Source organism: Symsagittifera roscoffensis, chromosome 4, assembly GCF_963678635.1.
Source record: "Symsagittifera roscoffensis chromosome 4, txSymRosc1.1, whole genome shotgun sequence".
In the NCBI taxonomy this organism is placed as follows: domain Eukaryota; kingdom Metazoa; phylum Xenacoelomorpha; order Acoela; family Convolutidae; genus Symsagittifera; species Symsagittifera roscoffensis.
Genome location: NC_087065.1, coordinates 61,975,631 through 62,110,218, shown reverse-complemented (window position 1 = coordinate 62,110,218; position 134,588 = coordinate 61,975,631). Strand labels below are relative to the sequence as shown.

Genomic DNA, 134,588 nt, shown 5'->3' with positions numbered 1-134,588 from the left:
ACTTCCGTTTGCCTGCTTTTTTGTCGGCTTAATTGCCACAACACCGAATTGGCTTAAAATTTAGGAATTTTAAACTAAAATAAAGTCTTGCAATTAATTCCGGTTTAATCTAAGTTTGATTTTTCTGATAGTAATTATTTGAAAAAATTGTATATGCCAGTTTTACGGCGTTAAATTTTTCCTACTTCACAAATGTTTCAGTTTGGCAAAGTCTGGCCAAATATTCAGTTTGGCCAAACTGAAACACAGTTTGGTAATAGAGCTTTCGTGAGTGATAAGGGTTAAAGAAGTTGAAAAATATGAAATTTTGTGACGTTTTTACAGTAAATTTTTAGGCTCTAATTTGGCATATTTTTCTGCATTGCAATTTCCTTGTACTCATTTGTTTCAAGTTTTTTTTTCTGGCGCATGTTATAAGGGTTTTGGCGTATGATGTATGGGTTTAGTCACCCTATTTTGCGTCGTTCAAAGGGCAAACTAGATTTTTTGTTTACATTTGAGGAGTTGTGAGGAGAAAACATAACATCTCAAAATTGTTTGACTACAGTTTTTTTCGGCTCATTAGGCGTATACCTTCAATTATTATGGTTTTGTTTTATTTGCCGGGAGGTAAATGTTACTGAATGCTTATCGGACGATGATGATTGTGCTTTACGGCATGTTTTCCTAAAATTGAACATCATTTCAAACAGAGGTTTAAAACATTTTGTAGATGTACTTTTTCGACCTTGTTAAAGTTTCCGTCTCATTATTTTTGGCTTGCTTGCAATGAAATCATCATGTGGTATTAAGTTTTAACGAACAAAGTGATTTCAATTTATTTAGGTCCCGCGCGGTGTTTGTTTTTCAAGAAGTGAAATTTGATCACGCGCATTATTGGTCTTCGCTATTTGACTTCAGTTCTTTTTTTTTGTTTTTTTTTCCCAAAAAACAAATGACGTTCAGTTGTCTACTTTTCCCTCGCCACCTTTCTAGCAATGGGTTTCATAAATGATGCATCGGTTAAAAGGGCTGGGATCCATGAATTATCAATGATCAAAGTGAAGATAGTCATTTAGGTCGTGCTGATCTCTCGCGGGTTTTTAATTTTTTTTACAGTTCCATTCAAATTCGTTTGCTTTAAAAGAGAGCAAAATAGGCTCTACAATAACGGAACTGTAAATGGGGCCAAAAAAATGGGAATTATGTTGGTTTCGAAACTGGCTGTAATTGCTAGCTTTCTTTATTTACTAGTAGATTTTTAGTAGATTTTCCCCATTGACCCAGTTTTTCCATTTGGGCTAGTTTTAAAAAACATAATGTCAACTGTAAATCAAAGATCTTTAACTTGATGTATTTTTTCTCCGAATATCGAAAAATGTTAAATAAAGTCGATCATTTTTTTGTTGGCTGTGTTAGCAAGTGTTGCTAAACGTCGGTATTTCAATTAGTCATTTTAAGGGTGTTTTGATAGGAAACGATTATTAATGCAACCGATGGGCCTAATAAATGCCTTACCATCCCTTACCTGAACAAAAACGAAACGCAAAAATTTAACTGTGGTAACATTTTGGGCTGAATTGGACAACAATTATTGTTGGGTGTAGGGTTCAGTTCTGTTGGCTCAGTGATGTAAAATTATATTTGCTTGATGTTTTTATGCTAATTCATTTTCATTCCCTAAAACAACAAAGATAAATTTAAGTTAGATTTGCAGAAATTTACATAAAAATTGTTGCCAAAGTACAGTTTTGAATGAAATTCTTTCATCTTATATTTTTTATCGACATCGGATCCTTGTTTTAGATGATGTTTTTGTGTCACCTATCAATTGCTTTTTAGATGCATGAATAGTTCTTTGAACTTGCAAAAAAATATAATATTCGAAAGGTTAAGCTTCAAAAGAGGAATGGTAAACAGTGTTTTCCGCATGGTATAAAGTATGCAAGTATGTTAAGACATAAATGTTAAATGGTAGCATCTGGTTGAAATTGGACGGTAGCTCTCTGATCTGTTTTTAAAAGATCTATTCAAGTCAAAGACTTGAAAACAGACAGTGACGAATGGACAACTTGTGCTATAAATGCTATCTTCTCTTATCGCCCAATGCGGCCAAAATTTTAAAGTTGTCTTTGATGGCGATGAAGCGTGAAGGAGCGTAATTTCCCGTGGGAGGCAATGGCGGCGTGCTTAACCCCGGTCTAATTTTGTTTTCAATGGCTTGCAAGTATAGCGAGTTTTCCATTCCCTTTTTTGGTCTTACCGGATACGAATAGGAGTAGAACGCAAAATGTGAGCCAAATGATGGATTACTTATTTCGGGCTTAAATTTTTTGCCAATGCATATTGTCGTTCTTATGACACTCTAAAATGAATTACTTTGAAAAACCCCGACAATAGCTTGCTTGTTGGATAGAACGGAAAAGTCGGCCAATTATTGGAGCATGTGTTATTGATACGTGGGATTATTCCTGCCTTATCTTTTAAAATAAATTCTGCCCAAGGGTTATCATTTTGTTCATCTTCTTGCCCATTTTTCTTGATTATACCTAGCTTATCAAGTTTTATTCCAGTCTTTAAGATACTAGCAGGTTGTAACATTTGACTATTTGCCAACTTCAAATTATTTCTACTTGATGTATATTGTTTTTCATTATTATTTTTTTGAACTGGTTAGGCAATTTTTATCCGCGATGTGCAATCCGAAGTTTAATTTGATAGTTAACGCCGTAAAAGTCGAGCTAATCCGGTCATGAATTTTAATGAAACAGACGTTTCCAGATGTGAACTAATGAAAAATTTAATTAAAATTCAGTTTGTTTTTCAGTATTAAACATGTTATGTCACTCGATTGTAATGCTTGCCAACTGTATGCTTGGGATGCGGTGCCGCTTGCATGCGATATAGTCATTAGTTACAGAAGCTGGCAGAAATATCAAAGGGTGGTATCATATGATGACAAAGAATTGTTATTTTATCGCAACTTAAAATTATCTTCATCTTGTTACTTAGAAGAGATTTTTTTTTATTTGTTTGCCTGAATGAAGTGTTTGATCTTGGCTGTGGGAGTACACTTGCTTTATATCTTCTCGGAATTTTCAAACAACAGAGTGAAAAACTTGTAAATATATAATAGAAGAATCGAACCGGTTGATTTTACTGATGATTGAATTAGTAATTGTTTCCAATTGCCTTTAGTTGCTGCTTCAGTTGCTGCTTATTTTCGTTTTTTATAACATCTAATCGCCATATTAATGATTTCCTTGTGCCATGTGAACTCTTTTTAGGAAATAAGTGATCAATCTGAGAGCTGGGTAGTTGTCATCAATAGTCAATATAAACTAGGAAAATTTGGGAATTTATGCTTGTAGCTGATCCAAGACAACAAAATTGACAGAAGCGCCAAATTCATCAGAGATGTCAAGCTACGGTCGAAGCACAACCGAAAGTGGCATTGGGTTGAGGCCTGTATCGAGACTAGAATTCGATACTTCCAGTGGTCCAACCGTGATCGAAAACTCGCGATGGTGTCCGGTGTCCACGAGGTTCTCTGCACGAATTTCCTTAACTACAATCAACATTGGCGCCTTTTTTCTTCTCTCATTGACGCTATTCGTTTTCTCAGTGACCTTTAACTTCCCGGAGGTCCTTCATCCAAACTCGGCTGACCCGCTAATTGACGGTCGAGTGCTACGCGATGATACAGATGACGTCACAGCGCCACCATTCGATGACGTAATAAGTTCACACCTGAGAGACTACGCGTTTGTGTTCACTTCTAAAAGCCATATACCTGGAGTGGACCCTTACAAAGACTGCCGGATCGAACAGAGTGCCTCTTTTGCGAGAAAAAGACAGCTTGTGCTACCGAAAAGGAACCAGTTTTTAATCTCGCCAAACATATCCAAATTTAGACAGGGTTTTAATCAATCCCAGTTTAGATTTTTAGTAGTTATAACTTATCCCACCACTACGGAAACAAGAGAGAAATTGCGGGAAAGTGTTCGGAAATTGGAGAATAATAACCAGTATTGGGAAATTAAAATTTTGTTTGTTATTTTATCGTCTAACGAAGTCTTACCTGAAAATGTGACGAAAGAGTCAAAGAAGTTCAACGACATAATAGTTCCTTCATTCAGTGATTATAGAATGATCCGCTCTCTGGCTTGGTTTTCGAATTCAAACGAAGGCGTCATAGATAGCTTCCACTTCTTCTTATTCGTCGGTGCTCAAGACAGAATTGTCTCTAAACCACTTTTAGCCACATTGCACAAACTGTTTTCACAGAATAGCCGTCTGCTTCCTACAACTCCGCCTGCTATATATGGAGGTCTTTTGTGCTCAGATTACCAAAGTGCGATCAATGACTGGAAAGGATTCGAATCTGCTGCATGTAGTTTAGACGCATTCTACTGTGATTCGGATCTAGTCGTGATGTCGTCGGCAGTTGCTGAGAGCGTCTCAGATGTTTCGTGGAATGTGCCACTGAACTCGGTGGAGTCTAGATACGTAGGATTATGTGTTGAAGTTGCAGATATGGATTTGACCGCAATTGTTTTGAGAAATTACAAAATTGGATCATACTTCAAAGCGGGCAGCAAGAAAAAGCAAGTTGATTGGATTATTTCCATTTGAAACATAAAATATGCTGCTAAATAACCAGGTGCAAATTAGCTACAAATCAGGTGGTTTCGGCGCAGAACCGAAGGGCAAAATATCCATTATTCGAACGGCTTCGATGGGCAAATAGTTTGAAAAGGGTTAGGCTAGAAATACTTAGCTAAGATTTCGTATCCTTCCCGCATCCCTACATCACGGAATCAATTGAAGTTGCTGAAAATCATCTCTCAGTTTTTAACAACCCTAATTTAAGTTTAACAAAAGGTTATTTGCGTTTGAGATTAATTGGATCCTTCGGTTCAGGCCTCAAACCGATCGATGAGTTTTTTGTTTGTAATTAGTTTGATTGTATTTACTTTACTGTACATATTTATTTTCAATCCAATTTTCCTGATTCAAATTTGCCAATCATATAAAATATAGTTTGATCGAAATGAAGTTTTCACCGAGTATCAGATTTAAAGCCTACAATCGTTCTTATTAATCGATAGCTTACGAAAAGGATTCAAAACGACAATTCAGTAGATTTTCAGATATAGCCCTGTATGATAAAATAATAAGTATTATGAAAAATGTATGCGAATTGATTTTTTGTGGCGTTTTGGAAAATTCTTCCACTTTTCGCAAAAATTTTACTTTTTTTTCTACAACGGCCTTGCAGATTTTGAAAAATCTTGCAATAGAAAGAGCTGCTATTAATATGTGTTCCAGCTGATTTTTTTTTTACCTTTTTTATCGTTCTCCACTTTATACGACCTTTGTTGGATTGTCGCGAAAGAACAAATTGCGGTTATTTTCCCATGCATAAGCGGCTACGCCCTAATTTAAGTAAAAAGTTTTTGTTTTCGACAATGGCAAATGTTATGGCTTTCGACAAAGGCAAAGGCAAAAGACAGTTTTTGGATTTTTTCTTTTTTTTTCTCGAAAGTTACCTTGCTGAATCTGGGTTTAATCGAAAAAAATAGGTCCAGGAAAGCCTCACTGCCATGAAAAGTGAAGTCCCTTCCAGAAAAAAACATGTCTAGAAAAGCGTTCGGAAAAGTGAAGTTTTTGAAACTTTTCGACTTTCTCGGAAACTTACCTGCCAAATCGGAGGTTAAGGATTCAATACAGAAACCCAGCTGTGATACTCTTTTCTGTATAAAGGGCTACGCCCTTAACTTTTTAGAAAAAAAGGTATGACTTTCGGAAAAGTCAAATTTGTGAACTTCTTAAAAACCACCCAGCCAAACCTGAAATTAAGAGTTCAATCAAAAAACCGGCTGCGATAATTTTCCTGTAAAAGCTGCAACTCCTGATTTTTGTAGGAAAATTGTTTTGCATTTAGAGAAAGTCCAATTTCTGAAAATCAATTTTTTTGGAGTTTTGCAAATTTTTTCACTGTGCTGCCAAAATTTAGGTTTAGAGTTCATTATCCTGTCAAAACTGACATCTCGTACAATTCAAAGAATGAATAGTAGAAATCTCACTTATTTAACTGGTTAAACCCATTATTTAGTAAAGAAATCAATAAGGTTTTGGGTAAATTCAATGTCTGAAATGTTGAAAGTTGAGCATTTCATCCCGCATCAGTATAACATATTTTAAAAACAGTGAAACAGGTTCTTACAGCTTTAACTGGGTCCCTAATTTGACAGTGGGGCAGAAAGTTGGGGCAAAATAGCGCCGAAACGATGTTTTGGTGAAAATTTGCACAACAATTTTTTGGTTTCTTGATCTTCAAAAGATTGACGAAAAGTTTTTTGAAATTTCGCCTCACCTTCTCGAAAAAATTCTAGGTTTGACCCTGAAAGTAAATCTAACAGTAGACATTATTATTTTCCAAGTTTTTAAGATAATGGATTCTGATGCATTTTCCTTTCACATTAATTTTGTTGATGACTTTGCCTCAAAGTATTTGTGTGATCCTACATTCTGCGAAACTATGTGTACATTGATATCACAAGCATACGGAGGGATTAAAACTGGAAGTCTGTCGGTTTGCAGATCCAAACTAAGAAGCGATGAGTCTTATTTAGAAAACAACTATAAGCGGAAGTTAGAAGCTGTTTCGTTTAAGTCCAATAAAGTACCAAGAATTTCTGAGCAGAGAAGGAAAAGCGTTGCGAATTATGAGCGCAATCAAATAGACAGGCCAGGTTTGATTTCGAGTGGAAATGATTTCCAACCGGTTCCTGGGTCTTGCGGGAAGGTGGATGTATCCTCAATGGTTCTACTAGTTCAGAGTATGAGTAGTAAAGAAAAACAGTTCCAGTGCTCATTTTGCAGCTACAGATCAGCCAATGGAGCTAATGTAAAGAGACATCTTGAGATGAAACATGTACCCTCTAGTCAAGTGTTCCAGTGCCAGTCGTGCCCTAACACAAGAACTTTCAAGCTAAAAAATGACTTGAAGAGACATTACATGAAAATCCATAACATTTCAGATGCGGCCGCTAAAGCGATGGTGAACGGATAGAGTAACGCGGCAAATTAAGATTCAATCCAGACATAAACCATTACAGAATTTTTGTTCAGCTTCACAGCAAAATTTTTGTTCAGCTTCAAAATTCGAGATTTGAAGAGCAGGCTATGTATTTTGTATTAGAATGTGTTTATAGAGGAGCACTCTCTGGCAGATTTTGATAGACTAGGGTAGATTTGATTTTACATAATTTTGTTTACTACTTGAGATTCTTCGCTGTTGTAAGTTTTAATCTAAATCTTTCAGAAATAATAGAAAAACTATTTTAGATGAAATTGTTGAGTTAATGTCTATCTTTCTTGTGGAATTGAAATGACGTCATTTATTCGGTGAAGATGAATGCCACCCTGGAAGACAGCATCCAGCGGTTGGAGCGACTGATAGAAGAAACTAAAAATGACTACCACTCCAAGTGTCCGCTATCTCGAAACAACTCATTACTTCAACAGACCAACGGATCGGCATCATCGACTAAAGGAACGCCTCGGAAACATTCGGCTTCTAAATCCAAACAAGAACTTATCAATGAGCGAATCAGAAGCAACATTTTAGCTGAGGATGAGTCGCAAGATCAAGCCAATGTTGGTAGGAACAGACTACAACAGTCTTTTTATATCGATTCAGAACCATTTTCTTCAGCTGAGAGTCTGGGATCTAAAGAAGATGAAGCTGATTGTCAACTGAGATCAAATGGGGCCAGTTTCACTCCTTGCAATAAAACTATATTTGAGACTCCTGCAACATCTGTTAACTCAAACTCAAGGGACCAAACATGCTCAAATTGTGGTGCTGTAGCTGGTATTGGTATGGTCGACGGAGTCCAAACATCGGCGGGGTCGCTTTTCGACTCCCTGAAGGGAAGGACTGACTTGTCTTTACACAAATTAAGTGCAATCGATGACATCACAACCACGATGGATGAGAAGTTGGAACTGTACAGAATTCTAGTGAGAAATCTGCTGCTAGAGAGAGACGCGTGTGTAGAGCTAGTTTTGGAACAGAGTGAGAAAATAGTCTCTTATGAGCAGAAGGTCCAGAAGTTCGAAAATTTGATTGAAATGGAAGATAAATACAATCAGTGCCTTAAAACTGTACAAGAATTGGAGAATAAATTGCATGTTTATGAGCTAAGAGAAAACATCTATCGCCAATCGTTTTGCAATCGTAAAGATAGAGAGAGTAGTCTGGAATCAGGAGAAGGTGCAAATATTCTACCAAATCAGAGTGTGTCTTCTATCTCGACCAATCAGATGCTACAAATTGTGCAACAGCTGCAAAAAGTCATTTCTGAGCAGGGAAGTGAAATACAGAAACTTCGCAGTACTTTTTGTACTTTCACTTGATCAACTTGTTAAGGATTTTTTTCTTGAGTGACCTAAATTAATTTATAGTAGATAGCTTAGTTTGCTAACACATCACCAAATCATTAAAAGCATGATTATTTTTTGTCTATTTATTAGTAATGAAATTGATTCTAACCTTGATTTCGTTTTGCAGAGGATGAGGCGTTAAGTATTCTTGCGATTAATGGAAATATCTATTTTGCTGCTGGATGCGACTTGATTTTTTTCTGTACTTGTTGAGACTTGGTCTTTTTCTGTACTTGAAAAATCCAACGTATGAGCTGTTCAGCTCTTCACGGAGAACCGTTGTTGAGCTTTGGTTAAAAATTACGTGCGATTTTTGGCTTTTTTTCTGGGTTGGGTAATGTAGCCTCACCCTCAAGCAACAAGAACGGATCGTGGCGGGTCTCGAACATCCGTCCTTTCGATTGAGAGGAGGAGAGGCAACGCAACCACTTTGCCGCTCCCCATAGAAAACATTTTATGCAAAAGAAATAAGGGAAAACCAGGGAGCAAAGTCACAGTTATCAGAAAGTAAAACAACTTTTCAATAGCCATTTTTTGAAGGTGACCTGCACTTTTCCCCCAACTAAATTGAAGAGCAGCAGTATTAGGTTCAATGGGCTGGCTACCTACTGTAGGTTCCATTTATTATTACTCATGTTATAAGCAAGGGTGTTGCAACCGGGTACTAAACTTTTTTCCGTAAAAAAACTTTGTTCACAGCCTGACTGAAATTTTGGATCTCAAAGTCCGCACTTGAGCATGTCTGCATTTATAATGCCTGTTCGATTAATTTTTTTTGTAAATTTACCAACTCCAAAATTAGTATAGTTTTTTTCTAAATTCTTTTTGCGGCTGAAAAGGTATTGATGCTCATTTAACATTCTATTGTCTTACTTCATGACTTTTTTCTTGAGTTTTTAGTGAATACAAATTTGAGAAAATTTTCCTTAGAGCAATTTTTTTCTATGTTTCTTCAAAAAAGTTTTCATCTTTTTATCTGTCAATCAGTTTTTGATGCTATATATGTGTTGTCTCGTTTTGCTTCGCCATTGTTCATGAACTTTCTAAAGATGCAGTTAATAAGTTTCACGATATCGGATTTTTTTTACATGTGAAAATTTGTTTTGAACTATATTTTTCGATTTTACGGTTGATCTGAAAGTAGGGCTAGTCATGCATTTATGTGTCTCAAGTGATGCGAGCTTTGCTTAGCCTCTTTGTTGCGCTTGCGATTAGCATGAGTTATCGAATCGGAAAAGATACTTTTTTCATATGAAGAAGTTTTCTCACAGAATCAGTGAATAATTTTTTTCAGACATATTTTCTTGTCAGACAATATACAAGTTTCGTGGATGTCTTCATTTTAAATACCCGTTCTTTTTGAAATTTGTTTTTAAAGGTTGTAAACTTCAATTCCTGCTGTTTAATTTCAGTATTTTGTTTTCAGTTACATATATAATTCTAAATAGTCGACTTCAGAGGTTTTGATTTATAATATATCGGCTTAGTGCAGTAATTTGTTTTGTTTGATGGGCGAAAAAAGTTGATTGCATATGGGTTTTTAAAGAGGACTTCAAAACTTTTTTGAGTTGAAAATTTTTTTTTACCCTTGCGATTGCAAGGGTATTGCAATCGGGTACTATACTTTTCTTTCCCGTAAATAACTTTAGGAGCAGGACTCATCTCCTGAATCCTGGACTTGCGATTGCAAGGGTATTGCAATCGGGTACTATACTTTTCTTTCCCGTAAATAACTTTAGGAGCAGGACTCATCTCCTGAATCCTGGACTCACTCATCAACTAGGCCTTTTTTGCAACAGAGATATTTTGAGCATATTAGGATGTCAAGTATATGGCCTATTCGAAATTAGTTTTTTTTAATGTTGGTTGTAATTTAACCCACTCGCTTTGTTAAAATTTCATTTTTGTTTGTTTTTCCATTTTTTTTCGGTTTAATAGATTTCGGCATATTTTACATCACCTTAGTGGCTCCATATTACTTCGTTTGATGAGCGAAAAAAGTTTTTTTGTGTGCCTTTTGAGAGGGGTGAGCTTAACAGTTTTTTATAGTTCTGATTTTTTCCGAATTTTTTTTTTCGGCTTCAAGGGTTTCTGCTCAGACATTGTCGGTTTTTTATACCGCCTATCAAGTTTTCCGATGTTAAGGTTACATTCTATTGTATTAATGTGTTTGTGGTTTCTAGATCTAAGATTTTTTTACTTTACTTAGTTTTTTCGACCATTTTTTTTTTCGATCACTGCATCGCAAGTGGTGCGAAGTTCAGCTTCGCCTCTGTGTATTAATTTCGACTCAACGGATGTACATTTTTTGAGCTTCAGGAGTGCCTGTCCAAGACTTGTCGCTTTTATGGCGGCTTTATAAGATTCAGTCCGATAATAGTATAGCATTTGAACTGTTTAATTTTTTTTCTGATTTTTCTATTTTTCAGACTAATTAAGACGAAGGGATAGATCAGTCTTTGCAGTTTATCTTAATTCAGTTGCACATTTAACTAAAAAATTGAGCCAAGAAAAGGATAGCCGGTTGTTGTGCAAGTAGCACAGAATGTTCCGACCATACTCTTCATGAATGCCATCAAAAAGATTTTTTTCTATATACTTGAAAAAAGTAAGTGTCTCGTAATCGGTAACTAGACTTTTTCCCCGTAAACAACTTCGCTTACATCTGATGTTGAAGTTGAAGTTATTTGTTACTGAATGTTAGCAGTTTTGAGACTGCTTCCCACTTGGCCTTGAAGTAACGGTTGTACCCTAAGGTTCCGAGGTTCGAGTCCCGCCCGGGCCTTGTTTTTTTCAGTATGTATGAAGTTATAAACAGAAATTCCGAGAGAAATTTAACTTTTGAAATTGAACGAGAGAAATTTGTCGGATTAATTGCCATATAGTGAATTTTTTTTGTGCGGCGGCAATTTTCTTTGTAGATGCAAGTATTTTTGATGTATTCCTGTAATTCATAAAAATTAATAGCACTGACTTCGTATAGGGTCAGTTTTTCAGAAATAGGCTGTTTTTGCACCTGTTTCCGTTCCCCTTCCGGAAATCTATGATTGTCAGCAAATAGTTCCAATTGAATTGTTCTAGTTACCAGCTTTTGTCTGATTTCAGTAGGGTTATGTAGATATCTTCTTGTTAGAATAGTTTATAATCTCTTGGATATTTGATAATCTCTTTAAACTCTCTGATGGCTCTACCATTTCATCACTGAGCATTTGACAGGTCAGAATCAATCAATTTCGGTTTATCTCTCTATTTCATTTCCAGGAGCTAGTTATTAAAGTTCACCTTTTTTGTTCATGGTTAACTAAAGACTTATTGGTATGAAGTTACATGAGCTGTTAACAATATTTTTTTTGAAGTAGTTGTTAAATTTAATCTATATGTCATTGATATGTACAAAACGGTAAACAATATGCAAATGATATAACACTGCTGAGTGACGGTCAAAAAATTTGCAAATGCAAAGAGAGTTTGGAAAATAACATCCTTAAATTATTGAACTATTTTGATCAACAATTCGAAAATCAATCAGAATAAAACTCGATTTTTTCGTTTTTGGGATTAGTTTAAAGAAAAAAAATCAAGAAACTGTTCAAGTTGGTGATCAAATTATAAACGAGGTCATTAAAGTTAAATATTTAGGCAAATTATTAACAACCAACTATTACACCAAAAACAGGTTAAAAGCATTTTTAAAAAAAATGACAGAGGGTATCAAAACCATCTACACAACAGCAAATTGTGCCATCAAATTTAAAATCAATGCTCAATAATTGTCTAGTACTCAATCATTTACAATATTCGGCTGTGATTTTCAGTACGATATCAGAAAATCTAATCATTACGCTAGAAAAACAACTCAGCTGGGCCATTAAAGCCTGCTATGGTGTGTCCAAATTTCAATCTTCGGCAAATTTAAAACTCTGAGCTTAAATTTTTTTTTTTTCATTTTTTGGTTGATTAGATCATTATTATACATTCACCATTTTCTAAAAAAAGCAAAACCCTGCTTTTCTGCTTATTAAAAGTGGGCTCGATTTACCAAAAGCAAAACTTTAATTGCATGAGAGAACAAATAAATTTGTTCACAACGTTTTCTGCAAATGCAAAAAAAGGTTTTTTTAGAAAAGGTAGTTTATTGCATATTGATCATCAATTAATTGAGCAACTATTCGCAAATGTTATGTATTCTACATAAAAAAAAAATAATTTTTTTAAACCAATTTAAGAAGGACCCAAGACAAGTATCGTACGGAAAACTATCATGTAAAACATTTAAGATCTTTTAAATTTGTCTTTGTGCAATAATAGTAGCTATTGTCTTTGTAAAAACAAATGTTTATTTTCTACACTGCCTGTAAACTTTAAATAATATTTGTTAATTAATATCAAGTTTCAGGAAATTCAGTGATTTTTTTTAGCTTGATATACCAATTCTGAAGTTCTTTCTATGAAAAAAAGGTGTCATGCTCGCCAGACAGAGAACCACAGCAAAGTTTTGATGCATTTGAAGTATGAAGCTAATGAATATTAGATTTCTAGTTACAATAGAAATATGTTTGATGATATCAATTTTTCTAAAATTTTCGAAGAATTGTTTGATTTTTCGTCAGGTACTGTACAGTACTAATACAAATTATCCGGACAAAACGCATTAAAAAAATCTGAAACGCGTTTTTCTCAAATTTGGTTGACTTTAGACATAAAATGATGACAAAACTTGCTTAGAATTTCATCAGAAGTAATTTGGCGCAATTTATTTGGCAAAATTCGGGCCCAAAATTTAACCCCTAGCCGAACATTATAAGTTTTTCGAAGTCAATCAAAAACTACGCCGAAACTAGTGGACCTATTGCTGATAAAACTAAACCAAAGTGAGCCTCTTATATAGCCAAACAAAGTTTAAGAAAGATGTAATCTCTAAACATTTGAGCAAAACGTTTTAAATTTTTTTTCCAATAAAAATGGTATTTATATAGTAAACATGACTTTATTGGCTATCAAGCGAAAATAAATATATCTATACTAATTTTTAGAGATTGTACCCTTTTAAAACTTTTTTGGCTGTATAAGAGGCTCCTTTCAGTGTAGTTTCAGCAATTGATCCGATAGTTTTTTGTGTAAATTTTGATTGATCAAAAACCCAAAAATGGTCGATTTTGGTTTGCCAAACAAAGACATTTGTTTCGTTTGTTTCGACCACTGACTGAGAGTGAAATTTATAACAGTTTTCAGCGCAAAATTAGGTGCCTCAGACACGTCAAAGTCGAGTAAGATATGGTACATGGTCGGAAAACAACGTTTTTAAAGTAAGTATGCATACATAATACGGGAGACTCCTAAAAATTAATTACATCTTAAAGAAGAACTTTACGCAATATACAGGAGGAAGAGTTTTTCTCGATTTTCATGGTAAATTAGGTTTAGGTGTATTGATTTTCAATGGCGGCTTGAAAATTTGGAAAGCTTAGAACTGAAAATTTGCGGCTTCAAGATTGGATAGCTTAGAACTTTTTTCTCTGTTTGACTAGTTTCAATTCGATATTATCGTTTGCCTCATTCATCATTGAATATGGATGACCAAAATTGAAACCACATAAACAAAACCAGGTTCATAGTAGAAAAAATGTCAAATTTTGTCTCATTTTTTGGTTTGAATGTATAAAGGTGTACAATTACCCTACATCATTAAGATTCTCTAGGGAACAATTTTTCAGAAGGGTTCGAGCGTTAAACTTTGTCATTTGCCGTTTCCTCGAAACATTGAACGCCCAAACAAAAATCGCAGAAAAGAAGATCGATTGATTGCGTTCTATCTTCTTATATATTAAATTTTAGGGGCTATCGAGAGCAACATTTAGAAAGGCTTAGATCAGAATGTCTAAAAATCATTCAGAGCAACGATCGAATAATTCAAAGTCTGAAATATTCTACAATTTTTTATGAAAAAAGTCTGAAACTCTCTAAACAAAATGAACTCAATTCAAGTAGAACGCTAGACAGCACTTGACGAAAATTTGGCGAAACAAATCAACTAAAAACAGAACCTCCATGCTTAGAAAAAACATTTTTTTCGCGAAATGACTTGTGCCATGAAATAGGTTGAAGTGTTTCGAATTTTAATCGTTTGAAAAATTTGCCTAGAAAAAACCGAGTTTGTCTATGAATCAACTTGGAATATTGCAAAGTTTCATTGCTTGAATAGCTTGCTTGTAACTATTTAAGTTTTTCGCAAACCGATCAAGTCTATAAAATAACTTGAATTATTTCATAGCTCTATTGCTTGCTTTGAAACGCGAACTTTTCACCTATTGAAGCTCTTTGAAACAACTTGAATTATTTCAAAGCTTCATAGCTTGAGTTGCTTGCTTGGAATTTTTTTCCCAAAGCGATTTCATAGCTTGAGTAGCTTGCTAAGAAAATTTTAGTTTTTCACGAACCGATTCGGCCTATGAATTTAATTGTTATAGTTCATAGCCTGCTTAGAACTACTTCAATTTTTCGCAAACGAATTAATTCTATGTTATAACTTTAAATATCCCAAAGTTTCCTTACATGAATAGCTTGCGTAGGAAAACTAAATTTTGCAAACTGATTCTCTGTATAAAATACTTGAATAGCTTGCTTAAGCAAAACTTGATATTTTCGCGGAGCGATTTGCTCTATGAAATAACATAACTTTTTTGAAATTTCATTGCCTGTTTGACTTCAATAGAAAAATTGATTTTTTCGCCGTCCGATTTTCTTCATGAAATAATTCACATGAAGTATCTCAAAGTTCCGTAGCTTGATTAAGTTGCCGAACATTTTTTGCGGTTCGATTTGATTTTGAAAACAACCTCAAATACTTTCTATTTTTCATCGTTTGATCGGCTTAAACCGAAAATGTTAACTTTCGGTATCCGATTTGTTTTGTTTCAAAATTTCATAGCTTGCATTAAAAATTGCTGAAAAAACTTGATTTTTGCGGACCGATTTGCTTTTTGCTTCAACAAGTTCAGTTTTTCATCGCTTGATTGGTTTAAACCGAAAACTTCTAATTTCGCTATCCGATTTGTTTTGTTTCAAAGTTTCATAGCTTCCTTCAAAAAAAAATTTTCGCCGAACCAATTCAGTCTATAAAATAACTTGAAATATTTCAAAGTTCATGGCTTGAATAACTTGCTGAGGAAACTAAAATGTTCACTAACCAATTCAGTCTGGAGTAAGCGAATTCATGTCAATCGCTCCACGAAGTAATTTCAAATTTCATCATGTGGATGGCAAAACGAATCGCTGAAAAACGAATCGCTTCATTTCAAAATTTTAACGAATAGCTTGCTTAAAAAAACACTTATGTTTCCCGAACCGATTTGGTCTTTAAAATAATTTGAAATCTTTCAAAGTTTCATGTTTTAAATAGCTTGCGGAGGAAACTTAAAACTGTTCCCGAACCGATCCGTCTAAAATCACTTAAAATTTGAAACGCCTTTATAGCTTTCAATGTTTTAAAGACTTGCTCAAGAAAAACTTGTTTTCGTGCGGAGAGATTCGATCTATGAAATAACCAGAAATGTTTCGAAGATTTTCGCTGAGTAGCTTAAATAGAAAAGTTCGGTTGCTCTGCGAACCAATTCTCGTTATCAAATAACTTGAATAGCTTGCTGAGAAAACTTTTAACTTTTGGCGATTCGACAAAAAGGTTCAAAGTTTCTTAGCATCAAAAGCTTGCTTAAAAAACTCAGATTTCGCACGGACGGATTCTCTGTCTGAAGTTTCATTTCTTGATTTGCCGACTTTTTCTATGAATTAACTTAAAGTATCTCCTTGCTTGAATAGCTTGCACACAAAAACTAACATTTCGCCATACGGTTCGCTCCATGAGATAGCTTTTGTGCTTGCGATAAGCAAGCGTTATCAAACTGGAATATAGACTTTTATTCCGGTTGATAACTAGCTTATCAAAATCAGTTGAATCAATTCTTTTCGCGTCTCTTATCTTCTCTTCTTACCTTCTTGCTTGCTTGGAATTTTTTTTCTCAAACCGATTTCATAGCTTGAGTAGCTTGCTAAGAAAATTTTAGTTTTTCACGAACCGATTCGGCCTATGAATTTACTTGTTATAGTTCATAGCCTGCTTAGAACTACTTCAATTTTTCGCAAACGAATTAATTCTATGTTATAACATTAAATATCCCAAAGCTTCCTTACATGAATAGCTTGCGTAGGAAAACTAAATTTTGCAAACTGATTCTCTGTATGAAATACTTGAATAGCTTGCTTAAGCAAAATTTGATATTTTCGCGGAGCGATTTGCTCTATGAAATAACATAACTTTTTTGAAATTTCATTGCCTGTTTGACTTCAATAGAAAAATTGATTTTTTCGCCGTCCGATTTTCTTCATGAAATAGCTCACATGAAGTATCTCAAAGTTCCGTAGCTTGATTAAGTTGCCTAACAAAATTTTAACGAATAGCTTGCTTAAAAAAACACTTATTTTTCCCGAACTGATTTGGTCTTCAAAATAATTCGAAATCTTTCAAAGTTTCATGTTTTAAATAGCTTGCGGAGGAAACTTAAAACTGTTCCCGAACCGATCCGTCTAAAATCACTTAAAATTTGAAACGCCTTTATAGCTTTCAATGTTTTAAAGACTTGCTCAAGAAAAACTTGTTTTCGTGCGGAGAGATTCGATCTATGAAATAACCAGAAATGTTTCGAAGATTTTCGCTGAGTAGCTTAAATACAAAAGTTCGGTTGCTCTGCGAACCAATTCTCGTTATCAAATAACTTGAATAGCTTGCTGAGAAAACTTTTAACTTTTGGCGATTCGACAAAAAGGTTCAAAGTTTCTTAGCATCAAAAGCTTGCTTAAAAAACTCAGATTTCGCACGGACGGATTCTCTCTCTGAAGTTTCATTTCTTGATTTGCCTACTTTTTCTATGAATTAACTTAAAGTATCTCCTTGCTTGAATAGCTTGCACACAAAAACTAACATTTCACCATACGGTTCGCTCCATGAGATAGCTTTTGTGCTTGCGATAAGCAAGCGTTATCAAACTGGAATAAAGACTTTTATTCCGGTTGATAACTAGCTTATCAAAATCAGTTGAATCAATTCTTTTCGCGTCTCTTCTTATCTTCTCTTCTTACCTTCTTGCTTGCTTGGAATTTTTTTCTCAAACCGATTTCATAGCTTGAGTAGCTTGCTAAGAAAATTTTAGTTTTTCACGAACCAATTCGGCCTATGAATTTACTTGTTATAGTTCATAGCCTGCTTAGAACTACTTCAGTTTTTCGCAAACGAATTAATTCTATGTTATAACATTAAATATCCCAAAGTTTCCTTACATGAATAGCTTGCGTAGGAAAACTAAATTTTGCGAACTGATTCTCTGTATGAAATACTTGAATAGCTTGCTTAAGCAAAATTTGATATTTTCGCGGAGCGATTTGCTCTATGAAATAACATAACTTTTTTGAAATTTCATTGCCTGTTTGACTTCAATAGAAAAATTGATTTTTTCGCCGTCCGATTTTCTTCATGAAATAACTCACATGAAGTATCTCAAAGTTCCGTAGCTTGATTAAGTTGCCTAACAAAATTTTAACGAATAGCTTGCTTAAAAAAACACTTATGTTTCCCGAACCGATTTGGTCTTTAAAATAATTTGAAATCTTTCAAAGTTTCATGTTTTAAATAGCTTGCGGAGGAAACTTAAAACTGTTCCCGAACCGATCCGTCTAAAATCACTTAAAATTTGAAACGCCTTTATAGCTTTCAATGTTTTAAAGACTTGCTCAAGAAAAACTTGTTTTCGTGCGGAGAGATTCGATCTATGAAATAACCAGAAATGTTTCGAAGATTTTCGCTGAGTAGCTTAAATAGAAAAGTTCGGTTGCTCTGCGAACCAATTCTCGTTATCAAATAACTTGAATAGCTTGCTGAGAAAACTTTTAACTTTTGGCGATTCGACAAAAAGGTTCAAAGTTTCTTAGCATCAAAAGCTTGCTTAAAAAACTCAGATTTCGCACGGACGGATTCTCTCTCTGAAGTTTCATTTCTTGATTTGCCTACTTTTTCTATGAATTAACTTAAAGTATCTCCTTGCTTGAATAGCTTGCACACAAAAACTAACATTTCGCCATACGGTTCGCTCCATGAGATAGCTTTTGTCCTTGCGATAAGCAAGCGTTATCAAACTGGAATATAGACTTTTATTCCGGTTGATAACTAGCTTATCAAAATCAGTTGAATCAATTCTTTTCGCGTCTCTTATCTTCTCTTCTTACCTTCTTGCTTGCTTGGAATTTTTTTTCTCAAACCGATTTCATAGCTTGAGTAGCTTGCTAAGAAAATTTTAGTTTTTCACGAACCGATTCGGCCTATGAATTTACTTGTTATAGTTCATAGCCTGCTTAGAACTACTTCAATTTTTCGCAAACGAATTAATTCTATGTTATAACATTAAATATCCCAAAGCTTCCTTACATGAATAGCTTGCGTAGGAAAACTAAATTTTGCAAACTGATTCTCTGTATGAAATACTTGAATAGCTTGCTTAAGCAAAATTTGATATTTTCGCGGAGCGATTTGCTCTATGAAATAACATAACTTTTTTGAAATTTCATTGCCTGTTTGACTTCAATAGAAAAATTGATTTTTTCGCCGTCCGATTTTCTTCATGAAATAACTCACATGAAGTATCTCAAAGTTCCGTAGCTTGATTAAGTTGCCTAACAAAATTTTAACGAATAGCTTGCTTAAAAAAACACTTATGTTTCCCGAACTGATTTGGTCTTTAAAATAATTTGAAATCTTTCAAAGTTTCATGTTTTAAATAGCTTGCGGAGGAAACTTAAAACTGTTCCCGAACCGATCCGTCTAAAATCACTTAAAATTTGAAACGCCTTTATAGCTTTCAATGTTTTAAAGACTTGCTCAAGAAAAACTTGTTTTCGTGCGGAGAGATTCGATCTATGAAATAACCAGAAATGTTTCGAAGATTTTCGCTGAGTAGCTTAAATAGAAAAGTTCGGTTGCTCTGCGAACCAATTCTCGTTATCAAATAACTTGAATAGCTTGCTGAGAAAACTTTTAACTTTTGGCGATTCGACAAAAAGGTTCAAAGTTTCTTAGCATCAAAAGCTTGCTTAAAAAACTCAGATTTCGCACGGACGGATTCTCTCTCTGAAGTTTCATTTCTTGATTTGCCTACTTTTTCTATGAATTAACTTAAAGTATCTCCTTGCTTGAATAGCTTGCACACAAAAACTAACATTTCACCATACGGTTCGCTCCATGAGATAGCTTTTGTGCTTGCGATAAGCAAGCGTTATCAAACTGGAATAAAGACTTTTATTCCGGTTGATAACTAGCTTATCAAAATCAGTTGAATCAATTCTTTTCGCGTCTCTTCTTATCTTCTCTTCTTACCTTCTTGCTTGCTTGGAATTTTTTTCTCAAACCGATTTCATAGCTTGAGTAGCTTGCTAAGAAAATTTTAGTTTTTCACGAACCAATTCGGCCTATGAATTTACTTGTTATAGTTCATAGCCTGCTTAGAACTACTTCAGTTTTTCGCAAACGAATTAATTCTATGTTATAACATTAAATATCCCAAAGTTTCCTTACATGAATAGCTTGCGTAGGAAAACTAAATTTTGCGAACTGATTCTCTGTATGAAATACTTGAATAGCTTGCTTAAGCAAAATTTGATATTTTCGCGGAGCGATTTGCTCTATGAAATAACATAACTTTTTTGAAATTTCATTGCCTGTTTGACTTCAATAGAAAAATTGATTTTTTCGCCGTCCGATTTTCTTCATGAAATAACTCACATGAAGTATCTCAAAGTTCCGTAGCTTGATTAAGTTGCCTAACAAAATTTTAACGAATAGCTTGCTTAAAAAAAACACTTATGTTTCCCGAACCGATTTGGTCTTTAAAATAATTTGAAATCTTTCCAAGTTTCATGTTTTAAATAGCTTGCGGAGGAAACTTAAAACTGTTCCCGAACCGATCCGTCTAAAATCACTTAAAATTTGAAACGCCTTTATATCTTTCAATGTTTTAAAGACTTGCTCAAGAAAAACTTGTTTTCGTGCGGAGAGATTCGATCTATGAAATAACCAGAAATGTTTCGAAGATTTTCGCTGAGTAGCTTAAATAGAAAAGTTCGGTTGCTCTGCGAACCAATTCTCGTTATCAAATAACTTGAATAGCTTGCTGAGAAAACTTTTAACTTTTGGCGATTCGACAAAAAGGTTCAAAGTTTCTTAGCATCAAAAGCTTGCTTAAAAAACTCAGATTTCGCACGGACGGATTCTCTCTCTGAAGTTTCATTTCTTGATTTGCCTACTTTTTCTATGAATTAACTTAAAGTATCTCCTTGCTTGAATAGCTTGCACACAAAAACTAACATTTCACCATACGGTTCGCTCCATGAGATAGCTTTTGTGCTTGCGATAAGCAAGCGTTATCAAACTGGAATAAAGACTTTTATTCCGGTTGATAACTAGCTTATCAAAATCAGTTGAATCAATTCTTTTCGCGTCTCTTCTTATCTTCTCTTCTTACCTTCTTGCTTGCTTGGATTTTTTTTTCCCAAACCGATTTCATAGCTTGAGTAGCTTGCTAAGAAAATTTTAGTTTTTCACGAACCGATTCGGCCTATGAATTTACTTGTTATAGTTCATAGCCTGCTTAGAACTACTTCAATTTTTCGCAAACGAATTAATTCTATGTTATAACTTTAAATATCCCAAAGTTTCCTTACATGAATAGCTTGCGTAGGAAAACTAAATTTTGCAAACTGATTCTCTATATGAAATACTTGAATAGCTTGCTTAAGCAAAACTTGTTATTTTCGCGGAGCGATTTGCTCTATGAAATAACATAACTTTTTTGAAATTTCATTGCCTGTTTGACTTCAATAGAAAAATTGATTTTTTCGCCGTCCGATTTTCTTCATGAAATAACTCACATGAAGTATCTCAAAGTTCCGTAGCTTGATTAAGTTGCCTAACAAAATTTTAACGAATAGCTTGCTTAAAAAACACTTATGTTTCCCGAACCGATTTGGTCTTTAAAATAATATGAAATCTTTCATAGTTTCATGTTTTAAATAGCTTGCGGAGGAAACTTAAAATTGTTCCCGAACCGATCCGTCTAAAATCACTTAAAATTTGAAACGCTTTTATAGCTTTCAATGTTTTAAAGACTTGCTCAAGAAAAACTTGTTTTCGTGCGGAGAGATTCGATCTATGAAATAACCAGAAATGTTTCGAAGATTTTCGCTGAGTAGCTTAAATAGAAAAGTTCGGTTGCTCTGCGAACCAATTCTCGTTATCAAATAACTTGAATAGCTTGCTGAGAAAACTTTTAACTTCTGGCGATTCGACAAAAAGGTTCAAAGTTTCTTAGCATCAAAAGCTTGCTTAAAAAATTCAGATTTCGCACGGACGGATTCTCTCTCTGAAGTTTCATTTCTTGATTTGCCTACTTTTTCTATGAATTAACTTAAAGTATCTCCTTGCTTGAATAGCTTGCACACAAAAACTAACATTTCGCCATACGGTTTGCTCCATGAGATAGCTTTTGTGCTTGCGATAAGCAAGCGTTATCAAACTGGAATATAAATTTTTATTCCGGTTGATAACTAGCTTATCAAAATCAGTTGAATCAATTCTTTTCGCGTCTCTTCTTATCTTCTCTTAACATGTTCCAGATTGCTGCCCATTGGCCTGGAGAAAAAGCAGCTGTCTTTGTACTCTAAGGTCTGGGGTTCGATTCGTGGCCCGATCTTGTTTTTTTTCAGTATCAAGGAAATTAAAAACGGTCGGCTTAGTTGCCACATCACTGATTTTTTTTTTGCTGTAAACAACTTTCATTTTAGTTGCGATTGCAATTTTTTTTCGCCTAACCAAATCAGTCTATAAAATTTCATGGTTTGAGTGCAATTTTTTTTCGCCGAACCAAATCAGTCTATAAAATTTCATGGCTTGAATAACTTCATCAAAGTTCATGGCTTGAATAACTTGCTGAGAAAACTCTAAGTTCTCATAGCTGGAAAAGCATGCCAAGAAAAATTTAACTTTTTCGTCATCCTATTTGCTTCGTAATTTAACTTAAATTTTCTCATGGGGTCGTAGTTTGAACAGCTTGCCTAGAAAAACTTAAAACTTTTGCGAACCGAATCAATCAATGGAATTTAATTTTTTCAAACCGGTTTACGTGATCCCTATTGGTTCCTTTTTGCAGAAGATTGCCTCGGGAAATCAGACTATTATAAATTACGTCTATTATATTTCAAATTAGCCTGAAATTGACAGAGATGTCTCTCTATCACTCTAGCACTCTAGCATATAGATTTATACAATGTTTACACTTGCGGTCAGTGTTTGATGATCTTCAATTCCAGAATTTTTTCTCGTAAACAACGACTAGTTCATAGGGTTACTTCTTCCTTGCTGGAGGTTCTCAATGTGATTATCATTTATCCACTTCGTAAAAGACTATATTTATTAACAAGGGTCGGATCATAGGCAGAAATATAGTTCACTTAAATTAAGTAGCGGCGGATTTAAAGGGGGTGGACACCTCTCCCCTCAGGGACTCGACCTCAACATCAACCAAAGGGTCCCCCCTTTGATATTTATTATTTTATGACATCCATTTTCGGTCGACCAACTAATTTTGAACGTACTAATTTTGAACGGGAACGCACGCCAAAAAAACGCAGATTTTCTTGGTATTTTGTTTTGTTCGTTGATTTTTTTCTTAGGAAATAATGTCCTTTTGGCGATGCTACTCATTTATCCTCATCGAGGAACTATAATTGGCTGGATTCGGCTAGCTTACATTTTAAACCGCCTTTTTTCAGCTAATATTTTTTTCTTTTTTCTAAATGAGATCATTTTTTCGTTCAACCGTTTGTGTAATTTTACGAGCATGTGTGGATTGTTCAAAATCAAAGTAGCAATAATTTGGCTGAGTTTTTATTTTTTCATTATTTTCTTCAATTTGAAGAAAAAAAATTTCGTTTATCTCTTTGTTTTCGTTATTATTAATCATTTGGCTACAATGAATGTTGTTAATTGAAAATCCCACACCACCCACATCCGGATTCTTTTTCTAATTAAACTGTGGTCGGAACCTTACCTGCTACATGCGCAGAGACCGACTTTTTTGTCATTAGATCATTTTCTTGCTATATTCTTAATTCCTAACAATATATTGCAAAAGTGTTTTTTGTTAAACAATTTAGTATTGTTTCTTATTTATCTATTTGTTTTCCTTTTTCTTTCCAGTTTTTTTAATTTTTGCCGTAAGGCGCAGATGATTTTGTTTCAATTTATTTTTATAATTGATTTTTTTTGCGTTTCAAGGGCTTTATGTTCGTGTGCTTGATCAACTAATTATAATTGACTCCTTCGCCTGGATTGATTTTTATCAATGCGCCTCTATGAGTGAAGTGTTATAGAAAATGAGTCGGATATCAAATTGAAACCTGTTTTTATTAAGATTTGTTGAAATTGTTCTCATTATTAGCAAAAGTTGAATGTATAATTTTTTTGCCATGATCAGAATTTTTTAAACTCTGACATGTTTCTGTATCGGATGTGGTGTGAAGAACAGCGTCGCGTCTCCTTTGTAAAAATTATATAGTTCGTGGCGGCTAAACAGCTTTTAATCATGCACTGAAAGGTTACTACATACAGGTTGTTTCTATGTTTTTATGCTGACAAGAAGGCTCATGGCACAATTTTTCGATCAAATGTGTGGTACGTTGTAGTCAAATTTTTTTATTAGTCCTCTTGTCGTCACTGAATCAAACGCAATGCTTATGAGTGTTTTCGATTATGACCTGCCTAATTATAATTTTCAGTTCTTTAAACATATTCATTGGATCGATGTAGCCTCGTTTTCGCTTTCAAATGTTTTTTTTTTCAGGTTGTAAATAATGACCGAGCACGAGGGATCTGTTGCGCATGCTCAGCCCAAAATGGATTTGTTGGAACTTTTGAAGGAAATGTTGAACCACGACTCAGGTAGCTGTACATTCCAGTTGTTTCACATTGAAGGGAGAAGATGTTTGTTCTGTGAAGTTTGCGAACATGAGTTAGTCAAATGGAAGGACCAACATGTATGTGTTTATTAATGGCTGTTAAATAATCGACTGTTGTTTTTGGCATCTGCTCTGATTTTCTTTAGTTTTTTTAGAAGGGAATATTTACTGTCAAGATTGGGGACATGAGAGGTAACAGGAATCAACCGGTGCACAACGCTCATTTTGAAGTAAGTAAATCAAGATTTAAATCCTCAGTGGTCTATACAATATTGTGTTATGCATTTCTCCTTTTCGTAGCGGAAAGCTTTGTTCGTTTCAGCTGTACAGAGAGAATGTTGTTGCTAGAGACAGAGATTGTCTAAGTGTCCGAGACGCAAGAGTAAGTACGAATTTATATTGCAAAATAGGAAATTTTCATCTACTCTGGATTAAATTGGGGTGATAAGTTTTCCATACATTAACTTAAATGTTTCAAGAATGCTTTGTGTTGAGACCTGGATTTCCCTATGTAAATTGCCTATCACAACCATGAACAGTATTTGAGACAATTAAATAAGAATTGTAACCCTGTTCGAGGCCATAAGAAATCCCAGATCAGCCTTGGTAATTCGGATTCTAATGTTTAAATATTTTGTCTTCTGGTCTCATTTTCGTGCTTATTTGTGGCTTATCAATCGATTTTTCTGAAATGTCGGAGAAATTAACTATTTAACCATATTGTGAAATATGAGTTTCCGCCAAGGTGTATGCATAAAAAAATCTATTTTATCTATCTATTATGTTTTACTCGAGCGTTGCGTAGTGTGGTAGTACGATGCATTTTTTTTCCAGGTTAAGTCGCAAATAAAAGTTTTTTTTGGTGGCATTTTTGAATCAATAGACTGCCTTAGCAGTATAATAACACTTGCAAGAGCAAGTGTCTTTTAATCGGGGACTTAATTTTTTTCCCATAAACAACTTTTCTTTCAAATATGCAGTTTTTTTCAAGTGCTGTTATTTTCAATAGCTGCTGCAGTTACTTTTAAGTGACTGCATCAGTAGAAAGTTCAAATAAACTACCTCTTAGTTCATCGTAGTTGGTGGATAGTTTTTTTTTTCAAATATCTTATTGAAAAAAGTTCTTTTTTTTCGATTCATGATGTTTGTCCTAATTTGCATCGGCTCATTTTCCGTTTTTTTTCAGATTGCATTTTTTAAATTTGTATTCTTAACAGCAGAATTTCCAAAGAGTGTTTTTTTAATTCGAAACAGTTAATACTATAAGAAATGTTTTGTAATTTAAAAAACTTTGGTTTTAAATAGTTTTTGTTCATTTTTTTCTCAATTTTCTTCTTTCAAACCTTTTTGGAATACGTTATATGGGCTTAGTCATCTTGAATTGCTCTGTTTCCGAGGCTAAATTTCTGTTTGATAAATTTTTATTTCACTATTCTCAAAAATATTAGGTTTTTCCAAAAACTACTTATAGGATTTCCTAAAATGTGGTTCCAATGAACAGACCGCGCACTCAATGTGTACTTGCATATATGACTAGTCTCTTTTTTTTTCCTCAACCCATTTTTTGGATTTTCTCAAAAACGACCAAACCAAATCTCAGATTTTGGGTTCATTGGCGAGAAACGGTTGTGGGGAGCTCCGCTGCATTAGCGGCTAAGGCCAATTGTTTTTACACAAAAAGTTATCTTCCTCAGAAAAGCCATATTTTTGATTTTGTGGCTTTTTTGAAAGTTTTCTCAAAAATTAACTTTTTAAATCTGGGATTATGTGTTCAATCAAAAGAACGAGTTGTGGGAAGCTCCCGTGCATGATTGGTTAGGCTCCATTTTCTTCACACAAAAAAAGGAATGGCCACAGGAAAAGTCAAGTATTTTTAAACCGTTTTTGAACGTTTTTGACACTCCCAAATGTGCGGTTTTATGATGAAATGGAGAGAACGAGGTGTGAGAAACTCGCCTGTTTAAGCAGCTACGCTAAATTTATGCACCTAGGCAAAGTCAAATATATTTTATTTTTTATATCGTTGTTTGAAACTTTTTGATTGCTTTTCGAAAACTAATCTTACAAATCTGGGCTGAATCGAAATAACAAATTGTGAGCAGTTCCTCTGCCTAAATCGCGACGCTCAATTTTGACAAGAAGTTATGACCTGCGGAAAACCCTTATTTTGGAGATTTGTTGACAGTGTTTTGAATTTTTTTCCACTTTTGTTGAAAACTGTCGTGCCAAATCTGATATCAAGGGTTTAATCGAAACAACTGGTTGCTTAAGAACAAGTTATGGCCTTCAAAATAATTTAAATGTTGAACTTTGACCTTTTTTAAGAAATTTTTCTAGTTTTTTGTTATTTACCCTGCCACTTCTTAGCTAAGTGTTCAGTCGAGGAACTCGGTGTTGGGAATCTTCTCTGCTTAAGCGGCCACGAACTTGTTCTGCAATTGAAAGAATATGGCTTTCGTAAAGTCAAGTTTTGGAAATTTTGACCGTATTTTTTAAACGTTTTGACATTTCTTTAAAACTATCCTATCAATTTTGCGATGGAGGGTTCAATCGAAAGAACCGGTTGCGAGAGTTTTTTCTGTAGATGCAGTGGTTTTTAAATTTTTGTAAGACAAAAGTTATGTCCTTTGAACAAACCAACTTCTCAAGCAATTTCGCTCTTCTCATTTACTTAAGCTGAGAAACAATTGAGGTTTTGGGTGAAGCGCAGTTTTTGAAATTATTCATTTCATCCCGCATCAGTACAACAAACAAAAAATAAAACAAGTAACTGTAGCTTTAGCTGGGGCCCTTTATTTTTTCTTATGATTTTGTGTATTTCAGGAGTGATTAGTCGTAAAAACTTCGAATTTCAGAAGCTTATAAGGGAAAATTTTTATGACAACAGTTTCTGTTTCAGCTTTACGGGGTTCGATCCAATTTTTACCGCTCGGTAAATTTTTCTCAACGTTTTTGAAGGCTTTTTTTAAAATGAATATGGTCCGAGACAAAGGTTTGAAACTTCAAATTTTTTCAAATAATTTTTACAATTGTTGCGAAGCTCCAATTCGCCTCTGCATTTTAAGTTTCAGTTAATTTCTCTTGTTAAAATGACGTCAAACTCTACTTTTGAACAGCAAAAGTGTAAGGGTCACGAAAAAGGTGATCGACTTTAATTTCGATCTTATTTCAATTTCCGGACTGCCCAGCGGAATAAAAATTGTACCTATTGATTTTGTTTTCTCAAATTGCGTTAATTTTATCAAAAAAGTGTCAATCATAAATTTTTCTTGAAAATCAAAGAGCTTTATGACCATTGATTTGTTACTTGAAAGTCGAAAGTTGAAGTGTTTTTACTCTCTTCGTACTGTAGGTTGGCCATGTTTTAAAATTAAGCGTTTCCTACTGTGCTCAAACCATTCTCAAAATGTTATTCAAGTTTTGTTCGGATAATTTAAACCAGGTCTGTAATTTTTTCATTTATTTAATTAAATAGGTTATAGAAAAATTTCATGCCATGTTGTTTTGAAAGTTTCTTCTGAAAAGCTCAATCAAAAAAGTTAACTTAGGAGGAGCGGTCATTTGTTAAATTTGCTGAACAAGTTCGATTATACCAAAGCTAGTTTACTTTATTGATATTCGAAACTTGATGTGGTTTGACTCTTTTCAACTTGTCTGTTGGCCATGTTTAAGAATTACGCATTTCCTATTGTGCTCAAACCATTCTAAAATAATTACACAAGTTTTGTCGGGATAATTTAAACCATCACTGTAATTTTTTTCGGTGCATTCGTTTAAATAGGTTATAGGAAAAAGTCAAGCAAATGCTTCAGAAAAGCTCACTCAGGTGGAAAGGTCATATATTAAATGAAACGAAAGTAAAAAGAAATCGTATTTACTTTGTAATTTTTATAAAAGTAGCAAATCATAATTTTTGATAAATGCAGAAAGAATCCATTCAATTTTTTGGGGTTCGAGTAGCGGCAGGACTTGTTTTTTTTTTCAGTATGAATAAGATTTTTATCTAATTGTTAATTGAATTGTCGGTCTTTCGTTTGTCTGCTTATGTTTTGTCAGCTTAATAGCCACATCGAGTATTTTTTGTGCTGTCGGCAATTTTCATCGTAGATGCAAGTGTTTTTGGCTTACTCCTGTTATTTGTAAAATTAATACTTCTTCGTTGTATTGTTTCCTCTTTCTTTTCACATAAAAGTTTTTGTCTGTCTAAATGGTTTCGGCGTATTTTTTATTGGCTTAGTTACCTTATTTTGTGTCGCTTCAAAAGCAAAAAATTATTGAAATTTTATAAGGTAGTATCTGTTGCAAGATTTCGAAATTCTAAAACTCAGTTGCTCAAAAATTTTTTATGACAACAATTTTTTCGGACATTTGTTGTTTTGGGATCATTTGGCGTCTACCAATTTGTTTTCGGCTTAATTGCCGCTTACTAAATACTAGATTGTTGTTTGTTTCTGTTGGCTGTTTGTTTCTGTTGGCTGTGAGTTTCGACTTTTTTCTGAAATTATTTCCATTTTGCCCCAATTTTTTGTCGGTATGTTATTTTTGTTTAGTTTTTTTTGGCTATCTCGCAATCCTGCGCTTGCGTTTTACCGCAAGTGATGCGAAGCTCTTTTTCGCCTCCTTATAACATGTGCTTGGACATATGCTAAGTAATAAGTTGACACTGTTGATGCTTTTTTAATACATCAATTGAACTGGAAAAAGTTATTTGTTCCATATAACAATTTAAAGATTATAATCCCTTTTCAGAAATTTTCCAAATCAATATACTTAAGAGATTTTTAAATGCATAATTTATAAGCATTTTGTTTACACAAGCAAAGTTTGTGTTTTAGTATGATCGCCCCTTTTTTCCAACCTAAATCGCAAATATTGTTGCGACGCAAATGTTGTTGCGACGTAAATATTGTTGCGAGAAAATCCGCTCAATTTGGAAGGGTTCATTTTGATCAATAACCAGCTATTAATTACAGCCAATGCAGAGGATATTAACACATACTAGTATATTCTAGTATGTTACAAATAGCACTTAAGCTTCAAGGTATCATGGATCAGTAGCGTATAGGTAGGGAAGGAGACCCGCAACAAAATAAGAGGGTTCAAACTAGGATGTTTCAGTAGATTTCATATATCAGCAATTTTCACTTTCAATAATCTGTTTGAAGCATTGGAGGTTCGTTAAACGCTAGATTTATTTAAAAATGTTCCAAATTTGATGTTTTTTCGGTTTAATTTGATTGTTGGAAAGTATAATTCTATTGCAACTGTAACACGTTTTGAAATAGTTATTCTTTTTTTTTGCATTTTTTGGAGTCGAACGTAGTCGTGACGTTTTTTTCAGGAAAAAGTCTAAAAGTTTGTTGACGCTCAATTTAGATTTTTTGGTTTGCCTTGTAATTTTTCTTGAGATCCGTTCATCTCCTTTGTTCAAAAAATTAAAGCCCGCTATCGACAGCAAACAGTAAAGGTCACGAAAAACTGAATCGACTTCTAATTGTGAAAGTGGATTTCAAATTTCTCAGCGGAATGAAAATTTTGCCTCTTGATCCAGTTTTCTCGAATTAAAATAATTTTTATCAAATTAGTGTAAATTATAAATTTTTCTTGAAAGCAATAATCTTCTAGGTCAATAATCTTTTTACGTTTGAAATTCGAAAGTTAAAGACTTTTCAAAAAACAAATCATTTTTTTGCGTTCATTAACTTTTTTCCAGCTGTCTTTCGGCTATGTTTCTAGAAAAAGTAACCGGAAATTTAGACAAACAATTCAAATTCCGATTGCGAAGTTTAGTTTAATACTGCGAAGCAACATTTTTTGCCAACCTAAGTTGATTTGGTAGCATTAGGTCAATCTTGTGATTTTTGGTATAGGTCCAACCATCTGTTGCGGCTTTATTGGTGGCTTGTGTTTTTTTCCTCAAAGCGACCGTTGTGTTATTTTTCTTCCAGGCGACCGGGGTGAGGACGTGAGACTCCTAATGTACAGGTTGGAGTAATAAATTTGGGAAAATGAAATAGTTTTTTTTATTTGGTGGTTCTTTTGCTGCATAGCATTTGCAATTTAATAGCTGCTTTATTAGTAGCTAGTTTTAGTAAATTTTCAACGATCATGGCTTAGATCAGGTCGGAGTTTTGATGCCTGCTCATAGTACGAGTTTTATTTTATAAGATTTTTTACCTTTTGATTTTTTCTTATTTTATTTCGTTTTTGCCTTTTTGGAGCAACTTTTTGCTATTGTCTCGCTTGTGTTGCTGAAATGCAGCTTCAGTTTTTGCTTTTTCTTAATTCAATTTAGTCAAATCCTTCTGTGCTTCCTTACACAGCAACAGTATATCCTTGTTGTTATTTCAGACGGAATCATGAGCGGTTGAAATAATAAGCTTTTTAGGATTTCGTTTCATTATATGATCGTACCACTATGAAATTTTTTTGAACAAGATCATACATTTCGAGCCCTATCAAAAAATGAACTGAATTTCCGCTGCGCTTTTTTGTTGTTGTATGGTTGTTTTTGTAACAGCTGAGTATAGTGTTAACGCGTTCTCTTTGAAATCGTCAGATTGTGAAATTGATCCCATACCATGGCAATGACCTTGTAAGAGAACGGTCTCTCTCTCCTGACCTCTAACTTCAGGTCTACCACAGTCTGAACGACTTCAGCTGCAATAGTGGTACTTCGTGAAAGTTCTAGACCTTAAGTTCCAAAAAAATGAGCTGCACTAATAATAAATAACTCAACCTGGATTGTGGGGAATGGTATAAAGTGACTATGCTAAGGCAGGCTAGATAGCAGAAACCACAATTTGAAGGGAGTGGTGGCGAAGTTATTTCTCTCCGCCACTCATTCGAAAGGTCGCATGTTCGAGGCTCACCATAATCCGGGCTCGTTGCTTTCGGGTGAGTCAACATTACCCAGCCCAGAAGAATAACCAAAAAAATGCTCGTAGTTTTTGAAACAGGGGCACAACAGCGGTTCTCCTTAATGAGCTGAACAGCTCGTATTTTAGTCCTTTCCATTGTGGATAAATAGTCTTTTTAAAGAAAACGTAATTGAATGAAAAAGGTACAACAGCTTTTAGTCAGTTATAGCTCTGGTATCAATGTTTTCCTCAGCAATAATACTTAGTTGTAATGCGTTCTTACTTGATTAGGATCGCATGAAGGCAAATCTTCGCAATTGTTGCAACCCACCGAAAGATAAACGAGGAAAAGCAGCAGAGCCTCGTTTGATTTTTATCAATAAAACGAACGACGAGAACACTTATCAGTTTGTTGGGAGGACTCCTTTACAAAACTTTCCGGAAAGGGAAGGTGCCTCGCTGCATAATTTTAACGTAAATTTGGGTAACTCGAATATGGGTATGATGTTTCCAGATCATGCCCATACTTCGTATGATGCCAGTTTGGCTCAAGAACAAGCTTCAAACGATTACGCATCTAACTTTGAAATAACTGAGAATGAGAGTTTTGTTACACATACAAATTATAACCAGGAACATCAACCTTTTCAACATCCTAATCGTCCTCATGGTCAACCGCAGCCAATGTTAATGTATGATAACTTCAATGAAGAAGGCTATGCAGTAATGCCAGTGATCCAGTCAAATGTCGTTCCTGTGGCTACGCAGAATAGTGTGAATTATTTGGAGAACAGCAGCACTCTTGTAGAGACTGCATCAGATGAATCCATGGGAGATCAAAGTTCAACTGGAGAATTCAATGCGACGATGACAGGCGACTTTTCCAGTATTGGAAACGAATTACTGAGGACTTCATCCGAAGATTTAGCAAATTTGCTTGAAAATATCGACGAAAGGACTCTATTCCATTTTGAGAACGAGGATCAGTCGCTATCAGTTGGGACTGTAAACACTGAAGCATCAATAGAGGCTACCCCTAGTTCAACGATTGGTTTTCCACCGTCACAATCTGCAACAGCTCCAGCTCCCCGAGCAAATTATCAAAAGTTTTCACATTTTGTTACCGATATGGAAGAGGCAGGCCGATTGGATTTAAGAAGGGGTTTGTCTGAAATAATCCGAGGGTCGGGTGATATTTTGGGGAAAATAAAAAGAAAATCAGTACATGACAGCATTAAAGATATGACCATTCGTGTGTTTGCGCGGCTGACTGAAGATCAAGCTATGAAGGAGTATGTTATAAATAATGTTTTTGAAAAAAGTCACCCTGGAGGGTTCCGACTTCTGAGGAAAGCGGAAGCTTTAGAACATGTAGAAATGTATCAAGATGTACAACGCTTTGGACCAACACAAGGTGACAGATACTTAAATTGCCACTGTTTTCTACCCTTTCTGTTCAAATTTTCGTTACCATGTAAAATTATTTCCCTTTTCTCTTTCGTGTGTTAAACTGGCCTAAAATACGTATTAAAATAACTCTTGCTCTTGACGATACAGTTTTGTCGCTGTATCTTGAATTTGTTCCGCAAATCAGAGCTTGGACCGACTTATATATGTTGCTGTTCCGACTTTCGTAATGAAAGTAACGGAATATTTGCGCTCGGGGTGGGTTTTTTTGTTCAGACAAATTTCGACTTTTTAACTAGCCATTTTTGACGGAACTTTTTATATTTTTCAAAAGGTATTGTGGTCCTGAGCTAAGATCATTTTTTGTAAAGTTATGGGGGTTTAAAGATTGCCATTTTGCCATTAAATCCGTCCTAGAAATCGTTCCAAATTGGTTGAAGGAAGCTTATTTGCCATAATTTATTTGTTACTAGGAGCGAAATCTATCACTTGTACTTTCTATGGCGTGTGGGGGGATGATTTTCAAAAAAAATCTCAAATTTTAATTTTCTTTTTTTTTTCATTTTATTTTTCTACATTTATTTTTATTGTGCATGTTTTTTTTTTGCTCCATAGACCTTAAAAGGCAGTCAGAACGTTCAGGGCTTTGCCCTGATACGAGCAGTCTTGTTTCCAATAACCGTTCCAAAATGATCAGATTTCAGTCTTAAATCTGCCAAAGTTAACTAAATTTTTAATACGTTACAAAGCGTTTTTTTATTCAACTCTGATAATTATTCTCTTTTCTGAATACTTTTTTAGAGATCTAGAAAAAATGAAAGTTTTTTTTTTTAATTTTTCAAAAGTATTAGATGGTTGTATTTGATATATTTCTTTTTTTTTGTCTTAATTTAACTCGGAATGTTATTTCAACTAGCACAGGAGGAGAGCTCGCTTCACTCGTAAAATTTTAAGCCTGTTTTGAACAGTTGTCAGAGTGATTTTATGGCACCAAGACGGATTTGGCGCGTGAACCATTGAAATAAAAATATAGTGTACGAAGAAGATAGTGTTCATTTTGAACAAGCGGGAAACGCACGAGTTATCTGTGCGGCAAAGAACACACAGGGTTTTCGGAACGGAAGGGAACACACCGGGAACGGCGAGGACCCAAAACCCCCCGGAATACCAACAGAGTGGCGAAGACCCAGCCAGTCAGAGCACCTCTTACAACAACATTGTGGCCAGAACCTCCCCCAGGTTCGAGTGTGTCGGGTTTTTTGTCGCTGACTCGGGACTAGCCCATCTGGGTCAGCTAATAACGAGGGCCGGAGACGTTGAGAAGAATCCGGGACCCACGCTGTGCGGAGAATGCAGGAAGAAAGTAACAAGCAACAGCGTGAAATGCACATGGTGCGAACAATGGATACACCAAGGATGTAGCGGTCTATCCCGGCAAGAGATCCAACAGCTAGCTAAAGCCAACCGATATGCATTTGAGTGCACCAAATGCAGTTCCGCTCTGTCGAACCCTAACAGAGAGTTTCCCGAGGTTGAAACGAGGGGAGAAAAACCCTGCGAAAACCCCGCGCAGGAGCCAAAGGAAGCAAACGGAACAGACACAAGGGAACAAGCTCCCTGGCCCCACCTCGACCAGGAGTCAGCAGAGGGTGAACCGAGGGGAACAAATACCTGCGACAACCCCGCGCAGGGCCCAACACTGACAAACGAGCTCCCGCAAAGAGAGGAACCGAAGAGTCCCTGCCTCCATCCCGGACAGGAGCCTGAAGAAGAAGAAACCAGGGGCATAGACAGTTGCGAAAACCCCGCGCAACATCTTCTGCGGCAAAAAGACTCGGACAAAGGGAAGAAAACAAGGAGAGGAAAAATGAGACGCCCCACTGAAGAACACCGGGAAGCTCGCAGACAGAAGAGAAGACAAAGAAGATTACCCACTCCCCCCGAGGGACAGCCGAGTATTACGGTAACTGCATGGAACCTACAAGGGTTATCAGTCCACGAAAGAAACAGAAACCGACTGAAGAGAGTAATTACGTATGCACAAGGCAAAAGATGGGAAATAATCTTAATATCAGAGCTTCGATCAAAATCGAAAGGAGTGATATGGATAGGTGAAGATAGTGAACAAACAGCTGTTATACACTCCCAACGTAGCGGTATAGTTCTCAGTGGCGAGGCCCTCAAGTCCTGGATCAGCGAAGGCCAAAAGAAAAGTTTCTCGGAGCGCACTACCGCCATAGAGGTACATGGTATGAAAATTATATCAGTTTACCAACCACTTTGGAGTAACGGGGTCGAAGGAATAGAAGAATATAGACACTGCCTAGAAAATGAAGTAGCCCGAACCCCCAAGACCAAGGTATTAATAATTGGAGGGGACCATAATGCTCACATTGGAAGGGAGAGAGCCAGTGAAACAAATGGAAGGTATGGTCTAACCACGCCAACAACCGAAGCAGGAGGAGACCTCCTCGATTGGTGTGTAGCGCACGATCTCCAATGGATAAACTCTTTCTCTAACCTTAGGAAAAGGGGAACTTGGTTTAACCACAGCCACCGCAGATGGTATGAGCTGGACGGATTTATAATGAGGCGAGGAGAAAGGCACAGGCATGCAAAAAGGATACAAATTACCGAAGAGCTAACGCTATCGGACCACAAGCCGGTATCCCTCCACCTAAAAATCCCAAAGAGGTCCAGACCAACAAGAGTAGCACGGAAACCAGCAATAAACTGGGAGAAATTGAGTACTGAGCAGACAGCTCTAAAATTCCAAAAGGAGACCGAGACAAAGGAGGTGGACGAGGATAGCTCATGGAGCGAAATAGCGACAGCGCTAACGCAAGCTGCATTAAAGGTATGTGGAAAGAGAACCAGGCAGATAGCGAATCCGTGGACGATCGGCCACGAAGATGAGCTGTCACAGCTCCATAATTCCATAGCTTCGGCCGTGAGGGATAGAAACGAATCCTTAGAGCAAGACCGTCCACTCCAAGATATACTGCGTAATAGGGACAACCTTAGGAAAGCAAGGGCTAAAATGAAGGGGAAGCTGAAAGAACTAGAACGTGAATGGTGGGATAAAATCCTAGACGAATGCCAACAGGCCAACATCAAAGGAGATATGGGCACCATGTACCGAACACTACGCCAATTAGGCGGCAGAGATAGGAAACCGGATACTGGCACAACACTCACAACTGATGAATTCAAAGCCCACTTCGAAGGAGTATCGAAAAACCGATATGAAATCAGCCCTCAGCTTCTAATGGATACTGTTGCACGTATGGGGGATCACAGAGCGGAAAAGAAGTATATCGAAGAAAATAACCTGCTAAATGAGACCCCATCGGATAAGGAAATACAGGACTGCATCAGTGAAATAAGGGAGTCCGCGCCCGGAAAAGACAATGTCCGCATAAAGTACATCAAATTGGCCAGCCCACATATTAAATCAGCAATAGTGGCCATGGTTAAAAAGATGTTCTTATTCCGCGCCCCGACATGGGACGAAATCCTAAAAAACGGACAAATAGTACCCCTACATAAGAAGGGCGGAAAAAATGATATAAACAACTATAGAGGAGTCTGCCTATTGGCCATGGGCAGCAGGATCCTGGCAAGAATTCTGTCCAAAAGACTAAGAAAGTGGACAGAACGCCTAAATCTTCTAGATGACAATCAAAGCGGCTTCAGGACCGGAAGGTCGACTGCGGATGCAACACAAATCCTGGTCAGAATAACAGAAGACGCAGACGATCTAAAGAAGAGGCGAGCAATCTGGAACCTGCCTCAAATTGAACATACTCACCCCGAAGCAAGGCTTTTGGTCCTACGTAAAGCGTATCCCAGAGTGAACAAACCAGCTCTTTGGGAAATCCTGCGAAACTACGGGATGAAAGGACCCTTCCTAGAATCCCTAGCAGATTTACACGAGGCAACCAGTTACCAAGTGAAAGGGAAGGAAGGAGATAGCGAGGAATGGATCCCAGAACGGGGTCTCAGGGAGGGTTGCTCGACATCGCCATGTCTATTCAATATCTATCACCAAGTGGTAATGCGCATAGCGGAGAATGAACGGAAAAAGATATCAGACGCGAAACATGGACAGACGGGCATAAAATGGCGATGGATACCAGGCAGCAATATACCGGATATAAACAAGATCGAAAAGTCAAACAGCGAGACGCAAACTGTTAACATAACCATATCCTTGTTCGCAGATGATACCACTATCATCGGCGAGCAAAGAGAGCTGGAAGAGGGCGTTAACATTATCAAAGAAGTCATGGAGAAATTTGAGGAAAAGAACAACACAGACAAAGAAGAAAAGGCTTTATTTGGATCAGAAGAAGCAGAAGAAATACGCATGTTGGGTTGTTGGCTAGGTCCAAAAAAAGACCTAATGAATAGAAAAAAGCGAGCTGGATACCTATGGGCAAAATGCCGCTCGCAACTTCTGAAAAGTAAACTTCCCAGAAAGAAACAAGCACAAGTGGTGCAAGCATGTGTCGAAAGTGGGCTCCTATTCGATTGCGCTACTCGGCCGTGGTATAACCAAGAGATCAATAATATTCAGTCGTGGATAGATAAAAGGTATAGATATCTCTGGAGTAATAAAAAGGGTCCACCGCTGAAACAAATGCATTATGAGGGGGTTAATATGCAGGACATCCGGAACATGTACGACATAAGATCATTGAGATGGAAGATCGAGAAACGTACATTAGAGCGGATAGGCCACATATTAAGAATGAGCAACGCAAGGACGGTTAAAATGGCGGTGTTAGGGTGGCTGGGCAGCCTCGAGGAAATCCAGAAGCGACCAGGTTACAAACGGAAAACCATTTTCTACTGGAGGAAGTTGCTCAAGGAGGCCGGAATCAACTGGACCGAAGCCCCTAAATTTGCCTTAGACCGAAAAGAATGGAAAAGAAGAATCAAGATACGCATGGACCACTTGGAGAAATGGGAGTACCAACAAGGGAATCGCCATGATGGGGAAGAAAAGTTAGAGAAGAGGAATTTCGATCTCCCCCCGACGAACTTACAGTGTGACATATGTGAAAAGGTTTGAAAATCGGTAGGGGGACTAAAGATTCACATAAAGAGAATGCACACCGAAGCCTCGCACTCTTTCACGTGCAGTCGTTGCCAGAAAACATGGAAGACAGAAGGTCCATACAAAAATCACGTCAAAGTCTGTAACCCTCAAGAAGCTGAAAAACCCAGAAAATACATAGCAAAGAAGAAGGAATGTAGCAAATGCAACGAGCCGAACGCCTAGAAGAAGAAGAAGAAGAAGAAGAATGTGTTCATTTTGATTAATAACCAGCTATTAAGTACAGCCAATGCTAAGCATTTTAGCACAGACTATTATATTACAAATAGCACTTTCGTTTTAAGGTATCATGGATCTGTAGTGTAGAGGTAGGAAAGGAGACCCGCAACAAAATAAGAGGGTTCGAACCTGGACAGGGTCGGATGTTTTTAATGAACTTTTTCATATACTAGTTAAAATGCGTCCGCTCTTTAAATTGAGGCATGTTAGTTGGTAAATTTCTTTTTTTTTCTTCAAATTGACTGGTATTTCTAATGCATCATGATTGGCTTGCGTTACTTAGCAATTATGTAGACTCATAATTGGCGTGCTTAACTTAAGAAATTTTATAGAGTCAAAGGGTTACTCATTCAGTTTTTCCCCTGTAGCGTTATCGGTCATATTTTCGCTTGTGTATGCAAAAAATCACTTCGCCTCTGTATAATCTCACGAACTTCAGTCTAAGTCGCACAAAAAAACTTATATGCGAAACGTGCAATAATTGTGCTATGTGAACAAGTTTCAGTAGTAAAACTCACAGACGTTAGTTGACTTTTGACGCTCTCCTCTCCCAACTTTTACCCAGGTGGACTGTGTTGTCATCTTACGAACTCCTGTCTAAGTCGCAAATAAACGTGCTCAATGGGTGGCTCATTTGCAGCGTTATATCTGGTTTTGCTTTTGCTGCACTTACATTACATTTTGTATCTAGTTTTTTGGTGGCTCGTGTTTGAAGATTATCAATCTGACTTTGACTGGTAATCTTGATACCGGGGAATAATTCCGGTTCATTGCAGAGTTTTTACGAGTTCTACCTCCGTTTTCATTTTTTGACCCTTTTACAGCTACTTTTTGCCGTTTTCTAGCTTTTGTTTGCGCGCACTCAATTTTTGATTAGGTTGCAAGCTGCAAGCATTATCACATCAGAATAATACTCTCTTCGGAATTATAACTTGTTTAACAAAACACTTGATGGCTTGAGTTACAATCAATTGAAGTTTCTGGGCATCTCTGGCACTCTTTGTCTAAAATTAATGAATATGCATCGTAAGGTAAAGGAACGAGGTGCGAAACCAGTCTTCGGTTTTGTCAGCTTAGTTGCCAAATCACAGAATTTTTTGTGCCGTTCGCAATTTAAATGTACTTTGTAAGAGTAATGAGCACAGTGAAGACTCTTATATAGATCTTGATGACATTTTTTTTGTTTTTTTTTTCAGGAAAAATTTTCAAAATGTGCATTAAATTCTCTAATAACTAAAGATGTGCATGCATACATGTAAATGCATTTATAAATGCACTTAAGTATATATGCACTTTTGAGTTCAATTGAAGTTCATCTGCTGAAAGTGACGTAAATAGCACTCCAAATACGAACGTGGAAATGGCGCGAAAAAAAACCTGAACAATTTCTGGTTTCGAAAATGGAACTTAATTGTAAGATTTCCAGCAGAGTAAAAACTTTACCTGTTGATCCAGTTTTCTCAAATTGGGTTAATGTTATCAAAAAAGCGCCTGTCACAAATCGTTGTAGAAATTCAAAGAGCTTAAAGGGCATCAATTTGTTTCTTTGAAATTCGAATGTTGAGATTCTTTTTCAACTCAGTCTGTGTTTTTTTTAATGTTTACTTGCGTTCATTACTTTTTTCCAATCATCGATTGGCTATGTTTAAATGTTTTTGAATTCTTTAATTTACCTCTAATTTACAATTTTACAAGCCCTGATTTTGTTTTATTGCTTCTTTCGTTAGTTTTTTTTGTGTAAAAGTTTTTCGTTCTAAATGGTTTTCGCCTGTGTTTTATCCGCCTTGTGACACAATTTTGTGACGTTTGAAAAGAAACGTAAGTGAAAAAACTCGTTTAAAAAAAGCGTCAATGAAATTTTGTTAATTGATATTTGATACCTTTCATTGTGATTGTTTTAGTTAGTGAACAGTGAAGCACTGTCCAAAAAATTTACTGCTTTTTACACAAGCTTAGCTTGTGTTACAGTATGAGCTTTCTTTTTATTCCAAACTTAGTCGCAAATATTGTTGCGATGCAATTGTTACGACAAAATGTTTTCATTTGTGAAAGTATTCATTATTATCCAGCTATTAAGTACAGCCAATGCTAAGGATATTAACACAGATTATTATATTACAAATAGCACTTTAGCTTCAAGGTATCATGGTTCTGTTGCGTAGAGGTAGGGAAGAATACCAGCAGCAAAATAAGAGGCTTCCAACCTGGGCAGCGGCGGATGTTTTTAATGAACTTTTTCGTATACTAGTTAAAATGCGTCCTCTCTGTAAATTGAGGCATGTTAGTTGGTAAAGTTCTTTTCAAATTGACTGGTACTGCTACTACATCTTAATTGTCTTGTATCACTTAGCAATTATTTAGACTCATAACTGGCATGCATCACTTAAGAACTTTTGTAGACTCAAAGTGTAACTTTGACACAGAGGCGAAGGTGCAACTCAAAGTGCAACTTCGCCTCTGTGTCAAAAGTTTTCTGCCAATTTCAATTTCAGCAAGTTTCCTCTTTCAGTTTTCTATGAGGTTTCAACAACATCAGTTTCTAGAGTGGCCTTAGCTTGAAGTTAAAATGAAACAAATTTTAATCTTCCTATGGAAATGACCTGCAGAAGAATCTCCAGTTATGAAACATTGTTTGCTCTTCTTCTCGTGAATTAATTGACTTTTTGAAACTTTTCGACCCTGACTTGCATGCTACAGATTTTTCTTCTTTGTTTGTCCAACATTTTTTGTTTACATGTTCATTTTATTCTGAAAAGAATCAACTGAAGCAGCAAGCTTTATGCTTAGAAAAACTATTTTTTTTTTGGCAAACCGCTTTGCGCTATAAATTCACTTGAAATATTTCCAAGTTTCATAGCTGGATTATTTACTTGAAAACACTATTTTTTTTTGCCATCCGTTTCGCTTAATGAAAATACGGGAATTTTATTAAAGTTTCATAGCTGGAATAGCTTGCTTAAAAAACTTAACTTTTCGAAAACGATTCGCTTTATTGAAATAATATGAACATTTTCTATTTTCATAGCTCAAATAGCTTGCATAGGAATTTTTCACTTTCCGCAAAACGATTTTTTCTAGTCACAAACAACAACTTGCATTATTTCGAAGTTCATCGCTCGATTAGCTCGCTTAGAAAAACTAACTATTCGCAAAACGTTTTGGTCTAAGAAACAACTTCAATTATTTCGATTTTTTTTAGCTTCAATAACTTGCGTAAGAAAAACTTGAACTTTTTGCGAACTGATTCGCTCTATAGAACAACCTAAATATTTCAAAATTTCGTCGCTCGATCAGCTTGCTTAGAAACACAACTTTTTCTCAAAACTTTTTGGTCTAAAAACAGCTTGAATTTTTCAAATTTTCATTGCTGCAATAGGCTGCTGTCGTAAAATTTGAAATTTTGTGAACTGATTTGCTCTTTTGAACATGATGAGCTTAAATAGCTTGCATAGGAAAAAATAAATTTGTCGCAAAACGATTCGATCTAAAAAATCATCGCTTGAATGAAAACACTTTACGCCATCCGATGCACGCCATGAATTAATTTGAAGTTTTCACAGTTTCATAGCTTGAATTGCTTGCTCTAATCAAATTTGGTTTTTCGCGGATTGATTCGCTCTATAAAGTTTTGAAATTTTTTTTCAAAGTTTTCGCTTATTAACTTGCATAGGAAAACGGACTTTCTGCGGATCAGTTCGATCTAGGAAATAAGTTGAATCAATTCAAAGTTTCATCACTTGAATGGCTCCAATGGAAAAACATTTTTTTTGTCATCCGTTTTGCTTCATTTTGAATGTTCGTAGCTCGAATAGGTTGCTTAGAAAAACTTGAATTTCCGCGTATCGATTCGGTCTAAGAAATAAATTCAAATGTTCCAATATTTCTTCGGTTGAATGGCTCCAATAGAAAAATTCTTAAGTTTTCGCTATCCATTTGGGTCCTTAAATTAGCTTCATTTATTTCAAAGGTTCACAGCTTGAACAGCTTTCTTAAGAAAACTTGAATTTTTTTGTGAACTGTGTCGGTCTAAAAATACTTTGAAAAATTTCATAATTTCTTCGGTTGAATGGCTCGAATAGAAAAAAAGTGAAGCATTTCTTTTTTCAATTGCTTGAACAGCTTGCTTAGAAAAACTTCAGTTTTGTGCGAACTGCTTCGGTCTATGAAACAACTTGAAATATCTCAGTTTCATAGCTGGAATAGCTTGCTGAAAAACTTTCTTTTTCGCGAACCCATTCAGTCTATGAAATAAAGATTTCAAAGTTTCATCGCTGGAATAGCTTGCTTAAAAAACCTAAACTTTCGCAAACCGATTTACGAATTGGCTTAACTTGAAATTGTTCGATGATTTCTTGCTTGAATAGCTTGATCAGAACAACTACTATTTTTTTGCGAGCCGATTGATTAGTGGAGACGTGGACGTGCTTGCTAGTTATTACATAAGAAAGCTCTAGTATCGTCGATTTTAGAAGGCATTAATCCACAGTGAAAATAAGTCAGGTTTGTCGATAATGATGCGTGTGTTGAGTTTTAACCCTATAATGGAAACAATTATCGAAGGAAATGTGAGAGTCAGTGCCCTCTATCTTTTGCTTGTTGATCGAGTTTGAGACTATGTCTAGCACAGGATGATTATGCCACTGACTGGAAATTATATATTTTTTGGTTCAGCCGCTTTAGAGTAATAGAGTATCAAACGATTCCTCCCACAAACAACTAATAAAATTTGTTTTTTAAAACTTAGGTAATTAATTTTTGTACTATTTGATATAATTTTGTGATTACCCTAGATGATGGAATATTTGTGCTCGTGATGTTTTTTTCTCCAGACAATTTTCGGTTTTTAGCTAGCATTTTTTTTCCCTGAGCTCAAATTTTAAAAGATGTTTTACATGTGATTTTTTTTGCAAAGTAATGGGTAGCCTGTTGACCGCAAATTGTACATAAATTGTCGAGTTGAGGTCATTTGCAAATCCAAGAGTCTGGAAGGTTTCAGCAAGGTTGCTAACGAAAGAAGAAAACTCCATGGGTGAGTCCTTTTGATGTGTCGTCTGAACTTTGTAGTCGTCTGATGAGATTATTCACAATGATGTCAGGTCGTCCGAATCTTTTCTGAAGTTCCTGTAGGGCTTTTGCAAACATCGCTCTGTTGCAGGCAAAATCCAGCGATTGGTTAATTTGCTTTTCTTTTGGTCAAAGTCTGGAAGTGGGTCAGTTTTTCGGCATCAGAAATCGGTTGATTGTGCATTGTGGCCTGAAAAAGTCCAAATCACATGCTCCATTTCAATAGGTCACCGTCAAATTTTCCATTTGGATTTTTGGTAACTGGGAAGTCTGGCTAAACGTCGCTGCTGATTGAGTCTGTTGATGATGCTTTGCTGGTGAAGCATATATCGGTTGCGCTGCGTTTTGCGTCGTCAATGTGGTTGGGGTTTCGAAACTGTTCTGTGGATTGATTGCTGTCGTCTGAAATGAAGTCCTATCAGCTGGTTGATAGTGCTGTGTACAGCTGAGGGCTGTTGTAGATGCAGAGGTTGCGGCTGGTGCCAGAGTTGTTGCTGGAATGAAAACTGTTGATGTCGTCAAAGCTGTAGTTGATTCGGAAGATGTGGCTGCAGATGCCGGCGCGCTACTTGCTGAAGTGATCGTCAGGGTGGGATTGGGATTGGAAGGACTGGAATTTTGGTTGGTATGCTGGTCTGTTAACTCTTTTTGATGCTATACCTTAAATCTCCAAACCAGAGAGCGAGTAGAGAATGCAAACAAGTAATTTTTAAGAGGAATTCATGAGATTAGAAACAATTATCATAAATCGTACTCAGATAAATGTGTATAAGTTTCTCTGATTTCTAGAATGAATGGAGAATAAAATCACTTTACGTACAGAGGACGTAAATTTTGTGTACTACGTTAGAGTAGTATAAAATTTTGTATAAAGGACAAAATTACAAGCTTAAACCAGGTACCAAAAGAACCCGAACTTTCTTTATTTGCGATTGCAAAAAATCCTTCCTGGCTGGGGAGAAACATGTAAACTGTAGAGCAAAGAAGGTCGTTTGTACTGGGGTTGTTCCCTTAAGACGTCTTGTAATCTAAGAAGTGTTGACTACGGTGACATTTCAAATATCAGTTTTCTTTTTTTAAGTTGCGTTTCTATAAATAGTGTTTCAGTTTTCAAGTTTTTCTTTCTAAAAGTCGTTTTGTCCATTTCAGTAACTTGACTTCATTTGTCTTCAAATTGTTGTGTGCATGAAATGGGCAAAGTCTTTGCATGTCAGGATGCATAGCGGGCCTTGAAAGTCACGGTAAAGAGGTCGATTTGTAGCACTGCTCAAATCGGGCTAGCAAGGCTGGTCCAATGTGGCAGATATTTCCGGTTAAACTTCAAAAAAGATAGAGTTTGTGGGCCAAATGACCAGAGATTTATTCGGACTAATCATCCAAAGAGTTCAATTGTGTTATTTTCATAAAATCGATGTATTTTTTTGCTTAGTAATTGTTTTGACTATTTTTGAAGAAAATGACGGAATATTTGTGCTCGGGTGGGGTAGTCAGACAAATTTCGACTTTAGCATATTTTGATGGAATTTTTTATATCATTCGAAAGGTATTGGTGTCTTGATTTCAAATTGTGATTATCTTGATCATTTTTTGCGAAGTTATGGGGGTTTAAAGATTGCCAATTTGGTCAATTTGGGACAATTATCGAGCGATATTTCAATTTAATTTCTGGTTCTTCGCTAGGTTTAATCAATTATTTGTTTAGATAACATTTGGATTTTTTGGATGTGTCATATAGTGTTTTGCCATGGTGGATATGGCTTTGTTTCAACTTCGGTGAGCGGCACAATGAACAAAAACAGACATCTTTGTTTTTCTTCTCACATTTGATTTTTGTTTTTGACAAGTATTACAACTTTGTGATAATGCGGTGAAATTGGGCCAGGTGAACAAACTAAAATTGATGAACAGTACTGCTCTTCGTACTTTTGATCATAACATGACGCGTTTTGCCATATGCACACGTAAAATAGCTATGGAAATATGCACACGTAAAACAACTCTTTAAATCTAGTGTTTTTTTGTTTTAGTTGAAAACTGTTCACTGAAGGATGTGGATATTTGGACGACGGATCTAAAAAATCAAATGTGAGTAAAAATAGTTTCCTAGCCTATCAAACAAAACAAAAGGTGGGGAGGAAAACCGCAGCTTCTGTAATCGAACCCTCGTGAAAATTCTCGGAAATAGTTATAACAACACCATCACCACCACCAGAAATATAATTATAAGTTTTTTGTTGTCTTACTCATGTAATTAGTGCCCCTACCTGTTCGGTACATGTAAGATATGGGGATATGGCAAGTTCATCTGGTGGTATATCAATTAGCCAAAGTATAAACCAGCAACCATATAAAACAGCAGGAAAATGTAATAGTTATGTAACAATTGCAAAAGTCATGCAAACTATCGTTCAAATGCGTAAATTTTGGCTGGCTTATCTATTTTTGCCATAAATTTTTGGTGGTTTATGCTTCGGTTTTTTTGTGATTAATTGTGTTGGCGACGTTGGATCTGAAATTATCTGTATCTATCTAAATATCTATCTATACTTCTATACTATATTAGGCGCCGTTGGATCTTAAAACGGGTCTAGGGCACAAATGCGATTATTTAATTTAATATTTATCTGTTCTATCCATCTATCTGTCTATCTATCTATCTATCTATCTATCTATCTAATTCAAGTGACAGCTATCTCCCCATGCTTCAGCTTTTTTAAATCTTTAACGCTTTAACGAAGGCATTTTTGCACGTTTAAGCTATATCGTATGCTGCAATGCTTTGTATGTTACAATGCTTCATGTATCGTATGTAGCAATGCGGAGGGCAGGGTAGTGTAGTGTAATATAAAGGTTGTATTCATCCATCTATACTTTATGATGATGTACCTGGCGTTTTTCGTTGCAATGCTTAGGAATTTCCTAGCTTTGAAGTTAGTTACCAGGAAGTTTGAAGTTAGTTACCCTTGGTGGGGTGCTTGTTGATGTGAACAAGCTCAGGTCTTGTTGATCTGAACAAGCTACAAGTGCGGTCGCGGTTACGATGGTATGGTCGCGGCACCGAAGAGAAAATGACCATGCGCTAAAATCAACAGGCCATGTTTCTTTGCCAGGAAAAACACCAGCAGGAAGACCTAAAAAACGCTGGATCGATTGTGTTAAGCGAGACCTGAATACTTTACACGGACTGGCTTGATCGAATGGCAGAAAAAAATGTGTTATCCTCCATTTAATAACTTGACTGCTATTCGGAATACACTCATCTGAACCATTGCTCACGCGCTTTCCGAATGTCCAACCCCGCTGACAGGGAATGGACAAAAACCGCATTAAAAGTAGTAGTTTGATGGTGTGGATAATGATTGTCACCTAGTATGCAAAGTTGGCACACTATTATGAAAACTTAATTTTTTTGGTTACCGAGATATGCCGTTTTTTTTTTAAATATGTTTAGAAAAATTGAAAATCCGAACCCTTAAGTGTGGTTCTGTCAGGGTACTCTCAGGGGTTGCAATTTTTTCCTCCAAATATGGCTGCTGAAAGGTTTTTAGTTTTCGAGATATGACATTTTCATGGTTTTTTTTGAAGTTTTTTTTGGCGTAAAATCTTAAGTTTAAAACACTTGACGAAAATTGAGTTTCCGAATCCTATAATTGGTGTTGTAATGATACTCTCAATAGGTAACAAGTCTATTCTCTAAAAATGACTGCGCAGTGCCCCTATACTCCGAGATATGGTGTTTTTTTAATGACTTTTCAGAACCCAAAAACTTTCAGCCATCGAACGATCCATCCATTCATCTAGCAGTTCATCCAACCAGCCCTTCATTCAACCAGACATCCATCAAACCAGCCGTTCCTCCATATCTAGCCAGCCATCTATCCAGTCAGCCTTCTATCTAGCCATCGCACCAACCAGTCATCCACAGAGCCAACCATCCATCTATTCAGCCACTACTTAAGCAATCCATCACTCTAACCAGTAGTCCATTCAATCAGCCATCTATTCGTTCATGTACACCGCCATCCATGCATGCCGCTTCCCTTTGACTGTCTGGCCCCTCTCAATAATCTCATGTATCAATCCAACCAGCTATTTATGCATGCACTAAGCCACCTTATATCTCGTCATCGATTGATGAATCTAGCCAGCCATTCATTCATCTTGCTGTCTCTTCATCCAACCAGCAATCCATCCTGCCTTCCATCCATCCAGTCAACCAGTCTTCGATCTGTCATTTTAGACCTCCATCAATCCTGCTATCTATTTACCCATCCAACGATCCACCTATCTCAGCCAGCCATCAATCATCCGGCAGGCCATCCACAGATTCAGCCTGTTCTCTATCCAGCAGTTCATCGTCGATCTAGAAATCCATCCGTCTCGATACCTATCCTTCCCACATCCATCCATCTAGCCATTCATACATCCCATCAGGCATCCATGCAGCCGTCAATTGTCGATCTAGCAATCTCTCCAGTCAACGAAGCATATCTGCATCTAGCCACAAGTTCAGCCATCCATCCGTCAAGCTATCTATATATCCAACCATTCAGTCTTCGATCCAGCAATTACTCAAGCCATCCTTCCCTCCAACCATTCATTCAACTAGTAGTCTAGCGATGCATCTATATAGCCATCAATGTGTCCATCTAGCTATCCATCGTGCCTTGGGTCCACTCTTTCAATCATCCAGCCAACGATTCAAACATCCATTGAGCCATCCTTACAACCAGCTAAACATCCGTCCATCCAACTTACTTTTAGGATGTTTGTAACGCAATCGATCCTGCCTTCCATCCATCCAGTCAACCAGTCTTCGATCTGTCATTTTAGACCTCCATCAATCCTGCTATCTATTTACCCATCCAACGATCCACCTATCTCAGCCAGCCATCAATCATCCGGCAGGCCATCCACAGATTCAGCCTGTTCTCTATCCAGCAGTTCATCGTCGATCTAGAAATCCATCCGTCTCGATACCTATCCTTCCCACATCCATCCATCTAGCCATTCATACATCCCATCAGGCATCCATGCAGCCGTCAATTGTCGATCTAGCAATCTCTCCAGTCAACGAAGCATATCTCCATCTAGCCACAAGTTCAGCCATCCATCCGTCAAGCTATCCATATATCCAACCATTCAGTCTTCGATCCAGCAATTACTCAAGCCATCCTTCCCTCCAACCATTCATTCAACTAGTAGTCTAGCGATGCATCTATATAGCCATCCATGTGTCCATCTAGCTATCCATCGTGCCTTGGGTCCACTCTTTCAATCATCCAGCCAACGATTCAAACATCCATTGAGCCATCCTTACAACCAGCTAAACATCCGTCCATCCAACTTACTTTTAGGATGTTTGTAACGCAATCGATCCTGCCTTCCATCCATCCAGTCAACCAGTCTTCGATCTGTCATTTTAGACCTCCATCAATCCTGCTATCTATTTACCCATCCAACGATCCACCTATCTCAGCCAGCCATCAATCATCTGGCAGGCCATCTACAGATTCAGCCTGTTCTCTATCCAGCAGTTCATCGTCGATCTAGACATCCATCCGTCTCGATACTTATCCTTCCCACATCCATCCATCTAGCCATTCATACATCCCATCAGGCATCCATGCTGCCGTCAATTGTCGATCTAGCAATCTCTCCAGTCAACGAAGCATATCTCCATCTAGCCACCAGTTCAGCCATCCATCCGTCAAGCTATCCATATATCCAACCAGTCAGTCTTCGATCCAGCAATTACTCAAGCCATCCTTCCCTCTAACCATTCATTCAACTAGTAGTCTAGCGATGCATCTATATAGCCATCCATGTGTCCATCTAGCTATCCATCGTGCCTTGGATCCACTCTTTCAATCATCCAGCCAAAGATTCAAACATTCATTGAGCCATCCTTACAACCAGCTAAACATCCGTCCATCCAACTTACATTTAGGATGTTTGTAACGCTATCTCTGCTTGATTTGAGGCCAGTGTTTGTGATTAGTTAAGCCTCCGTGGCTGAGTGGTTAGTGCAGGAGTCTCTTAATTTCTAAGTCGCCGTTGGTCGCAGATTGAATCCCAGACCTAGCTGAAATTTTTTTAAAACTAATTTGAGGCTTATTTCTGCTATTTGTTTTTGCACTTTATAGAGCTGATTTTTGTCATGTTCTCGCTAGTGTTTGCAAAGCGCAGCTTCGACTGTGTGTTAATTCTTCAAATGAACTGAAAAAAGTTATTTTTTCAAGCAACAAAACAATCATAATAACTCGATGTCAGAAATTTTTTTAACTCGAAATGTATCTCGCAATTTGTTTGAAATGCATATTTCATACATACTGTGGATTTATGTTTGCCAGATTTTTACACGCAAAGTTAGTTTTGATGCCTTCAGTTCATTAGGTTCCAAATTATCATATACATTAAACGAATGACATAAACAATTTGCGATGTTTTAGCTGCCATAAGGCTCAATGTATAAGAGCAATCATTGAGCTCAACATTTAAGAAATATTACGTTTAAGAAGTTTTCAGTCAAAATCAATTCGACGCTTCAGATTTTTTGAACGTTCTCAAATAATAAATTACATCAATTTTGCATCAGGCGTAATGTTTAAGATGCTTTCGAGCGCTACGTTTTTTAAAAAAGTTTAGATCAGAAGGTCTAAGAATCATTCACAACGATCATCGAGTATTCTGAAGTTTGGAATATTCTAGAACTCTTTTTGAAAAAGTGCAATTCAAAAATCAAAATAAACTCGATTCATTTTAGAAACTATCAAAAAAAACTGCGTTAGCATATTCTTTTCAGTCGGAACCCAAGCAACTTAAAACAGCATCTCCAAGTTTAGAAAAACTGACTGGCGATTTGATTTGCGCTAAGAACTGACTTGAAATATTTTTAACCTTCATTGCCTCTAGCTTGCGTAGAAAAACTCAAAAATTTTTGGGAAGCGAATTGGTCTATGGAATAAATTGAGGTATTTGAACTTGAACAGCTTGCTTGGAAAATTTTAATTTTTCGCGAACCGATTCGTTCTGAAAAATTACATTTATCTTTTCAAAGTGTCATAGCTGGAATAGCTTGCTGAGAAAAAAATGATTTGCGCTATGAAGTAACGTGCAATTTTTCATTATTTTATCTTTTGAATAACTTGTTTCAAAAAACTTACTTTTTTCGCGAGTCGAATCATATCTAATTTGAAATATTTCGAAGCTTGAATAGCTTCCCTAGAAAAATTTTCAGTAAACCGACTTTTTTTAATTAACTCGAAGTGTTTCATAGCTTAGGTAAACTTTTCGAACTGATTCAGTCTTAACTTGAAATGATTCGTAACTTGATTTTCTTGCTTAAGAAAAATTTTTCGCAAACCGATTCGCGCTACGAATTAACTTGAAATATTTAGTTTCATAGCTTAAATAGCGTGAATAATGAAAATCATGTTTTTCAGAACGATTCGTTCCATAAAATAACTGAAAATTTTTTATAGTTTTAATTGCTTCAATAGCTTGCCTAGAAAAACTCAAACTTATGGCATTTGATTTGCTGGGTCACATTAGTTAAGTTATTTAATGTACCATAGTCACAATAGTTTGCCTAAAAAAAACTTAAATCGTTTCTTAGCCTAAAAAAAACAAACCAACTTAAATCGTTTCTTAGTTGCTTTGCTTGTTAAAGCTTGCATCGAAAAATTTCAGTTTTTTGCGCAATGGTTCTGTCTATGAATCAACTTTAAAACTATCATAGCCTAAACAAGTTTTGGTTGCGTAAAAATCTTTGCGATTCGCTCTATGAAATTAAAATGAAGTATTTAAACTTGCGAAACGAGTGTATTAGTACGAGCCCTCTTTTTTTTCCAACCGAAGTTGCAAATATTGGTGCCACTTTTGGAGCACCTTTACAGCTTTGTCATAGCTTGTGCTTTGACATTCGAATAGTAATAAGTTAACACAGTTGATTTATTTTTATTTCACCAAATGAACCGAAAAGAGTGATTTTTTTTCAAACAACAATTATGAAAACTCTATTTCAGAAATTTTCTAACTCAGTATATCTCGCAATGGTTTAAAATGCATAATTTATAGATAATGTGGCTATATGACGGCGATACCAATGCTGAATCGCATTGGCAATTTGTAAGCGTATGTAGCTGCTTTATTCCTGACTATTGTTTGTCGGTTGTTAAGCTTGAGTGGCTGAGGGGATAGTGCGTGAGACTCAAAATCTCTTGATTGCAGTAGGCCACAGATTCAAATCCTACACATAGCCGAGTTTTTTTCATCACTTGAATGGATTTAACTTTAATAGAAAAACTAAGCTTTTTGCTATCCGGTTTACTTCATGAAATAACTTGAAATAAACAAAGTTTTTTTGTAGCTTCAACAGATTGCCTGAACAGATTGCCTTCGTAACTTGAACAACTTGAGGAGAAAAACTTGGTTCGCTCTTTGAAATATCAATGTCAATGTTTCATCTCTTCAATAGAAAAGCTTCAATTTTTCGCCATCCGATTCCCTTCAAGAAACAACTTGAAATGTTTCAAAGCTAAGTCGTATGACTGGCGTGCATCGGAAAACTACAACTTTCCGCGAACCAATTCGATCTTTAAAATTTAAAGTTTTTCAAACCAATTTATTTGCTTTAACTAAAATTGTTCGAAGTTTCCCTGCTCGAATAGCTTGTTCGCAACAACAAATATTTTTGCGAGCCGTTTGAATATTGGAGACGAGCTTGCTAGTACATATTAAACGAATGACGGATAAATGTTTGCCATATTTTAGCTGACATAAGGTGCAATGTATAAGAGCGATCATTGAGCTCAACGTTAAAGATATATTTCTGAATGTAGAAATTTTCAGTCATAATGAAATCGACGCTTCAGATGTTTTGAACAATTTTAAGCTGGAATATTCTAGAAGTCTTTTTGAGGTAAGTCCGAAAATCTCGATGAACTTGATCCCAGACTAGACAGTACCTGCACACTTTTTTTGTTCAACTTTTTGCGTTTATAGATGCATTTCAGTCAGAAAAGATTCAACTAAAAACAGCAACTTCCATGCTTGGAAAAACCTATTTTTAGGAAACCGATTTACGTTATGAAACATTTCTAAGTTTTATTGCTGGATTAGCTTTTTTAAAAAACCTCAACTTTTTGCAAGCCGATTCTGTCCATGAAATAACTTGAAAAATTTCAAAGTGTCTTTGCGTGAATAGCTTGCCTACAATAACTAAAGTTTTTCCGAACTGCTTCAGTGTTTGAAATAACTTGAAATATTTCATAGGTTGAATAGCATAAAGAAAAACTCAGTTTTTTTGCGAATCGATTTCCTTTATAAAATAATTTGGAATGTTTCATAGTCGAATTGCTTGCTAAGGAAAAACTTTAAAAATTTTCTGCAACCGATTTAGTTAATGAAATAACAAGAATATTTCTGATTTTACTTGATAGAGCTGCTTTTTGGTCGTATTCTCGCAAACGTTTGCGATGCACAGCTTCGGCTCTGTGTTCAAAGTTTCATCAATCGAATATCTTTAAAAGTTTGCTAAGAAAAACTAGCTTCTCGCGAACATATTTGCTCTTTGAAATAATTATTTCAACGCTTCAATTGCTCTAACTTAATTAGAGAAACTAAGTTTTTTGCAATCGATTTACGTCATTCAATAACTTGAAATAATGCAAAGTCGTTTCGTAGCTTGAACAAATTGCCTAGGAAAAACTTGATTCGCTCTTTGAAATATATTGAAGTGTTTCATTGTTGAAATGTTTGAGTGTATTTCAATGTTCCATACCAAGAGTAGCTTGCTGAAAAAATTCTGCTTCGGAAAACTGATTTGTTCGTTCTACAAAATACCTTGTATTATTTCAAATTTTCATTGCTCATGCTGGAATAGGAAGCCTAAAAAAACTTAAAACATCGCGAACCGATTCAATTCATGAAATAATTTTCGTTGAAACGCTTAAACTTAAGGTATCCGTTTTGCTTAACGAAATAATTTAAATTATTTCAAATTGTTATTGCTCAATCAGCTTGCCTAGAAAACATGAATGGTTTCATGACATTATTCGTTCAATTAAAAAGCTCGGAAACTTTCAACGTTTATTTGCTTGAATGACTTGCATGGGAAAATTTCAATTTTTTTGCGATATCTGAAGTTTTAAAAAACCCATTTGGGTTACTAAGAAGTTCATAATTTGATTAGCTCACTTGGATTTCTTCGCAAAATCTGTCGTTCTTGGGAGCAACTTGAAATATGTCAACTTTCATAGCATCACAAGCTTGCGCAAGTAAAACTTGATTTTTTGCTTAAAAACCCTCATTTTTTCGCAAATCGTTTTGGCAAATTTTCGTAGCTTCAATAGCTTGCTTATGAAAAACTTGTTGCCAACTGATTTGCGAACTGATTCGCTCTATGAAACGACTTGAGTTTTTTCAAGGTTTCATAGTCTGAATAGCTGGCTCCACAAACTTTTTGTGGACCGAATTGCTCAATGGAATTACTTGAATTGTTTTAAATTTTCATCTCTTTATATTTTCATTGCTGCTTAAAACTTTAAATGGGTTCAAGGAAAGTTTAATTTTTTACCATCCGAATGGCTTTTTGAACTAACTTGAAATACTTCAAAAATAGCTTTGATTCAGTCCATAAAATAATTGAATTACTTCGAAGTTTTGTCGCTTGATTAGCTCGCTTAAAAAACCATCTTTTGCAAGTTTTTCAGTCTACAAAAACTTGAAATATTTCAATTTTCATATCTTTAATAGCTTGCTTAAATGAAAGGTTTTTTAAACTGAGACAACTTCATTTTATGAGACAACTTAAAATATTTTGAAGTTTTATCGCGCAATTAGCACACTTCGAAAAACCATGTTATCGCAAAACACTTTCGTCTAAAACACAAATTGAACTATTTTAAATTTTCATAGCTTCAATAGCTTGTTGAGTAAAAGTTAACCTTTCGCAAATTGATTTGCTCTATAAGACAACTTGAATTGATCCGAAAATTTTTATAATTTGAATATAAGATATATTTCAGTTTTTTATCGCTTTAATAGCTTCAATAGTAAATTCAATTTTTTTGCCATCCAAACGGCTTCTTGAAGTAGTTTGAAATATTTCAAAACTGGCTGCAATTCCGTACAATAACTTTAAAATTATTTTAAAGTTTTATAGCTTGATTAAATTGTTCAAAATAACTTTTCGTTAACCAACTCGGTCTCCGAAACAACTTAAAAAATTCGGGCCTGAACAGTTTCCGTGCTTCAAAAGCTTGCATCTAAAACTTCAGTTTTTTTGCAAACTAATTTAGTCTGGAGTAACTTAAAATGTTTTACAGTTTCATAGCTTGAATAGTTTGCTAAAAATTGATTTTTTTGCGGATCGAATTGCTATCAGAAATAACTTGTTTCAAAGTTTCATAGTTTAATTGTTTCAATTAGAAAAACTTAACTTTTTAGCTATTCGATGCCCTTCCTGAAATAATTTGAAAAATTTGGCTGTTTCATAGCTTGAATAGCATGCTCACGGAAACTTCATTTTTTTTGCGGTTTGATTTGCTCTGAAATAATTTAAAGTGTTTCAAAGATTTTCGCTAGTAATTTGCATTCAGAAACTTGACTTCTGCTAGCCAATTCGATCTAAAAAATAACTTCAAATATAATAAAGTTTCATCGCATGAGTGGCTCTAATAGGAAAACTTGAAGTTTTCGCTATCCGAGTTCCTTCATGAAATAAATAAAAATATTGCAAAATTCAGAGCATGATCAGTTAGCTCAGTAACAGATAAGTTTTTCGCGAACCGATTAAGTATGAAATAGCTAGAAATTTTTCAATGTTTCAAAGCTGGAAAAGAATAGCTTGGCTAAAAAACTTTATTTTTGCGGACTGGTTTGCTCTAAAAAAATCTGATTTGATAATTTGTTGCTTCAATGGAGAAACCTACATTTTTCGCTATTCCATTACCGTCATCAAGTAACTTCAAATATTGCAAAGTTTTATAGCTGGAATAGCATGCCTAGGAAAAAATTGTTTTTTGCGGAAAGATTCGCTCCATGAAATAACTCATCAAATGAAATAATTTTATAGCTCGACGAGCTTGCTTAGAAAAACTCCAGATCGCTTCATAAAATCTTCATGAAACTACTAATTTCTTGCGAGCTGATTGATTATTGGAGGCTGGCCTGCTAGTTATATGTCTATTTGTATTTGTTGCTACCTTTGCTGCATCGCATTGGCAATTTTTTTTTGCATAGGTAGCTGCTTTGTTTGTGATTGTTTGCCGGTTGTTAAGCGTTCGTGGCCGAGGGGGCAGGGATTGAGACTCCAATTTTTGAGGTCGCAGGCTTGAAACCGATACATAGCAAAGTTTAACTAATTCGAGGCTTATTTCTATTTTTCTTATTTCACTTTAAAAAGCTGCTTTTTTGTGTTCTTGCTAGTTTTTGCAAAGCGTAGCTTGCCCTCTGTGTTTACACTTGCGATTTTACTGCAATTGGATACTAGACTGTTTTTCCGTAAATAACTTCGTCCATATATTATTATATAATCTTAAATAATGTAAATAACTTCCTTGATTTTTAATCTTGCGATAAGCAAGGGTATTGCAATTGGGTATTATACTTTTCCCCGTAAATAACTTTGTTCACAGGACTCTCCTAGTTTCATCTCTAGGTTCAAAATTTTCGGTTTCAAGGAGGTAATGTTGGGTTTTAAATAAAACTGTCGGCCAATCATTTGTCTGCTATTCTTTTGTCGGCTTAGTTGCTACATCTTGAAATCGCTTTTTTGCTGTGTGCATTTTTCTTTAAGTTTGCTTTTGTGAATGATTTGCTTTATTCGGCCCAAATTATTGCGGCCTCTTTTTATTGGCTTAGTGATCTAATTTTGGGTCGTTCCAAGGAAAACACATCTTTTACGCTCCCTTGTGGACGTATTAAGTTGAATTTTTACCACTTGGTTAGATGAATTTTTTTTCTTAGCAGCCTCGTTTTGCGTCGATTCATGCACAAAAATGGTTTTTGTGTACCTGTGCGTGTTATGAGGGGAAGTGGGTCATGTAATTTTTTAATTAGTTATGAAAAAGTTTCTGCTCATGTTTTTTCGGCTTTATCGTCGCTTGGTTAAGTTTGTTTCGATGATGGTTTTGCATTCTTTTGTTTGGATATGTTTTTTGCATAACTCTCTTTCTTCATTCACTTTGTTATATCTAGTTGAATCGTAAGTGATGCGAAGCTCCAATTCGCCTCTGTTAAAATTTGCTTCAACAAAAATTTCACAAATGTCTGATTTTTGGGGGTTGGAGATTCGTTATAGTTTCTAGTCGGCCGATTATTCAGTTTGTATTGTGTTGATTCACCGTCTACCTAAGCCATTTTGTTTCTTTGTAGATTTGCTTAGGTTGGCGCGAAATTTCTCCTTGTCCAATCTCTCGAGAGAGCTTTCAACTTGTTGGATGTGTCGTCCTGTCCTGTCCGTCCGCCTTTACAGACAACTGAGAAATTATCTACGAAACAAAAAGTTATAGATAGTTTTCCAATTTTTTGTCTTAAACGTTTGAAATATAACCGGCATAGTAGTTAGATCAACGGAACTTGATATCAACTGGCAAAGCCGTTTCTTGGAATATAGCTGGCATTGCCTTCATTCCATAGAAGTTTCATTACAACAGGGTACAAGACATTTTCCCATAAAGAATTTAGTCACGGGTTTCAGCTTTCAGCATGCAGTATGTGCAGCATATTTTCGCTCTTTGGTCTATTAATCACACTGTGCATCTATATCTTATTATATGAATCGCACTGTGTTTTCCAATAAGTTTGCAGTTCAAAATTTCTAATGAAATTTCTTTGGTATTTTTTGCTTTTTTTTTATTTTCGTCGCTTTCGGTTCATTTTTTTGGTTTACTTTCCTCTATTTTACAAGTCAATTACATTGCTTAATTGAATGTTATTAATGAAGGTTAAAACGCTGAATATTTTTTCGACCTTCAAGTTAGTTTTCGACCAAATTTGTCGCCTTTGCTTCTGACAATTTTTTCAAAAATTTGATCGCTGTTTCCCTCAATTTTTATTTTATTCATTTTCAGGAGGGTTAATATAGATCATGGTTTTTTGGTCTTCTAAACTTACTGGGAGAAAAATTCAAGGTTTTTCATGTAAGAAAATTTTCTTTCTATTTTATTTTCAGTTTTCGGATTTATGGTTTCTGGTTACTGACAATGCGTGGAGTTAGTTTTAGTTTTATTTAGTTTACTTTGCTGTAGGTTTATGCAATTTCGTTTTTAATTGACTTAAGTTGTTGGAACAGCTTATTGTTGTTATAAACTTTTCATAATTTTCGATACAAAGATCATCAATTTTCAGAATGTTTTTTCGCAGTTTTGACACGACTGTTTTTCTGCGAAAAAATATGGGAAGTGTTGGACAATATTCGAGAGTGTGGTTAATTCCGGTCGAAGTGTTTGAAAAAAAAGTGTTTTTTTTGTGGCAATTGGTTCAATTTCGTTTTTCATTTCAATCTTAGTTTACAGCAAGCAACGGATGGGCCCTTTGTTATCCCCAAGTTTTCCTGTAAAACATGCAGGTTGTTTGGCAGAAGGATTGTAAGCAAAGTTTTTGAGTCCAATTAGGAGTTTTCAGATCAGTTGACCCAGTTTTTTATTATCGTTTTCATCTATTTGTTATGAGAAAGAAATGAATGGAGATTGTTTAGCCCGAATTCATCTTACGTTTTAGGTAATTGATTTCTATATAAAAAATAGACTCGAGAAGCAAACTTGATTGTGTGGTTTGCTTTTTATAAATGAATGGAGATTGAACCTTAGCAATACCTCAGCAATACCTTGTGCTACAGAATCCATTAGGTTTTTAATATTAGGGGCTGCTGATACACAGGTTTTACCACAATTTTTAGTATTTTTGAGTCTAGTGCTTAACTGATTGTCCCGTTGCAGGTATTAAATCGGAATCTATGAAGCTTTGAAAAATCTCAATCAGCCCTCTTAGCTCCTGAGTTGGATTGAAATTCTTCTTCTTGTCTGATAGACAGCGGTAAATTTCTTTTGTGGTTGGATTTTTTGACTAAATCAAGTCAAATTTTGCTTCAGTTTTGAGTGAAATTTTGAAAACCTTACCGCTGATTGTTGCGACGATTCCGGGTATTTGCGTTCCACAATCTTCATTTCTTTTTTTGGTAACAGATCTCGAAACCATATCGGTTATATTTCGTCGCCAGTGACATGTATATGTGTATATGGGGATCCTCGATTTTTCACCCACCGGGTTTGACATCCGAAGCCAAAAATCCTTACGTATCGATTATCCTTAACTAATACACCCGTATTCCGGTCGATTTTGCTTCCGTATCCCAAAAGCACTATTACATTTGTCCACAGCCAATTTTGCTATCCATTTTGTACAATAGAGGCAACGCTGCTGTTATCAGCGATATATGTGAAATTAAACTCTCCAATAAATTTTTAGATTCTATTTATAATGTTTTTTTTGAATGTCACTTTTCTTGAGATTAAAGATTTTGTTTTTCAATGTGTTCAAATTCGAGCTTTTGAGCTAGATCTCGTAGACCAATTCTTTTGTTCATGCGAGAGTAACATAGCACATCGAAAACCATTTTGCCGCAGCCGGTCCCACCTTGAGGAGGCGGATGACACTGGGACTCCTCCAGCCGTGATCGAAGTGGGATTCGTATGCAAGAGCTTCGTACGCAATAGCCTAAAATAGCACATCGAAAACCATTTTGCCGCAGCCGGTCCCACCTTGAGGAGGCGGATGACACTGGGACCCCTCCAGCCGTGATCCAAGCGGGATTCGTACGCAAGAGCTTCGTACGCAAGAGCCTAACATAGCACATCGAAAACCATTTTGCCGCAGCCGGTCCCACCTTGAGGAGGCGGATGACACTGGGACCCCTCCAGCCGTTATTGAAGCGGGATTCGTACGCAAGAGCTTCGTACGCAAGAGCCTAACATAGCACATCGAAAACCATTTTGCCGCAGCCGATCCCACCTTGAGGAGGCGGATGACACTGGGACCCCTCCAGCCGTGATCGAAGCGGGATTCGTACGCAAGAGCTTCGTACGCAAGAGCCTAACATAGCACATCGAAAACCATTTTACCGCAGCCGATCCCACCTTGAGGAGGCGGATGACACTGGGACCCCTCCAGCCGTGATCGAAGCGGGATTCGTACGCAAGAGCTTCGTACGCAAGAGCCTAACATAGCACATCGAAAACCATTTTACCGCAGCCGATCCCACCTTGAGGAGGCGGATGACACTGGGACCCCTCCAGCCGTGATCGAAGCGGGATTCGTACGCAAGAGCTTCGTACGCAAGAGCCTAACATAGCACATCGAAAACCATTTTGCCGCAGCCGGTCCCACCTTGAGGAGGCGGATGACACTGGGACCCCTCCAGCCGTGATCGAAGCGGGATTCGTACGCAAGAGCCTAACATAGCATATCGAAAACCATTTTGCCGCAGCCGGTCCCACCTTGAGGAGGTGGATGACACTGGGACCCCTCCAGCCGTTATCGAAGCGGGATTCGTACGCAAGAGCCTAATATAGCACATCGAAAACCATTTTGCCGCAACCGATCCCACCTTGAGAAGGCGGATGACACTGGGACCCCTCCAGCCGTGATCGAAGCGGGATTCGTACGCAAGAGCCTCAACACGACCGCTGCGGCAAAATGGATGAAATCTCCCCTCACCCACGGTTGGCCCTGCACTAAGCAGGCCGGGGGCTAATAAAAAATGATGGGCTTCGAACATCCGACCTTTCGATTGACCATGATCCGTGCTCGTTGCTTGAGGGTGAAGCAACATTACCCAGCCCAGAAAATAAGCAAAAAATTGCATGTAGCTCTTAAACAGGGGCACAACAGCGGTTCGCCGTGATGAGCTGTACAGCTCTTGTGTTGGTCCTTTCCCTCGTGGATAAATGGTCTTAATCTTAATATTCCGATGTAGCCTGAACGTACCTTCTAAGATATCCCACAGTTATTTAGTTTTAACATTGTTTACCATTACAGCGACGTTAGCGTTTTTAGCTAGTAAGAGCATTCGGCCTTCTACTCATTTGGATGAAAAGGTAGCCGTCTATCGCAATTGCTCACATTCGTTCTCCCATTTCGTGTCAATTGTAATATCGCAGATCTCCCTTTCGCTTTGTGAACGCTTTGTAGGAATTTGATATGACCCTTCGTAAATGGGATCTTCTGGAAATGCTATATATTCCGGCTTAGCGTTGAGCTAGTCCTCGTTAATTATCCTGTTTTTCCTAGTGTTCCTAGTCTTAGTCAGTCTTCATTGACTCCTCCTGTTTCCCCGCCCGACTAGTGGTTCGTTTGTCGGACATTCCTAGAATGCATTGGCACCCAAAGGGGTTTCTCATATGCTGCCTGCACCATTAAATCCCTACTGTGCTTCGCTGCTGCAGGTGTGAATATTGAATCATTCTCCGAACGGAATCGTAGTTGATAGGAATTGCGAAGGTTTCGCCTTGATTTATTTGTTTGGTGAATTTTTAGTGTCTGTTTTTGCGCTTTTCATCAGCTTTCTAGCTTGTGTTGTCTGGTTCTAAAGAGTGTATAAGTTTTTGTCTGCTTCAGAAATCACCTGAAGCTTTTCAAGTGTTTGGAGACGTTTGAGAAATCGGGAATCGTGTTTGTTTGGAAGAGATACGAACCCCCTGATAATCTTGAGCGAGCAGTTGGCAACAGAGACATTGCAGCTATGCTGTGTTGGAGGCTCTACTGTTACCGAATATGCAAGGGCTACCAGTCAAGGAATGAGGAAGAAAGGGGTGGGTCAATTCTTCTTCCTAATTAGGACAGGCATTCTTAGATCAGGAAGTAAAGTTTTTCTGTATTCATAGAAAGAATGGATCAAGAGAAAAAACTGAAGAGTTTGGAAATCTGTTTGAAGCCAGCTGGGAAAGAGTCGGGTAAAAAACTAGAAGTGCACAATTTTGTTCTCGTGTTTGATTTGCTGCAACAACTACTGCAAGTCTTGGAAGCACGAAGAGAAATAAATAGCAATCAATGGTCAGAAGTTGCTTCTAGAGAGGTTGGTTTTCAATAAGTTTGCCAGCTCTCAAAATTGTTTGCCTTTTAGCAATTTTTTTCAAGTTTTGAACACATTGTAGATAAATTAGCTGGTGCACATGAAATTTGCAGCTGCGATATCACATGTTTTATTGAAAGAGAGAAAATCCTGGTATGTGAATGGTTTTGGCATCAATTAACAATTTACTACGGATGCAAATGTATTGAAGTCCGATTTATTCACATGATTCTCATGTTATTAAGAACCAATGAACGAAATGAAGACTCTCATTTAAATTGTGATGATTTTTTGATAGTTTTTCCGGTCTTAAAGTCTTAAAATATGTTCTGCTCAACTTTGGTTTTTCACGTTTTGACTTCTGGTTTGTAAATGAAGTTAAAATGAAAAGTTCGCGATAAGCATGATTCACTTCAAGTTTCGAAAGTCAATTTTAATTTTCCGAAGGAAATAATTTGATTTCCCAGCGGAATAAAAAATTTACCTGATGATAAATTTTTTCTCAAATTGGTTTAATTTTTGCCGAAAATGACTTGCGTTCGTTGACTTTCCAACTGTTTGTTTGCTATGTTTTAAGTTTAACATTTGGCCATAAATCTTGTAATTTTTGGCTAATTTCTTTAATGTTTCAAAAAATGAGCCTAGTGAAGACGTAGTGAAAGTATATAGGTATTGATGATTTTTTTCGGGAAAAGTCTTAAAATGCTCTCATAACTACAGATGTGCATCCATACATAGTAATGCATTTGTAAATGCATTTAGATATATGAGTACTTTTTGAGTTCAGTTGAAATTCATCTGCTGAAAGTGACCTAAATACGACTTTTAGTTTCGAAAATGGAATTTAATTTTTAGATTTCCCAGCAGAATGAAAGCTTTATCTATTGATCTATTTTTTCAAATTGGGTTGTTTTTTATCAAGAAAGCACCAGTCGTAAATTGTTCTTGAAATTCTAAGAGCTTCAAAGGCATACACTTTTTCTTTAAATTTTGAAAGTTTTTTGTTTCCTTGCGTTCATTACTCTTTTTCAACTGTCAGCTGGCTATGTTCTAAGTTTATAGAGTATGTTTTTTCCTACTTATGCCTCATTTAATACCATAAGAAAAATAAACATCAAATTTAAAATTGTTCTGTGTAAAATGTGTTGAATAATTTTTTTTGTTTCGACTTGAAGGTTTCCAAATGGTGGTTTTTGTGGCCCCAATGATGTCTAAAAAGGCGTTATTTTTCTGTCTAAATTTTGACGTTTATTTGGCCTGTTTCATCATGCTCCTTAGTTCTGGCAGTTTCAATGGATGTCCAAAGTTGTTAGGGTGGCCAGAGGTGATGTTTAGAGTCTGGAAATCTTCTTTCTCTTTTTGTCTAACTTCATTATCAATTGCTTCTGAAAGTATTGAATGTTTTTGTTTCGTTTCATTAGTTATTTTTGTATATTGCCGTATGATATGATTTGTTAGAAAACAAGATCAACCACAATTTTTTTCGTTTTTTTTTGCAAAAACCCTAACTCAGCACTTTAGATTTGAAAACCCGTGTCACACATTTGAGATATGATAGGATACAAATTCAAAAATTATTCAACGAATACATGACGATGATGGTGATCAAGCTTGAAGATGTTTTTGCTATTGTTTTCAAAATTTTCTCAAAAAAAGTTTGGCTGACATTTAGTGTTGTTGTTTAAAGTTTTAGGAGCTTTTCATATCGTTGTTCATGCTTTTATTTGCAAGGTAGAGCATCGCTTCTAAGCTAAATCTATTTAATTTAAACCTTTTTGAATTTTTTTTGAAATTGTAGAAGTTTTGCTAATTGTTGTGTTTTCATTGATGTTTTTGGTAAATTAAGAGTCGTCGAACGTAGTTCAGATTTTTATATAGGTAGCGATGTTTTGTTTTGTTTTGTTTCTCAGGAAAAATTGTTAAATTTGTTCAGGCTCAAATTTTACTTTTTTCGCGGTTTGATTTTCGATTTCTTTATAACTTCACTTCTTTTCCTTTGTTAAAAGGAAGGCAAACTCCACTATCGAACAGCTAGAGTTTAAAGGTCACGAAAAACGTGGTTGACTTCTAGTTTCGAAAATGGAATTTAAGTATCAGATTTCCCAGCAAAATAAAATTTAACCTGTTGATCCAGTTTTCTCAAAAAGCTGCTATTGATCAAAAAGCTCCGGTTTGCCTCTGTATAATTAGTTTAGGGCAAAGAGTTTTTTTCTGATATTCATTTATGCTCCAGATATGTTCAATGATTTGAACTCAATGTGAATTGATGGGAAAAATAGTTAAACCAATCTTTTTAGTCGAGTTCTTCGAAACAGTATCTGTTTAGTGATTACACTGCACTGATAAATGTTGTGTTTTTGATAGAAATCTCATTGTTGTGTGGTGTTCTTATTGGATCATATCGAAGCCTTATGAGTATTCAATGGAATTTCTGAAATGGTCTGGCTGTATCAGAAAACTGTCCATTGTAAAAAGATTTTTTCAATTAAGCGAACCTTAAGGTCTTATATATTTTTTGTTAAAATGCCTAAAACATTCAGTCGTTTTCTTTTGCATTCAAAAACTTTTTTTGGGCGATTTTTGTGTTTTCGCATCACTTGACTGGTCAGATTGATTTAAACTCTTGTTTTAAAAATTAAAAATATATATTTTGACAAACGTTTTCAGAAATTGATAGATTATTTTTGTTTCTATTTGCCAAGACAAGTGTCTTCAGAACAGACTGTGCTATTCGCAAAGCTATTTGTTTCGTTTTGTCTTTAGAAGCTCCGCCAGTGCATTCAAATGGGTCTCTACAGTTCAACTAGGTGGGCTTCCCATTCACTGCCAATGAGGATACAAATAAATCACGACTTAATTGAGGAGCTTCTGAGTGACAAAATCACTAATGGAACTGAAGACGATTCGAGTTCACATTTCTCGAGGTCCACTGTAGACAGCAATCTATAAAAACGTAATTCTCGTATAAATTTGCTTGCTCTATTTTTTGTCAAAAAGTATTTTTTTGTTTGCGGTATAGTTATCTGCTGTGTGGTGTTGTCAATTTGCATAATTTTGTAAATATCTTCTGGAAATATTTATGCTCCTTTTAGTATCATTCTATTCAAATAAAATTTCAAATTGTTCATTTCATAATTTGGCAGGTCTGAAACCAGCAAAGATCTGTGTAATTGCTCCGGCTTTCGAAGAAAGTGAGGAATATTTATGCTTGATGTGGTTTTTTTATTCAGTCAATTTTCCACTTGTTAGCTAAGCGTTTTTGACGGAATGTTTGTTTCTACCATTTGAAAGATATTGTTTACCTAAGCTCAAATTTAAAAACATATATCACCTGTGATCCTTTTTCGTAAAGTAACGTGCGTTTTAAAATTGCTAAAAAATTTGGCCTGTTTGGGATAATTAAAGTGCGCTATATTGCGTACTTATAACACGTGTAAGAAGCAATTTGATTCGTTCCAAACTGAATTAAGGCAAGCAATTTAATCCTATTATCTCAACACGAGACACTAAATACATCCTTAGTATTTAACATAGCTAGTAGGGGGATAAATTGAAGAAACAATCAAAAAAGAAATTTCTCATTTTTTATCACTTAATCAACCAAAAAAAATTTTTCCATTGGCCCTAAGTACTAACGGAACATTAAGAGATTTGCCCTGATATACGAGCAGTCTTGTTCCTGTATAGCCTAGATTTACCAATCTGATTGGTGACCTTCAAAAATTAATATTCTGAGTTTACTTAGCCCCTAATGTAATAGATGTACTAAAAGTAGGCCGTTTGTAATAAGTGTGTACAAGTTTTTTCCCGTAAATAACTTTGTTCACATGATCTCAATTTTTAAAAGATGTCCAGCTTCACCCAAGTTGCAATTTTAACAGCTCTAGTTCTTAAACTCTAGAAATTAGTTATTGTATCGTAAGTGGTGCTGAGCTCTGCTTGCCAGTGTTTCAATTCGTTCATATTTATAAATATGCTGCAATGCTATGTATTTTAATTAGCTAGAGCTCATAATTGTTCCGATCACGAAATAGGATGTAATTGTTCCGACTTTCGATACGAAAGTAACGGAATATTTGTGCTCGGGGTGGGTTTTTTTTTTTCTTCAGACAAATTTCGACTTTTTTACTAGCCATTTTTGACAAAAAATTTTTTTGTATCATTCAAAAATATTGTTGCCCTGAGCTTAAATTTGAAAAGATATTTCACCTGTGATCATTTTTCGTAAAGTTACGGGGGTTTAAAGATCGCCATTTTGGCCAATTTGGTACAATTAACGCGCGATATATTTCGCGCTATTAACGCGTAAGCGGAGAGTTAATCCGTCTTAGAAATCGTTCCAACTTGGTTAAAAGAAGCTTATTTGCCATAATTGGTTTGTTACAAAGAGCGAAATCTATCCTTTTGTACTTTATATGGCGTGTGGGGGATGATTTTCATGAAAGTTTCAAATTTTAGAGTTTTTTTTTTAGTTTTGTTTTATTTCAGTGAATTTTTTAATGTTATTACTGCTCCATAAACCTTAAAAGGCAGTCGGAATATTCAGGCCTTCGCCCTGACACGAGCAGTCTTGTTTTGCTTTCTAATGTGTTTTTATAAAACCTTTCATCTCCCTTTCTGTCTTTAAATGTAATATATATCTTTAATGTTATCAATAAAATTCCATTCGCTGTACTGCCATGCCCTTACATTTACTGATTTTCAGGAAAAAGTCTTAAAGTTTGTTCACGCCCAGTTTTATTTTTTCGCGGCTGGACTTGATTTTTTTTAAATTCAATTTATTCAATTCTTTTGTTAAAAGGAAGGTAAACTCCAGGTAAACTGTAAAAAAGTTAAGTTCACAAAAAATTTGATCGACTTCGTATTTCGAAAATGGAATTTAATTATCTGTTTTGCCAGTTCTTACACAAGTCAACTTTAGTGAGCGTTAGTGTTATACTACGACTAATTTTGTCTAACCTAAGTAGCAAATATTGGTGCCGCTTTTGGGGAATCTTCATGGCTTATCGATAGCCTATGCTTTGACATTCGAACAGTAATATTACTTGCAAAATTGGCGTGGATGCCTTCAGTTTGTTATATTCCAAATTATTACTTGCAAATTTGTATCAATGTGTATTTGGTGCCACTTTTGCTGCATCGCATTCGCAATTAGTTAGCATATGTCGCTGCTTTATTTTTGACTAGTGTTTGCCTGTTGTTAAGAGTTCGTGGTCAGGGTGTGAGACTCCAAATCCGGGGTCGCAGGCTCGAAGCCGATACGTAGCAAAGTTTTACCAATTCTAGGCTTATTTTTTATCTCTTTTTTTCCCTCTTTTTAAAGCTGCTTTTTTTGTCGTGCTCGCGCTTGTGTTTGAAAAAGCACCGAACTCTTGATACTGTATGTAATTTATCCAGTTATATCAGGCCTCTTTAAAAAGTTACCTGAGTATAAGCTGACTTTCATTACACTTTTTCACTGGGTTCATACAGTTCCTTTTTGCTTTTAATCTAGCGTTATTTTAGGGTGAATGTAATTAGCTAATTATATAGATATGGACGAGCACGAGGGATCCGTTGCGAACCCTGAGCCCAAAATAGATTTGTCGGAACTTTTAAAGCAAATGTTGAATCATGACCGAGAAAGCTGCACATACACGTTGATCGAGTTCCCAGGGAGAAGATGCTTGTTCTGTGAAGTTCTGTGAAGCGAACATGAATTAGTCAAATGGAAAGACCAAGAAGTAAGTATTTGAATCGCTGTAAAATGATCGATTTTGATTTTTTTTGATTTTGTGGTTGCTTCAAATGGCTTTTTAATCAGAAGGGGATATTTGTCATCAAAATTGAGGATATGAGAGGTGCAAACAGAAATCAACCGGTGGACGAAGCTCATTTTGAAGTAAGTAAATAAAGATCCAACCCAGTGCTTTTTATTTCTTCTTTCATGAACCCAGTGTCTTTTTCGTTCGTTTTCCGCCTTACTATAGCTTTTTTGTTTCAGCTGTACAGGAAGAAAATCGCCAGAGATTGTTCAGATATTTCAATTGCAAAAGTAAGTATGATTTTGTCTTGAGGTTTTCGAATTTGAAATTTTAAACTGAAGCGTTAAAAACAAGAACGGAGATGGAAGATGGCGCTTTTTTCGATGGAAGATGGCGCTATTTTCTGTTATAACCCGCATTAAAATTTACCGCTGACTCGTATGTCGAACTTTTTTTTCTCTCTAAGGTGCTCAGCGCTTAACCATGAAAATATGTTACTTTCACGTGACGTTGCTAATGTATTGCTAATGTTGTTGCTAATATATTGCGGCAAACTCTTGTGCGACCACGTTTTGCGAGAATTTATGCGACCACGTTTTCACAGTTGCCAAAAAGCGTTTCAATCTATCTATATCAGGCCTTTCGAACTTCGTCAAAATCAGTGAGAGTCATATATAAGAAGAATTAATGGATTGTTTAAAGCTTGGCATTGATAAAATTTTCAAATTTTAATTATTTAGTGATTCGTAAATTGTTTCATTAAAAATCATCTAAAAGGAATGAAAACGTGGGGAATGCGATGCAATTGTTTAAAATTGCTCTCAAGTTTTTTTTATCAGGAAGATAGTAGAGTTAATGTAAATAATATCATATCCGATTGGCTGCCCTTAACACAGGTTCATCAGGTATCTATTTTCGGTGGTAGGTCAGTAAATCGATGGATCATCAGAAATTCAAAAACGTCGGATCACATCAGTAAACTGAAAATTAGTTATTCAATTACGTAATCACATGAGCTAAAAACTGAGAATTTTACCAAATGACAACTTGTTTTCCAGAAAACAAAAACTGAATCAAATAATGAAATAAAATAGCTCTTCCCATGAGCCTCGTAGTTTTAAAACATTGTTTCAGCTCAGGGAAAGTTTGTTCTATAAAACTTAAATTCCGCAATCGATGTATTTATCACGTAAATTGGTTTACTGATCTGATAATTTACTGAAACATCAGTTTACTGTGCGCACCCCCTATTTTCAGTCCCATTGAATAGTTAATGGAGTGAAAAGACAACCTAGATTTTCTAGTAAAAATAAGTTCTGGTAGTCCTCGTATACAATGAAATAATCATATACTCAAATGAAATTTCTACCTAGTAACTGTATACGAATATTTCTTCTTTTTTGTCAAATTGTCAGCGACTAATGAAAAATGAATTGAAAAAATTCTGGAGTGATCTCCAAAACGGCGTATATTTCCCAAATCAGTTTCAGCTAAATTTTTGCTTTCGAATACAAAACCTGGCATACAGTATATCGTAGCGCTTGTTTGTTAATGGGGGAAACAGTTTTTCTAATGTAAAATTTCGGTCATTGCAAAAAGAAGTTATGCAAATGATTTAACTTCAAAAGAAAAATGCTGGTTTGCAGTCGTTCGTTGAATGTTATGTTCATGGTCTCTACGTCTATGACTTATTGGAGTTTTTGTCTTATCAACGTTTTTCAGTGCCCCTCTTAAATAAAAATGTCCAGGAGAAAAAGTTTCTTACAACACTAGAAAATCAAAAACTAGTTTTGGGCATGTGTCATTTTCGAGATATCGACGTTTTTCAAACTTTTGAAAAAAAAAGTTTTTTTTTTTCAAACAAATATTTAAAATTTTTTGAGCTCCGTGATTAGCTAAAGCGGATACCTCATATGCTATCATTCAGCGTTCCAATGGAAGAATATCAACTGAAGTTATCTGAATCAGAAAATATCAAAAAGAGATCATTGTAAAAAAAAAAAGTAATTGTTTTGTTCATTATTTTATCTCAACGAATATCTACTTTTTGCGTAGGCACTAAGAAGGCTTTAGATATGCCTTAAATCTCTTCCCTTCATCATCCAAGTTGTATTCTGATGATAATTGTTCTATGATTAAGTACTTTTCATGTGGAGAAATAAACTGTTTCTTTTGATATAAATTAATTTTTTCCCGTATCGTACGCACCACAAGTATTTTGAAATCAGATATATTGCATTTCGGATTTCATAATTACACTTGCAAAGCTTGTGTATTAGTACGAACCTCCTTTTTTCCAACCTAAGTCGCAAATATTTGTGCGGCACCCCAATAATGGTGGGGCACTTTCGCAGCTTTTTGATAGCATGTGCTTTGACATTTCAATAGTAATAAGTTAACACAGTTGATGCATTTTTAAATCATCAAAGGAACCAAAAAAAGTGATTTTTTCAACAACATTAATTAAATCTCGATTTCAAAAATTTTCTAACGCAATGTATCTCATTTTTTTTGAAATGCGTAATTTTATACATGTGGTTTTATGCTTTGCTATTTGTTACATGCAAAGTTAGTGTGGGTGCCTTCAGTTTGTTTTATTCCAAATTATTAATTGCAAAAGAGTCAATTTGTTTTTGGTGCTCGCATAGGTAGCTCCTTTATTTGTGACTAGTGTTTGTCAGTTGTTAAGCTTGAGTGGCTAAGGGGATAGTGCATGAGACTCAAAATCTCCTGATTGCAGTAGGTCGCAGATTCAAGTCCTACACGTGGCCGAATTTTTGCTAATTGGAGGCTTATTTCTACTTTTTTATTATTTACCTTGATAGAGCTGCTTTTTGGTTGTGTTCTCGCAAATGATTTCGAAGCGCAGCTTAGCCTATGTTTAAAAACCTGATAAAGTTTCCCTTGTAAAATTCCTTCTTATTTCAGTGTGGCTTTTCAAAAACGATGGAGCAATTCGATAATTTTGAAATGTGTAATGGTTTAATTAGGATCTCATGAAGGCCAATCTCCGCAAATGCTGTACCTCTGTGAAAGATAAACGAGGAAAAGTTTCGACGCCTCGATTGGATTTGATCCCGAACAACAGTCAAATCCCGAACAATGAGAAAACTTATCAGTTCGTTCAGAAGAATCCGCCGCAAATCTATCCGAATATAAGCGTGTTTCCAGATAATGGAAAAACTTTATGCACTCCCAGTTTTGTGCATGAGCATGCTTCAAATGAATACGCATCTAATATTGCAATAATTAAGAGTGAGAATATTGAATGAACATTCAAAATAAGTAAAATTATAGATTTTTTATTGGATCAATTCTGGAAAGAAGTCAATATTTAACAAGGATAGCTGGTTACTGTGCAAGTACCACATAAATTATCCGACCATAGTCTTAAAATTTTGTTTCAAATTATTGTCGTTTTTTTTCTGTGGTATCATAAAAAATCTGAATAAAAAAAAGAAATTAGGTAAATGCGAGTCATTGTCAAATAGGCCAATTTGGGAAAGAGTTTTTGTAGAAAAATGGCTAGAAAAACGGGAAAAAAATAGTAAAAACAATTTAAACAATTTTCAAAAACTTTTTTTAATTTTTTTGCAGAAATTTTGTGAAGTTTTTGTTTCGAAAATATTTGAGCACTTTATTTCAGTAAAACTAAGTTTTCATGGCCTAATTTAAGCTTAAATAAGCTATTGTAAGCCTGAACGCTCACCTTATAAGCTCGAAATTAGGCGAAAAAGCAAAGCTTTTAGCCGGTTTTTAATCGACACTAGAAAAAAAATGTTGGGAATTTTTTTAATGTGGTTCGATTAAGAATTAAAATGCTTAAATATGATATATCACTCAACCCAGTCCGATTATTATTTGTGGTACCCTGATTTTATGTGGAAAACAAAAAGCAAAAAAAACTAAAACTGACCCGAATACAAAGTTCTCCCCCATTTTCAATGGTCGGAACAGCTAGTGGAACAGTTGGATTTTAGATTTCCCTTTGATAAAGATACACAAACAGTCCTATCGTTAGATGTATTTCTATTGGTTCATTTCAAGATAGCTTTTTCGTTCACTGGCTCTAGTGGTTTAGGAAATAGGATGTGGTAAATTGCTTATTTGCATGCCAGTGTAAACTACGACTTTGAACTCACGACAATTTTATTTAGTACCCAATGTATATTTAACCAACGCAACTTTTTAATTAAAGTTTTCATGAGAAAAAAACGTTTCCTTGTAAATTCAAATGAAATAAATTTTAAACAAGAATAGCAATCACTTCAACATTTTCATTCTCATGATTCGTGTACTAACGTGATGCACAGCCAGAAGTCACCGATGAAAAATCTAAATGGAGCTTTAAGTTCAACTCATTCGGCGACATGTGCCGTCGATGAACGTCCAAAACCTGGTGTCTTTGCAATGGTGATTCAAATAGTTAGGTAAATAGCAAATAATGACATCAACTGGGTTCACGCGAAGCCAACGAACTGTCGCAGGAAGCTGCGAGACAGCCGAGGTTTCGAATAAAGCAAATATCATCGAGAAAGCTTCATCCGAGGATATCGATTATTTAGCGAATCTTTCGATGTCGATGAAAATGATCTATTTGGCTATGAAGTCGTACATCCGAAATCAGTTGGGACTGAAAACCTTGCCGTATCAATAGACACTTGATTTTGCTCCATCGCAATTTGAAACAGCTCAAGTTCACCGTACAAATTCTTCCATTTTGTCTACAATGAGGAAGAGACTGGGCTGTTGGATCTCAAAATAAACTAGGCTGAAGCTATACAAATGTATGGCGATAGCTGGCGAAGAGTGAAGAAAAGAGCAGTAAGGAGAGCGATTGAAAACATCACCATTCGAGTGTTTGAGGATCTCAGAGAAGACCAAGCTATGGGTGAATATGTTACGATAAACAAGGTGTTTGATAGAGATCACCCTCGGGGCTTCCGAGTTCTGGCAAAAGCAGTACTCTCAGATGAAACTATGGACAATGTTCAGCGCTTCAGACCGACACTAAGTGAGAAAATATTGAATTGCCGCTTGAGGCTATACTTTTTTCAGTTCTTACGGTTCCACTCTATCTGGAACAGTTCAAGAAAAAGATTGGCAATCTTTTGCAATACCACTAATTGGTGTCGCTTAAAATTAATTTAAGCTTCATAAAGATGGATGTTTTTCACAATATAGCGTTTCGAAGTTCTGAGCCGTTTTTAACTGTTAATGAACGCATTTAATTTTAGTTTTACGGCTGTTTTTTTTTTGCTTTCAAGTGTCAGTGAAGGAAGCGGAGACATTTATTACGGCGTATGAGTGTTTTTTTTGGAAAAAAAAGTCCTGATCAAATTTGTGTTTCCGCGGTTTGACTCTTGATTTTTTTAAACTTCCATTCAAATTCATTTGATAAAAAAGGCAAATCACTATCCGTTATTGAAATTGGAATTTGCCCATAAGATGTGAATGATTTTTAGTTTGATCAGAGATTTCCGTTTCGAAATGTTTCAAAGTTGAAGTCAATCAGTTTTTCCGTTGTTTGTAGCTGACTAGGTATGATTGATTGTACTTTTAAATCAAAATAGTATGCTATTTTAAAGGGTCAGAACCTGTTGAAGGTAGACTTTGTGCCGTTGGAAGCGGAACTCTGCAACAAACTTCCAAAAAAACTTAGCGAGGATTCGTTAAGAAATGCACTGCAGCTTTTTTATCTTTTACTTCAAGTATAGTTGCTTGTTTCAATTGAAGGCTGTTCATTGCAGACTGTAGATGTTTGGGAAAGTGGATTTGGAAGCCTAAGTGTGATTAAACAAGACGCCCTAACTAATCAACATTATTCACAAATAAGCGGGTGGTTAAGGCATGTGGCTTTTGACCAGTAGGTACGAGTTCGATTATCTTTGATCTCATTGCCCTTTTTCAGTTCTATCTCGTTGGTAGATTTAGCTCGTCTTCAAACTTTTTGTCACTTAAGCTGGGTTCGTCTGAATTTGTGGCTACTAGTTTGTCATTCTATGCTTGAGTTGTATCGCAAGGAAGCGAAGCTTTTCTCCGCCTCTTTGTTTAAAACATCGATGTGAATATTACTTGTTGCTTGATTTTTTTTCTCTAAATATTTTTTTTGCTGATGATTGGAGAAAACAAATGCGGAACTCTATTTTTCTAATATTTTCTTCACTGCGCCTGTTTTAATTCCTTGTTTGGTTTTAGCGACTTCGCCAGTGTATTGAAATGGGTCTCTACAGTTCAACAAGGTGGGCGTTCCCATCAGGATCGAAATAGTTGATGACTTGATTGAAGAATTGTTACGTGACGAATTTACGACTAGATTAGGGTCGGTTTGAGTTCAACAGTCTCGAGGTCTACAGAAAGCAGCAATAGATAATAAATAGTATCTTCAGTAATTTTGCTGGCTCTATTTTTTCTTCGAGAATTAAAATTTAATACTTTCTTGTGTACTGAGTTGTGTGATGATGCGCCGATTGGCTGCTGTGCAGTTTTGTTAATTTTTGAAACTTTAACTTTCGTCTGAAGAATTCTGAGTTCATAGAATAACTTCAATTTCCAATAAGGAAGTTCTGAACGAAGGATGTATTTTGACTTGCATGCATGCATGTGAGTGTTGATTTTCACTGGTTTGTATAGCGAGTTCCCTGAGCACCCAGTTGGTAAGGCGAGTTGCCCAAGATTGTACTTAATAAATGTTTGGAACTGCAAGGTAGCCAAGATCAGAGGCCGAGGCGAAGAATGTCAAATAGGCATTCGCCGAAGTGAAAAAAGACTCGAGAAATTCCTCAGGTTTCTGTGGTTTTGCGAGACATCTTTTTTTAGATATCTGAGAATGAACGATTTAGTAGTCGACATCATGAATATATGAAGTGAAGCACAGTGACTTCAAGTCAATTTTGATCGATGTGTGTCACAAATTGAGAATTGCGATGGGGCCTAGGAAATTAGACAACAATCAAATAAAACGGAAGCACCTCAAAGGAAAATAGATGTTTCGGCTTAACTATAATTATAAGAAAGCAGACATAAGTGATTTGTCATCGGGTGGAAACATTAATTGTTTGCAGCCTGCAATGAAGTTTCAGTTGCAAAGATTCAAAATTTGTGAGAAAAAAAATTGAAGGTGACAAATTATCATCGATGATAGATTGTCACTTAAAACAGATGGCAAAAACAAATACGGTTGTCTTTGTCACTATTGATGCGTTGTCCCAAATTGTAACGGAAACCAATGACAAATTCGGAAATTACGAAAACTATTTGAATTTCACGCAATCACAGTCACAAGCTTGACCCTAAATACAACGACGAAGAAAATGATCCAGCAAAACCGTGAAAATTATTTATGACGAACACGTTAAACTGAACTCTGAAATAGAAAATCCACAAGAGACCACAACATTAGCAGCAGAATACTGAAAAACCGAAGCCAATGCTAGCCAAAAGTTCCAAAAAATCGCTGTGAAAATCGATGGTAGGTATTTAGCGTAAAATATGCAACAATCAAAGAAATTCTTTGAGGTTGGAGTGGTGATATTTTGTTTGCCAAAAAGTCGGCAGTTTTGGTAAATAGTAAACACTTTTCATGTGACAGTACTTTCAAAACTGCATTAAAACTGTTTTTCAGTCTAGGACCGCGGATTTCCATCCAATTTCAACATACGAAAGAAACTTACCACAGTTATTGGAAAAAATAGGAAATGTTTCGGTTAAATCTGATTACGAGACGGGTAACGTGATTAGGAGTGGTTACCTTCTCATAGATTTTGGTATCCTTTCTATAGTCCAGAGTGATGTAACTTAGCGATCATTCACTACACGTAAAAAAATGATGAAATGGTTTTGATGCAGTCCTCAAAGTACCGCCGCATGAAAATTGTTTGCTTTTTCCAAAAAAAAACTGATTTTTCGGCGAACAAAAATTTACCAATCAAACATCTTATAATAAAAAGTCTTGATAATTGCCTGTTTTAATTCACATACCATCTATTTTCACGTCCTGGAGTTTTTGGCCAACGTCGGATTCGGTATTTCAGTAATTCGCTGCCATTTTTGAGTTACTCTGTCGGATTTTCGATTCCAGAATTCAGTTTAACTTGCTCTTCGTAAATCATATTCACTGGTTTTGCTATAGCAATATATATTTAGTCAATTTTTTTGCTTTTAATTTTCTCCGGAGCTATATATATATAAGGTCGGGTTCGTGACTGTGGTCGCCTGGATTTCTTGATTTCTAAACTGGTCAATAATTTTCCGTTAAAATTGGATACAACGCATCAGTAGTGACAACCGAATTTGGTTCCGCCATCTTTTAAAAATCTAAATCCATTGGTGATTTTGTCCAACGCGGTATTTCGACAAAATTTTTTTGAAATTTTGCATCTATGCGAGCATAGTGGAAGGCGTTCACTTTGAAAACGTCAGATCGTGTATCCGATCTCATGCCATGGCAATGATAGTATGTGAGGACGAGCTCTCACTGGACCTCTAGCTCCAGGTTTACTACAGCCAGACCAATTTCGGCTGCAATAATTGTACCACCTGTAAGTTCTAGAAGCAAAAAAGGGCCTTGGGTTCCTAAAAAAAACTTCGCTCTGCAAAAATAACACAGTCTGAATTGTTGGGAGATAATACAAATGGACTATCCTTCGTCAGGCTTGTTAAGTCCTACTGATAGCTCCTCTGCGATTCGCAGGAATAACAGTTGTTGTTTCTCAGAATTGCAGTTTAGCAAATATATATTATTTTCTTGTAAGTGCTTCCGTCTAATTTGATAGTCGTCTATTTTTCCAGGCCCCATTTGGATCAAATGCTAAATTAATTCAGTCGTTAGACAACAACAAGCTTTTCTTGTGACTTTGAAAAATGGACATTGACTTTGAAAACAATCTGATTCAAGCCAGCGGGGAATACAAAGAGAAAATGAATTTTCTCGTTTTCCTGAGAAAAATGCTGTATCACGACTGTAAAACCATAGGATGTGGATTTAAATTTCCACCAGTAGAGGAACCACTATGGTGCCATGTTTATAGAGAGCAGCTAGTGGGATGGGTGGACATAAATGTAAGTAAAATTGTTGTTCCGAATTTATGTAATCACCGCTCCTCAAACGTATCACGCTCAGGGCTTTTTTTCCTCCCCCACCTCACATCAGCATCAATTTTATGGTGTAATGAGGATTTTAACAAGGTGAATTATGAAAACCAAATATGTTTGTCATGACCCAATTAGTTAGCTTGTCAATTTTCATAACAATCGGTTGGTGGGAACAGTAATTTTACTTTGCAGATGGGGGAAAAGTTTGCAGATGGGGGATGATAAGGAAAAAGGGCCACGCTTAGTGATGACTCTGATCTAGGTCTTGATGATTTTTGTTACTTTTTTCAGGAAAAGTTTTACTATTGGTTCACGCTCGGATTCGATTTTTTTGCGGTTTTGATTTAAGATTTTCCATAGGAATAAAAGCATTTTATATTGCTCCTGTTTTCTCAAATTGAAATAATTGCATCAAAAAAAACTGTCGATCATAAATTGTTCTTAAAATTCAAGAACTTTGAAGCTATATACTATTATTCTTCAATTCGAAGGCTGGGTTTTTGTTTAAAAACTTTCATTGTCTCTTTTCTAACTGTCTGTCGGCTAAGTGATTTGGTTGTTGATTTACTGGAGCTCATTTCTGATTTTCGCTTTCCACGCAGAGCTCAAATGTGACCTTTAATAATGCAAGAAGTTGAAATTACAAAAAACGGGTGCTTGGTTTCAAAAACGGTTTTAGTTTCAATAATTATCTGCGTATAAAATTATACGAAGTTTGTACTAAATATTTTTCACTGTTTTTCACTACCCTGGTAAATGCTGTAGTCATCGGGCAATGGACTTTATCTTTTTGAAAAGTTTTTATTAGGACTCGACTGGATTCCTTTTTAGGAATTCCGACCAGGAACAGTGATTTTGCCAGTTTTACACCGAAGTGCTAGTATAAAATACCAGATTTTTGAACCAAATTGCGTAATAATTAGATCAATTGCATGCAATCAAAGATTTAATGAATTAGCTAGAAGATTAATTTTAGAACCGTGGTGCTCGTGGCAAGAATTTTTTTTTGTTTTATTTCGTTCATGTGATTCACCATCGTAGCATAGTGTAAGGTACGATGCAACGTTTTTTAAGCTAAGTCGCAAATGTAAGTGCTACTTTTCGTGGCGTTTTTTGAATCAGTAGGATGTATTAGCTGTATAATCCCACATGCTTTGACATTTGATTAGTAATAAGCTTACGCAATTGATGCTTTTTAATTCATCAAATGAATCGAAAAAGGCTATTTACTTCATACAACAGGATAATAACTTAAATCCTATTGCAGAAATTTTTTAACTTGATATACTTCGCCAGATTTTTGAAAAGAATAATTTATACACTGTTTGGTCTAATACATTTTATTTTATTACATGCAAACTTAGTGGGGTTGGTTTTAGTTTGTTGCATTCCAAATTATTACATGAAAAATTTGAATTTTGCGCATTTTAAAGCGCCTGAATCTTTGCCGCTTTCTCGCTCGTGTTTGCGGTCCTGCAGTTTCGCTACTGTGTTGAATAATGCAGTTTTGATTCACTGATCGGGTCAGCGCGTTTTCCATAACTGATACAGTGATTTACTGGCGTACTACCAAATTATCGCGTGTCTGCTTGTGCCTGTTCGCCTAAATTACTACATCATGGTATTTTCCCTTTTTGTTCCGACCATTGTAAATGGGGAGGAACTTTATTCGGATGTGTTTTATTTTTTTTTCTACACAGAATCAGGTACCACAAAGGTACCACTGATTTAATTATAAAGAAAAGTAGTTGTGGATGTTTATTGTGGGTTTTTGTTTGGCAAAAAAAAAAGTTTTTCTAAAAGAAATTTAAAATTATTTTGCAAACAGTTTTTTTCATTTTTGAATGCAAATGCTGTCCATCATGGCTATTTGACTAATTTTCTACGCAAGTGTATAGTTCTCGAATCACACTACCCGCTTAAAAAACGACAGTAAGAAAATAAAAAAAACTGTTTTTCTATTTTTTAATGAATGTGATCGGAACATTCTCTGCTGCTTGATTAGTGAGCTTCCTATCGTATGAATCCGATTTGAACACCACGCAATGTTTAATTCTGAACATCAGCAAGGTTTGTAAGGCGTGTTGTATTGTTGTGCTGCTTAGAACTCGAAACAATAACAGAAACAGGCCCTATTAGCCTATAGCTTAGTTTTTCTACAAGCAACCTAACTCGTAAATATTTTTTTCCCGACCTAACTCGCAAATAAGGGCTCATTTCTGCTGCATAGCCTTAGCAATTTAATTTCATCTCATCTGCTTTGATGATGGCTAGTTTTCGCCTGGCACCAAGCTATCATGGTGCAAATTCAAAGATGTGAGGCTCTAAATTTGCAAGTTGGCGGTGCGAAGCCTACAGGCGTAGTAACTTTTTTCATATGGCTTAGTTTGCCCTTATGAATATTTTTATTGCTCAAATTCAAATTCATTTTGGAAATCAATTTGAATGGAACTTAAAATGAATCAAACGTCAAACTGTGAGCATTTAAATTTGAGCGCTAATAAGTTTCATTTTTTTCTTAAAATAACTACAACAAAAAACAACACGGTCTTCACTTCGATAATTCACCCTTGACTATCATTTGGCTAATGTTTCTAATTTTAAATAACTAACAGTTTCTCTTTTGACTGCTTCAGGAACAAATTTTCTTCATCAAGCTCTTCGACGATCGAAAGACGGAAAACAAGCATCAATTTGAACCAGAAGCTGGATGCAAATCTAAGAGTCATTTTGAGGTAAATGTCTTACAATTACGCAACGTTTTTTTACAGCAAATGATCTGTCTAATAAAATTTCAATGTAAAGCCCAGCCTTTTCATTAATGCTATGAAAAATGAATTATTTTTTGGTAGTTTGGATCAGGGGCAGATCTAGGATTTTCTCGAGGAATTTTGTCGACCTTTTTTAGGTTGTTGCTGCTAGTCGCCCAACCTTGGTCGCCCATCAATAGGGGAGCGCACAGCTTTTTTGCTCGGCACAAATTGATTTCTGAGTTCTCCCAAATCACTATTAAGATAGGAACTTGTTGATTTTCCTCGTGTCGATTTTACCCCTAATCCTCGTTTCATGTTTCAGCTTTATGTTTTTGTTAGGAATTCGAAAGTTGAGATTTTTTCAAAAAACAAGTCCGTTTTTTTTCTGTTTCGCTACGTTCATTGACTCCTTTGCAACTTTCTGTTGGCAATGATTGTTTCAACATTTGTCCCTTATCGCAAAATGTGTGAAGCTCCGCTTTGCCTCATGTGTATAAATTGTTCTCAAGTGTATCAGAAAATTTTAAAAATTGAAGTTTTTTTCGTTATTTTTAGAATTTTTTGTTCATAACTTTTCTCAATTTTGGTACAAAATTTTTTTCGTTTGATAAGGATTATGGAGGCGATCTTTTAGCTTTCAAAATCTATGACAATAATTTTGATTGGAATACAAAATGAATTTCAAGTTATACAGTTGGACGATCTTCATATGAAAGCAAGGTCATAATACGTTTATACGTTATACGATAGTCAAATCATACGATTGTAAGTTCTCATTATAGTTTTCACTATACGTCATTACACTGGCTTCGGCAATGACAATTTTTTTGTAGCTTTACTCAAAATACCGTAAAGAGAGTTTGAATTTCCCTTCAGTGACCGTTTTTCCATGCAAACTAGCTTTTCCATTTCAGCTTATTGCTCGAGAAGGCTCTAGTCGAACTGAGAACTGTAAAATAAAATTTGTGCCTTGCTTTTGGTTTTGCGAAGAAAAAAAACGATCATTTGACAAAAATTAATTAATTAATTGGAGTTTTATCATGTTTCTTTGAAACACTTTTTGTTAACATACTCTCATTTCTATTTTCTAAAAACATCAAATTTGTATGAAGTCTGAATATGTCGCGACGTGTGAAAACACTTGGAATTTTGAATTTCTGGTTATATGTTAACGCTTATTTTCTTCATCGAGTTGTTAATATTTTGATAGACATGGATAGGATTCTTCATGATGATTTTTTATCCAATCCTCTGTTCATGTTTCAGCTCTACGCAAAGTATGTGTCTCGCAAACATGGCATCTCTCCTGACAAAGCTAAGGTTAGTTCGTAAATAGCACTCATTCGCTATCGGTGATGGTATAAAAGTCAATCTTCAACGCTTGGTCGCTTTTGTGGCTATGCATTCAGATTTCATTCCCTACGTCACATTTTACGTCATAGAACGAATTAATAGCTAATAACGCTTTTAAAGAAGAAATGTGCAAAGACGCAAAAAAATTGACCAAAATGAAGACTTATTTAACTAATTGTTCCGACTTTCGATACGAAAGTAACGGAATATTTGTGCTCGGGGTGGGTTTTTTTTCTTCAGACAAATTTCGACTTTTTAACTAGCCATTTTTGACGGAATTTTTTATATCATTCAAAAGGTATTGTTGTCCTGAGCTTAAATTTGAAAAGAGATTTCACCTGTGATCATTTTTCGTAAAGTTATGAGGGTTTAAAGATTTACATTTTGACCAATTTGGGACAATTAACGCGCAATATAATTCGCGCTGTTAACGCGTAAGCGGAGATTTAATCCGTCTTATAAATCGTTCCAAATTGGTTGAACGAAGCTTATTTGCCATAATTGATTTGTTACAAGGAACAAAATCTATCTTTTTGTACTTTATATGGCGTGTGGAGGGATGATTTTCATTACAAATTTCAAATTTATTTTATTTCATTTAATTTTTTTTATGTATTACTGCTGCTCAATAAATCTTAAAAGGCAGTCGGAACATTCAGGGCTTCGCGAGCTGACACGAGCAGTCTTGTTCGGTTTTGTACTCGCTTTTGCTCAGGAAATAGTTTCTACATTTGCTATCGTAGTTGTCCGCGCTCAAATTTTGTTAAGAACTATGGCGAAGAGTGTAAAGTAACTATGGCGTAGGTTCCGTTTTTTAATTTTTTTTGCCCTTTTTTTAATTTTAGTTTTGACTACCTACAGGAAAGCTAGTAGAACTTAAGTTTGATCTCATATTGAAGCCCAATTCGCCGTGATTTGGATTCAAAACAAATTTTAAAAATCTGTCATGTCGAAAAAAAAACTGGGTCTGAGTTTTCTCAGTGTCGAGAAAAACTGGGTCTGGATTTTTCCAATGAAATTTGACTACTACTTTAACGTTACGTTAGCCATTATTGCTTCTAATTTTTTCCTTTTTTTTATTACATTATTCACTCGCTCTTTGCAAAAAGATTAGCTGTAATTTTGGGAAAAAAAGTTTGAATTGATTTTTTTGATTTCGTCGTCTGTTTGACACTTGCGAAGCATAGTGTCATATCACGAAGTCTACTTTTTTTCTATCCCAAGTCGCAAATAAAATAACTCGTTTGGGGAAAATTTTGCATCAATAGCATTATATCTGGTGTATTTTCTCTGCAATAGCAAATTATCTGTTTTACTTTAGTTTCTGGATTCATGGTTTGTGCCCATGGCGCAGATACTAGAAGGAGCGTTTCTTAGTTTCGTGGCCTGGGGTTCGTTTCCGGTACATCATAAATTTTAATAGTTTTATCTTTTCTTAATGAGTTTTTTGGCTAATTGTTCGGAATAATCTGTTATACATACATAGAAACTGGTTAATTTTTTTAAGTTCACATTTTTTTGCTAATTGGAAAAATTTTTCTCTCCAATAGCAACAGTACAAATGGCGTGCGTTAAAAGGTGAATGTCTGTTTTCAAAACTGGATTTATTGCTCAGTGGAATTCAAAATTACTTATTTGCCCATTTTTCAAGTTTGGTTTGTGGAAAGTCAATAGTTGTTTTTATGTTTGCTCGAGTTCAATGACATCTGAAAATTGTTGATCATTAAAAACTCTGGAAGTTTAAACAGTTATAAGATGATCTGCTTCTTCAGTGTCAAACGAAATTTCAAAATTTTTGACATAACAAGGGATTGAGCATAAAAATGATTATTTTAAAAGTAGTGGAAGCATTTTTGAGTTACGGTATTGTAACCGGTTCCGTACCTCATATTAAATTCAAATCCAATGATTATTTCTGCCAATTTAGCCGATATGTAACATAAATACTCGGGACGGGAAGTACTGTAGTCAAATCCGGCCGTGCTCAAATCCAATTGCTCAACTCGATTCCATTAGAAAAAATTGTTTCTTGGAAACATTTAATTGTTGGACAATCATTTGTCTGCTTATTTTTATCACCTTACATCCCAAAGCATGCATTTTTATTCCTTCGTTATTTAAAAAATATATATCATCCATTTTTTTAAACTCGAGACCAACTAATTAAAACTTTGTTCTTCATTCGAGAGCAACGAATTAAATTTTTGTTTGATATTTTTTTTGTAATTTTTTCTGCCAGTTTGCCTGCTTTTTTGTTGTAAAAGTGCAAAAGATGAATATAAATCTGGTCTCATATTTTAAAAACCGATTTAAGCAGTTTTCAATTTCCTTGATCAAAAAGCAGCTATGACTTAAACAAACTTCTTTCAAAAAGCTGTAGCGTTTGTTTTTCCCGAAGTTTGAATTAATTGTAATAGGATTTTTGCTTGATAGGATTTTTTCAAGGAATTACTTATTCCTATTTTCTATCGTCGTTTTTATTGTTCGAAGAAAGTGACGGAACATTTGTGCTCGGGGTGGTTTTTTCTATTAACATTTTATGACTGAAGTTTTTTTCAATATCATTTGAAACGTATCGTTGTTCTGAGCTCAAATTTAAAACTATTTCACCTGTGATCAATTTGGTTAAGTTATGCGGGTTTAAAGATTGCCAATATGAAGCAATAAACGCTCGAGATTTTTTTTACTAGCGCGTGAGCGGAGATTTAATCCGTCTTAAAAATTATTCGTTTCTCGAATTGAGGCATGCTATTTAGTCTATCTATTACTTTGCTTTATGCGTAATATATCACATGGCAGTTAACATAGTGAGTGGGTGATGATTTTCAATTTAAAATATCTCAAAAAACGTTTGAAAACTTAATCCATTTTTTCGATAAGTAAACACTACTCCATCGACTCGATTTGGATTGTTCAATTTTGGATCATAATTTTGCCTGCCAAGTGTTTTTGCCCCATTACCCTAGAGTAAAATCTCAAGGTTTTGCTTATATAGTTCTCTGACTAGTTGCAAATACTGCATAATCAAATCGTGCGAGCATTAGTTGGCTTTGATTTCATCAGCACCTATTTTCGTCTACCCTGTTAAAAGGAAACAAGCAAGTATATGTAAATACGGATAGCCAGTTGCTGTTCAAGTAGACCAGATTGTAACGACTATGTTCTTTTCGGTAATACGACGAGGAGATATTGGTTTTAGAGATTTATAAGATTTAAAGAAATTTCTGATATATTTCTGAGAAGTAATTGAATGAGTTGATGATTTCTTTGCAAAAGTAATATTGTCTGATGAGTTTAAAAATTTATATGGTTAATTCGTGTAACTTAGTCAAATTTTCAGTTATTAAAAAATTCCTTTTGATAGTGTTTAACAGGATGCTTTACTTAACCCCGGTGCGCTTTCTTTTGGGCGTAAAAAACACATCCTTTAACATGATTAAATTTCATCGAGGGTGGTTGGAACCATAGTATCCCAATTTTTACAGCAGAACATGGTAATTTAATGTAAACTCTTGGTTAATAAAACATATTTAGGGTTGATTACTTTTACAAACAATCAACTATATAAGTATAACTGCAAGTGACACCAATTATTTAATTAGCTTAACAAGACAAGTAATTGGTAGAAGAAACTTCTAAATCCGCCGAGATATCTTTTAATTGATACTGATTAGGGTTTCTGTAAATGGTAAGTCTTAAATTTGTCTTCAAGTTTTTGCGAGATATGACGAGTCTGATTTTTCAAGGTAGTGACTTTCATGTTTTAATAGAGCCTCTTGCCACTGATTTTTGTTTGTTTGTCCGACTCTGGTGTATTATCTGTAGTTTCTATGCGTTCTTAGCGTTTTAGACAAAAAAAAACATTTCCTGATCTTTCATTTCTTAAGCAATCAAAAGATTTGCGAAGACTCATTTTTGTTATCAATAGCTCTGTAGGAAGTGTTTTGCTTTTTGTTAGTAAATCACGTGCTTTACCAAATTTCTTGCTGAGTAAAGAGACGTCTATTTCCCAAATTCTTTGTTTATTTATTCTGTTCAATTGTGAAATTTGTAAATTTTGTAAGAAAACTGCGCTATATCTTATATGGGATAATACTAAAGAGTTAAATAAGTTAATCCGAACTTATTTTGGCGCTTAGCTCGTAGCAAGATGTAGTGAAGAGGTTCCTTAAGCCGTTTGAAAAAAAAATTGTTGACTTGATTTGAGATGATTAAATCGTGCACAAAGCAAAAAAATTCATAGACATCTGCATAATTTTTAAGTTTTGAGTTTCATGATTATTATGAAAAATTGGCTCGAAACTCATTTCACAGTTGAATAAAAGAAATTTTGTTTCATCTGAAATCAAAGAGACTATTCTTTTTCATGTAAGCATCGACGTCATATAGCATTTTAAAACTGAACGAAAATCGTTAACATAAAGGATGAAAACTATTGGTCCGAGAACTGTCCCTTGTGGTACTTGATGATTCCCATTCGGATATTGTATTTTCCAGTTTAGCTGCCTGTTGATGATTTTTCAAAAAGTTTTCGAACATGTCACAGCCGTTTTTGAGAAACCCATGTGTTGAATCTTTTTCTTAAAAAAACATCGTGAGATTTTGAAATGAACGCTTTTGTAAGGTCCGAAAAAACAACTGCAGACATAACTTCATTGCGACAATTTAATTTTAGTTTTTCCGTTAATGAAATTAGAGCGTCGACAGAATATTTCTCTTTTCGAAAACTGATTTGCATAACATTTAAAAGCTAATTTTTGTGTATATATTCAGTTAAGTGTATTAATAAATTTTTCTCATTAAGTTGAGCAGAAGTTGGTGTCACAGAAATTGGCCCATAATTTTCTGCTACTCTATCATTTTTTTTATAAACTGGTCAAATGTTCGTTTTTTTAGCTCATCCGGAAAAGCTTTCGACTTGGTGCATTCAGTTATTAGGATCTGTAGGTGTTTACTCGGTGCAAGTTTCGCACATTGAATGCTCCACGATGGTATATTCATAGAACCAGTAGCTTTTTTTCTTTGTAAACTATCAATTGACAGAAATAAATCTTTTCGGGTCATTGGCCTGATTTCGATTATTTTAAGCAGGGAAAACGTTTGACGCCAACCACTGAACATTAAATTATGAACCTTTTTCTGAATGCCGCTTATGTTTGGATATATCGTGCATCTCAAGTTTTTTTAGATATACATTCCCTTTTTGTCTAACTGAGAGGCCATCTAGTTCAGTTGCAAGATTTGGTAGTTGCTCATTGAAAGATTCAATAGTAAAATTGTTACGCTGACTCCGAAAAAACCCGTTTTTACAAGTGGAGTTTGTGATGTTGCAAGATGGTGTTTTTTTTTCGATATATTTTGAGACCATGTCACGCATTTGTTGTGCCGCTTCATATGCTGATTTGCCTTTATGTATTTTATAGTGGCCTGCATGAATTATCAAGGCTTGTGTTTTAGCCACTAGGCAATATCGTTGATTAACACCTTCAAGATCTTTAATTGTTGCCGATTGATAGCTATGTTTAGCTGTTTTTTTCCGATATATACCTATGGTACACTTTTTTTAACTTGCTGTCTGATTTTATCAGTGTATCGGAGAACTAGAGAATTACTTTGGGATAATATATCTTATCAGACTCTGGAATACTAATGGGTTGACTGTCAGATTTTCGATTATTCTTTTCATTTTGTAATTTATTCGATTATTTTTTCATTTTGTTCCGTAGGTTGCCATTTTCTTCTTTTAGTTGAACGAAAAATTTTTCTTTGGAGCGCGATAGTCTTTTGTCTGATTTCAGTGTTTTTGTTCGTCGTCTATCATACTATTTTGCATCCCATTTTTTGCTAAATCTAATTAGCAGAAAATCTAATTCGTTAGCAGAAACTCTAATTCGTTAGCAGTTCATCAGTTGCAAACAAACCAATTTTTGACGACTTCTGACTTAATTTTTGAAATTAAAAAAGCTTTCTTACGGTCTTGTTCTTGTTTTGTTCCTGATTCCACTTACGTTTTTCTGATGGCCTTCAAAGCTGAGAATATAGTCATTTCAAGGGTATTTAGTTTAAAGGGTAGCCAATGGTTTTGCGGGTGGAACAGAATAATCCGACTACAGTAAAATACAGTATATTCTTCAAATCTATTTTAATTTGGTGCCGTTTTCCTTGTTAATAGCATTTAATTAAATCATATAATAGACTGTGAGAGACTATATATGGTTAATGTTTTCTTAAAATCAAGCTTTCATAAATCTTTTTACACTTAAATATTTGGAACTAAATACCCTTGAAATTGTTGCCGATTGAACCTATTCTCAGCTTTGAAGGCCATCAGAAAAACGTAAATGGAATCAGGAACAAAACTTTGGCTTGTAATTTGGAACTAGACTTTTTTTCCCGTAAACAACTTTTCTTACACATTTTTTGCCCTTGAGATACGCAAGGGTATTGCCATCGAGTACTATCTTTTTTCCGTAATTAAATTTAGGCTTAGGACTCATATTCTGGATCTTGGACTCATTCGTTTACTCTGCCTTTCTGTTGCAACAGAGATATTTTGAGCATATTTTTTTTGTTATAATTTTTTTTTGTTTTTTTTTATGTTGGTTGCAATTTTACTAACTCGCTTTGTGAAAACTTCTTTTTTCTCGGTTTAATTGGTTTCGGAATGTTTTATATGGGTTTAGGGGCCCCATATTGCATTGCTGATGAGCATTTTTTCGGCTTTAGGGGTTTCCGCTCAGACAGTTTTGGTTTTTTTACTGCCTGTTAAGTTTTCCGATGGAAATTTTTTACATTCTATTGTATTATTTTTTTGTTGGCTTCTAGAGTAGATCCAGTTTTTTTTTAATTTTCTTAGTGTTTTGATTATTTTTTTCTCTTTTAAGACATTTTTTGAAGTTATTTAGACTATTTTTTTCGAGTGTTGCATCGCAAGTGGTGCGAAGCTCAGCTTCGCCCGTGTAAGAAATTTTGAAGTACCTCTATTAGCTAACCTAAGCAAGTTTGAGACTGTTTTGCACTTAGTCTAGAGGTAACGCGGTGGCCTTTGGACCCTAAAGTCTGGCGTTCGAGTCCCGGCAGAAGCTTATTTTTTTTCAGTATGCGTGAAATTGAAAAAAAAATTCCGGGAAAAATTGTACTGTCGGACGTTTGATTGTCTGCTTATGTTTCGGCAGCTTAGTTGTTACATCAAGGAATGAACCGACGAAATGAACCGACGAAAGCTATTTGTTTCTCACAACAGTATGATAATAAAAACTTTTTTTCAGAACATTTTAACTAGGTATATTTCGCAATCGCTTAATTTATATAAAATTTGGATTCTCATTTTCCAATTTATTACTTGCAAAGGTGGTGTGGTTGCCTTTAGTTTATTACATTCCAAAAATTTACATATGAGTTTTTTAAAGCTCTTGAATTTTTGCCGCTTTCTCGCTACTGTTTGCAAAGCTGCAGCGTTGCCTGTGTTAAATCCTGAACCTTTTCAATACGACAACTTCACTTGGCGTGTACTCAAATAAGGTCGGCTCAGTCACCTCTCGGGGCATGATTATGAATGCTTATTTATAATCATTCTGGTGATTGTTTTTCTCAACATAATTTTCTCAGAATGGTCATCGTGGGGGAACAAAAATTTGAATTTTTTTGTATCGCGAGTGTTGCGAAGCTCCGCTTTGCCTCTGTGTAATAAGAACTTCGGTGAAAATTGTGGTTCTGTTCTTGGAATTATCTGATACCTGCGCGTAATGCAGCAGCACAGCGATACGGTGGTTCTGTTTTCTGAGAGACGATATTTACAAGTTTTTGGTTAAGCTTGATAGCTTTGTATCTATAACTAAAACTCAAATATTCTCTACTAATATTTTTGAATGGTTGTACAAATTTTAGAACCAATTAAATGTCAATACCAGATCTGAACTTTTAATACCAGAGCTGAATTTTTAAAGGAATTGACCGCTTTAATATCTAGTTGCAGTTGCAGTTTTTGTTTTTAACTGACATGTAACCCACAGAGGGAATTCTGAGAAAATGTGGTGCTTTAAATACGCGAAATTGATATTGGTAAAATCATTATTTTGTTTGCTTGCTTTCTGTAAATTCTTACATTCATCGATACCATTTGCGAATTTCATGCACCAACTGCAGCACGTGAGTTGCCGATACAAAATTCTCTATTGCGTTTTAATTTTTTGAAGGCCTCATTTTTGAACAGATGTAAACTAAGGTTAACTAAAGATTTTTGGTACTTCACTGGAATTTTTTTTTCATGGTGACTGTTTGTTGACGGCAATGTTTTTGTGCTTGTCACGGAAACTATTGGATCCATTACCCTCCTATGATACTATGGTAAGCATATCCACCATTAAAAATGATTATTTCAACGGTGATAAAGCATTTACGAAAGGATCAACCTTTTAAACAATTTACCCCCCCCCCCCCCTTTTTACACCGGGGGTAGTTACGAGATCCTACATATTCGACTAAAAGATGCAAAATTTGAAATCGCGAGCAAGTTAGCTCCAGTGGACATTGGACATGCTAATCGACAAATATTCTATCTGGCTGGTCCCAACATAGGTTATAGTATATCAAAACTTAATGTGGCAGGACGTTCATTTTCCATGTACACAATTAGTTATCACTCCTTTAGCATTGGCATAATACCACTTACTATACATTGCAAATTTGGTGGCTTTATTTTCCATGGACATAATTATTTATAATTCAAATAGCATAGGCATAATACTACTTAGTATACTTTGCAAATTTTGTGGCTTTTAGTTTCGAAAGTTTGTATTTAGAGTAACATGAAAGCGACGCTGAACAAACAAGTGAAGGAAGGAAAATTGAGATCAGTCAGTGGGGAGTCAGAGACGAACCGAAAGGAGTACCAGTTCATAACTCCACCTTCGCCCTCTTACCAAGGGGGATCCAGCATCGAAAACATTACCCCTCCTCCTCCTGCGCAGCAGCACTTCTTGACTCATTCCCAGTGGGGGGCTGCTCCTACAACTACATCTCAATATTATTCACAACCAAATCTAGAGTCTTATCCTAGTACATTTTCTGGCTCCACGAATTTTCCTTTACATGAACAAAACTATGGTCCGACAATGTATGCTGGCCAGAACCCCCAGCCGCAATTGCATCGTCCAGATGAATACAAAATTGAGAATTCCCCGTCTAAATGTACTGCTCTGCACTGTGGAATGGAGGTGCTTGCATCAGGTACCGTATCCTCTTCAACATCAGCGCAGCAGCAGCAGGAACATGTTCCATATCAAAACGAGACCTTTAATCAGAATCAGTCCAATTTCGTTTTTCTCAGTGAAGAAAATTGGCATTCACAAAGTAACTATCAAGCACAGGCTACAATGTCTGAACTTCAGGCTAATCAGTATCCAGTCTACTGTCTCACAAAAAACGAGCTGCCCGACTCGGCTGGTGTACACATGCCAATGGAAACTAGTAGTACCACACGATTTCAGTTCCAACAACAGCCACCAGTGACACAAATGCAGCAGAGTGTTACCCAACCAACTAGTTTTTGTCAAATGCCGAATGACCCGAGCTTGCTTAATGACCCGAGCTTGCAGTCGTCCCGGTTTCCGGATAACCAGTATCTCTGTTTCCAAAATGCTCCTGGGAGCAGTGGATCCTCCTCGGTTTCTGTTCCGCCGACAAAGATGTCTAAAGTTGAACAGTTGGTTAGCGAATTCAGAGACATTGATGCACTAGCTACTGGGGATATTGGAGCCTCTCCTTTTGTAAAGCAAGATCCAATAAGCTATCATGGCTCTGAGAGTTTTCCTCAGGGGGCATATGAGAATCGATATTCTCAAGAGAATCGTAGCCAATTAGCTGCTCCATGGGATCCGGCAGATCTTTTTGAATCGGGTTCCGATCGGTCGTTTCAATTGAAGGAGGAACCCAATAAAACACCACTACGTACGCCAAGAGCTAATTTAGAAACGTTTGAGCGATTTTTGCAAACAGAGGAAAAAATAAACTTTGATCGATTAGCAGACGAAGATTTTCAGCTGCTAAAACAATACCACCAAGAAGTTAAAAACTCATGGAAACCGTTCATCAAGGACATGACTGTGCACGTTTATATTCGTGCGAGGAAAGACGAAAAGATGCGTAAAGTACAAACAGAAATTGTGTATGAAAACAAAAGTAAAGGAGGTTTCAGATTCGTCTCAACCAATCCTAACTCTGAAGTTGATCTCGAGGACGTGCATAGATTTGGACCCTCGAGACGTAAGTTTTATTTCAAGCATGTTTATGATTGTTCCAGGTAAAATCTTTAGATTTGATTTCCCTAACATAAAATTAGTTCCATTCGAAAATTTTGGAAATTTATTGATTGCTGTGAACATGTTCTTGGAAACGTTTTAGCGGTGTCTAGATAAGTTGGTTTGAAGTTTTTGCTTTGATGAAACCAATTTAATCGCGCAACAAAACTTCTAGCATCTAGGCTACGCTCTTAAATGTTCCAACTGCACAACATAAAGGCCTATCACGTGAAGCGCCTTCATTGCTGATTTGCATGTAATTTTCAAGCATGTTTAAGCGTTGGTTTTGCAGTTTTTTTTTCATGAATTTTGCTGTGTTTGCTTGCGTTAACAAATTCTATTTTTTATTGTTGAAGTTAACAACCACGGCCGTCCTAATTTCTTTGTAGTCAATCATAGTTGTTGTGAAAAATACACAGAATCAAGTTTTTCAGAGACGAAATGTAGTCAGAGCATTGTGTACTGCTTGCACAGCAACCGGGTGCTCGTATGTCTTATATTTTTGTAGACATATTTAGAGTCGTAACATTCTCTGCTACATCAACAGCCACCGGCTACTTGAGTTATTTTTGATCTTTATCTCTGTTTTAGTTGGCGAAACAAAGCTTAAGGCAGTGAATCTTCATAATGGGGAACCTGTGTAAGTTTACATTTCCGTTGAAACAACAAATTAATAACGTATATTATTGCTTAGGCCTGCGTAACCTGTGTTTTTTCAGAGACAACGACAATGTGCAAAAGTGCTTAGAGACGTTCGGGCAATCGGGAATTGTTTTCATTTGGAAATGCTACGATCCCCCTGATAATCTTGAGCGAGCAGTTGGCAATAGAGACATTGCAGCTATGCTGTGTTGGAGGCTCTACTGTTACCGAATATGCAAGGGCTACCACTCTAGAGATGCAGCAGAAAAAAGTGGGTTATTACGTATGCCCAGTGACCTGTAAAAAATTAAACACTCGATTTTGCACCTTACTTTGGTTTCAATTGCTGGCAAAATGCATAAAATTTCATACTCGGTACATCCCGCGAACGTGAACCTGAATTCTTTATTAATACAGTTTTTGTTATTGCCTTTTGAAGATCAGAATGTTGATGAATGCGTAAAAGAAGATCAATTGTTTTAATCACACGAAGTACAAGTTCCTAGATGCTGTTGTTCTTGTCACAAAAATACAATCTCCCCCTCCTCCTAAGTGACCTACCGTTAAATGTCCTCCCCAAGCATGTATTAATTTGCAACATCAATTCCGCGTAAAATATTCAGTTCAAGCAAGCGCGCTGAATATACTGCCGGAAAAAATTTTAAATACCGAATAGCTATTTACACTAGCGACTTTAGTGAGCGGAGTGTAATAGTACGACTATTCTTTCTAACCTAAGTCGCAACTATTGATGCCACCTTTGGGGCTTATTTACAGTTTTTTTATAGCATGTGATTTGACATATGATTATTAATAAGTTAACACCTTTGATGCAGTTCTCATTGCTCAAATGAACCGAAAAAAGCTATTTGCTTTAAATATCCTCACAATAATGAAAATAATTACAATAAATCAGATTACAATGACTTCGAAAATTTTCCAACTCGATAGATCTCGCAAATTTTTAAAATGCTTAATTTTTACATTATATGGCTTAATGTTTTCCAATTTTTTGCATGCAAAGTTAGCGTGGATGCCTTTAGTTTGTTATATTCCAAATAATACTTGCCAAGTTTTGTATATTTGTATTTGGTTCCACTTTTGCTTCATCGCATATCAGCATATTTGGCAATTTATCAGCATATGTAGCTGCTTTATTTGTGACCAGTGTTTGCCGGTAAGAGTTCGTGGGCGAGCGGGCAGGGCGTGCGACTCCAAATCTCGAGATCACAGGCTCGAATCCTATACGTAGCAAAGTTTTACTAATTCGAGGCTTATTTCTATTTTTCTTAATTCACTTTATAAAGCTGCTTTTTTGGTCGTGTTCTCTGTAGTGTTTGTGAAGTGCAGCTTCGCCTCTCTGTTTATCCTGTTATAAAGCTTAAAATACTAATCATAATTTGGTTTCGATTTATTTTTTGGACTAATTAGATCAGTTTGTTCGCCCTCGAAGTCATCTCCTACAAAACCTGTACTTAATTCCTCTAAATTGATATGGGAATTGATCGGTTGATCAATTTTTTAAATATAAATTTATAGAACGCATGGACGCGAGTAAGAAAGTGAAGATGCTGGACATGTGCATGGCTGGCTCAGGAGAAGAAACAGGTCGGGAACTGAAGATTCATAGTGGCTTCGAGCTGGTGTTCGACTTGCTGACACAAATGCTGAGTGCACTGAATATCAGAAAAAAATGTCAACAAAATGAGTCAGAGGATATAGCCGAAACGAAAGAGATGAAAGAAACGGTATAAAAGATTCATAACTGCTCTAAGTCAAATAGCCTTGTAACTATCGTAATTGGGGTAATTTTTTTCTTTGATACAGCAGATGATTGTGTCAATGATCGAAGTGAATACACTCAAGTATCTCCTTAACTATGCTCCTTAGGTACCTAGTTACGAATCGCCACCCCCATTATAGAACTAATTCAGCGATTAAGCATATGGAATTTTGTACCTAGTAACGAATTTTGTACCTAGTTAAGAAAAGGGGTCCTGAAGGTTGTTCAGGCTCAAATTTTTTTTTTGCGGTTTGACTTTTGATTTATTTTTTTAAAGTTCAGTTCATTTTTTTGTTAAAAGGGAGACAAATTCCAGTATTGAACAGCAAAAATGTAAAAGGTCTCGAAAAACGTGAGACTTCTAATTTCGAAAATGGATTTTAATTACCAGATTTCTCTGCGAAGTAAAAATTTTACCACAACCCAGTTTTCTCAAATTGGGTCAATTTTATTAAAGAAAATTGTCAATCATAAATTGTTCTAGAACTTCAAAGAGCTTTAAGGCCATACATTTTTTTTTCTACTTTGAAATTGGAAATTGAAGTTTTTCCAACAAACAAGTCAGTTTTTCAGTTTTTTTTGCTTTCATTGACTCTTTTCCAACTGTCTGTCGGCTATGTTCCGTGTCTGTTATTGATTATTTCAAAAAAAATGAGTGATATTTTATTCGTTACCAAGTGTTAATGAACGGAGTAAATTAAGAGTTTTTCATGTCATGTTTTTTTTTCACGAAAGATTCTTACATGTTCTAACCTTAAAGTCTAACTTGTAATTCTTCTAATCTAGCTGCTTGTCTTTTGATGCTTTTAAGACTACTTCAATTTTATCTACTAATTAAAAAACAATTTTAAAGTTGTGAATTGCTCTTATTGTTTAATACTGTATGTTTGAAAGTTTTGCAACTCTATAGATGCAATATTTATTGTTGATGACAAATTCTTGGCATTTTTTTTCGGCCGATGTTGGTCCAGCTGAAATTGTCCATTCTTCGCTAGGAGTTGTTTTTCCATCTCATCGTGTAAATTTATTAAAATGTAAATGAGTCTATCGAAAGATCTAATAATATAAAAACTTTCTACAATTTATTTCTACTACTTTTTATTGCTTCTAATTTTTTCATTCTTTAAACCTAATTCGGACACTTCTAACTAAAAAAAAAACTGAAAATTGAGTTGTTTTTCGTAATTATCGTGATTGGATTATTATGGGCTTCTTGATCAACTACCGGTTCTCCTGAATTATTTACAATTTGACTGCGGAAATTGTTTTTTGCTTGTAAAAACGTACAAATTCTCTAAAAACCCGAACCATCATAGGCCACCAATATTGTCACCAAGTTTGAATTAACTAAAAATCGGTACTTAATGAACATTCGTTTTGTTTCGTAGAAGAAATGCCTGAGCATCCGTTTGGGCATGTACAGTACATCGAAGTGTGACTCATCTGGTCTGCCGATGCGAGTTGAAATTAAAAACAACTTCATACAGGACCTCGTCAGTGGACAAGCTATGACTCATTTAGAGGACTGTTCCAGATCGAACAAGACAAGGTCTGTGCTGGATAGCAATGTGTGAGAGTCGTGTGAGACAACCGACTAGAAAATTTCATAATCAGTTTTTTGCCACAAAACAGTGAATTAAATCATTTATATTTATGCTTTCAGCTCTTCCAAATTTTCTATTTTACTGTTTGATTGATTATAATGTAACTTTCAGTGTCAGTTGTTTTAAATTACTTGTTTTCCAACTTTGTAAAAAAAATTCTTTTTTTTCGAATTGAACTCGATTTGCATCATTAGTCGGGTAAATCTAATCACCGGAACACCACATTTTTATTTTAACAGGCTGTTTTTTGTTAGCAAAGAGTTAGCAATTTTGCAAGATACTGTTTTTATTTTATTCCTTTCGGGTCTTTTTAAGCGTAATGAATGTAGTGAGTACTCTTATATACTTCTTGTTTTTTCAGGAAAAAAGTCGTAAAATTTGTTCACGCTCAGTTTCGATTTGCAGTTTGAGTTTGATTTTTCTCAATTTCACTTCATAGTTGGAAGGAAGGCAAACTCCATTAGCGAACAGCAAAATTGCAAAGTTCACAAAAAACGTACAGGTATTTTGTTCGTGAAATTCAAAGAGCTTAAAGGGCATATATTTTTTCTTTAAAATTTGAGTTGAAGTTTTTTTTAACAAACAAGTGAGTTTTTGTTTGTTTCCTTGCGCTCATTACTCTTTTCCAATTGTCAGTTGGCTATGTTTTCCAATCGCACAAACGAAGTGCTCTATTACGAAACCATTCCGTTTTCCACTCAGAAGGTCGAATATTTGATTCTATTGACATCAATTGAAACCGCTTTTTTTTTAAATTTCAAATGACAAATACAAAACAAGGATAGCCTGTTGCTGTGGAGTAGCACAGAATGTTCAAACCATATTCGCAAAAGAACGAAATTGTTAGTGGATGGTGTCATTCAAGAACTATGCGATCGTGTAGAAAATTAGTGAATATAACATGATCGACAATATTTGCCTAAAAAAAACAAATAAAAAAAAATTTAATAAACTTTTCAAAAATTTGTAAAAATTTTTTTGAATTTTGCAAATTAATTTTAAATTTTTTTAGAAAATTTTTTTATGCCAAACAAGCTCTAACTGAAACATCATAAATGGTGTTTTTAATAGTAAAATCAAGTTTTTTTACTAAAATAAACAAAATGTAAATTTCCATACAAATAGCGTTACTCGCTCTAAATCGAACTAAATCTCAAAAATTTCACAATTTTTCTCGAGATAGGGACAATTGATTAACAGTTTTCTAATGTCGTTCGAATCGCGACTGAAAAGTTTTCAATATGATATATTACTTGACCCATTCCGATGATTATTTGTGGTCTCTGATTTTGCGTAGAAAACGAAAAGCATAAAAAACACACCCGAATACAAAGTTCCTTCCCATTTTCAACGGCCAGAACAATAAACGGCCCAGTTGTTTGGATTACTCCAACAATGATAGCGTATACTGTGGAAGATCAAAAAACGGGGAAGTAATTTTATGAAAAATTGTAGGGGCTGGGTTCTGATATATCCATATAAGCAAAAGTCTGCTGAAATGTCGCATTTAGAGAAAGTTTTTTTGGAAATCCCCCCTCAAAAAACATTTGAAGCGCCACTGGTTTGCTATAAGGGGATGTCTTTGCATTTTTTTAGTTTACGTATTCCGAAGTAAAAGACTTGAAAAATCATTGTTCAAGAGCGCTTTAATTTTATGGCTTAACCATTTATCAGTTGAATGAACTGTGTTTTTCTCCTTTAGAAACTTCAATTATTTTTTCCCCTGAGTTCCGAGTTTTGAGCCAGTTTTTTTTTAATCGTCTGAGTTGTCGTTTGTTGACAGTTTTTTTATATAATTTTGCAAATGCCTTCAGTTTGCTTCGTTTTGCGAAGGAACGACTGCACTTTCAGTTTTTCGCCTTTTCTCGTATAAGACTTAGCATTTTGTAAATTTGTTTATTTTGCCCTTTTTTAAACTAGCAACGCTTGTGTGATTTTACCAGGTTTTTTGTAAAATAACTTACACATTTCTTTGCACAGTTTTTGCTCCAAGTCCTGTGCTATATAAGCAGCATAAATTATGTCTTTACGCAGCATGTCTTAGTTATATCAACTTAACTAAAGCGCATTCATTTCTTGGTTTTTACTGTATAAACATGTATAGCTGAGCATAAGTTAAGCATTGATGAGAACGGGTTGTGTGAAATTGTTAGGTAGTTAGACCTCAGAAGTCTGGTGGTATTGTGTTGTCTATGTACTGACATGTAGCGATAGTGTTTCTCAGTTTTCACAAGCTATTTTCAAAACAGCTGCTTGTTGCGAATTTCGAAGAAAGTGACAAATATTTGTGCTCAAGTAGTGTTTTTTGTTGCGCTGCAGTGGCAAATATTCTGACAATTTTTTTGCTCAAGTGGTGTCAATTTTGGTACCTAACGAGCCCGATAAGTAATTTCAATTTTAAAAAACACAGCTTTTTAAGGGGTGCAAAAGAAAGTGTAAACATTTTCAAAAACAGTACAAACTATGGGGGTTGAATATTGGTGTATTATTAGTAATAATATTAATTTTGGTTCCTGCGAGTCGCAGAGGAGCTATCGGTAGGCCTTAACAGGACTGTCTAAAAATAATCCCTTTTTATTGTTTCCCACATTCCAGATTAAGTTATTTTGTTCAGCGATGCTGCAGTAAACCTGAAGTTAGTGGTCAATTGAGAGCTCTTTTTCGCACACTATCATCGACATGGCAGGAGATCGAACACGATGTAATCGCCTAGCCACTATGTTAAGTGAACGCCTTAATGATGGCACATTCGAGCAAACTGATCAAATCAATGCTAACTTTCAAAACGCGTGTGAAGTTAGTTTCAGTTCCAAGAGTAAAACTTAGCGCCTTTGAATGTGACCGATCTTTTGAAATATCTTACCAAAAACACTCTTTAAGATTACTTGGCATAATTTCAATGCAAATGACTCTCGGTCAAAAGATCAAACGATTGGTTCACGGTAGATCTCAAATTTCAGTTCGAAATTTGAAATCGATGAGAAGTGTCCTGTAAACCCCTCTGTGTTCGTAATGTGTATATTGATTGCATGAGCTAAGTGAACCCTTCTAAAAAAAATTGACGGAATATTTGTGTTCGGGTGGTTCTTTTTTCACCAGACAATTTTCGACGACTTTTGAACTAGCCGTTTTTGGCAGAATTTTTTTTGAACTTAAAATTAATAAGATATTTTTTTGAGAGTATGAAAATAGACAATTTCGGACAATTAAAACTTGATATATTCCGTAATTGTATTTTTAGTCAGAATTACTACCATCCGAAAGATATTGATGGCCAAAGCGCTAACTCAAAACTTTTCCACTGCGGCTATTTGTTTGAAAGTTATAGGAGCTCGTAAGAGACTATTGGACTAATTTGTTCATTATATTTTTGCTTGCGAGAGCAAGTGTACTTGTAAGCGGGAGCTAGACTTTTTCCAGTAAACATCTTTTCTTACAAATCTGTTTAAAAAATTACCTTGCTTTATTATGGAACCTCAATATTTATCAGAACTTTCTCACTTGGTCTACGGGTAGAGCACACACCTTCGGATCATAAGTTCTAAGGTTGGGCCACCAGCCGGAACTTGTTTTTTTTTTCTAGTGAGTAGAAATTGAAAAAAAAAAAGAAAGTACCGAATCTTTTTTCTGCAAACATCAGTTTCCTTCTGATTGAAACTGTTTCAGCTATAATTGAACTCTAAATTCACTACTCTGATTTTGTTTAATATCCTTTTTTTGTAAAAACGGCCTAGGTTTATGTTATTTTGGCTTAGCACTTTCATTTTGCGTAGTTTGAAAGACAAAAATATAATGTGTTGCATTTTGTATCAGGAGTAATGCGGCGTAAAATTTCGATTTTTAAAACATTAAACCATTGAACGTGATTTTTTCAGATTGCATAGTGTTTTGCTACTAAATTGTGTATGCGTTGGTTGTTGAATACAGCGAGATTGGTCAGAATAACTTCAGCAGAGTCAGTGTGCAAGAAGACCTTCATCCGAAACAAAAACAAAGTCAGAATCATGTCCGCTCCTCCCAATACAGCAACACCATCTACTAGTGATCCAAACTCTCTAGACTTGGACAAACTGAGGTTGAGTGTAAGTGAGCAAGGAGATATTTTGAGGAGTCTGAAGGAACAAAATGCATCAGTGGACGAAGTTAAGAAAGCGACAACAGAGCTGAAACTTCGCAAAAAAGCATTGGAAGATGCCAAATTTGAGGCGAATAAGGGCAACTGGGATATAGACCGGAAAAAACTGGAAGATGTGGTTAAGCGCAGATTTATTTACAGTCAAGCATTTAGTATTTACGGAGGTGTCGCTGGATTGTATGATTTTGGACCAGTAGGCTGTGCAATTAAGTCGAATATTCTGAATGAGTGGAAGTCTCATTTCATTCTGGAGGAAAGCATGTTAGAGGTAAGACTAAAGCTGCTCCCTTTGTCCGCATAAGAGGATAATCCACGCATCTGATATTGCAAATATCGCTCATTCGGCTGAAATAAATTGAAACAAATGAAAAATTTTATGAAAAGGTACAGCGCTGATTTAAATTATCCGGACTAAACGAATACAACTATAAGTTTATAGCGCGTTTTTCTCAAATTGTGTTGACTTAGACAAAAATTGATACAGACAAAACTTGCTTAGAATTTCAGCTGGTGCGGTATTCTGGTGCAGTTAATAATGCGAAATTAGTGTCGAAAGTTTAAACCCAAAAACGATAGTTTTTGGCATTTTTTAGTCAATCAAAAATTACTTCAAAATGATGGGTTCAATTGCCGACAAACTTATATCAAAGTGAGCCTCTTATAGAGCCCAACAAAATTTCAGAAGGATAACGTTTCGAAAGTTTTTCTTAGAAAACTTTCAAAATTGTTTTAGAATAAACAATTGGTATTTTATATAGTAAAATTGAAATTTTCCGGCTATCAAACAAAAATAAATTAAGTTATACAAAACTGAGACGATTATACCCTTGTTAGACTTTGTCGGTCTACATAAGAGGCTCACTTTGATATATTTTTGTCAGCAATTGAACCCATGCATTTCAGCGTAACTTTTGATTGACTAAAATTTTCCAAAACTTTGGACCCCAATTGCGCTAAATAAATTGAACCGTAGTAATTCGGCTGAAATTCTCAGCCAGTTTTGTCTTATTCATTTTTTGTGTCAAATCAAACCAGTCTCAGAAAAACGCGTTTCAATTGTAAATTTATATTCGTTTTGTCCGGAGAATTATAATCAGCACTATGCCGATAAGGTTTAAACTTTCAAAACGTGTTAGCTAGCCTGATTGTGATCTTCAAATTGATGTCTAACGGGTCTTCTGCAGGTGGAAACATCAATGCTGACTCCTGAGCCAGTGCTGAAAAACAGTGGTCACGTGGACAGATTCGCGGACTTCATGGCCAAAGATGTGAACACGGGCGAATGTCTGAGGGCAGACCATCTGCTGAAAGCACACTTGACCAGTCTCTGTGAGGCAGACGACTGCCACTTCGACAAGTACAAAGAGTACCAGTCTGTCATCACACAAATGGACAACTATGGACAACAGGTTCGAATCCCGCCTTGTTCCCCTTTGTATTTAACTGGATCCTGAACTTAAAATTCAAATGATTGAGGTGTTACAGTCTGAAGCGGAAAACAACTATTACTGTAACACTAACGAAATTAGGCGAATTTATACATGAGATGGCTATTATTTTTTCTATAAATACAGTCCTATATTTTGCTGAACATGGGATTCAAGTTCGGTTTTCATAATGGGTTGGAGTGTGTAAACGAGATGATTTTTTCCTGACTGAGCAGTCGATATTGTTGACAATGTCTTTGACAGGAGCTGACAGAACTGTTCAAAAAGTACCAAGTGAAGAACCCTAGAAACGGAAATGCAGTCTCCGACCCAGTGCCATTCAACTTAATGTTCGCCACTCCAATTGGGCCAAGTGCAGCTAACACACCCGGATTCTTGCGACCAGAAACGGCGCAGGGAATATTTGTCAATTTCAAGAAACTTCTCGATTTCAACAATGGAAAACTTCCTTTCGCAGCTGCACAAATTGGAAGTTCGTTTAGAAATGAAATCTCGCCCAGAGCTGGACTGTTGCGTGTGAGGGAGTTCACCATGGCGGAAATCGAGCACTTTATCGACCCCAATGAGAAAACTACGCCGAAGTTTGAAAAGGTGAAAGACCTGGAGCTGACTCTATTCTCAAAGGGTCAGCAGATGTCTGGTGGTAGCGCAGTGCCAGTTAAACTGGGAGACGCAGTGGAGAGTGGGATGATAGCGAACAATGTGTTGGGATACTTCATCGGCAGAATCTATCTGTTTCTAGTGAAGATCGGAGCTGATCCCTCCAAGATCAGATTCAGGTTGTTCCGTTCACCTCTTTGCGGCGATGCTTTTGCTCCTGTTCATTGCATTTATTTTGTGCTCTTTACCCTTGCGATAAGCAAGGGTATTGCAGGCGGGTGCTGGACTTTCTTCCCGTAAATAGTGTTGTTCACAGGATCTCAAGTTTTGGAAGATCTCTAGTTTCACCCAAGTTGCACATTCAAGTGCTCTAGTTTTTGGTCCAGAGTTATTGTGTTTAGAGTTAACGAGGTACTGGGTCGACAGCTGAAATTTTTTTTTGATTTCGTCTAGGAAATTTTTTTAGTTGTTTCATTTCAAATCTGTTCTAGTTGTTTCATTTCAAATCTGTTTTTTAGTTGTTTCATTTCAAATCTGTTCTAGATGTCTAAATTTTTTCAATTTTGTTTTAATTTCTGGAAAGTTTTGTTTGGCAATTTTGATTTCAATGTTTTGTCGTCAAAGATGTTATACATTCGATTAACCATCTGGCGTACAGGTAACGCACCTGCTTGAGACGGCTAGGACTTTGGTTTGAATCCGGCTATGAACTCACTAGAGTTTTTGTGCTAGTGTTTATTTTTGTCGGTTTAGTTCCCATATCCCAATTTTTTTTTGAAGATTCAGCTTTCCTGCAGCTTTCTGAAACACCAATGCTTCAGACGACAAAAGCCGGGAGTTCAATTCCTGTCGGTATTAGTTTTTTCTGCAAACTGAAAATTGTCTATTTATTTTGTCGGCTCTCTCTATCATTCCAAAAGATCCTTGTAAAGTTTCTTATAGTGCAGGTATATTTGTTCCGAATATGGTGGACTTTTTTTGCAATTTAAATGTTTTTTTTTGACAAAACGATATTTTTTCGAGGTTTTTTGTTGATTTTTCTTTTCATTTGATTTTGACCATAGTCATTCATTTTGTATCGCAAGTGGTGAGAAGCTCAGCTTCGCCTCTGTGTTAATGTTTACTGTTGCGGTTTGTTAGACATTTTGTGTGCAATTTTATCCTTGAATCATAATTTTTTTTGAGATACAGTGAAACGGTAACGGCTTTTCCTACAGAAGTTTTTCTTCATAAGGCAGGTCTTAGGTAGTTAATTTTGTTTCTTGTTTTTTGCCCCCCCCCCCCCCCCCCCCCACAAAAAAATTTTTTTCACCCAAAATCAAAAACTTCCCGATTAAAAAGTGTGTTAATGGTGAACAGTAGCAAATGTGTTCTAGGCAGCACATGGACAACGAGATGGCACACTACGCATGTGACTGCTGGGATGCAGAAATGAACACGACGTACGGGTGGATAGAATGTGTGGGCTGTGCAGACAGGTCCTGCTATGACCTCACCCAACACTCCAAAGGCACTGGAATCAAAATGGTGGCTGAGAAAGACCTCCCGGCACCAGTTCAGAAACAGATAGTCGAGGTAAGGCCAGAACTTATCCAGTTTGTGTTCGGAATCATGGTAATACTATGTGTTCATTCGATATGAGATTATAATCCAGGTGTTATGCTGGATCCAGGCAGTAGCAAATGATATCCAAAATGGTTCAGACGGATAGTTTTTGTAAAAGGATTTGAGGTCGTGAGCTTATATTCAAATAGCCTTTTCATAAGTGTACAGTAGAACGACTGAAGTGCAATAGCGTGACAAAGTTGGTAGGTAGCGCTCTTGGAGAGGGTTCAAACACTCAGGTCAATTTGTGTATAGGTTGTACCAAACAAGGGTGCTCTGGGGAAGCAGTTCAAAGGAGAGGCTAAGGCCATCTTCACATATCTGGAGGCTCTCTCAGACTGTGACATAAAGGAAATAGAACAGAGTCTGGAACAGAACGGAGTTTACGAGTTGAAAATAGCGGCCACTGATCAAACATACCAACTGACGAAAGACTTGATCACGATTGAGAAAAAGATGAAGACTTTCCACATCGACGAGTTCACGCCTTCGGTCATTGAACCCTCATTTGGAATTGGAAGAATAATGTACGCCGTTTTGGAGCATGTCTTCAAAATCAGACCCGAAGACGACCAGAAACGATATCTTTCTCTGCCGGCTTCTGTCGCGCCTTACAAGTGTTCCATAATTTGCATAAGCGCTAAGCCAGAGTTTGACCCGTTCCTGGATCAAATTTTCACTAGTTTGAGACGGCTGAATGTTAGCTTTAAATTCGACTCAGGCAAGACTGGCATCGGGAGGAAGTACGCAAGGACGGATGAGATAGGTATTCCGTTTGGCATCACGCTAGACATGGACACTTTCGGAGTGAAGCCGCATTCGGTCACATTAAGAGAACGAGACTCAACAAAGCAGGTAGGACAATTAAGTTCGCTTGCTCAACCCCCCCCCCCCCCCTCGGTTTTAAAACTTAATGCACAAATCCAAATTTGTTGAGAGTTTTATAATAAGTTAGGGTCCAAAGCATCACTAACATTGGACGAGGTAAATCAAATTGTTACTGATTATGGGTTGAAAATTTGATTATGGGCGGAAGCGAACCAATGTATATATTACAAAGACATCTCGCTGTATATGAGACATATCAATGTATATATTACATTTCGCTAAAAAATCGAGTGTTATAGCCATTAAATTGAGTTATTCATTATTCACGGCACTACCGCGTTCATTAGAGAAGCAGTGCACTGGTGTCCCTGTTGGGCTTCAGTATTTGCTTTTATTTCAGGTGCGCATTAACGTAGAAGAGGTGGCCCAGGTGGTCAGTGACCTGTCCATGCAGAACTGCACTTGGCAAGATGTGCTCCAGAAGTTTCCTGCCTTCTCAGCATCTGCTGACAGCGACTCGGAGCAAAAGTGAAAAACAAACGATGGAAAATGAACTGCTTTTATAGATGGGCTCCTGCAAGTTGCGAATATTTACATGAAATGGAAGAATAACGAATTTCAATGGATCGACAAAGAAAACTGGGAAAAGAAGTGAAATTATTACGCTGGTGTTGGAGTATAAATTTTTGTCTTGATGTATACATCCTAAATTTACTTTTCAATTAGGTTCGGGAAAAGGCATGGTTAAAAATCATCTTGTGATGATTTAATTTTATGTTGATATCCTAAAATCTCATCACTGATATGGTTTTTGGCTCATCTGAAGTCTGATATAAAAATTATAGTAAACAACACAAGTTATTGTTCATTTGGGATGTTTTTATTGACTTTTGAGGCTGTGAGTTCATTGAGTTAATTCTGTTATATATTGAATAACTGCTTGTTAATAATTAAGTATTATTGCGTAATTTTTACTTGATGCTGGAATTTGTTGCGAAGGAAGACGTCTCAGTTAGTAAAATACCATCTAGAATCCGAAAAAGGATACATTAAAGGTAAAAATTCTGCTTTTTTGTCAGGACAAAGACATGAATGTTCATATCCAATTATTCGTGTTGCACTTTCAGCATCTTAGATAAAATCTTTCAAATTTGAAACGAGCAGTTTAAGTAGGCTCAAAGAGCGTTTAAGAAGCGCACAAAGCGCGAAGTACACCCACTTGGGAACACGGTTATTCCAGGTTCAAACCCATATCTAAACTTTCTTCATGGAAAAGGTCTTGATTAAAAACCATCCCAAGCATATATATTCCGCTTTTTCTTTGTAAGTCTGAACGGCAAATACGCTCAATTCTATCACAAAGTCGTTCGAGTATGGGTATGAAGTGTTGTTTTACGAGTATGAAGTTGTACGAGTATGAAGTGTTGTTGTAGGTTGCTATTTTTTTCCCACAATGTAAAATTAAAACTTTTTACTGTAAAAATTTGAAGCGTCGGCCTATCGCTCTTCTGCTTACTTTTTTTCTGCTTAATTTCTAAAGAATGGAAGTTTTTTTAGCATCAATTTCAGTTTATGATACTTTAAAACAGGGGCGGATCTAGGATTTTCTCGAGGGGGGTGGGGCGGATTTTCAAAACATTTTTAGGTCGACCAAATTGATTTTCCGAGCTCTTAAAGCAGTAAAAGGACCCTGTTTTGGCCAAATTTTTTGCGCGGCAGGCAAATTTTTGAAAAAACAGGTCAAAAAAGCCGTTTTTGGGCATTTTTTGGAAAATTTTGACAAAAAAAAATGCGTTTTTTTGGCGCGCACTCCCCCTCAAAGTTAGGATATATTGGCGCAAAAGGCGCCTTTAGAAAAATTTTAGGGTCGGTCGGCCAAAAATGGATTTTTTAAAAAGTTCCAAAGGGGGACCCTTTGGGTTCGCAGGGGGTCGAATCCCTTTGGGTTGGCAGGGGGTCGAAAAAAGATAATTAAACAAAATCGAAAAAAGGTAATTGAGATGATATACTTTAAATTTACAGATCGACTTTCTAATGCTTTTTGTGTCTGTAGTAATGCTGTGTTTTCAAAAGTTTATAGCACAATGTATGAATTTTTTTCTTATATGAATACTTTTACTATAGTTGAATTTAAGCCCGTCTGTTACAAGTTTACCGACTTTGGTTTGAAATAAGTCAATTTTTATATGAACTAATTTTCATGAGCTAAGTCAATTCATGTTGCGTAGATTTTATGCCTCGCGTCGTATATGCTTTTTAAAGTTTCTTGAAGGTTGGGGTTTAAAAGTCTAATAGATCATTTTGTGACAGTAAAATAGGATGCTTCAGTTCGATTCGGAACAATATGTTATATCAGGCATTTTATCAGCACGAAAAATAACGCGCGTTATATATCCCAAATTGGCAATTTTAAACACCCATAACTTTACGAAAAATAATCGCAGGTGATATAATGTTTTAAGTTTGGGATCAAGACAAAAATACTTTGTAATTGATATTTTAAAAAAATTGCTATAAGTTGTCTGTTAAAAAGTCAAAATTTGGCTCGAAGAAAGAACCATCCCGAGCGCAAATATTCCGTCAATTTCTTTGAAACTTGGAATGATTCAATTAATCGCTTAAACGAGTTAAAAGAACGCAATATATTGAGCGTTGTTTATCCCAAATTCGCCCGACTGGCTGTTTTCAAACCCACATGATTCTAAGAAAAAAAAGTCACAGAACCTCTCATTTGCTGTTTTAAAGTAAAAAATGATTTTTTTAGCAGGCGTTAACGCAATAAATAGAACAATTAGCAAGCTTCGTTTCATAAGCACGAAACATTCCGCACATTCATTGTCTCAAATTGGCATTTTTCAAACACACGCAAAGTCTTTTTGTAAAAAACTTGAGCACAATACATCAAGTGGCTATCTGGTAGCCATTGCATTACGACTGGTTTGGTCTTACGGTATTACTCCAGCTGATTACTGTTCGTCGGTCATCGCTTCTATTAAGTTACTGGAGTCGGCTCGGTTTACATGATTGCTCTCGAACTCTCAAAATTGGATACGTCATTGTCTACATAATGGGTCCAAAAAATGATCGAAAAGTCTGAAAATGCGTCTTTCAATACTTTTCGACAAAAATTTTTGGTACGTTTTTTTTTCCTAGTGAACCATCAGTCTAATTCTACCAAATGGTAAATCCGTAAATAGCGGTTTTTTATTCTCGCTTTAAGTTGCCTGAGAACAGGCTAGATTGGGGCTATTTTCTTGATGGACGGACCGATTGATGGAATCTTTACCAATAGAATCGTTATAACTTTTCACGAAATTATTTTTGTGCAGTTGGAAAAATGAAAATTTTCAAAGTTATTTTTAATATTTGGTTTTACTTTTACCTATTCCTATTACAAATCTTTGGTGTGTTCGGATAACTTTACTTTTAAAAAAATGTCCTGACGCGTAAAAAAAAGATGTATTTTTCTTTCGACTGGAAATTTCTAAACTAGATCAACTTTAAAACTGAAATGAAAACGTGTTTTTTCTAAACGTGTTTTTTTTTTCACGTGAACAACATTTTCCGCTTGCAAAATGATTAGGACTAAATGCTTCAGGTTATCTGAAAATTCAAAACTGAATAAAGAAAAACAAATTTTAGCAGCCTAACAAATTACAACTAGTAATACTTATTTGTGCTTATTAAGATTCATCTAATTTGAGTTTTAACCATTCATCGAAATTGGTGACCATTCCAGATGCTTAGAAGGGAGTAGTCGCTGCTGCTACAGTTGACACATTTCTGGTCACTGCTGATTCTGGTTCCGGCTCTCTGGTCTTGCGAACTCTTGAAGAGACCGCTCGCACAAACGAAGATCGGTATGCGTTGCCACTCAAAAGATAGAAAAAGAAGTTAGCCGAAACATTCAGAATTGAAAAACTGCTCAAAATTGATTTTAAAAGGAGCCATAATGCTGAGTTCATGGGTGTGTTCGCGATAAGAAAAACCATGATAATGATACAAATAGTGCAAACTAGATAGGCGCTAGTCATGAGCATGATCATTTTGATGTAATCTTGAAGATTTTTCCTTTTTTGAAATAGACGCTGCTGGTTTTGTGAGCTAGCTGTGGCAGTGTTTCTGCATGTATCTGTTGCTGCAATGTTATTTTTCGGTGGTAGGTCAGTAAAATCGATGTATCAGTAAACCGAAAACGGGCGGACGAGATCAGTAAACCAAAAACTCATGATTCAATTACGTAATCCCATTAGCTAAAAATTGAGATTTTTTACAAATGACAAATCTTTTTCTCAAAACAAAAATTGAATTAAAAAATGGAATAAAATATGTCTTCCCATGCGCCCCGTAGTTTAAAATTAATGTTCTTGCTCAGGAAATATTTTTTCTATAAATCCTTAATCTGCAATTGATGTAATTGTTCCGACTTTCGAAAAAAAACGGAATATTTATGCTCGGTGTGGTTTTTTTTATTCGGTCAATTTCCACCGATCGAAATAATGATTATCAACAAAAAAAAATTTCTAGCCCATTGAAGATATCGACTTCCTGAGTAAAAAGTACTTTCTTCTCCGATTATTTTTTTGTAAAGTTCTGGGGGCTTGGAAATTGCCAAATTTTCCATGTTCTGGACTAAATTATGCAAGCTTTGAAGAGTTTATTCATAGTTCTGAGAACGTTACGCGAATTATTTATGCGTGGCGAATGATCCCGCACAACATAATCATTCCAAATTGAGTTGAGGCTAGCTAATTGGTCGTATTATTTTCGTACGACTCAAAATTTTACACTTTAATATTGTCCAAAATGTATCGGTATTCAATGGGGGTTGAGAAATTAGACGATAAGCAAGTTAGACGGAGGCACTTAAAAGGAAATTGGACGATTTTGCATAACTGCAATTGTGAGAAAATAGACGAAAGTAGATAGATTAAAATTGTTTGAAGACAACTTGCGTGAGAAAAATAAAATTATTTGCAGACATTAAAATTTCGGTGTCCAAAAATTTCACATGTCAATCATGCATAATTTATTCAATTCAAAACTCTCCTGTAATATTTGGTTTTGACATTTTATGTTCATTTAAAGTAACTGTTCTAATAGGTATTGTCACTTATGTTCTTTTTGTATTTTTGAATTTTGACTCTTAAGAAGAAATTTTGTTGGCCCTTTCCTTTTCATAGTTTTTTCGTCAAAAAAGCCAGACCTGTAGAAAAATCGTCTTATTCCGTTTTTCTAGCATCCGTCTAATTTTCTTATCGTCTAATTTCCTAGGCCCCGTTTTCAATTTTTTTTTTCCAAAAACTATTCGATATGAATTAAGGGACAGTCGGAACATTCAGGGCTTTGCCCTGATGTACCAGCAGTCGATTTTGTTATAACGTAAATCGGTTCACTGATCTGGTCATTTACTGACACATCGGTTTACTGTACGCACCCCGAGTTTTCTGTTTCTTAGCGTCACGTGATCTCAGTTCTCGAACAAAAAGAATGTTGCAGATGATCAGAGTCAAGCATGGTCCCAGCAATATGAACAGCAAGTTGAAGGATCTTAAAACGTGGCTCAGAATAATTTGATCATCTAGTTGGGTGAAAGCGCATTCGCCATTCTGCTTGGAAAATACCAACAGCGCCGAAGTACTGATTATTAAGCCAAATGCAGTAACTATACAGCTTGCAAGCAATATGTTTCGACCAGACGCATTGTTGTGATGCCAAGCAGGGGCTTTCAGCAATATCACGCGGTCCAGTGCCAGTAGCAAGACGTGGTAAGCTGCAGCAAACGAGCAGACCATGCGAAAGTACCCATAAAGTTTGCACAGCACCTCCTAAAATGCACAGTTGAGATCAGGTTGACATCCTCTCCCCCCCCCCCCCCTCCCAAAAAAAATAGTATCCTCCACCCCAGCGCTTAATTTAAATTAAGTTTGCTAAGCCCACTTGGTCCCACTCCCACAGTTGTTTCTGTTCTTACCGGCATAAAAAATTGTCATAAAAACTGTCATCGTGTTTTTGTCATAAAACCTGTCGAAGTCTGAAACAATGAATGCAAAAAAAATTGGGCATGCATTGGACGCACCGCACCCACACTAAGAGCATATTGAAAACTGAGTCTCAACAGCAAACAACACTGCTCGCATAAGGGCGATGCCCTTAAGGTGCATTTTAAGGTCTATGGAGTAGTGCTCGCTTCTAGAAAATGGTTGACATTTAAAAAAAGTAAAATCAAAAAACAAATAGCGTTTTTTTGAATTCACCTTTTTTTTTGAAAATCACCATTTTTTGTTGACCCGCCCTGTAACACGCTAGTCAGTGTTAAAAAAAGATATTTTTTGCATATAGAAAAGCATCAATCAGATCAAATAGCATGCCTCAAGTCAATGTGGAACAAGTCAATGTGCATGCCTCAAGTCAATGTGGAACAGACAATGTGGAACAATACATCGCGCATTAATTGTCTCTAATAGCCAATATGGCTTTTTTTAAACGCACATAGCTCTTAAAAAAAAGTATTCACGGGTGAAATATTTTTTTTTGAGTCCGAGCTCAAAACAACAACACTTTTCGAAAAGATGGAACAAAAAAGCAGCTTTGGACGAAATTTAACACGAGAAGAACTCTCAGTGCCACAAACGCTCTTTGTGGTATCTAAAAAGAACGTTTTGTAATCTGTCTTTGTCTGTGTAGCGGGTATGCCTATATTTAGATATAAAATCAAAGAACATGTAAAAAGCTGAGTTTTGCAAGGACCCGTTCCCAACAGTGTTGCAGACAACTTAAACTCGGGCTAAATATCAAAAACGCCTCTATTGGACTCATGGTGAAACTCGATGCTGAATCAGTGTAAATGCAAATATTGGCATCAATAAATCAAGCACTGTTGAGTGTCATTTTAGTGCTGATCAACCCTGATTCAGTATTTAAACGCAAATTCTTAGGTTTTCTTAATGGTACAAAAAACTCATTTAAAACTCATTTACAAACTGGAAGTTTTTATTCACATTTGAATGTCGCTTCAAAAAATTTTAGTATCATACTCACTCGCCCCATTCTGAGATTTATTTTTGAGAGTGCTTTTTTGTGAAGAAAACTAGTGAAAAAAAAACAACACATCCGAAGACAAAGTTTTTCCCCACTTTCTTTAGTCGGAAAAAAAACGAGACGAGTTTGACGCCCCTTTCCCCTCAGGGATTTGGCACCCTGACCACCTAAAGTATCCCTCTTTTGGGAATATTTCAGGACAGGTTTGTTTTTTTGCTGCCTGAAGTTGCCTGAAAGCTAAATGGGCCGGCCCAAAAAAAATGACGACAAAATTCCAAAAGGTTTGTAAAAATCAAAAATCTGCCACCCCACCACCTTCACTCCTTAAGAAACCCTAAATCCACTCTTTGGTGTACTTCAAAGTGGACGGAATTCTGACTATTTTTTGGTCAAGTATTTTTTATAGTACTGCTTATCGATCAAGCTATGTTGCGGAAAGCCGTCAGCAGTCGCGTTTTTATTTAAGCAAATTCAGTAGCCAAAAAAGGGCGAAAGATATATCATATTGAATTCCTTTTGAACAAGATTTAGTCTGCAGCCATTGATTCTGCGAATAAATGTTCTCGCTTTCGAAAAAATTTGGTTTCAAGAAATTTGTTTTCCTACTAAATTGTTTTGGCTACTAAATTACATTTTCGAACAAATTAAAAAAATACAATAATGTTGTTTTTTGTTTTAAAAATAACTAATTGTTTTTGCATTTTTATTTTCTCAAAATTTGTTCCATGATAATTGTAGCTGTGGTAGTAACTTTCTGTGCTCACTAAGTCGCTTTTTTAATTAAGTTGCTTCTCGAACTTACCGAGTATAATTCCCACTGCAGTCCCATTGCGGTCATTCCGCTACCAAGCACTCCGATTTTGAAGAGGGAAATTGAGTCCCACACTGCGACATACTTCATCAAAGTGGCACTCGATGACTCGGGCAGATGATTTCCAGTAATGTAGCAGAAGTAATTAAGCAGAAACCCAAGTAACATGAAACAGAGGCCGACTATATCGAATATATTTGTTGCTATGCCCAAAAAATTCCACTTGACGTCCGGGACTGAAAGGTCTAATGTATAATTTTCAGATAATATTTCGATCGAAACGGACATTTTTTTGCTAAAATATCAGATCGTATCAACTGTTCTTTGCAGCACCGATGTATAATGCCATAGAGACAAACTATTTTTAACGCCGGGTGCAAATTATTCAACAATAAGTTTAAATTAATGTATTGTAAAAGGAGGGTAAATATTAATTTTCATAAAATGGAAATTATAAAGGAGGATAATAAATTCGATAATTGTGCTTTAGTGCTATGCTAATTGTCATTTTTTCACATTGTTAATTCAAATTTTGAATTGCTATTGTTGGTCATGTTTACAGCGCCAGAAGTCTTAATGCCTCCCGCAACTGTCTTATTCTTTATTTCTTTTTTCTTCCTGCTATTTTCAGCATCTTCAGTGGGTTTTTTATAGTTTATGCTAGCGTATAGCAAGCTTAGCAAACCTTCCCATTGAAGTCCGCTGAAATATGATTCTCTCCACACGTGGTATATAGGAAAAATGTATCACAAATGTACTCAAAATCTTCAGTTGTGTAGATAGATGGCTTTCGAGATGAAGTTTGAAAATAACTGTTTGTGGCCGTTATCAATTTTTTCACAGCTAATTATTATAATTTTAATCAATTATGGGTAAAATATATCAAAAGATAGAACTTGAGATGTTTTTTTGTGTAGCTTTTTTTAAAAACCTGTGAAAATCTACATCAAAATTTTTATTAATGAAATACTCAATTAATGAAAATTTAGAAAGATTTCATATTCCAACATGTATGACAAGAAAACAAAAAATATTTCAAGAAACTGCTCAGAAAATAGCAAAATTTGAATTTTAAACTGCCTGTCAGAATAATGCGGAATCGTGCAAGAATCTTGATAGATTTTTTAAACCGAGCTGCAGTATAGAAAGGAATTTTATTATATTTTAGATTCCAGCAAGAAAGTTAAGAGATTGCAAAATTTGCATGAAACATTCAAAGAATCATACAAAGTTGGCATTTCAAGCCTCTTTTGTAGTCTAACAGAGTTGAAAATTATTTTTCATTTGACAGCCAGAAATGCTATTTAATTATATAAAATACCAACGTTTGTTCAGAAAAATGTTTGTAAACGTTTTGCGCAAAATTTCTTACCTCCTTAAAAATTTTTGGGCTGCAAAAAAGCTCATTTAAAAATTGTTTTTATTAGTAAGTGAACCGGTAGTTTTAGCGTTTTTTAAACTAAAATAATCAAATTTTGGGGTATTTTTTGGGTCCGAGGTTTGCAGTATAAAACGCATCATATTGAAACTCAAAAAGTTCTTAACTGTTTGTCTAAAGTCAGTTCAATAAGAAAAAAACGCGTTTTAAATTTCAAGTCTTATTCATTTTGTCCGGATAATTTAAATCAGCATTGTACACCCATTAAAATTGAAATATGACACTAACTTTATTTTTTTTACACTAACTAACACGCTGCTCTCAAATTTGCATATTGGTCTTTTTTGCCTTGACATTTAGATGAAGTTTGAGTCTGAACTGAATATCATAATAACCTAAAAACGAACGTATTTCGTCTGCATGAACAACCTAGCAACTTTATTGCATGCAGCATTAAATTGAAGCTTATATAAAGTGGTATGGGTTGTTTGGTTGGAGGGAGGGGCTTAACAGTAATTTTGGCAGATCAAAAGGTCCCGAAATTGTGCTTTCAAGCCAACCCTTGTGTTTTATTCGAATTGGGATATAACAATTTATTGTTCCAACTATTTGAAAAATGTGAAGAAACTTTGTATTCGAGTTTTTTTTTAAGTTTGAAGTTTTTTTAAGTTTTTAAGAATCATGTATCACAAATCATCATCAGAATGGGTCAAGTGATATATCATAACAGAGCCTTTTCAGTCAAAATTCTAAAAACTTCTCTGGCGAGAAAAACCGATTTCAAATTTTTTGTTTTTGGTCTGATTTTGAGCTAATAGGTGAGCTTGCAGGCTTATAATAGCCTTCCTAATCTTAGTTTTAGCAATGAAAACTTAGAAAATTCAATTTTAGGAATAAAAAAGTTCAAAAGTTCATAATTGGTCGTGATAATTGTTCCGACCTTCGAATTAGGCGTTGAATGTTTACTCCACTAACGACTCAAAATATAATACTAAATATCTTAGTTTGTCAATATTTATTTAACCAGAAACAATTCGAGACCAGTTAATGGGCAGTCGGAACATTCAGGGCTTTGCTCTGATACGAGCAGTCTTGTGCTATACATAGCATGAGGTTGAGTAGCCAGCAAGTTAATTAATCCAACAAAATAATCTACATTACGAGGCCAAACTGTGCATTCTGTGCATTGTAAACAGGCCAAAACAGGTCAGGTTTGATGCGGAATCCGCAACATTGCTACTTTTCTTTAATGTTCATTGCTGTTTTGGATTCCACAAGCAAATACCTATAAGATTTTACCGCTCAAATTTGCTCCAAAAATAACCAAATTTGCGGATTCCGCAACTGTAAGCGGAATTTGCAAGTTGTAAGTGGAATCCTCAAATTGTAAGTGGAATCAGCAAATTGACTTACAGCTGCGGAATCCAGAACAACTAGCTATATTTGCTTGTTGCGGAGTCCGCAATAAAAACAAATGTGCCGACAAGATTTACGTTACAAGTATTTGTACGCGGAATCCACGAAACGTTTGTAAGTGGAATCTTCTTACATTTTGGAACATGTTTAAAGATTTGTCTCCGGAATCCAGGAACCCCCTGACACAAAATTGTGCGCCTATCCAGCGCATAGTTTGTCCTCGTAATGTAAATGTGAATCAAAAATGAGAAAAAAAATTTTTTTTGCTCGATTGCTTATCAATTTTTGATAAAACTCTTTTTCATGACTCTGAACGGCAATGGGAGCATTCAAGGCTTTGCCCTGATTCAAGCATTCTTGTATCTGTTTTGTTGAACACCCTTTGTTGCTGGCTGGTATATGATAATGAAGTTCAGCAGTACAAGTAAGCCATGTCTAGCGCGTTGACTTTGTTCTAATAAGGCATATCAAAAGATGATCCATAGTTTTATCTACCAGCTTTGAAACGCGACTAATAATACCTCAAACAAAGGGTTGCACATTTGCATTGAACGAAACATTCACCATATTCTCATTATATATGCAAAACGTCGCGCTAGATTATCATTTTCCATTTCAACTTACTGATTACTTCCAGTCCATACTAAGCAGAATATTTTTTTTGCATTCATAGTGATCGGAAGCAATAAGTATTGATATACTTTTTATAATTCTAGCAGACTTTTAAAAAGTTTGTGGATTCGTGGGGGTTCAATCAGAACAAAATTTGTTCTATGAATTCTTATCCTTCGAGCCTTTAAATTTTACAACTTTATACATTACACTATAAAACGACCAATTAACCAATTACAACGCAGCTCACTAAACTTTTAAAGGAAGTTTGTCAAATTTATCAGCAGACCGACCGCCAACTTATCGGGACCAGTCACTCTTAAATATAACCATTGTCAATTACCCGAGTCAAGGTGCCCGATTTATGTTTCGACCGTCTCGACCAAATTTTGGTATGTCTCGACTTTTTCGACCCAACAAAAAAAGTGTTTGACTTTGTTCGTTTCAGTTCAGACTTTGTGTTCGACTTGGTTTCGACTTTTTCGACTTTGAAAAAAAAGTGTTCGACTTTCTCGACTTTCTCGACAATTTTAAATATCGAATTTGAATCTATACAGTTGAAATTTGATTATTTTTTTTCATTTCAGTAGTCTGAATGAAAAGCCGACATAAAGTTTTTTTTTGTAAAACGCTTTAAAAAATTGGCATGCGGGTTTGAATTAAGCCCAGCAGTGGTTCCCATTGATCATCCAATATAAACTTCAATCCAGAGCGGGGCCAGATGGGAATTGTTTAATAGTTTTTTTGTAGTGTAGATCCAGAAGCAGCCTAAGAACGCCATGTACCAGTCATTGAACAAGCAAAAACGGCAAGCAAAAACGGGTAATTAAGGCCATAGTCAATAGCTAAAAACAGGAAGGCTATGCGTATTGCTCGTGGATTTCATTACCTTAGGTACCGATTGAACGTGGCTCAAGGATATCAATAAGTAAAAGTAACCGCCATTTGAAAACTTTAGCTCCAAGGTGAGTCATGATGTTTATCCTTTAATAACTGATACAATACAATGACGACTGATATTTTAAAATTGACTGAATGTTTCATTTGATTTCTTTCAGCTTTCTGTTTTTGTTGTGACGAAATTGTCGTAGCCCCAAAAATTTAGCTCATAATTTTGGAACCACGTGTAGGCCATCCTGTGGCATTCCTCTATATGGCGAGCAATTATGCCGGCTTAGCTAACTACACATTAAAATTGCATCTGTTTTTCAGTTGTGTCAACAAAAATCCGACAAAAAGTGCATTTCTTGGTCCGTTTCTTGACTGTTCGCCCAATGTTTTGCTTGTGCTCGACCTATGTTTCGACAGCGCTCGATTTGTTTTTGAGTCTACTCAAGCTATGCTTCCATTAGGCTCGACTTATGTTTCGACTGTGCTCGACCTGTTTCGAATGTACTTGAACTATTTTTGGACTGTACTCGACCGTTTTTTCGACTGTGCAGGACTTATGTTTCAACTGTGCTCGACCTATGTTTCAACTGTGATCGACCTATGTTTTGACTGTGCTCGACTTATGTTTCGACTGCCCTCGACCTATTTTTTGACCATGCCCGACCTATGTTTCGACTGTTCTCAGCCTAATTTTCGACTGTGCTCGGCGCGTGTTTTTGATTACTCTACCAAAATCGTTTACATTTCGACTGTGCTCGGCATATGTGTCGACCGTGCTCGACATATGTTCCGGTTGTACTCGAACTTCATTTCGAATGTGCTCGACTTATGCTTCGAATGTACTCGACCTTCGTTTCGACTGTGCTCGACATTTGTTTCGACTGTGCTCGACCTATGTTTCGATTTTGCAGGACCCATGTTTCGATTGTACTCCACCTTGGTTTTGACTGTTCTCGACTTATGTTTCGACTGTACTCAACCTATGTTTCGACTGTGCTCGACATATAATTCGATTGTACTAGAACGAACTTGTTTCGACTGTTCTCAGCTGAAGTTTCGCCTGTGTTCGACCTTTGTGTCGACTGTACTTGACCTTCGTTTCAACTGTGCTTGACATTTATTTCGACTGTGCTCGACCTACGTTTCGATTTTGCAGGACCCATGTTTCGATTGTATTCGACTTTGGTTTTGACTGTTCTCGACTTATGTTTCGACTGTACTCGACCCATGTTTCGACTGTGCTCGACCTATGATTTGACTGTGCTCGGCCTATGTTTCGATTTACTCGACAGAAATTGGGTCTGTTTCGATTGTACTCGACCTTGGTTTTGACTGTACTCGACCTATGTTTCGACTCTGCACGACCTATGCTTCGATTGTGCTCAAGCTATGCTTCGATTGTGCTCATCTATATTTTGGCTGTGCTCGACTATGTTTCGAGTGTGCTTTAAATATTTTTCGACCGTGCTCGACCTTTGTTTCGAGGGTGCTTAACCTTTTTTCGACTGTTCTTGACCAATTTTTGATTGTTCTCGGCCTATCTTTTGACTGTGCTCGACTTATTGTTCGACTTACTCAACCGAAATAAGGTATAATTTGACTGAGCTCAACTCAAGTTTCGACTCTCTCTACCGAAATTGGGCATCTTTTGACTTCATGTTTGACCTATAATTGCTTCTCAACCGCGGAATTTTAAACACGAAATTGCACGTGCTCGGCTTTCAAAGCCGACATTTAAGTCGAGCACCTCAACCCGGGTATTAATTGATCACTGACTTATTTCATTTAGGCGTAAGCCCTGAAAGTTCTGATCGCCTTTGAAGGTCTATGGAGCAGTTTCTGCTTTAAAAAATAAAACATTGAATTAAATCAATCCCTCGCGCTTCATATACAGTACAAAAGGTTAGATTTTGCTCTTAATATCGTAGCGTTTATGACATTAGAGGGATTAAATCTGCGCTTACGCATTCATCTGATCTTGAGCGTTTATAACCCCATAACTCTACAAAAAACCATAACAGTTGAGAAGTCATTTATTTTTGAGCTCAAGACCACACTACAATTTGTTCTTCCTATGTTATGCCTTTAATATTTACAACTTTATACATTCACTAAAAAACGACGAATTACCCAATTACAACCCAGCTCACTAAACTTTTAAAGCAAGTTTGTCAGATTTATAAGCAGACCGACTCGCCAACTTATTGGGACCAATCACTCTTTAAAATAACCATTGCCAATTATCCGGGTCGAGGTGCTCGGTTTATATTTTGACCATTTCGACCATAGCTTTGGTATGTCTCGAATTTTTCTACCCCACAAGAAAAGTGTTCGACTTTGTTCGTTTCAGTTCAAACTTTGTGTTCGACTTTGTTTCGACTTTCTCGACTTAGAAAAAAAGTTATTCGACTTTCTCGACAATTTTAAATATCAAAATTGAATCTATACTGTTGAAATTTGATCATTTTAATTTTTCAGTAGTCTGAAAAACCGACACAAAGATTTTTTGTGAAACCCATAAGAAACTTGGCAGTCTGGCTTAAATTATTGATCATCCAAAATAAACTTCGATCCAGTGCGGGGCCAGATGAGAATTGTTTCATAATTTTTTTGTAGTGTAGATCTAGAAACAGCTTAAAAACACCATGTGCCATTCATTGAACTGCCCCACGCGCAAAAACGGGTAATAAAGGCCGTAGTCATCAGCTCAAGAACGGGAAGGCTGTTTGTATTGCTCTTGGATTTTATTACCTTAGGTACCGATTGAACGTGGCTCAAGGATATCACTACGTAAAAGTAACCGCCATTTGAAAACTTTAGCCCCACGATGAGTCATGGTGTTTATCATTTAATAACTGATACAATACAAAAACTACTGATATTTCAAAATTGACTGAATAATTCATTGGATTTTTTTCAGCTTATTGTTTTTGTTGTGACAGCATTGTCGTAGCCCCAAAAATTTAGCTAACAATTTTGGGACCACGTGTTATTCTTCCTGTGGCCTTCCTCTATATGGCGAATAATTATGCCGACTTAGCTGACTACACATTAAAATTGCATCTGTTTTTCAATTCTGTCAACAAAAATCTGAAAAAACTGCCTTTCTTGGTCCGTTTCTTGACTGTTCGCGCAATGTTTTGGTTGTGCTCGACCTATGTTTCGACAGCGCTCGGTTTATTTTTGACTTATGTTTCGACTGTGCTCGACCTGTTTTGAATGTACTTGAACTATATTTGGACTGTACTCGACCTTTCTTTCGATTGTGCTCGACTTATGTTTCAACTGTGCTCGACCTATGTTTCAACTGTGATCGACCTATGTTTTGACTGTGCTCGACTTATGTTTCGACTGCCCTCGACCTATTTTTTGACCATGCCCGACCTATGTTTCGACTGTTCTCAGCCTAATTTTCGACTGTGCTCGACGCGTGTTTTTGATTACTCTACCAAAATTGCTCGGCATATAATGTGCTCGGCATATGATATGTGTCGACCGTGCTCGACCTATATTTCGATTGTACTCGAACTTCATTTCGAATGTGCTCGACCTATGTTTCGGTTGTACTAGAACTTGTTTCGAATGTTCTCGGCTGAATTTTTGCCTGTGTTCGACCTTTTTGTCGACTGTACTCGACCTTCGTTTCGACTGTGCTTGAAATTTGCTTCGACTGTTGTCGACCTATATTTCGATTTTGCAGCATCCATGTTTCGATTGTAATCGACCTTGGTTTTGACTGTTGTCGACTTAAATTTCGACTGTACTCGACCTATGTTTCGACTGTGCTCGAACTATGTTTTGACTGTTTTCGGCCTATGTTTTGATTTACTTGACAGAAATTGGGTCTGTTTGGATTGTACTCGACCTCGGTTTTGACTGTTCTCGAATTATGTTTCAACTGTACTCGACCTATGTTTTGACTCTGCACGACCTATGCTTCGATTGTGCTCATTCTATGCTTCGATTGTGTTCACATATGTTTTGACTGTGCTTGACTATGTTTCGAGTGTGCTTTAAATATTTTTCGACTGTGCTCGACCTTTGTTATGAGAGTGCTAGACCTTTTTTCGACTGTTATCGACCTATTTTTGATTGTTCTCGGCCTATCTATTGACTGCGCTCGACTTTTTTTTCGACCTACTCAACCGAAATAAGGTATAATTTGACTGTGCTCAACTTATGTTACGTTCATGCTTGACCTATTATTTGACGCTGCTCGACTTAAGTTTCGACTCTCTCTACCAAAACTGGGCATGTTGTGAATTTGAGTTCGACCTATAATTGCTTCTCACCCGCGGAATTTCAAACACGAAATTGCACGTGCTCGACTTTCAAAGCCGAAATTTAAGTCGAGTACCTCAATCCGGGTATTAATTGATCAATTACTTATTTCATTTAGGCGTAAGCCCTCAAAATTCTGATCGCCCTTAAATGTTTTCTGCTCTAAGAAATAAAACATGAAATTAAATCAACCCCTCGCGCTTCATATACAGTACAAACTGTTAGATTTCGCTCTTAATACCGTAGCATTTATGACATTAGAGGGATTAAATCTGCACTTACGCATTCATCTGATCTTTCGTTTCTTGGTCGTTTTTTTTACTGTTCGCCCAGTGTTTCGACTGTGCTCGACCTATAATTTGAATGTGCTTGACTTATAAGTCGACTCTGCTCCAACTATGCTTCAATTGTGTTCGACCTATACTCTATCTGCGCTCGACCTATGTTTCGAAATTGCTTGAACTATGTTTCGACTAAGCTCGAATAGTTTTTAACTCTGCTCAACCTATCTTTTGATTATACTCGACCTTTGTTTCGACTGTGCTCGACCTATGTTTCGAATGTGCTTGAACTATGCTTCGACTATGCTCGACCTTTTGTTCGACAATGCTCAACCTTTTTTTCGATAGTGCTCAACTTCTTTTTCGATAGTGCTCATCTTTTTTTCGACTGTGCTCGACCTATGTTTTGACTACGCTTGACCTATATTTCGACAGTCCTCTACCTATGTTTCGACTTCCTTGACCAAAATTGTGTATGTTTCGACTGTGCTCAATTTAAAATTACTTCTCGGCCACAGAATTTCATTCGCATAACTGCACGTGCTCAACTTTCAAAGTCGAAACATAAGTCGAGCAACTCTATCTGAGTCTTATTTGATAAACTTTCTAATTTATTGAAGCCTAAGCCCTGAATGTTCTGCGTGCCTTTCAAGGTCTTCGGAGCATTTTCTGTCTTAAAAAATATGAAATTAAACTATCGCACCACGCCTCATATAAAGTATAAAGTGACAGATTTCGCTCCTATTACCGTAGCATTTTTGAAAATAGACTGATTACGCGTTTACACCCCCATAGTTCTACAAAAAACAATCACCGTTGAAAAATCGTTCAAATTTGAGCTTTTGGTTGATGTTTTTAAAACTTCCGTCAAAAACTTCTCAACAAAAGTCTGGCAAAAACCATCCCAAGCACAATTATTACGACAATGTCTTTGCAAATCGGAACAGGAAGACTTCGATTCAAATGCTTTTCAAAGTGTATGAAAAAATGTTCGATTTAAAAAACTTGATCAAAGACGCAAAAAAACCGATCCTTTTTTTCCCCTTTTTTTCAAAATTATTTTTTAAACCATTCCACACACGATATGTTAGTAAAAAAGGCTAATTTTGCAGATATCAATTTTTTGAATGACTTAATTTGCATACTTCAAGAACCAAACTCTGTTTACTTGTAAACAGCACGAAACGTATCGCGCCTTTCTTATCCCCAATTGTGCAAACTGCCGATGTTACGACTCCCATATTTTTACAAAAAAAGGTCAGGAAGAATTTTTTTCTAAGCGTGAGGTTGAAACAACAATACTTTTTTTGAGTGAGGTAAAAAATTTTTTGGCTAATTACAATATGTCAGTTAAAAACTGTTGAAATCTAAAATGTTAGTTAAAATGTCACTTGCTGGTTAAAAAAGACAGAATCAGTTTTGAGAAAAAACTACCCAGAGGGCAATTAATCCGTCTTTGTCTTCGAAAGTCGGAACAATAAAGATGCGATATTGGACAAAAAAGTAGCTCCAAAGTTTCCGTCAAAAATCAAAATTATGATGTACAGATGGTTTTCTCGGAAGATTAACTACCCTGTGAGGTGGCAACCCTTTCATTTCATCCCAAAATGTGCATCATTCTGTTAAGAAAACGTATTATAATTAGCAGGTCAATTCTTTTAATTGTTTTGAGAAAATAGTTTTAATCAGATTGTTCTCCACTTTTTCCATAGTAACTAGCTATTTTATTCTAAAAATTTCTATTGATATTTTTGTTACAATAACAATGAAATAAATTATAACAAAACTGCTCTTGTCGTCGGGGGATAACCCCGAATAATCTAACGGCCTTTTAAGTGGTCTCAAATACTTTGTGGTAAAATCAGTTTTAACAATCTACAAGCTTGACAATCTATGACTAATAAAATCAAAATTTAAACTATTAAAATCTGTTTAGTATATTTAATTTGTACGATCAATTAGCTTGCCGAACTCAAATTTGAACAATTTTGCAATGCAACAAATTTTGAGACGGGTAAACATTTAGCTTTGCAGCAATTCAACCTTTAATTATAAAAGGTCAGTTCAGTAATTTGTTTCAGAGCGAACATCGCGTCCGTTTAGTATAGTGCTGTGCGAGCCCCAAAATACAGGAAACGATGCCCCATTCGGGAACATAATCTTTTCAAAGTTGGTCTGGAAAAATAACCCGAACCATATATTGTCATCATTTTCTTCTAAAGTTGGAACAAAAATAATAAGACATGATGATTCAAACCGAACTGTTAAAATTTTTTTTAAAGTTCTTTTGAAAATAGTTTTTGTATTCCTTAAAAACTATGAGTTGCTTTTAAAATGAATTGATTAATTGGGTCTACCTGTCTGGTAGAATTATCTTCTTGGAATCCATCAATAAAACTCAAGCTACTGTTTTTGATCAAAACCTAGGAAACCTAGAAGTTTTATTGGGGATGATTGAAAAAACTAATTTTTTCTCAAAGCTTAATTTTCAAACAATTTCGCTTAACGTGAAAACAGAGCTGAGCGTTTCATTGAAATTGTGCTAGTTTTTAGAAGTTGGACAAAACACCGAATACTGTTAGTAAAGTGCGTCAGAGTGCTTCAATTAATACTACATCCGTTTTGATCAATTCAGACTATTGAAGAAAGTATCAGCTTAAGACATCTTGAAAGATTTAAAAGATATATTATGATCAGCTAGTTTTATAATTAGTGTTTAATATAAAAACTTAAATTAATGTATTCTGTGTTTTTTTTTCAAAGAATGCAGCTATGTCTCTTTAAAGATTGTTATAAAAAAGTTTTGTCACAAAAAATTGACATGAATAAAAAAGACAGCGTTTATCGGGGAAAACCATCGAGTGTTCTTACTGCCCTTTAACTGGTCTGGAGTAGCTGATCTTAAATTTTTTTTTAATAAACAATATCTTTCACTGTTTGTCAAAATGAAATTTACCATCGATTATCCGAGACCAGTTAAAGGGCAGTAGGAACATTCCATGATTTATCGACGGTAAGTGTTAAAGTTCGTTTCGTTTCTGTAATTTAAATATTCAATTAGCTTACCACGGATCAAAATGGTACTGCGGAAATTTTTAACATGCAATTTAGTATCTTGGACTCTGCTCGACCTATCTTTTGATTATATTCTCGACCTTTGTTTCGACTGTGCTCGACCTATGTTTCGAATGTGCTTGAACTATGCTTCGACTCTGCTCGACCTTTTGTTCGACAGTGCTCAACCTTTTTTTCTATAGTGCTCAACCTTTTTTTCGACTGTGCTCGACCTATGTTTCGACTTCCTTGACCAAAATTGTGTATGTTTCGACTGTGCTCAATTTAAAATTACTTCTCGGCCACAGAATTTCATTCGCATAACTGCACGTGCTCAACTTTCAAAGTCGAAACATAAGTCGAGCAACTCTATCTGAGTCTTATTTGATAAACTTTCTAATTTATTGAAGCCTAAGCCCTGTATGTTCTGCGTGCCTTTCAAGGTCTTCGGAGCATTTTCTGTCTTAAAAAATATGAAATTAAACTATCGCACCACGCCTCATATAAAGTATAAAGTGACAGATTTCGCTCCTATTACCGTAGCATTTTTGAAAATAGACTGATTACGCGTTTACACCCCCATAGTTCTACAAAAAACAATCACCGTTGAAAAATCGTTCAAATTTGAGCTTTTGGTTGATGTTTTTAAAACTTCCGTCAAAAACTTCTCAACAAAAGTCTGGCAAAAACCATCCCAAGCACAATTATTACGACAATGTCTTTGCAAATCGGAACAGGAAGACTTCGATTCAAATGCTTTTCAAAGTGTATGAAAAAAGGTTCGATTTAAAAAACTTGATCAAAGACGCAAAAAAACCGATCCTTTTTACCCCTTTTTTTTTCAAAATTATTTTTTAAACCATTCCACACACGATATGTTAGTAAAAAAGGCTAATTTTGCAGATATCAATTTTTTGAATGACTTAATTTGCATACTTCAAGAACCAAACTCTGTTTACTTGTAAACAGCACGAAACGTATCGCGCCTTTCTTATCCCCAATTGTGCAAACTGCCGATGTTACGACTCCCATATTTTTACAAAAAAAGGTCAGGAAGAATTTTTTTCTAAGCGTGAGGTTGAAACAACAATACTTTTTTTGAGTGAGGTAAAAAATTTTTTGGCTAATTACAATATGTCAGTTAAAAACTGTTGAAATCTAAAATGTTAGTTAAAATGTCAATTGCTGGTTAAAAAAGACAGAATCAGTTTTGAGAAAAAACTACCCAGAGGGCAATTAATCCGTCTTTGTCTTCGAAAGTCGGAACAATAAAGATGCGATATTGGACAAAAAAGTAGCTCCAAAGTTTCCGTCAAAAATCAAAATTATGATGTACAGATGGTTTTCTCGGAAGATTAACTACCCTGTGAGGTGGCAACCCTTTCATTTCATCCCAAAATGTGCATCATTCTGTTAAGAAAACGTATTATAATTAGCAGGTCAATTCTTTTAATTGTTTTGAGAAAATAGTTTTAATCAGATTGTTCTCCACTTTTTCCATAGTAACTAGCTATTTTATTCTAAAAATTTCTATTGATATTTTTGTTACAATAACAATGAAATAAATTATAACAAAACTGCTCTTGTCGTCGGGGGATAACCCCGAATAATCTAACGGCCTTTTAAGTGGTCTCAAATACTTTGTGGTAAAATCAGTTTTAACAATCTACAAGCTTGACAATCTATGACTAATAAAATCAAAATTTAAACTATTAAAATCTGTTTAGTATATTTAATTTGTACGATCAATTAGCTTGCCGAACTCAAATTTGAACAATTTTGCAATGCAACAAATTTTGAGACGGGTAAACATTTAGCTTTGCAGCAATTCAACCTTTAATTATAAAAGGTCAGTTCAGTAATTTGTTTCAGAGCGAACATCGCGTCCGTTTAGTATAGTGCTGTGCGAGCCTGGCTGGATACAGCAAAATACAGGAAACGATGCCCCATTCGGGAACATAATCTTTCCAAAGTTGGTCTGGAAAAATAACCTGAACCATATATTTTCATCACTTTCTTGTAAAGTTGGAACAAAAATAATCAGACATGATGATTCAAACCGAACTGTTAAAATTTTTTTAAAGTTCTTTTGAAAATAGTTTTTGTATTCCTTAAAAACTATGAGTTGCTTTTAAAATGAATTGATTAATTGGGTCTACCTGTCTGGTAGAATTATCTTCTTGGAATCCATCAATAAAACTCAAGCTACTGTTTTTGATCAAAACCTAGGAAACCTAGAAGTTTTATTGGGGATGATTGAAAAAACTAATTTTTTCTCAAAGCTTAATTTTCAAACAATTTCGCTTAACGTGAAAACAGAGCTGAGCGTTTCATTGAAATTGTGCTAGTTTTTAGAAGTTGGACAAAACACCGAATACTGTTAGTAAAGTGCGTCAGAGTGCTTCAATTAATACTACATCCGTTTTGATCAATTCAGACTATTGAAGAAAGTATCAGCTTAAGACATCTTGAAAGATTTAAAAGATATATTATGATCAGCTAGTTTTATAATTAGTGTTTAATATAAAAACTTAAATTAATGTATTCTGTGTTTTTTTTTCAAAGAATGCAGCTATGTCTCTTTAAAGATTGTTATAAAAAAGTTTTGTCACAAAAAATTGACATGAATAAAAAAGACAGCGTTTATCGGGGAAAACCATCGAGTGTTCTTACTGCCTTTTAACTGGTCTGGAGTAGCTGATCTTAAATTTTTTTTTAATAAACAATATCTTTCACTGTTTGTCAAAATGAAATTTACCATCGATTATCCGAGACCAGTTAAAGGGCAGTAGGAACATTCCATGATTTATCGACGGTAAGTGTTAAAGTTCGTTTCGTTTCTGTAATTTAAATATTCAATTAGCTTACCACGGATCAAAATGGTACTGCGGAAATTTTTAACATGCAATTTAGTATCTTGGACTCTGCTCGACCTATCTTTTGATTATATTCTCGACCTTTGTTTCGACTGTGCTCGACCTATGTTTCGAATGTGCTTGAACTATGCTTCGACTCTGCTCGACCTTTTGTTCGACAGTGCTCAACCTTTTTTTCTATAGTGCTCAACCTTTTTTTCGACTGTGCTCGACCTATGTTTCGACTATGCTTGACCTATGTTTCGACAGTCCTCGCCTTTTTTTTCGACTGTACTTGACTGATGTTTAGACTGTGCTCGACTTATATTTCGAATGTGCTCGTTTTTTATTTTGATTGTGCTCGACTTATGTTTCGAAAGTGCTTGAACTATGTTTCGACTGTGCTCGAACTGTGTTTTGACAGTGTTCGACTTTCATTTTGATTGTGCTTGACTTATGTTTAGCCTGTGCTTGACCTATATTTCGTCTGTGATGCTTTTTTTAAATTTTGACTGAGCTTGAACTATGTTTCGGCTGTGCTTGATGTTTTGATTTTACCCCACTTTGTTTCGACTCTGCTCGACTTTTGTTTTGATTTTGTTCTTCCTATTTTTCGACTGTGCTCGGCCAATGTTTTGACTGTGCTCGATCTATGTTTCGACTTCTTTGAAAAAAAATTGTGTATGTTTCGACTGTTCTCGACTTAAAACTGCTTCTCGGCCACAGAATTTCATTCGCATAACTGCACGTGCTCTACTTTCAAAGTCGAAACATAAGACGAGCACTTCGACCCGAGTCTTATTTGATAAATTTCCTTTCAAAGTGTATGAAAAAGTGTTCGATTTAGAAAACTTGATCAAAGACTCAAAAAAATCGATCCCTTTTTCCAATTTTTTTTAAATTATTTTTTAAACCATTCCACACACGCTATGTTAGTAAAAATTGCTATATTTCGCAGATATAAATTTTTTGAATGAACTAATTAGCATACTTCAAATCAATATGGAACAATTTTTTCAGACAGAACCAAACTCTGCTTACTTAAAATTAGCAAGAAACGTATCGCGCATTTCTTATCCCCAATTGTGCAAACTGCCGATGTTACGACTCCCATATTTTTACAAAAAAAGGTCAGGAAGAATTTTTTTTCTAAGCTTGAGCTTGAAACAACAATACTTTGTGAGTGAGGTAAAAATTTTTTTGGCTAATTACAAAATGTCAGTTAAAAACTGTTGAAATCTAAAATGTTAGTTAAAATGTCACTTGCTGGTTAAAAAAGACAGAATAAGTTTTGAGAAAAAACCACCCAGAGGGCAATTAATCCGTCTTTGTCTTCGAAAGTCGGAACAATAAAGATGCGATATTGGACAAAAAAGTAGCTCCAAAGTTTTCGTCAAAAATCAAAATTATGATGTACAGATGGTTTTCTCGGAAGATTAACTTCCCTGTGAGGTGGCAACCCTTTCATTTCATCCCAAAATGTGCATCATTCTGTTAAGAAAACTTATTATAATTAGCAGGTCAATTCTTTTAATTGTTTTGAGAAAATAGTTTTAATCAGATTGTTCTCCACTTTTTCCATAGTAACTAGCTATTTTATTCTAAAAATTTCTATTGATATTTTTGTTACAATAACAATGAAATAAATTATAAAAAAAACTGCTCTTGTCGTCTGGGGATAACCCCGAATAATCTAACGGCCTTTTAAGTGGTCTCAAATACTTTGTGGTAAAATCAGTTTTAACAATCTACAAGCTTGACAATCTATGACTAATAAAATCAAAATTTAAACTATTAAAATCTGTTTAGTATATTTAATTTGTACGATCAATTAGCTTGCCGAACTCAAATTTGAACAATTTTGTAATGCGACAAATTTTAAGACGGGTAAACATTTAGCTTTGAAGCAATTCAACCTTTAATTATAAAAGGTCAGTTCAGTAATTTGTTTCAGAGCGAACATCGCGTCCGTTTAGTATAGTGGTCTGCGAGCCTGGCTGGATACAGCAAAATACAGGAAACGATGCCCCATTCGGGAACATAATCTTTTCAAAGTTGGTCTGGAAAAATAACCTGAACCATATATTTTCATCACTTTCTTGTAAAGTTGGAACAAAAATGATCAGACATGATGATTCAAACCGAACTGTTAAAACTTTTTTTAAAGCTCTTTTGAAAAGAGTTTTTGTATTCCTTAAAAACTATGAGTTGCTTTTAAATTGAAATGATTAATTGGGTCTACCTGTCTGGTAGAAATATCTTCTGGGAATCCATCAATAAAACTCAAGCTACTGATTCTGATCGAAACCTAAGAAACCTAGAAATTTTATTGAGGATGATTGAAAAAACTAATTTTTTCTCAAAGCTTAACTTTCAAACCATTTCGCTTAACGTGAAAACAGAGCTGAGCGTTTCATTGAAATTGTGTTAGTTTTTAGAAGTTGGTCAAAACACCGAATACTGTTAGTAAAGTGCGTCAGAGTGCTTCAATTAATACTACATCCGTTTTCATCAATTCAAACTATTGAAGAAAGTATTAGCTTAAGACATCTTGAAAGATTTGAAAGATATATTATGATCAGCTAGTTTTATATTTAGTGTTTAATATAAAAACTTAAATTAATGTATTCTGTACTTACAATAAGGTATAGATAAGGTATAATTTGACTGTGCTCAACTCAAGTTTCGACTCTCTCTACCGAAATTGGGCATCTTTGACTTCGTGTTTGACCTATAATTGCTTCTCAACCGCGGAATTTCAAACACGAAATTGCACGTGCTCGGCTTTCAAAGCCGACATTTAAGTCGAGCACCTCAACCCGGGTATTAATTGATCACTTACTTATTTCATTTAGGCGTAAGCCCTGAAAGTTCTGATCGCCTTTGAAGGTCTATGGAGCAGTTTCTGCTTTAAAAAATAAAACATTGAATTAAATCAATCCCTCGCGCTTCATATACAGTACAAAAGGTTAGATTTTGCTCTTAATACCGTAGCGTTTATGAAATTAGAGGGATTAAATCTGCGCTTACGCATTCATCTGATCTTGAGCGTTTATAACCCCATAACTCTACAAAAAACCATAACAGTTGAGAAGTCATTTATTTTTGAGCTCAAGACAACAATACATTTTAGTTTATTTACTTAAAACATCCGTCAAAAATCCCTAAAAAAATCGAAATTGTCTGGCAAAAAAACCACCTCGAGCACAAATATTCTGTCGTTTTCTTAAAAAATTGGAACAACAAGACTTGGATTCGAATGCCCTTAAAGTGTATAGAGTAGTGTTTGATTCAAAAAATAGCCTTAAAACCCTATGTATCAGTCATTGAACTGCCCCACCGGCAAAAACGGTTATTTTAAGTCATAGTAATTAGCTGAAAAACAGAAAGGCTATTCGTAGTGCTCTTGGATTTCATTACCTTAGGTGCCGATTGAATGTGGCTCAAGGATATCAACGAAGGAAAACAAACGCCCTTTAAATTCTCAGCTCAAGGTGAGTCTTGATGTTTATCTTTTAAAAACTGACACAACAAAACAACGACTGATTTTTCAATGATGACTGAAGGTTTCATTTGATTTCTTTCAGCTTTCTGTTCTCGTAGTGACGAATTTGCTACTGCCCCAAAAATTTCTCTAATTTTTTGAGGTCACGTGAAAGCCTTGTTATGGTGGTCCTGTTTCTGACGAGCAAATAGGGTGGTCTAACTACCTGCACATTAAAAAACATTTATACAGGAATATTTTTGCTATTTGCATCTGTCTTTTAGTTGTAACAAAAAAAAATCCGACAAAAAATGCAGTTCCTGGTCGTTTTGTTGACTGTTCACCTAATTTTTTGACTGTACTTGACCTATAATTTGAAGGTGCTTGACTTATAATTCGACTCTGTTCCAACTATGCTTCAATTGTGCTCGACCTATACTCTGTCTGTGCTCGACCTATTATTCGAAATTGCTTGAACTATGTTTCGACTAAGCTCGAATAGTTTTTTAACTCTGCTCAACCTATCTTTTGATTATACTCGACCTATGTTTCGACTATGCTTGACCTATGTTTCGACAGTCCTCGACTTTTGTTTCGACTGTATTTGACTTATTTTAGACTGTGCTCGACTTATATTTCGACTGTGCTCGTTTTTTATTTTGACTGTGCACGACTTATGTTTCGAAAGTGCTTAAACTATGTTTCGACCGTGCTCGAACTGTGTTTCGACAGTGTTCGACTTTCATTTTGACTGTGCTTGACTTATGTTTAGCCTGTGCTTGACCTATATTTCGTCTGTGCTCCTTTTTTTGTTTTGACTGAGCTTGAACTATGTTTCGACTGTGCTCGACTTTTGTTTCGATTTTGTTCTTCCTATTTTTCGACTGTGCTCGGCCAATGTTTTGACTGTGCTCGACCTATGTTTCGACTTCTTTGAAAAAAAATTGTGTATGTTTCGACTGTTCTCGACTTAAAACTGCTTCTCGGCCACAGAATTTCATTCGCATAACTGCACGTGCTCTACTTTCAAATTCGAAACATAAGACGAGCACCTCGACCCGAGTCTTATTTGATAAATTTCTTAATTTATTGAAGCCTAAGCCCTGAATGTTCTGCGTGCCTTTCAAGGTCTTCGGAGCATTTTCTGTTTTAAAAAACATGAAATTAAACCATCGCCCCACTTCTCATATAAAGTATAAAGTGACAGATTTCGCTCCTATTACCCTAGCATTTTTGACATAAGACGGATTACGCGTTTACACCCCCCATATTTCTACAAAAAAATGATCACCGTTGAAAAATCATTCAAATTTGAGCTCAGGACAATCATACTTTTCGGTTGATGTATTTAAAACTTCGGTCAAAAACTCTTAAATAAAAAGTCTGGCAAAAAAAAACATCACAAGCACAATTATTACGACACTTTCTTTGCAAATCCGAACAAGAAGACTTCGATTCGAATGCCTTTCAAAGTGTATGAAAAAGTGTTCGATTTAGAGAACTTGATCAAAGACTCAAAAAATTGACCCTTTTTTTACAAGTTTTTTCTTAAAATTATTTTTTAAACCATCCCAAACACGCTATGTTAGTAAAAAGTGCTATGTTTCGCAGATATCAATTTTTTGAATAAACTAATTAGCATACTTCAAATCAGTATGGAACAACTTTTTCAGACAGATTTTCATCAAAGTTTTTCAGACAGAAACTGCACATGTTACGACTCCCATATTTTTACAAAAAATGGTCAGGAAGAAATTTTTTTTCTAAGCTTGAGCTTAAAACAACAATACTTTGTGAGTGAGGTAAAAAACTTATAGGCCAATAGAAAAATGTCAGTTAAAAACTGTTAAAATCTAAAATGTTAGTTAAAATGTCACTTGCTAGTTAAAAAAGACGGAATCAGTTTTGAGAAAAAACCACCCAGAGGGCAATTATTCCGTCTCTGTCTTCGAAAGTCGGAACAATAAAGATGCGATATTGGACAAAAAAGTAGCTCCAAAGTTTCCGTCAAAAATCGAAATTATGATGTACAGATGGTTTTCTCGGCAGATTAACTATCCTGTGAGGTGGCAACCCTTTCATTTCATCCCAAAATGTGCATCATTCTGTTAAGAAAACGTATTATCATTAGCAGGTCATTTCTTTTATTTGTTTTGGGAAAATAGTTTTAATCAGATTGTTCTCCACTTTTTCCATAGTAACTAGCTATTTTATTCTAAATATTTCTGTTGAAACTTTCGTTACAATAACAATGACATAAAGTATAACAAAACTGCTCTTGTCGTCGGGGGAAAACCCTGAATAATCTAACGGCCTTTTAAATGGTCTCAAATACTTTGTGGTAAAATCAGTTTTAACGATCTACAAGTTGACAATCTATGACTAATAAAATCAAAATTTAAACTAATAAAATCTGTTTAGTATATTTAGTTTGTACGATCAATTAGCTTGCCGAACTCAAATTTGAACGATTTTGCAATGCGACAAATTTCGAGACGGGTAAACAAATAGCTTTGCAGCAATTCAACCTTTAATTATAAAAGGTCAACTCAGTAATTTGTTTCAGAGCGAACATCGCGTCCGTTTAGTATAGTGCTGTGCGAGCCCCAAAATACAGGAAACGATGCCCCATTCGGGAACATAATCTTTTCAAAGTTGGTCTGGAAAAATAACCCGAACCATATATTGTCATCATTTTCTTCTAAAGTTGGAACAAAAATAATCAGACATGATGATTCAAACCGAACTGTTTAAACTATTTTTAAAGCTCTTTTGAAAATAGTTCTTGTATTCCTTAAAAAACTATGAGTTGCTTTTAAAATGAAATGATTATTTGGGTCTACCTGTCCGGTAGAAATATCTTCTGGGAATCCATCAATAAAACCTAGAAGTTTTTTTGAGGATGATTAAAATAACTAATTTTTTCTCAAAGCTTAATTTTCAAAACATTTCGCTTAACGTGAAAACAGAGCTGAGCGTTTCATTGAAATTGTGATAGTTTTTAGAAGTTGGACAAAGCACCGAATACTGTTAGTAAAGTGCGTCAGGGTGCTTCAATTAATACTACAACCGTTTTGATCAATTCAAACTATTAAAGAAAGTATCAACTTAAGAAATCTTGAAAGATTTAGAAGATATATTATGATCAGCTAGTTTTATATTTAGTGTTTAATATAAAAACTTAAATTAATGAATGCTGTGTTTTTTTTCAAAGAATGCAGCTATGTCTCTTCAAAGATTGTTATAAAAATATTTTGTCACAAAAAATTGACATGAATAAAAAAGACAGCGTTGATCGTGGAAAACCATCGAGTTTTCTTACTGCCCTTTAACTGGTCTGGAGTAGTTGATCTTAATTTTTTTCTTGACAAACAATATCTTTCACTGTTTGTCAAAATGAAATTTACCATCATTTATCCGAGACCAGTTAAAGGTCAGTAGGAACATTCCATGATTTATCGACGGTGAGTGTCAAAAATTTGTTTCGTTTCTGTAATTTAAAAATTCAATTAGCTTACCACGGATCAAAATGGTACTGTGGAAATTTTTGACACGCTTGAAACAAATTGCGTAACAGCAATTTAGTATCTTGGTTTTGAACAAGCATTTTGATCATACTTGTGTCAGAAAAACCATAAAATCAGTTTAATATCGTGGTGTGCACGCTCAGTGGAACTGACCGGAATTTATCCAGAACCATTTTCCCAATTGGGAAACCATTCTTTTCAAAAAAAATCTGAACAAAAAAAATTCAAAGCATATACTCTCATCTCTTTCTTCAGAACAAAAATGAATAAAACACAATTAAGCAAACCGCATAATTTGCACTGATTTTCAATTTTTGTACCCTCATATAACAGTGCATTGCACCTATATTGAAATGATTGAATGGGCCTGTCTGCTAGGTAGGAATAGTTTCTCGGGACATTCATCAACAAAATATTAAATCTATTGATTTTTGTCGGAATCTAAGAAAAATTTTTGTAATTTTTTGTAACTATCCCACTTGATGTGAAAATAGAGCTTAGTATTGTATTGAACATCTAACAAAATAATGAATGTAGAAAAAGCAAAGAAAACCAATAGCAAAAAGCGTTAGAGCTAATCAATTCAAAACACAATTGTTTTGTTCGGTTCAAAATCTTAAAGATTGACCGACTATAACGCTTAATGAAAATTTGTTTCGCTTAATGAAACTAACATTTTAATTATATAATCATAATGTTAGTAAAATAATCGTAATCAGCAGCTTTTTTTTCTTTATCTTGTTGTATTATTTATGGTCTTTTTTTCAGACTCTTATCAATAGTTTAGTGAAAAAACCATTGAATTAAAATATATAACAAGCCTGCTCTTATTGGGGTAAAACGTTGAATGTTTCGACTGCCTTTTATTTGTTCTTCAATTGGTTTTGGTCAAACCAATTTTGACAAACTATTAACTTGGCTGATATATATGGTGTGCGCGGCTGGCTGGTTTACGAAAGCAAAGAAATCGATCCCACAATTTTCAAAATTGATCTGAATAGAAAAAAAAAGAAAATACACAACTTCATCATTTTTTTTCGAAAATCGGAACATAAATTATAAAATATTATAAAACAAGAATTATAAAACAACAATGCTAAAAGAAGGTATCTTACAACCAGCAATTTTTCTTTTCATTTTTGAAATATTGTTTATGGTCAAACTATTCTGTGCTTTTTCAATAGAATTCGGCTATATAATTTTCCAGATTCGTATCAATAATTTAATATATTATAATATTTAATATTATAAATTAAAATAGAATGAAATTAAGTATGACAGGACTACTCTTATTGAGAATTGTCCTTTATCTGGTCTCCAATAGTTTTTGGTCAAATCAATTTTGGCAAATTAATAGTTTTAGACTGATAATATCAAACTTTGAAGTGCTGGAACTTGTTTCGTATTTATAAATTATAGGATCAAGAGCTTTCGCAATTCAAGTTTAAACATTTTGTAGTGCACGATGATTCAACAAGTTTAAATGAATAGCGTTGCAGCAATTCAGCATATAGTTCTAGGTATCAAACTAGCAGTGTAGTTAAATTTGTTTCGCTTAATGAAACTAACATTTTAATTATATAATCATAATGTTAGTAAAATAATCGTAATCAGCAGCTTTTTTTCTAAATATTTTGTTGTGTTACTTATGGTCTTTTTTCAGACTCTCATCAATAGTTTAATGAAAAAACCATTGAATTAAAACATATAACAAGCCTGCCCTTATTGGGGTAAAACGTTGAATGTTTTGACTGCCCTTTATTTGGTCTCCAATTGGTTTTGGTCAAACCAATTTTGACAAACTTTTAACTTGGCTGATATATATGGTGTGCGCGGCTGG

The 134,588-nt window shown here is 35.6% G+C and overlaps 4 protein-coding genes across 6 annotated transcripts; 3 read left to right on the top strand and 1 right to left on the bottom strand.

Moving 5' to 3' along the window:
- Nucleotides 1–24,372: 24,372 nt before the first annotated feature.
- On the top strand, nt 24,373–64,306 carry LOC134843905 (uncharacterized). The gene is made up of 8 exons (XM_063860245.1): nt 24,373–24,561; nt 24,639–24,713; nt 24,806–24,865; nt 31,635–32,757; nt 45,183–45,240; nt 60,778–60,971; nt 61,044–61,234; nt 63,995–64,306. Exons 1-8 carry the CDS (start codon nt 24,379–24,381, stop codon nt 64,178–64,180), a joined length of 2,070 nt encoding a protein of 689 aa, XP_063716315.1. The 5' UTR covers nt 24,373–24,378; the 3' UTR covers nt 64,181–64,306.
- A 2,433-nt stretch (nt 64,307–66,739) lies between these two features.
- On the top strand, nt 66,740–94,665 carry LOC134843642 (uncharacterized). Of its 3 annotated transcripts, XM_063859834.1 has the most exons (14): nt 66,740–66,954; nt 67,035–67,112; nt 67,215–67,265; nt 69,966–70,230; nt 71,289–71,989; nt 73,174–73,913; nt 75,767–76,035; nt 78,705–78,803; nt 80,088–80,141; nt 88,976–90,437; nt 91,064–91,112; nt 91,192–91,385; nt 92,654–92,862; nt 94,286–94,665. In XM_063859834.1, the coding sequence occupies exons 7-14, from the start codon at nt 75,838–75,840 to the stop codon at nt 94,469–94,471; spliced, it is 2,451 nt and encodes an 816-aa protein (XP_063715904.1). In that variant the 5' UTR covers nt 66,740–66,954; nt 67,035–67,112; nt 67,215–67,265; nt 69,966–70,230; nt 71,289–71,989; nt 73,174–73,913; nt 75,767–75,837; the 3' UTR covers nt 94,472–94,665. The 3 variants fall into 3 exon arrangements, with proteins under 3 accessions (XP_063715904.1, XP_063715905.1, XP_063715906.1); XM_063859835.1 differs by lacking the exons at nt 66,740–66,954; nt 67,035–67,112; nt 67,215–67,265; ... (4 more) ...; nt 78,705–78,803; nt 80,088–80,141 and adding an exon at nt 88,010–88,322; XM_063859836.1 differs by lacking the exons at nt 66,740–66,954; nt 67,035–67,112; nt 67,215–67,265; ... (4 more) ...; nt 78,705–78,803; nt 80,088–80,141 and adding an exon at nt 88,398–88,520.
- A 3,714-nt stretch (nt 94,666–98,379) lies between these two features.
- On the top strand, nt 98,380–104,032 carry LOC134844300 (glycine--tRNA ligase-like). Its single transcript, XM_063860928.1, has 6 exons — nt 98,380–98,904; nt 99,821–100,045; nt 100,328–100,863; nt 102,061–102,259; nt 102,545–103,144; nt 103,518–104,032. The coding sequence occupies exons 1-6, from the start codon at nt 98,407–98,409 to the stop codon at nt 103,647–103,649; spliced, it is 2,190 nt and encodes a 729-aa protein (XP_063716998.1). The 5' UTR covers nt 98,380–98,406; the 3' UTR covers nt 103,650–104,032.
- A 2,768-nt stretch (nt 104,033–106,800) lies between these two features.
- LOC134844723 (N-formyl peptide receptor 3-like) lies at nt 106,801–111,332 on the bottom strand. The gene is made up of 3 exons (XM_063861536.1): nt 110,961–111,332; nt 108,555–108,945; nt 106,801–107,255 (listed from the first exon to the last, which is right to left on the bottom strand). Exons 1-3 carry the CDS (start codon nt 111,255–111,257, stop codon nt 106,861–106,863), a joined length of 1,083 nt encoding a protein of 360 aa, XP_063717606.1. The 5' UTR covers nt 111,258–111,332; the 3' UTR covers nt 106,801–106,860.
- Between the last annotated feature and the right edge of the window lie 23,256 nt (nt 111,333–134,588).

Bases quoted from the DNA above. Each gene is read 5' to 3' on its own strand.
- LOC134843905 (XM_063860245.1), top strand. From the start codon at position 24,379: ATGACCGAGCACGAGGGATCTGTTGCGCATGCTCAGCCCAAAATGGAT. The intron at 24,562-24,638 runs GTATGTGTTTAT...TAGTTTTTTTAG, and splicing joins TCAAATGGAAGGACCAACAT to AAGGGAATATTTACTGTCAA. The intron at 60,972-61,043 runs GTGGGTCAATTC...CTGTATTCATAG, and splicing joins AAGGAATGAGGAAGAAAGGG to AAAGAATGGATCAAGAGAAA.
- LOC134844300 (XM_063860928.1), top strand. From the start codon at position 98,407: ATGCGTTGGTTGTTGAATACAGCGAGATTGGTCAGAATAACTTCAGCA. The intron at 100,864-102,060 runs GTTGTTCCGTTC...AATGTGTTCTAG, and splicing joins CCCTCCAAGATCAGATTCAG to GCAGCACATGGACAACGAGA. The intron at 102,260-102,544 runs GTAAGGCCAGAA...ATTTGTGTATAG, and splicing joins TTCAGAAACAGATAGTCGAG to GTTGTACCAAACAAGGGTGC.
- LOC134844723 (XM_063861536.1), bottom strand. From the start codon at position 111,257: ATGTCCGTTTCGATCGAAATATTATCTGAAAATTATACATTAGACCTT. The intron at 108,946-110,960 runs GTAAGTTCGAGA...TGTGCATTTTAG, and splicing joins TGCAGTGGGAATTATACTCG to GAGGTGCTGTGCAAACTTTA. The intron at 107,256-108,554 runs GTGCGTACAGTA...ATAACATTGCAG, and splicing joins TAAGAAACAGAAAACTCGGG to CAACAGATACATGCAGAAAC.
- LOC134843642 (XM_063859834.1), top strand. From the start codon at position 75,838: ATGGACATTGACTTTGAAAACAATCTGATTCAAGCCAGCGGGGAATAC. The intron at 76,036-78,704 runs GTAAGTAAAATT...TGACTGCTTCAG, and splicing joins TGGGATGGGTGGACATAAAT to GAACAAATTTTCTTCATCAA. The intron at 91,386-92,653 runs GTGGGTTATTAC...ATAAATTTATAG, and splicing joins TAGAGATGCAGCAGAAAAAA to AACGCATGGACGCGAGTAAG.